Here is a 121,896-nt window from a genome sequence, read left to right on the forward strand (position 1 = left end):
CTAGAATGTAACTCAGCAACATGAATCCATTCCTCCATCCGCAAAATCAGCTCACCAGGTCCGCCGCCCCCCCCCCCCACCGCCAGGCAGGTAGCCAGCTATCCTCCATCATCTCTAAATTGCCAAAGGCACTGCTGCTTCTCTTTTCACAGTTTCCATTCTCTTCTATGGTGCTGCGGTTGGAAGTGTCAGAGTGAAACTTGGCTTGCACTGGTAGCTGATATACCTGCATGAAAAGGGTACATAGAGTGGAACCTCCAAGCATCCTAGACTGCACTCTTTGTGCTGACCTATTGATCTACCTTCAGTGTCAGACTGGTACTTTTAGGGTTGATAACTTGACCTCACTTCTTCTCCATGCCGCTCTCATGCTAAGATGAAAGAGCTAGTAGGACTCTTGTTGGTGTAAAGCAAAATATAGAAATGTAAAATTCCTGGATGCCAAGATCCAAGTTTGGGACAATTGCTCTTTGGTGAGAGAACCCCAGCAGATATTTAAAATCATAAAATGTGCAGCAAAGTAAAGCATGGAAATATAAGCTGTAAAACCTTTAAAACGTGCCCTTCTAAGTGAGTTCCAAAATGTGCCCTTAAAAGGTATCTTTCCAAAGTTTCCCTCTTCCCCCAGCATAGGAAAAAGACCATGTTTTGTAAGTTAAAAATGGGTTACTTACAAACTCTTCAACGGCCAGGTTCATGTGCTTCAGGAAAGTTGCACAGGCCGTAAAACTTAATTATGAAGTGGTTAAAGTTCCTAAAGTATTGGTAGAGGAACTCAAGAGATGCTTGTTAAAGCTATGTGGCTGGAATAAGCAGCTCAGAGCTCTTCACACAATGAAGGTCACATGTAAACTGGGGGAGAACAAACGCTTGCTAACTAGCTCCTCCCTAGGTGGGGGGAAGTGGACTTAGCTAAGCCTGGCAGGACAGCTTACTCTCTGGAATTAACCCCTTCATGCATTAATTAGACTTAAGTATGTTGGTTATAGGACTCGGGTAGCGCTGTGGTCTAAACCACTGAGCCTCTTGGGCTTGCCGATCAGAAGGTTGGCGGTTTGAATCCCCGCGACGGGGTGAGCTCCCATTGCTTGGTCCCTGCTCCTGCCAACCTAGCAGTTCGAAAGCATGTCAAAGTGCAAGTAGATAATAGGCACTGCTCCAGTGGGAAGGTAAACGGCGTTTCCGTGCGCTGCTCTGGTTCGCCAGAAGCGGCTTAGTCATGCTGGCCACATGACCCGGAAGCTGTATGCCGGCTCCCTCAGCCAGTAAAGCGAGATGAGCGCCACAACCCCAGAGTCGGCCACAACTGGACGTAACAGTCAGGGGTCCCTTTACGTTTACCTTTATGTTGGTTATATGAGACTGGCTATCTCACATCTTTACAGCTCCACCTCAGTCAGCTAGAATGAGGGATCTTCCCTAAACAACACTGATTTCCTGCAATAAACACAGCTTTCTTATTTTCCAAACTGTGTTGTTGGTGTTTAGTCGTGTCCGACTCTTCGTGACCCCATGGACCAGAGCACACCAGGCACTCCTATCTTCCACTGCCACCCGCAGTTTGGTCAAACTCATGCTGGTAGCTTCGAGAACACCGTCCAACCATCCCGTCCTCTGTCTCCCCTTCTCCTTGTGCCCTCAATCTTTCCCAACATCAGGGTCTTTTCCAGGGAGTCTTCTCTTCTCATGAGGTGGCCAAAGTAGTAGAGCCTCAGCTTCAGGATCTGTCCTTCCAGTGAGCACTCAGGACTGATTTCCTTCAGAATGGATAGGTTTGATCTTCCTGCAGTCCATGGGACTCTCCAGAGTCTCCGCCAGCACCATAATTCAAAAGCATCCATTCTTTGGTGATCAGCCAAGGTCAAGTGTGCTCCTCCAACAGGGATTCCGCTCGCACTGAAAATATACACCTCAGGTCTGGGGGCCAAATGCACCCCTCCGTGCCTCTGTATCCAGTTCTTGGGACTCTGCCCAGCCCACATCCCATCCACAGGCCTTACTCCTCTCTCGAGTGCTGGATAGCATGTTTGTACCCTGATTGTGCTTCTTGCTTGCTTGAACAGAGAGATCGGGGGTGGGGTGTTAGTTGAAACCTTTGATTTCTGTGTGGCTGAAATGTAGTCCACTGTACAAAGGTTGGAGTCACATCCATTGCTCTATCTATTTTTCCCTTGCCTACCACCAGTGATGGGACGCGGGTGGCACTGTGGGTTAAACCACAGAGCCTAGGGCTTGCCGATCAGAAGGTCAGTGGTTCGAATCCCCGCAATGGGGTGAGCTCCCGTTGCTCAGTCCCTGCTCCTGCCAACCTAGCAGTTCAAAAGCACGTCAAAGTGAAAGTAGATAAATAGGTACCGCTCCGGCAGGAAGGTAAATGACGTTTCCGTGCGCTGCTCTGGTTCGCCAGAAGCGAACCAGAAGCTGTGTTGTGTAGCTGCAATCAGACACTGAAAACACATGGTTTTGTTTTGTTTGGCTTAGTCATGCTGGCCACATGACCTGGACGCTGTACGCCGGCTCCCTCGGCCAATAAAGCGAGATGAGCACCACAACCCCAGAGTCGGTCACGACTGGACCAAATGGTCAGGGGCCCCTTTACCTTTACTTTACCACTAGTGACATGCTTGGGTTGATAAAAATTCCCCACGCCTGCCCTAGAGTGGGGATCCTACCTGGCCATGTATTGGGCAGCTGGCATAGCTGGGAGAGCCGGGCAGAGGGATGCCTCTGCCTAATGCAGTGCACCCATCCCAGTCCGGTAGACTGAGAAAGAGTGTCGGGTTGTTCTGTTCATCACTCCACTCTTGTGATTTACTCTTGCCTGTCAATGGTGCATTCTGAGCAGTGCTGTCATGGATCAAATGGAAGCAGCAAAGATAAAAGTGAAGAAATGGAATTTTTCATCAATTATTTGACACGATCATCTTAGTGTTTTGTTTCCTCTTGGCTGCGCACGTCAGATTTATGTGCCAAAATTATTCACTGCCGTTTCCCCCTAGAGCTTGCCTAGAAATGCGCCTGCTCTTCCGCTTTTGAGCCGTGTTGTGTAGCTGCAATCAGACACTGAAAACACATGGTTTTGTTTTGTTTTTCCCCCTTCCCTTGTTGTGGGCTCTGGGACAAATTCCCACGGAAAGCGAGTCGCAGCCGGCACCTGCTTTCAGGGAGCGTTTAATCACTGCCATGTAATCAGATGGCGATTCCTTGAGAAGGGCAGGAACGCCGCCAAAGCAATTTCATTTCCCAGTCCAAAAGAGATAGTTGGGGGTATTAGTTCCGCTGCGTGTGCCCAATTTCAATCATAAACCCAGAAGAGATAAGGAAGAACTCAGGTGTGCAGTGGGTTGCAAACAGACATTTTGAACAACTTCTCAACATTGCCAAGTTGTGCAGGAAGTGAACCTTGCCTTGTTCACAGGCAAGCTGCTAGATCATCTTGCTCAGGATCTACACTGGCTGGTAGGAGTTCTCCAGGGATTCCCCACCTGACCTGGAGATATAAGAGATTGACCCTGGGATCTTCTGCACGCAAAGCAGAAGCTCTGCCCTGGAGCTACAACCTTTCCTCTGTGACGTTAACATATGAGAGTGCTGGAGGTGAAATAGTTAAACAAGTTACCCAATCAGAACCCAGGGGGTGGAGTCAGAGGGACTATAAAACCAGCTCTGGGAGGGGCGAAAGGGGAGTTCGCTGGGAGTTGGGTGGTTGGTTGGAGTGGGAGTGAATTGGGATAGAGTCTGTGGGTAGGTTGAGTTCGTGTAGCGAAATAAGCTGAGTCAGGAACAGTTAGGAGCTAGGAAGACAAGTAAATATCTGAGAGGTGGTTTAGTGAGTGAGAGCAGGTAGCGGAAGTTATAGGTCTGGATAGGCACCCCATGATTGTAATTGACCGATACCGTTTATGAAACCACACGCTTGTTAAACTACAATAAATAAACAGAAGTTTATGTTCCAATTTAAACCTGACTGGACTCAGTATCGTACCAGGTAGGGCCTGGGTGGTGGCAGCGAGAAATCAAGAGGTGGCACAGGGATCAATAGATGGTGAAACGTCCGGGGACCCTGTGTGATCGCCGCATCAGCTACTCTGTGGCAGAACCTCTTCAGGGTCTCAGGCAGAAAAGGAGCCTTTCCTGTCACCTGCAACCTGCCATTGTTTTAACTGGAGATGCCGGGGATTGAATTTGTGACCTTTTGCAGCAAAACCAGGTGCTCTCGCTCAAGATCACTAAGGCTGCGGGATACACACTAGGGCAGGCAGCTAGGAGCCATGCTCCCTCCCCAAATAGGAATACAGTATAGGAAGTTAGTGGATCAGATCCATGGCTCATCCAGCTTCGTATTATCAACACACAGTAGCTACAGCTCTCCAGGGTTTGTATAAACTAGGAGGAATCAGGCCAAGTCTCACGAACTAAGGTGCTGATCTCCCCGCCTCAGACTCAGATTCTGGTTGCAATAGGTTACCAGAATGGGGAGACACACAGAGAGAAAGAGAGAGAGAGAGAGAATAAGAAGAGGTTATGCAACCCTCGTAGACTTTGAGAAGCTTCCTATTAAAACAAGAAGCTGAGCTGGAAAGCCTTAGAAATTTACACTGCTGCCAACCAAACTATACAAAATATTGATGAGAATGAAGACCTAGAGATGTTTCGGAGTTTGCTTTATCAAACAGAACATCAGTCTCGTTTGGATATTGTCCGTGCAAACTCAGAGTCTCCCCTCCAGAGGACTGCTTCATCCAAATCTTGTCCTGGAATAGTTCAGCAGATTTCCAGAAATCCTTTGAAAGAGGAGGAGGAAGATGAAGAGTATGACAATGAGGATGAATATGAAGATTACCATTAAAACCACCAAGGAAGAGAGCACCTGTGAGACTAGAAAGTGTTTTCCCTGCAAATTGTTATTTTTCATTGTGTTGATGCTCAATGATGGACACAATTAAGACTATTCATTTAAACTACAGTAAAGAAAGAACTGATCACTGGGGAATGAAAAGAAAACAAGAAGCTGAGCTAAAACACAATAATTACTCAGGAATGACGGAGGTTAAGGTTGGCTCTTTGGCAGTACAGTTCCTCGAGCCAGTCACAGAATATTAAATAAGAGCTTGGTAATAATGCATGACCATTTGTGTTTGAAGAATTAGAAGACAAAGTAAGCAACTATTTTCAAATAAGCAAAACTGACTTTTGGTGGGCGGGTGGTGTATCTATTTTAATAAAAATGTGTCACAGACATATGTGTTTGGGATAACATTCCTTTATTTAAAATGCAGTGCATAGTTAAACTGTGGAACTCCCTGCCACAAGAGGCAGTGATGGCCACCAATTTGGATGGCTTTGAAAGAGGAGTAGACAAATTAACAGAGCATGAGATGGATACTGTCCTGCTCACGAGTTTGCCACAGGTGTCTGGTTGGCCACTGTGAGAAAATGATGCTGGTATAGATGGACCATTTTCAGGAATTTTTCCAGAACTGCACACCTGTGTTCCAAATGCAGTTGCACCATAGATTTCTATAAGAGCATTACGATATTAGTAGTTTCGTTCTCAATTCCTTTCCTAATGATCCCTGGCACAGAATTTGCCATCTTCACGGGTGGCACACATGGGGTCAACATCTTCACTGAACTCTCCATTAAGACCCCAGGGTCTTGTACCTTGTCAGTCACTGCCAGTTTAGACCCCCATGAGCGCGTATGTGAAATTAAGTTTATTATATTTTTTTTTAAATGTAGTGGGGAAACCCTGAAAGAAGTCGAAGGGACCCTGTACGCATCTCTTAACCTTGGATTGATTAACTTAGCATGTAGATTTGGAGCGGAGGAGTAAGAAAGGATTTGCCTTCTACATATATAAAAAAGTGTTGCATCCTCGACGCTGCAGTTCATTCCCATGTTTGCCTTTAGAAGTTTGTCCCATACAGTTTCTGGTCTAAGGAGTTGGGCGGAAAAGGGAAGAGAAAAGCAAAGAGGACAAAGTGGACAGAGAAGGGCAAAGCTGATGATCATGATGATGATGATTTCTAGCTCAGTCAGTAGAGCATGAGACTTAATCATAGAATTGTAGAGTTGAAAGGGACCACAAGGGACATCTAGTCCAACCCCCTGCAATCTTCTGCCCAATGTGATGCTCAAACCTACGACCCGGAGATTAAGAGTCTCATGCTCTACCAACTGTGCTACCTCTTTGCTGGGTTGTGGGTTTGAGTCCCATGTTGGATTCCTACATTGCAGGGGGTTGGACTAGATGACCCTTGTGGTCCCTTCCAACTCTACAATTCTGTGAGTGTATTTCAGATTCCACCTATGGTGTCCTTTTTGCCAAGAACAAGGTGCAAAACCTGTGCAAGACATTAACTTAAGTTGTGGGTGGCTAAGGATTCATATATATATATATATATATATATATATATATATATATATATTATTTTTCATGTACTCATCCACTCGCCCACTACACAAATGGCATCAGAACAGAAGTTCCGCCTTGCTTGATCAGACCAAGAGTCCATCTAGTTCAACATTCTGTTTCCGCCAGCAGCCAGCTGGATCCTTCTGGAAATATCACAAATAGAGGCACTGGCGGGGGCGGAACAGTCTTCCCTTGTTGTTTATCCCAAACGGGTGGTATTCAGAGGTAACTAGCTTCTGTGCAAGGACTTTCCAGTGAACTATCCTGCCCCATAACTTATCACAAACTCTGCCCCAGGTGTACCTATAAAGGACCATTCTAGGTCTATTTTGTAACTGTGGCATGTTACACAGTACAGAGGAAATATCCACATATTAAATGTGGGTTGCCTACCGCCATTGTAAATTACTTTATTCCCATTTGGGTCTTCCTTCCTATGACTCTTAGTTAGATACACAGTGTGAGAAACGAGGCTGAGTTCCCTTCCACTGCCAATAAAAGTGTCTCTGGTTGCTGTTTACAACAGGGCTAATCGAGTGTTTATCCTCTCTTTCGCGATTTGAGAGAAGGGCTTGTTTAGCATTACGGTTCTAAGCCACGAAAGCCCATTAAAAGCACTAATTAAAGCATCAGAAGTCAGACGATGCACCAATGAACAGCACAAACAGCAGCGCAAGGTAGTTTTGGAAGCCTTTTAGCTCTCTCTCCCACAATGCATTGTGGAAATATGCAAAATAACATTCTGGTTTAGGCGGGTCTGATGCTGTAGTGGCTGTAAAATGACTGAGAATAAACCAAATGATTTGTACAAGCACACACACACACACACACACACACACACACACACATAACGTCCTTTGTTTTCGGCAACGGCTCTGTAATAAGAGATCTGGCAGCGGAAGCACAGCGACAACTTCACAGCACAGCCTTCCCTTGCTGGGAAAAAGACTCGGCACCTCCAGAGCCATCCCTGGGAGAAGAAAAGACTGACAGTATGGCAGGAAAATGAGAGAAGCAAAAGCAGGCCTTCACGCCAGAGACCTGTGATCAGTATGTGAGCACAAAGTGCGATGGAAAAGTCAACAAAGAAATCTGCTTGGCTTTCTTTTACCTCCCGACTTCCTCCTCCCTCATCACCAGTCCTCTGGAGGCACCTTGAGTCTCTTTATTCCCCGCGCCTGGTAGTGACAGCTACTCTGGGAAGAAGGCAGAGAGAAAGGAGCTCATTAAGCCATGGGCTTCCTCCTGCAGGCAGCTTATTTTGCCTGGGTGCATTTTCTCACCTCCTTTGGAGAGCAGAAGATGCATATACCCTTGTGCGGAGCAAGCAACTTGCTGACTCTGCGTAGGGGGAATTGAGGCAGCGCAGGGTAGCCACAAACCACAGTGGTCTCCTGGACAAAGGCTTTGCAATACAGTGGTACCTCTGGTTACATACTTAATTCGTTCCAGAGGTCCGTTCTTAACCTGAAACTGTTCTTAACCTGAAGCACCACTTTAGCTAATGGGGCCTCCTGCTGCCACTGCGCCGCCGGAGCACGATTTCTGTTCTCATCCTGAAGCAAAGTTCTTAACCTGAAGCACTATTTCTGGGTTAGCGGAGTCTGTAACCTGAGGCGTATGCAACCTGAAGCGTATGTAACCCGAGGTACCACTGTACCAAACTGGAAGCTCAAGCGCCGGGAGATCTGTAGGAAACAGATCCAGGGGGGATCTCCACAAGAAGGCACACATTTCCCATGTGAGGAGCTCATCCTACACTCAAGTAGGACCCTGGCAGAGACACATGTCCGACTGGCATGTTCCCTCCCTCCTGATCGATCGTTTGGGAGCTTCAAAAGCTTTCTTCAGCCCGAACATCACAGCGACCGATGCCAACAGACACCGGCACACTTAGGGATCCACAGAATCTTCGCAGCTTACATAACAGGCCTCAGCAACTCAGCATTTTGGCTAATCTACTTTATTTACATATAAACACACACAGAGCACTGCAACATGGCTCTCTCTCTCTCTCTAGCATCAGACAGCAAAGAGAAAGAACAAAGGACAATAGTCCCACTTCACGAAACACAGTAACACAAACATCCTGTCTCCGTCACTTCCCACTCTGTGGAGTCAAAACGTACACCATCATGTAATAGACAAAAATCCCATGACTGCAATCACGGAGCAGGAATTCTAACATCTTGGGACTTAGCCCCGCTTCCTTTTGTGCTGCATTTCTAGGCACAGGTCCAGGCTTTGCAGGTCTGTGTGTGAGCGGGATGTTACCTATACGCACACAATGAAATGGGAAGTTCATGTGCAAGGGCAGTGGGGAAATACATACCCATAACTGCAGGTACGGTAATTCTGTAAAATGCACTGTAGCCATTCCAGGGGCCAGAGAGAAGAGGGCAGGAATAACAACTCAATGCGCTGGCAAATGGGATCTCTTTTCTGCGATTATTTGATGGCTAGAAATAGGAACTGTGGCATGAAGCCTACACACCTGCTCATGCCACTGGTGGCTGTCATGTAGTGTAAGGAAATAAGGTAAACCCACAGATATTTTACTGCAATGTGGTATCAGTACAGGAGCAATACTTTCGGGACTGCTCATTCACTTTGCAGTGATGAGGGCCGACATAATGAGCTAAATACAGTGTCTGAAAATTTCCATTGCTGCACGTATGTTCTCCGCGATATTTACCCTGCTTGTCTTCCTTGCTTTTTGTGTTCTGTCTCCCTCTCTCTCGCTTTGTTTAGTTCTCCCCTGTGGCTCCAACATCACAAACAGATTTCAAAGTCCCCATTGCCCATTGATGTAACATCAATACGACCAAGATAAAAAGCCAAGATTCCCAGAACCAGCTGCTGATCAGACAGTGTTGGCTTTTCCATGGAATATTAATTGGCAAATTAGACACAAAGCTTCATTTACTGCAACCAACCAGAAAGGCCAAATCAGTGCCTCAGATGACACGACTGGATAGGGAGGACTTCCATCAGATCCAGTTTTCAGGATTTGCTGACTATTGTGTGGAAGGGCTCCAGCTCAGTGGTAGAGCATGTGCTTCACAGGCAAAAGGTTCGATCCCTGGTGTCTTCAGGTAAAACCAGGGAAGACTGCTACCGGAAACCCTGGAGAGCTGCTGCTGGTCAGTGTCAACAATAATGAGCTAGATGATGAATCAATGGAATGACTTGCATAATGACATTGCAGAAATAGAGAGGGTAGAATTCTCACCTGCGTCACTTCCGATTGTAGGTGGGGAAATGAGACGAACCGAAGAAAAACCCTGCTAAATCAGGTCAGTGACTCACGGCAAGGACAACGAAACAAAAAATCCCATTGAACAGTAATGGAGGCTGGATAGCTCAGTCGGTACAGCATGAGACTTTTAATCCCAAGGTTGTGGGTTCGAGCCCCACGTTGGGTGAAAGATTCCTGCATTGCAGGGGGTTGGACTAGATCTACTCCCACTATAAATAATCTGGCAATGATGCAATGATCTACCCATTGGATTGACCAGAGTTGCTGAGCTTTTTTTAGGGGGAGAGCTTTATTTTTTGTTTTCGGTCAATCGCAGGAGATTACGCGATCAACCAGGATCGACCAGGGACAGCCTGCGATCGGCTGGTAGATCGCAATTGACTGGTTGGACAGGCCTGGACTAGATGATCCTCTTGGCCCCTTCCAACTCTACAATTCTACGATTCTGTGTAAATAACCATTAAAAGGGCTGGCTCGTCTCACAAAATTTTAAACAATTGAATAGGCTTGTTGGCATAAAAAGGTCTTCAAGAGACCTGAAAATTAGCAGTGAAGAAGCTTGCCAAATGTCTGCTGGAAGAGTATTTGCACAGTCTGGGGCTGGCAACACCAAATGCCCAACTTCTGATTGAAACCAGTCAAGGCTCTGTAACAGCGCTCCTCTGGATGATCTCAGTGATCAAGCTGGGATATAATAGCTCAGATCCCAGACCAAAGTTGGTCAGGACTTTGCATGTTAAAATTAACACAGGAGCCTTGAACCTGCCCCAGATGCGTTATGGACAGCCAGTGCAGATGTTTTAGGAGGGGTGTGACATGGCGTCAGCTGGCTGCCTCCATCAGCAGCTGAGGTACTGCATACAGCACTGGCTGGAGCTTCTGCCCCAGGCCCAAGGTCCACCCCAGATCAGACCCAGTGCAGTGATTCTGCCTCAAGGTTAACAATGCATGGACCACAGTGGCCAGGGTATCCCAATCCAGATCCACAGCTGGTGTATCAGACAAAGCTGGTCAAAAGCATTCTTTGGAAGTGTTTCTCTCACATTTTAATTCTCCTCCTTTGCTCAGATACTGTTAATAGAATGTGGTTATTGGTGTTTTTCCGGGTGTTGAGCAAAAGCTTATCTTTGTTTTAAATGATATGTGTGGTTTTGTGGTCTTTTGGCTAGACAGTAATTCCCCAGTTCAAGTCACACTGACCAGAAAAAAAGAGAAAGAGAAAGAGGTGCAGCAGCCTGGCTTAAGTTGCTTGATATCTAGCCAGGGAATACTGGGGAGAAGACCAGGGGGGTGTCTAAAGGGCCAAGTGGGGAGGTTGGGATTCTAGGGCAACATAACCTTTACATATATATCCAGTGGCAGCAGCAGAAAAATGATGCAAGTTTGTGGAGGGAGGAAAGATGGGTTTGAGGAAGAAAAGGCTCATCGCTGAGGTCCAGGAACTTGAGCCCTCAATGTCCTGCAGGTAGCCTGACAGACAGAACTGGGAACATATTAGTCCCGCCTTAGGGCCATTTCACTTTGTGGAGACCTTGTGGGCTGCTCAACAGTGTTCTTGAACACCGGGGACAGTAAGGAATTAACTCAGATTGTGAGACCAACTCTGAAACCCAAGCCAAGCCCATGTCTCCACTGGTGGGTTGCCATAGCCATATGCCATGGAGGTGAGACTACAGAGAACCCACATCATTTGAAGAAATATTGTTATTTCTGGCTCTACAAATGGTCCACAAACAATAATACTTTGGAGGTCCTGGGTCTCAAGGAGGTTAGACTGGCCTCGACCAGGGCCAGAGCCTTTTCAGCCCTGGCCCCAGTCTGGTGGAACGCTCTGTCGCAAGAGACCAGGGCCCTGAGGGATTTCACATCTTTCTGCAGGGCCTGCAAGACGGAGCTGTTCTGCCAGGCCTTTCCTCTGGGCAAAGTCTGACCCCCTTCTTTCTTTCTATGGGACCCTGTATGTAAGTGGCCTCCTTGGCTCTTTCTATCAACCCATATGGGACCAGCACAGGCGGCGGGCCTGGTGAACATTTAATTCCTTACTCCTACGGTTATGATTTGTGGGTTCCCATTTAATTTTATTTTGATTTTAAATGTGATTTCAAATTGTATTTTAAATCTAATCGTTTGATTTTGTGTGTCTTTTAATGTATTTTTATTAAAGATTTTCTTGATTTACAAAGGTATATGCAATGTCGCTCTCTCGTATTCTTCCAACCATGGAACTTTTTTTTTTTTTTTACAAATCGGTTTCATTTGTTGAGACATTAGGAAGAAAAGAGGGAAAGAGGTGGAGGGGGGAAGATGAGTGGGGGTGGGGGTGGGTGGCGATGTTTCTATTTTACTTAATATATGTGGGGTTTTGTGTCAGCATTGCTTGTGCAGGTTCTCTGCTGTTCACTTGTGTTCCTTTGGTGGTGAGAGAGGTTGGGGTTGGCCTAGGGTGTGGTTGTTCATTTGTGCTTGGCTGTGGTGGTCTTTGTTTTCATGTGTGAGTGGGGTGGGTGGGTGTTTTGGATCGGGTCAGCCATATTGATTTGTATGCTGTTGGTGGATTTTTGTCATTGTCTTGTTGGGCTGTGTGTGTGATAAAGGGGAGCCATACTGGGGTAAAGGCGTCTGCTTCTATTTGATTGTGTTTTTAATGTATTATATATTTGGTGTTAGCTGCCCTGAGCCATGTCTCGGCCGGGGAGGGCGGGATATAAATAAATATTATTATTATTATATTATTAATCCCTGGTTTTGCTGTTGGGTTCTTAAATGATCCAAACTGGTCCCAACCTGGTCACTGAGCACTCAAACCATGGGTGGTTCAACCCTTTCGTTCCAGCTTTGAAACAGACAAAGGGTCCGTGAGGTAGAATTTGCCTTTTGGGCAGATATGCCAATGTCCCGCCGTTCCAGATGCCGGGGCTGTAGGACACGGCGGTGGTCACAGTTCTCAGGAGGAGGAACCAGAGAACACAATCAGCGAGCGAGTGAGTCACCGAGCGGAAACTTTTCACCTCGCTGCATCTTGTCATGTCCGTGCACTGAGGCTGTCAAAAAAACTTTAAATTAATTGTGCAGACAAGCAAGGGGTGGAAAACAACAGTTTCAGCAAATCAACGTAATTTGCAGGGAGATGGGCGAGTTGCTGGCAGGAAATGTAACGAGAACAGAAAGCGTGGGGGGGGGGTGTTAATGGCTTATAACTTTTTTAAGGATCTTGGGCTGTGGCTCTCTAGGGCCATCATCTCAGTCCAGGCCGCAAATCCAGGAGCCGGCAGGGAAGCATGACAGCAGGATGGTTTGACACCTCCTGGCTCACCACAAGGGATGAACCTGCTAGGATGCCAGCAGAGTCAGAAGCTGCCAAACGGAGCCCAGGGAATGCCCTTGCCTCTTACACAGCTCTCAACCAAGCAGCCCTCCCTCCAGGCAAGAGCAAGAGCTTCCTAATATTTTGGGCTATGCTGCTTGCACTGCTCTGCTGATGCACCCATGCTCACAGCGGTGTCCTAGACAATTCCAGCATCTCCAGCAAGCGCCCTTCGTCGCCTTGCTCCAGAGCAGGGCCCTGGGAGGGAACTCACGCTTCCTTTAGCACCAGGAATCCCTCTCCCTGACATCTCCCTCTGGGCTTCACCCGACAGCTTGACTTTGGAAGTGGCTGTGGACCTGGCTCCAAGGTTAACACACAGAGAGGCCTTTACCTCTCTGGTTGGAGGTGGAGAAAAACAATCAAGCATGTTATACAATTGAGCTAAGGCAAGGTGTTACATCCCCAGGGGCTGTAGCAGATTGCAGATTGATTCCTTTCTTTGCAAGGGCTTTGTAGATAGGCCACTCATTTCCTATGCTGGTTATTTTGTTTTTCCTCTGGGCTCTTCTTTCCTCTTTGCAGATTTCCTGCACACTTCCTTTAAAATAGAGGCTCTGCTCCTGTATGGGGTGTGCGGGTGTGTGTGTGTGTGTGTGTGTGTGTGTGTGTGAGAGAGAGAGAGAGAGAGAGAGAGAGAGAGAGAGAGACCTTGAAACAGTCTTCTGTCTTAACATACATTCCTTTCATTTCAAATCTGCAAACCAATTAAATTTTAAGTGGGAGCCTCTGCAGTGCAGTAGGGGCTGGTGGGGAGCAAACCAAGGAAGGATCAGGCCTGTGCCTCGGAGGTTTGCTCCACATTTCACCTCCTGGGACCAGAGGTGAGAACTTTCCCCATTTCTAACCTGCAGCTACAGACTTGGCACATTGCAAATCTCCCAAGGGATGTGGCAGAGACTTATGGCATGCCTGCAGTTTTAGGTGGGATGAACCAGCTTTCTGACCCAAATGCACCAATGTTCTGTCAGCTCCCACATCAGGGTCATTACGACATAACAATCAGAGCTTAGCATAGGTAACTGATTGTCACACACAGTTGTCCTAAGCAAAGTCCTCCTCCAGCTCTGTCATTCTACAGTGGAAGTATATTGGGTCAAGTGAACTCAGGTGTGTGGCTGGATAGCCCTGCGATAGCTGTCAGAGATGGGTTTTTTGCCAATATCTGGTAACTTCATTATGTACTTCTGTGCCCAAAGCATCCCTATGTGGTGCCTGGGGTTTTGGATAGGTCTGTTGTGGTGCGGCTGAGCTAACATTTCCTCAGGAAGATTGCTTTCAAGTTTCTGAGCTTTCAGATTTCCTTCCTATGGCTTCATATTGAGCTAGTTTAAGGGAGTTTTGGGATTCCTGTTCTCAAGCTGCTGTTTTGAAAGTCCAGAAAAGGAAAACATTCTGCCCTGAATGAAGGAATGCTGGCTAACAGTGGAACTTGTCCTGTATCCATTTGGAGGCTATGAAAAAGTGGATTTTAAATCTATTTACAGTAGAAAGTGTGATAAGAGAGTGTGAATGCCAATACAGGCAATCATTCCTTGTACCGGGTGATGAACCTATTTATTTTGTTTGTTTTCAGATTATGCTGAATCAATCATGTGAACTTCTCCAGAAGCACAAGCTGTAATTTTGCTCACCTTTAGTGTCTCCCTTAATTGTGGAAGTTGTGGGTTTTTGTGCTTATGACGAGGTGTTAATGCAACTGGTGTAAACATGTCTGTTTTCGAAGCTGCTCTGAAAGCGGGCAACCCAAGCATTAATGAATTAGATCACCCAGTAGCCTCAAGTTATTTAAGAAGGCCTGCTAATTTCACTTTGTGGCAGTTGTGCACTGTTGCAATCCTGGCTGTGGCACATTCTCTTCAAAAATAATGCCCTCAGCTAGTGGTGCTTCTGCCTGACAGCCAAAAACAAGAGCAAATGGGGTGTTGGAATCTACATCTTCCCTGGTTTCTAAACGTCCTGGGGCCATGTGGGAAGCCTCAGAAGTCAGGAACCCAGTAGCAGCTGCAAGGATGCTGGTCCCAGAACATGATGTTGAGATTTCTCAAATAGAGATAGTTTCTCCCAGCATGCTGAGCTGTTGGATTCTCTCCTTTCTGTGTCCTGTTGTACTCTGTGCCTTCTCTTCCATCCCCTGTAAACAAGCTGTCAGTTTTAATTGGACTGAGCTGCGGTGGGGAGGAAAAGAGAGACTTTGATAATGAAAGAAAGGGGTTGGTGGCACCTCACGTCCTCTTAAGACTCTGCTGCACACCTAATCCTCCCTGCTCATTCTCAGGACTTTGTAGGGCAGAAGGATTTTTCAGTCCATTTGCTCACGGAGGCCATACTCCTTTTTTATATACATTTTGTTCTCCCGTAGGAGTAAATCAATCCTGCCTTTAAAAGTCCCCTTGTCAACATACAAGAAACATTTTGTGTTTCCGAGTAAAAATTCAGAAGAAAGAGGCCTCAGTCTTCAGTCAGATATCATTTTAAACAATTATGTTCCATACAGTGGTGAACCAAACGTAGTCGATCCAAGCACTAATTTTTCGAAAAGATTTTTAGATCCATATCTGATTCATCTTAATAGGTCAATTGTGCACAAATTTTGTGGTTTGAAGTAAGCAAAAAGTGAGGGGGCGGAGATGAACCATGGTCCCCTTTTGTTTGGAATCTCAGGTGAGTTACCCGTGCAGTAGAAGTTGCTCCCAGGACCAGTCACCACAGCGAAGCAGAGAAAGGTGTTCCAGAAAGCACTGGAGGTTTCCTAGTGTTGTCACCTTGAACCTAAACCACTGTCATTTTGGTGCCCTCCGGCTAGCCTTCCTCAATGCCTCCTGCTAGCCACTGATTCCTCTCTATTATCTCCTGCTTACCATCCTTGCTGTCCTGCTCTGGTGCCAGAGCCTTGAGGATGAGGTGTATCAGGAGTTACAGGACCCTGGAGAGCTCAAAGCAAGCCACTTTCTTGACAAAGGCGGAAAGCAGACTGAGCCCTTTCAAGCCTCTGCTCCCAAACTACCTCTCCCAGGCTCTGCCCTCTTGTGAGGAACTTAGATTCTTAAAGGGCCAACCCTCTGTCAAGCTGTAGTTTGTTTTTGTCTCATATTTTGTTATGTTTCTGTGCTAGCCTTAATTGTGTGTGAGTTACCTGCTATTTTTTAACCCCTGTGGATTTTATTAATATTATTAAAGTAACAAATATGTCCAAAAACAAAAAATGATACCAACAAAACACGAAACCCCTTCTCTCATGAAGTGCCTTTTCATCATCCACCAAAGCCTTTATTTCAGTTTGGCTTCGCTGCTTTTGTCTGATGTCTAGCCAGTCGCAGCCACCCAGTTCAAACACCTGAGGTTTGAATGATAGAAATGGTTACCAAATACATTTTGGACATCCATCCCTTGAGGAGTAATAAAATATACATGATAAATAATAAGGTAGGATTCATAAGGCACTTTTTACATGTGTGGTTATCTCAACAACCATTTTAATAACCTTGCATGCTAGGCCAGTGCTAATATTATACCCATATTACAGATAGTGTAAGACGAGAGCAGGGCGGCTTGGCTAAAGGCTACCCAATGAATTTCTGCTTATCAACCAACCATATTTATATCTCACCCTATTTGGGCCCAACAGGCAGCTTATAATAAAATACATATAAAAACAACACCTTAAAAAACAGCCCTTCAACTGTTTGCTTTTAAGTCACAGCTGGTGAACTGAGTTCTAAAGGGGTTTCAGTTTCAGGGATCAGTGTCTGGCGGCACCTTCACAGGTCTTCGGTGTAAATGCAATTTGTTGTAATTAAATGGGTCTTTCACTTCGGCTATTGTCACACTTCCCCGATCTTCCCTTCAAGGATCTATAGTCTTGTCGCTAGGTACCTTTGCACTCTCTGGCGCACAAAGGGAGGCACTGGAGTCCGACTGAAGCAACCAAGTCTCACATGAAGCACTTCCTATGAGCACAAAAGAAAACTAACGAATCCAAGTGGGGAACGAGGCTGTCTGGCAACCAATAACCCCTTTCCCATTGACTGCTGCCGAAAGACAATTTTCAGAACCCGTCTGGCAATTTCCAGCACCTTACATTCAGCAAATTGTCGCTGAAGTTCAGCAGCATGGCCCCCAAAGAGGAAAGGTTTGGAAGGTGTGCTGGTATCGAAATTAAGGAGGACCAGTCCCCCACACAGCCCACACTTTCAGGCTGGATTCATAAAATACATATATTGGTCTCCCCACCCTCCCACCTCTCCTCCTCCTCTTTCTCCAGCAACCAAGAAAATATTCATAAAGATGAGGTGCAAAATTCCTCTCCAACTTCAAATACATTTCTCCTGGCTGCCTCTCCTTGATTCCTGGAATATCCCCTTGGAAAGCGGTGGATACAACCAGCTGGCAACACACATTACCAAATGCTCACTTCCCCCAGTTGAGGCAAACTTCCAGATTGCAGCAGCCACTCATTAAAGGGTGATGAGAGGGGGGTTGTGAAGGGAGGGGAGCATTTCAAGGCTCCTTCCAAAGCAGAGCTTGAGAACATTAGAGAGATACACCAAGGCATCTCAAGCCATAAACAGAAAATCTTGGAGCGGGTAAGGAAAAATATTTCCATTCTGCCGTACGTTTGCCCTGTCATTGGAGATGCTATTTCAACTTTTGCCCAGACAGAGAGGATGCCATGTGAAAGGAATCCACTTTCCTAATCTCCGTGTAGTAAAAATAACTTGCATGCCAGCACCAGAGATTTCCAACTCTCCTGCCGTTGCTCTTTTCATAGACTGTCCTGCTGGGAGGCATGATGACTTTGCTATGTAGTCTCATGATCCCAAGTTATGAGTCAGAACACTCTGCTGAAATCCTAAGATTGGTTTAGAACAGGCATAGGCACCCTTCGGCCCTCCAGATGTTTTGGACTACAGTTCCCATCATCCCTGACCACTGGTCCTGTTAGCTAGGGATCATGGGTGTTGTAGGCCAAAACATCTGGAGGGCTGAAGGTTGCTTATGCCTGGTTCAGAACATCACAAGCACTGGGGGACAGAAACGGAGGAACCTGGAAGTGTGGCTGCTTATATGTGGTATTTAAAGTCCAACACCTATTTTCCTTGGCTGTGGCTTCTTGTGATAGAGGGAAACATGATTGTCAGAGAACTACATGTCACCTCTTAGTTGCATTGACACATTATTGTTATGGGTCATGCCAGCCTGTTGTTAAAGAAAGGAGAACTGGCAAGATGTTCATCATACGCTGTTGTACATCACCTGAAAAATGACAGCACTTCAGAAATTATTGCATTACCCAAGCTATAATGTAAATAGCACCTGGGATTCTCAAGTACCATGACATTGTTGCATTATTCCCATTTTACTGCAACGTCTGGTCCATCTAAGCAATGGCATACAACCGCGTTATGTCAGCTATAGCTTTAAGAGGTGTGGTGCTTGCCATAGTGACCGACTTAAATGCATCTCAATTACACATCAAATAATATTAGCAAACACTAAGTTTAGCCAATATGTAACCATTAGCCAGGCATAAGAGAACCTGCAGCCATTACTGTACTCCAACTCCCATCACCCCCTGCCAGCATGGGCAATGGTCAGAGATGGTGGGAGTTGTAGTCCATCAACATCCGGCGAGCATGAGGTTTCCTAGTCATATCGCAGAGCAATTTCCTCCCTTCCTTTATAAGCAGGAGACACGCTGGACTGTCCTGGTAAAATGGCTGCGCTTAAACTGAAGAAGCACAAGTTATACACAGGGCTGTTTCATTTAGTAGTTTCCAATTACCTGTTTCCTTATAAAATATCCCCATTTCCTATCTGCTGTTCAGAAAGCATGCTCTTTCTTTATTAAAACGCACAGCATTGCAAAACAAACAAACAGAGCTTTGTGGTTTCCACTTCGGCACTGGTCACTGATGACCACTGAATAAAAGTGCCAAGGTAATGAAAAATGTTTATTATTGGGAAGAAAACGGAAGGAAACAGGACTCTTAAAATGAAGGGTTGGGACAAACCATGTTAATTGCTTTCATATAACTGGGCAGAACTTCTCAGGGAAAACAAGGCTATTTCTGGCCTAATGGCCCAGGCCAGCAACTGTCTTGTATGCATTTACTTGAAAGAGGCCTGTGGAGTTCTCAGGAGCAGAACCAGAAGGGCCGACCCGAAACTTCACAATTAATTTGAAGCAGAGAAGACCGAAATAGAGGACACCCATCGCGTTCTATGGAGGCTGTGAACTTTTAACAAGGAACATGCCCGACACTCTTTGTAGCTGGGATGGTTTGGAAGAAAGGAACAACCCACGGAAACAAGGACAAGGAATGTTCTGGCGCTTCCATGTGTTACCACAGTTTGTACTCGTAAGTAGTGTCAGGGGAACAGGCCAACCAACAGGCCAGCAATCAAAACCCTTCTAGACTGTCCTGTGTGTACACAGACACACACAGACACAGACAGTTCAGTGGCGGCTGGTGCCCACTAGGAATGGCAGGTCAGAAGGCAGAGAGCCCAGACACCAGGTGGAGCCACAGGCAATGAGAGACAAAACCAAATAATTCTAGTTTTGTCCCCTATGCCCTTGTCATAGCTTTGTTACTGAGCAACAACGGGAAGAACTCAGTGGAGTGAGAGGCCAGCCAACCAGAAGAGTCTCTGAAGTGTACTTGCCTGGAGGCCGGGTCAGCATCCGAAGTCAGGTCCAGTCCTAGGGGCAGGTGAACAGCAACCCACATGGTCAGGGAATCTGGTGATCATGGGGTCGGGGGTCAAGACGAGCAGGAAGCAGCAAAGTAGGGCCAGGAACTACAAGCATTGTTACCAGCTTCTAACTGCTGCTGGAAGCGCTGCTTAAGAAGGCTGAAGCCAGCTGGTTCTCATCAGCGCCTCCTCCTCCTTTGTGTCCTTGAAGGCTGATCAGTTGCAGGTGGAGTCACTCCTCCCCCTTCAGGCTGCTGTTCAGCAGGTGAAGCTGACTCCTGGCCCGTGATACACCTTCCAAGGTGATTTCTACAAGGGTCACGCTGACACTGAGGAGGAGGAAGCTGAGAGGTATTGCCACCCTATTCTGCGCACCGCAGCATGTGGCTGCTCAGAAATGTGGACTTGCAGCTGAAAATAAATTGCAGACATTCCTGCATTGCAGGGGGGGGGTTGGACTAGATGACCCTGGTGTCCCTTCCAACTCTGCAATTCTATGACTATTGGAGTCTGCTCTAAAAAGGCTGTGGGGGTAAAATAAACCCGTTAATGAGCTACCTACTTCCCTCTTGTTATCTCTGTGCTTGTGCATAAGCTCAGACACAGACACACACAGCTTGCATTCCCACTGCGAAGAATGCTGCTCCTCCAAGGGTGAGATAAAGCTTTCTTTATTCAAGTGCCATGGTCTGGTCCCACCATCAGCCCGGCTGACAGCGCAGCCTGTCCCCGCATCCCATCTTCATCGCAGGTATATACATTGACAAGAACAATCCCAGATCCTCTGGCTGGGGGTTGGGGGAGAGGCATCAATCCCCTTGTCACAAAGCAAAACTAATGAGGGAGCTAGTACAGCACAGGACGAAACTGTTTCTATCAGGTCTGGAAGTGCCATTATCTAATTTACTGCTAGGAACAGCAGCAGGGTCAGGAGACCCCATAACTAAACCCATCCATCACTGTCACAGCACAGCCAGCTCTTCTGCTCCACAGAATCCCACGTTCCTTGTTCCTGGGGACCTTTTCTGTCCCGTGCAAAAGCTTCCCTGGGTCCTGGCTGGCTGGCAGCCCGGTACCTGCCGATACTGGCAGAGTTCAAAATACCAGAGGCCTTACAGGACTGGCAGAGCTCCAGCTGGAGATCCACCAGATAGTGTTGCACCAGAAACAAATTGTGGTTGTAGATCTTGCCCCAAATTTGATGGATTTCAGGGGATAGGCCAGGTATTAATTAGCAGGCTGCTCAAGCTGGACTTAGAAAAGCCAGATTGTTCCCATGGGGTCTCCTGTGACACCAAACCGTTGTTTCTGCTACACTCCATAGCGCAAGGGTGGGCTTTATCTTGTGATACTTTTGTTGGGGGCTGCCAGCTGCTGCTGGTGGGTGGGACCAGGGCTTTTCCCCAGCACCTCTCAAGTGGGCGCCATTGCCATTATAAGAGAACAAGGGAGGTGTTCGTGGTGAGTTCCGGCACCCTTTTTTTCTAGAAAAATAGCACTTGGTGGGACCATACATTTTCTCTTCCTGCCACTCATAGCTCTTCCTACCACCCTTTTCCTGCTACTTCCCCCTCATTGCCACCTAAAGGTAAAGGTAAAGGTAACCCTGACCGTTAGGTCCAGTCACGGACAACTCTGGGGTTGCGCGCTCATCTTGCTCTATAGGCCAAGGGAGCCAGCATTTGTCCGCAGACAGCTTCTGGGTCATGTGGCCAGCATGACTAAGTGAACCAGAGCAGCGCACGGAAACACCGTTTACCTTCCCGCCGTAGCGATACCTATTTATCTACTTGTACTTGACATGCTTTCGAACTGCTAGGTTGGCAGGAGCTGGGAGCTCACCCCATTACGGGGATTCGAACCACTGACCTTCTGATCAGCAAGCCCTAGGCTCTGTGGTTTAGACGACAGCGCCACCCGCGTCCCTACATGAAATTAAATCAAGGGTTATGAGGAAGTATGACCTAGGGCTGCGAGTTGCACACCCCTGCTGTAGCTGCTGTCAACTATCTCTAAAACAAAGAATCCTGAATTAGGTGCTCAGTCCCAGAGGGGATTTAACCATTCTGCCCTTGCTTCAAGATTAATACTGTACTTGAGAGGACGTAACCACATAGAACTACCCAATTACACTAGGGCCACCAAGTCTGGACATTACTGGGATTTCAAAGGTGTAATTGTCTTGGGGAATTTCCAAAAGGTGGCACTTTGTCCTGGATCTTAGGCTCAACCATTTCAGGGGTTTCTTAAAAAAACTCAGCAATTAAAGAATGAAGTGGCAACATCAGGAAGCAGTTGGACATATGTTTGTAACAGGAGCAGGAAATCTATTTTAAAAAAAATAAATAAATTGTATTAAATTTAAATAATTTGGATTAATTTGTTAAAATTTGGAAAACTAATAAAAATTAATAATAATAAAAAAGCTCAACCATTTTCAAGGTGTCCTAGTTTTTACTTTTTGAAATATGGCAACCCTAAATTACACAAGGGGGAGGTAGAGCTGGGCCAAATATCATAATCAGATAGGGGTCCTTCCATATGGAAATTGGTCTAATTTAGCTAATGCTCTGCTGAATAGGGGGCTTATGTGTCTTGGAAAGTCCCTTCCCTCAAATGTGGGACGATGTGGAGGTAGCCCTACTACAGGGAAAAGCGAATCTTTGGCCCTTCAGATTTATTTTACTCCAACTCACATCAGCCCTAGCTAGCATCACAATGGCCGGGGATGATGGGAGCTGTATTCCAACAACATGTGGATGGCCACAAGGTCCCTACTCCTGCAAAACTGCTCTCTAACTGAGCAGCTATTGCACATTGAACAGAGACGAAAATGTTCAGACTGTCAGAAATCAACTCAGATGAACTCCACGTTTCCAACAAGGTCTTTAACATGGAGCAGTTCTGCACTGGGCTGAAAGCATCCCAAAATAGCCTGTTTCACTCCAGAAAGTGACGCTCAGTGCCCACCACCCATCACACACAGCACACCTCATTCATGTGGCACAGACAGACTGACTCCTGGTGACTCCTGCACACCCGATACAAGATTCAAGAGCGGGGAGAGCACTGTGGTTTGAAGGGCACATCCAGCCTCACAACAGAAGGAGAGCGTGTTGAATAATTCAGCCTGTGCTGCCCTGGTGCGGCCATAGGGAGCAGCCAGAGCAGAAGCAAATGCCAGTCTGCCCAAGAGCAGAGCTTCTTGGCTTCAGGTGTCAGTCTGTTCTGGCTCTATTTCTAGGATTTCTGGTTGAAATGTCTCCTCGTCACCAGTGGGGAGTTGGCAACTTGCAATGGCCTCTGCGTCACTTAAGAGAATTGCTCGTCCAAAGGCATAGCAATGCGGCTTTTCATTAGGAGTCAATTATCTTGTTACACTGAAAAACACCATCAGCAGCGCTCCCCACCTTCCCTGACAGCACAACTCGCTGGTGTTGAGAGGTGCCTTCTTGAATCATATAACGTGACCCCATGTTGAACCACTGGAGACCAGAAGCTTAAGCACAGGAAAGGAAGTGCAGAAAGCAGAAGGTTTAAGTTCCCAAAAGAAAGAGAGGCTTGTCAGCGATGCCATTTGCAGGCAGCCTCTTCCTTGCATGTCCCAATCACAGATGCCAATGCTCGCCAGCTCAGCGAAATGGTTCTCTTCCTGCTATACTCCACAGAGCACAGGGAGGCAAACCCACAAGTCTTTAATTTCAGAGTGTGCAAACGAAGAGAGAGGCATGGTTTATAAACTTAACAGCCCCCAATTCTGCAAAAAGCGGCAGTTAAGCTAACCAATATACATGTGTTTTCTCCCAACTGATTAGAGCTGTGAAGCGTATTTACAATGAATTTCGGAGATTTACTGGCAGCTCCTGCACTGGTGAAGTAAGTTTTGGCAAGCTGGGAAAGGAATGTCGTACATGCCAGTTCACGGGGAAGGGAGCAGCGCCCTTGTTGCCCAAGCAGTGCCCTTGTTTTCCCTTTCAAATATATGAGAGCTAGAAACTTGCTTTATTAAAAATGAAGGCCAAGCTCTGGAGTCTACCTTATGGGACTAAACCTGGGGCTATGCAGCCATGTAAAAGGCAAAGGTAAAGGGGCCCCTGACCATTGGTCCAGTCGTGGCCGACTCTGGGGTTGCAGCGCTCATCTCGCTTTACTGGCCGAGGGAGCCGGCGTACAGCTTCCGGGTTATGTGGCCAGCATGACTAAGCTGCTTCTGGAGAACCAGCGCAGTGCATGGAAACACCATTTACCTTCCCACCGGAGCGGTACCTATTTATCTACTTGCAGTTTGAGGTGCTTTCAAACTGCTAGGTTGGCAGGAGCAGGGACCGAGCAATGGGAGCTCACCCCATCGCGGGGATTCGAACTGCCAACCTTCTGATTGGCAAGTCCTAGGCTCTGTGGTTTAACCCACAGCGCCACCCGCATCCCTATGCAGCCATGTAGTCTCCTCTAATTGTACCATGTACACCATTTGGAATCTTGGACCATGTGCTTTACTTCACCCATCCACACTAGCATGTGCAAGGTCAGGCCTCCATCTTCAAAGTAGCTTAACAAAATATACAGTGAGTGTTGTTCCACAACAGTGCCTAAAACAGTCTCACTGGCAAGACGGCCCTTTGCCCATCATAACCTGAGCTGTGAGGAAAGTTAGGGCCTTGCTGAGCTTCCTCTGCAAGTCTAAAAATAACCCTGCAGGTGAGGAGAGGCTGTGGACCACTAGATGCTGCTGGATCCAGCTCCCATCATCCCTGACCCACTGGCTGGGGCTGATGGGAGTTGGAATCCAACAACCGCTGGGCGACCCACAAGGGTCCCCAGCTCTGCGAACTGGTTGCCCCTAATGGCAAACAAACTTGACCACTACTGAACATGGGAGGAAGCTGCTATTCAAATGGAAACAGGCGGGTTGAAGTGGGCCCAACCTGCCTTTATTCAACCTGGCTTTATTCAAAGGAGACTTTATTGCGAGGTCCAAGGGGGCTCTCTCTTCTCATGTCCATTGAAGCGCAAGGGCCACCAGGGGAAGCAGCTCAGGGCAGCAGCAGGCGGCGTAGCTCCTGGCTGGAGGTGACGGGCAAGGAGCAGGCAAAGTTCTCGCAAAGGTAAGCTGTGGCTTTTCCATCTTTCTTCTCCAGAGAGGAGAGGAAGCCAAGGTGACGGTACAGGAACCCCTTGGTGTCCCCATCAGCAAGAATCAGCACCTGAAATGGGAGAGACAACGAGGAAGACACACAGGCTAAAGTGAGTGTTAAAGACGATACAACCTGCTCCCTTTCCCAGGCACCGGGGCCTTGCTCAAATATCCAGCAATGTTTCAGAGACCCAGGGTTAAACTGGTGGCTCATTCCATCGGTCCTCCCATTCCTCCTGCCCCGCCTGCAGTTTTCTGACATGTGCAGCACATGTGGCTTCTGGGAGCCATCTGGGTCAACTAAGTTAAATATTACTGGATGTCTGGGTTTGTTTTCAACTTCGCAAATTTGTTTTATTCTAAGGTTTAGCAATATTGGGGGTTTTTTCATACTTGTAGTTTTTATTGCTTGTAAGTTGCTTTGCTTGGGCTTTGCCAAGAAAAGCACCATATAGATATTTTTAAAATATATGTTTAGAAATTAACTCTCCGGGGCGTTTTTCCTTTGCTCCATCGGTATCTCTGGAATGGCACACCTTGGCCTCTCCTGCTTGTGACACATTATAATCTTGATTATATGGATTTGTCTGGGTTGCTGGCAAACTAGGGCTCAAAATCAGCTGGAAGCACAATTAAGGTGGCCATTCCACAAGACCATGTAGTGCTATATTATCCAAAATGCCATCTCCATTGCTAAGCTCTGTCTATAACGTTTACTCAGAAGTTGTCCCCATTCAGCAAATGTCCCCTTCAACTTTAATTCCAAGCTCCCTGCTTGCAACATCACTGATTAACTGCCACTTGGTCAGTCTATTTTTGGGGGGACGGGGACTTAAATGACTGGTTTCCTTTCATTATTTTCCTTTCTTTTTCTGAATTGCAAAATTACGCCCTTTTACAGTTAAAAAAGTGACCGGAAAAATAAAAGCCAGTAATTAAAGCCTGCTTCCCCCCACCCCCCACCAAGGGAACAAGAAGTAATTATGGGGCGAAGGATGTGCTGAACAGAAAGCAATTGGAGGCAGAAGCCACTAGGAGGAAACTTCTACTTAAATACTGAGCAGCCCTAAAAGGTCTCAGTTGTGATTTGGCTGCAGACACCCAACAGGCTGGTGCTGCAAGTGAAAACAGTAGCCTAAAATCATATACGCAGAGAGCAGGAACACAGAAAACACTGGAATGCATATGGATTCTGCATAAAATCTAAGTGAACCAAGGATGGTAACTCCAGACTGAACAGCTTGTGTGTAAGCAACTCCGATAAGAATACAGTGGTACCTCGGGTTAAGTACTTAATTCGTTCCAGAGGTCTGTTCTTAACCTGAAACTGTTCTTAACCTGAAGCACCACTTTAGCTAATGGGGCCTCCTGCTGCCGCTGCGCCGCCGGAGCACGATTTCTGTTCTCATCCTGAAGCAAAGTTCTTAACCCGAGATACTATTTCTGGGTTAGCGGGGTCTGTAACCTGAAGCGTATACAACCTGAAGCGTATGTAACCCAACGTACCACTGTATTTGGGATGGTGGGTCCTGCCTCTCTGTGCAGGCGTTTTGATCAGATTCCTTCTAGATCCTTTCCAGTCATTCTGGAAAAATTCTGACATTGCATGAAAAGAAAACATGGAAGAATCAGCAGCTTCTCCCTCTGTCCTGTTGACAACTCAGGGGAATACGCAGCGTAAGCAATACTACAGTCTCTCTACCAAGCCTGCTGCGAAGAAATGTGGAGGAGCAGAATATCCTATTTGTAATACAGACTATCCAAGGTGTGTTACACCTGTCTCTTGCCTAAGGTACCGAGGACAGGAGCCCACCCTGAGTTTGTCACACCCAGATCCGTGGTGACAAACCGAGATTCGTGAAATGAAGCCCGGGGAGAAACTGTTACCCTGAATAGCAAACCAGAAATGACACCTTCCGTTAACAACCCAGCAGCCTGGCTGCGTAAACAAGCCCACAGCATCCCGACTGGCTCGTGTGTGTCCTGGACATGAGGAGCTGTGCAGGTGCGACTTATTTAAGCAAGTCTCTCCTTGTCCAACTCCTTGTCACTGGGGACTTGGGGCTGCGCAGTGCGCTGTGAGGCCGTTTGCGGGGAAGAGAGCCTGTGTTTTCCCCTCCCCTCCTCCTGCCACCCTCTCCCCGTTCAGCCCCATCTGTGCCACAACTAAGCTGTGATCAACAGAATCATGCTGCTGCCACCCCCGCTTGCCCAGCAGGCTTCAAACACGCCGCTCTAATTGAACTCAAACTGCATTAATCACTTTTACAGCATGCCAGCTTCCTGCACGTAGGATCTGGAGCTTGAGCCCAGGCCTAGCCCAAATTCTAGCCAGCACTGCTCCCTTGGTGCCAGATTGCAGCAAGATCATGCGAGGAGCTGAATGTCAGGCTGGCACAAGTGGCTAAATAGCAGGCCCTTCTCTCTCTCTCTCTCTCTCTCTCTCTCCACCCAAAGAATGAGTCTGACACAAATTAGTTGCATGGGGAAATGTCCAGATGAACCCTGCCGTGCATTCAATGGCATGTGACGAGGTACAAGTGTGGCCGGTGGGTCCTTCCCACACCAATGCAAGCCTGGGTCATGCTCCCCGCACAGCTGCACATTTAGCATTAGTGAAAGGGGCTGTGCGCACCAAGTAGGGTTCCCAATTGGGTAGAGGAGCTGAGCATATGTGGAGGGGGCCTTTCCTGACGCATCCTGAATGTGTAGCTCCCAGAGGGTCAGAACTCACTGATCACATAAATGGAGAACAGGGAGATCCCACGATGAAATGGAGGCTGGCACCAGCCACACGAGAGCCAAACTGAAATAGAAAGCTCCTAAGAACTTGGTCCACCTGAAGCATCCTCCGGGGGAACAGGGAGGGGATGATGAGGCCTTGAATCGGCTTTTTCTCACCCATGCTTTGAATGTTTCAGTGTATCTGAAGAAGTGTGCATGCACACGGAAGCTCATACCAATAACAAACTTAGTTGGTCTCTAAGGTGCTACTGGAAGGATTTCCCCCCCCCCAACTATGGCAGACCAACATGGCTACCTACCTGTAACTATGCCTTGAATGTGTCGGCTTTGTATCACTAGGTTTTTTCTCATTCACTCAAAATGCCTGTGTCACCTCTCATGCTGCCTTCAGCACAGAAGCCCATCACAGCAGCTCTCGCTGAGGCATTATGACTGTTGAACACTGGAAGTGATTGACAGGGACTTTTGAGCAACTCTGGGCCTGCCTCCCCCCACCCCCCACCCCCACCACTTAAAAGCACCCAGAACAGATTGAGGAGAAACGGCTGACACTTTAGAAGAGGGGACATCAACCCTTTTGGGCCAGTGGGCACACATGTCAATTTGAGGAATGTCTGCCATGGGGGTGTGGCATAACACGACATCACTGTTACAGTGGTACTTCGGGTTAAGAACTTAATTTGTTCCAGAGGTCCGTTCTTAACCTGAAACTGTTCTTAACCTGAGGTACCACTTTAGCTAATGGGGCCTCCTGCTGCCGCCGCGCGATTTCTGTTCTCATCCTGAAGCAAAATTCTTAACCCGAGGTACTATTTCTGGGTTAGTGGAGTCTGTAACCTGAAGAATCTGTAACCTGATGCATCTGTAACCCGAGGTACCACTGTATAGGGGAATGGCATAACACACAACGTCTGCCACATCAAAAAGAGCCCAAAAAATGACCACAAAATAGCTCAGGCATCCCCTCCTCAACATCAGCCGGGGGTGGGAGGGGAGGCACCAGTCAATGCCATGCTCACTCACAGAGAGAATAGAGGTTCAGAATGGAAGGAAGCACGGGTCCCCCATTCCTGGCATCCAATGAAATGTGGGCATGTTTAAGGTGTTGCCTTGCATGTAAATATAAAAAATGGATATATATATATATATGAAAAGCCGAACCTGTCCAAACAGAAACTGAGCAGGAACAGTGAACAGGGGATTGCAGGATTTTTTTTCAAGGGGTGTTTATGCAGACCTTTCATGGGTGGCACAGAAAGTACTAGTGGGCCCACTGGTGCTTGTGAGCATCACACAGGTGGCTCCAGAATAGGAAGAACCTTGCTGGAACAGACTGAGGATGCAGCAAGTGCATCCGGCCAGAAGCCTCCAGGAAACCCACAAGCAAGAATCACCTCTTCCCATCTGTATATCCCTGGCAACTTTCTCTGAACATGGAGGTTCCATTAAACTATTATAGCTGATAGATTAGGTTTTCCTTGGAATGTGTTCAAAATGGACTGCCTTGCTTCTCCCAACCTCTTAAAAATTGCTCTTGGTATTCTATTGTACAGAGATGCTCAGGATGACCAGGAGCAGAACCTTTCCTTTTGATACCCAGGGCCTTATTGCCCATAGTCAGGTGGGGAGACAGGAGAAGTGCTAGTTGCCTCCTAGTTGGGCCTGTTGTAATATAAGCCCATAGTGGTCCAAAGGGAAGATGCACCTTCTCAGTCTGCATCAGTAGCTGATTGGCCAGAGGGTGTCAAGCATGCCAGTGCAGAGTGGGAAGTGGGCAGACAAGCTGCCCCACCAGGTGTGGTAGCCCCTTCCCTCTTTTTCTTCACACAAAGAGGTCCCCCCCCCCCACGAAACAGGCACCCGGACATCTTCATTCTCTCTTCTACAGTCTCCTGTTCCCAGCATTTCAAGAAATAGTTGGGCTATTGCTAAGACTTAAAGCGCTTTGATGTGCATGAAACCTGGAGGCTCCACACTGTGTCATTCACCCAAACCACATCCTCCCCACTACTAGCCTTTGAGACATGCATGGTAGCATGGAAGGACTGGCATTATTGTGATATTATGCCACTGTACTGCTCTGTCTGTGACAGCAGCCAGGGTTGTGGCCTCAGTGTCCATTCTCAGCCTTGCCTTTAGAACTGATATTGTCACCTTCTTTGCTAAGGTTGGACTCCACCCCTTTGCTATCTGTGTGTGTGTCTCTTAAGGCCCTTTCTTAAGCATCCAATCCCTATGCACATTCCTGTCGGAATCTGCGTTCCGTCGAGCTGATAAAGCTCATCTTCCTCTGGTCGAGTCCTTCGGAATCGCCTCCGACGATAATTTGATGAAGCCTCAGGCACATTCCCATTCAGCAGAGTTTCCAGCACAGGGAAGTGATGAGATTTATGGCTACATGGCTAAAGAGTTTTATTTCTCACTACGCAGACAGAAAAGAAACATCCTTTCTCTATGAAAGCAGAGAGCAACTGAAACAAACAAAAGAACATTAACCAGTAATGTCACATCCGTCTCCCGTCTTCCGTGAGACTTCCAACAGCCTGGAATGTCTCTGGAATGTAAACAGAGCCTTGTGACTCCAAAACACTGCTCAGTGGCAAACAGAAACTAACAATTGCTAGCCTGTTCACCTCTTGCATTTTTCTCCCTTACCTTTTAAATGCCTAGTTGTTTTCCTCCCCCATCTTTTCCCTTGTCATTATATGTGCACTGTAACTTGGCTACACCTGACTGCCTATCTAAACGCCCTTTCCTTAGCGCAAGGCTCTCCTCTGCTTGCCAGTCCTCATTCTGTTTAGGGCCTCCTTTTCATTATATTCGTTTCGCTCCTGGAAAATGCCCCAGCGTCCTTCTTCCTGTTCTGATTTTTCTCTCCACAAACATTTCAAAGTGGGCTCTTGGGGTGTTTTCTAGGCCAGATCAAAGCTGCAGCAGCTCCTGTCGCATTGGGTCACCCCTGTTAGGAACGCTCTAATCATGCCTGAGAAATGAATGGCTGCAGCACTAATTAATTTTTACAATACAGAAATTATTATTAGCTCCCCTGGGTCCTGGGCGTTAATGGAAAGTGCATTGGGGATGAAGCTTGTCAAGAGCAAGGATCGTCTACCTTTGTTCAAGGTGTAAAACAGGGCAGGGTGTGCTGTAATGAAACAGGGTTGAAGATACACTAAATACTTCTGTCATTACAGGACAATCGACCCTTCTCTCTCTCTCTCTCTCTCTCTCTCTCTCTCTCTCACACACACACACACACACACACACACAGAGTGATTGATTTATAAGGGAAGAAGGAAATGAACAGGAAAGGGTGAAATCATCAGTGTGGTGAAATTATCACATTATCAGTCACATAGAAAGAGAAAAAAGGTTTCTCTGGACTGTGTGAAAGCGAGACCATGTGCACACACTCTCATACACATGGAGGGTATTAAACAGAGGGTACCCAAACCTCCTATAAACAGTATTCCCCACATCAGCACCCTGGGGGAAAGGCAAATATGTCATATCTGTGATGCACTGCTGAGCTCAAACTGGGATCTTATGGAAGAGACACCAACTTCCTGAGCCACTGGGAATGCTAGTCAGAGGTGATTATGGACTGTTTCAGCTGGAACATCCACACCAGAGCCCATAATCTTCCTAGCCTGGGAAGTTAGTTGCCATCAGAGGGGCCAATCCAGTGCACCCAGTGTCTGACATGGAGCTGTTAACTTTCCCCTGTCTGGGAAAGCCATTCAGGGAAGCCACCAAACAGGTCTCGTCCAAACATCGCCACGCTTGCATGTGCCAAGGCACCCTTAATACTAATTCATTTCCCACTTGGTTGCAGCAAGTGCCTTGAAACGTGCAACATTTGTTTACAGGTAAGACTGCAACCCTTCGCTTCCCAAGTCGGCAATTGCATATGTCGCCTCAACCCATATCTATTATCTATGTCAAAATGCCTTTCAATTTCAGCCAGCATCTAGCATGCATAAAACCTGATGCAGCTTCTGAATAAGGCAGCATTCCTGACCATAAGTGCCTGGTCAACTGCACGCCAGAAAATGTTACTTCGTACAAATAAACATTCCCCAGCATCCCAAAGATGCCCTAGATGAGCTCCAATGCCTTCAGTGGCTCCCCCTGCCACTCACCCTTTGCTTTCCCACTATCCCCCCTCCATATGTTGGCAAATTCCTGGCTCATGATGGCTGTCAGTTACATCTACTCCTTGGGAAGTGGCAGAGTCCCCTTCATCACTCCCCCAAAGGATTCTCCTACTTACAACACAGACTATCTATTTTATTGTACTTGGATCCACCTAAACCAGGAAGAGGAAACTTCATAAAGATTCCACCTGTTTCGCCCACATGACCTCCCTGGTGCATTCAGAGCATCTTCAAGAGTGATAACAGGCACACACATCCCCACCCTGCACAAACTGGCCGTGTTTGTCTTTCTTTTCTTTTTTTTATAAACTGTCACTCTCTCTCATTGGCTTTATCTTGAATTCCAGGGGTGATTAATTACCAATTCATGTCCAATCAGAAATTCATTAATTCATTTTTTTTGCAGCCTCCCTGAGGTCCTCTTGCTCAGGCAGGATAAAGGAAAGCCAGAGCATTAGCACTTGGTGGACAAAGGAGATAATGAAATCCTTCATAATTACCCATAGGCCATTAGCAGGGCAGGGAATAATAAACCAGAAAGCAAACTCCAGCCTGAAGCTGCCCACCGCCTGCCTTTTTCATTTTTGTGTCAGAATGGGATGTGGCACTGCCTTCCCTTTCCAACAGTGGGACCCCCTCAAATCCTGTCATTCGGAAGGACACATCACATCTGGAATAGAGAGGCACTGAACTCCCCCTAGTTTCAATATGCACTTTTGAAGTAGCAAAGCCACGCAGCAAAGCAAATTATTGTGTGCAGAGAGGAAAGAAATCCTCTGACAGATTATTCACGTTGTTTCAATGTTGTTCAGCACATTTTTATTCCCTTGGCGGCGGCTTCTCCTCAGCGCCATTTTCATTCTTCTTTGCCCTCACAGACCTCAGCTTCGTTTGCTGTCACGCCGACCTTTAATCTGATTGGTTGTGGTGTCGGGTGACCCGAGTGGTTTTGTTCACCAGTGTCCATGAGATCATCATGGGCTTGGGTCACCGTGACCATTAGGATGGTGGCAAGCGAGGTCATGGGGCTGTGAGGGAAAAGGAGAGGGAAGAATGGCAGCGAGGAGAGCAGCACAGCCAAGCAAGACGCATCTGTCTTACAAATGATGTCAAAAATCACCCCAAACATGAGGCACTTTTCAAGGAAAACAAAACATGCCGTTTTCTGCCAAGGCTCAGGAGTAGGCAGCTATCGGAGATGAGCCAGGCATCAAGGGCTGAGCCCAGAAATCAGAGCAGAGGGGCCCAAGCTAGGAGAAAGAGATAGGAATGGAACTGCCTAAAAATCTCGGTTAAGCTTATCTGCATGGATTTTTTTTTCCTAATTCCCATCTAACTCCTGAATCTAAATGGGAAGCAAGCACACACCACCACCAGTTCCACTAAAAATACAAACCATTCTCACATGCAATATGCATTGCGTGGCAAGTTCCTGCCCGCCCCTGGTAGAATAATGACACATGACACAATTATTAAGGTTAATGGGCTAAAAAAGGCCACACCTTTATTAGTTACAGGTGATGAGCAGTATTGGTTTAGACATTGGACCTAACTGACTATATCTGACTCCAGCCCTTCCGATTGAAGTCTGGGAAGGGTTAACCACCAGTAGGGGGAGTCCTGCTGATGAACATCAACTAGGAGCTCCCCTGGGGTCACCGATAGGGGGCGTGCCTTAGGCCCTAACCTCCCTAGGCTTCGGACAGGGCTACGCCCCCCAGAATTCTTTAACAGACTACCCTTCAATAAGTGGGGCAGGTGATGGCGCTACCTCCCCTCTTCCATCTACAGAACAATACCAATGCCTAACTGCCAATACCCAGGAAGTTGTGACGATTTGCTACGAGGTAGGCAAAAACCAAGTGGCTGGTGCCAATTTGCCAAGTGGAAAAATTCCTACCAGGCCCCTCAACGGCGACCAACCAAGGTCCATAGCAAGGTCAAGGAAAGAAAACCTTGAAGGGTGGGAGGGTGGGGAAAACCGGAGCAGCTGGAAGCAGACAAAGACGGAGATCCCCGGCTGCGTCCTGCCTTTAAGGGGCAGGCCACACCCCCAGAGCAACCCGATTGGCTGGCCAGGGGGTGACGCAGCCGGGAATCCCCCAATCATGCAGGGGCTGGCCTCCCACCCCTTGGTCATGTGGAGGGGCCGTGAAGCCCGCAACCCCACCTCCTCCTTAAGGCGGAAGTGGCTTTATTATTCAGATAATATACACGTGTACGCTACAGGTTTCCTAAAGTAACCTGCCGCATAAACAAATACATACAACAGTGCATATGACTGTGTAAAAATATGTGGATCTTAAATATGTTTAAAAATCCATACTGCAAAAATATAGTACAGCATGGGGCTTGACTCTTCTATATGTATAATACATGTTTCTTTTGACGTGTCAGGCTTCTTTTGTTTTGTCAGCAACCGGGCTACTGAGTTCTGCACCAGCTGAGGTTTCAGCCCCGTGTACTGCAGTAATCCAACCTACAGACTACCAAGGAACAGACAACAGAAATTAGGCTATCTCAGGCCAGATAGGGACATAGCTGGGCCACCAGCTCAAGCCAATGGAAGGCACTTCATGCTGCTGAGGCCACTTGAGCCTCCATTTTAATTGTTTTCATTGATTTTGCATTTTTCTCAAGCTGGAGAAGTCGTGAAGTCCCCGACACCAACATTTCTGTCCCAAATATTTTTTTGCATGACATCTAGAAACCCTGGGCTTAGACCATCCGCACCCAGCACGTCAAAAGGATAGAGAGCTGCACCCCTGGTCAGGAAGACCTCTGGCAGTCCCAAGGGAGTGGAATAACAAATTGTATTTCACTTCAAAGCCTGGGCATGCCTCCCCATCTGCCAATTGGGGGCCCGATGAGTGCAATTTTAATGAAGTATGCAGGTAGGGGCAGAAAACCACCATCTCAGGTGACAAAAAGGCTCAGTGCTCACTTTGCACCTGCCACTTCACTGGCGGACGTCATCCCTTCCTGCTCCCAATCTGCAGAGGAGATGCAACAGCTGGGCTTTGAGGACACAAGGCTGAGGTGTGCCATGCAGTTCCACCTCCCATGCTGTCCCAGCGTAGGAAAAAAAGCCCAGTCATCTTTCCAACACAGATGTCTGAAGCAAAGTTGACTTCTCCTTTCCACCTTAGAATTGACTGTTTTCTTTCCACTCCAAGCAGGATGCTGCTACATTGTTTGGTGAGGCATTAATTACTATAATGACCAAATCAATTACATTCACCCGGGCAGGCTTAGCCACCAGCACCTTGCTCCTACGGTGCAAGTAAGGATGTCAAGTAACATGCTGATATATATCTGTTAGACTTGCCTACACAAGCAAGCCCATCTCCGGGGGGAAGTGAGTCAGGGCTGCCTCATCACATGCAAGAAAAGGAAAATAAAAAGATCAATGGAGCTGCAAAAAGAAAATGAAGACATCTTCCTAAATTTGCACCGCAGCCTGTGCACAAAAGGAGGATCAGTTCTTCCTAGACTGGGCAACAACAGCTGTTGCTGTGCAACCTCTCTTTTTATGCCGTTCCCTTGCCTCAGGTTACACTTTCACCCACTTTCGTTCACAGGCTTTGCTAGAAAGTGCTCAGTCACCTATCCCAGAGAGGGTAGTGCCTAATGACACTGGAATAGCGGGACAGCTCAGCTCGTTTATTTATATATTTAAAGGCATTTCTCAACCGCTTAACCTTTAAAATCTCTAAGTTAGTGCAACCATAAATGCAGTCGTAAAAAAACAGTATTATAAGAACAGAGATTTTAAAAACACCAGAGATCTAGAAATAAGAGCATCCAATTCTATGGGTCAGGGAAAGCCCGGGCAATAACATAAGACTTTACAAGATGTCTGAAGCAACTTCTGGGGGGTGTTTCGCATAAGGCAGAGTGTCAGATAGTGGTGTGATTGCTCGAGAGCAAACAGGCAAGACTCCGACCTGTCTTTTCCAGGCTTTATTATTAGTGCAAACTATTTACAGTGAAGAGTGCCGCAAGTTCATGTCTGGCTCAGTCGCTAGCAGAATGTGGGAGTGGTCGGTCCTTGTACCTCCCCCAGCATAACAGTCGTGTGACCCCCAACCTTCTCCTCCCCTCCCTGCGCTGAAACCTACTGCGCAGAGTGGGTGCTGGCAAAGGGGTACTTCCCTCCTCTCTGACTTGCTCAGGGTCAGTGTTGAGGCTCTGGTCCCACCACCTCCTCCCCGCTAGAGATGGGGCTTTCCTCCTCGCCAGAGGAGGAACTGCTTCGCAAGACTTTCGGAGGTTCCCTGTAACACAACTGCCCTTCCACCTCTCGCCTCTCAGCTGATGGCAGTTCCCTGACACAGAGGGAAGGGCATTCCAGAGTGCAGGGGGCAATGGCAGAAAAAACCTGTTTTGGGGTCACCACCCTGTGATATTCTGTAATGCTAAGCCGGCCAAAGTTCTCAGCAGGCCTCAAATACTTTCAAACTGCCCCATTCTGTAGTTCCAGTTGCTCACTTTGATTGCTCGTGAGCCCGAGCATCACTCCCGAATGCCATCCCATTCCCAGTATTTTTGTTTACACTCTTCGTACTTGAACATTGAAATTCAGGCCAACGTGGCTACCTGGTGGCACGTGGGCAGTTAGCAACATCGTGACTTGGTACCCAACTGTTGTTGTGTCCTTTAGGCTGCTGAATTCCCACAAAATGAAATCCGCAGTGAAGAGGCCAGACACGGGGCTGAGTTTGTGATGTGCGTGAAAATCCTGGGGGATTCCATTCTGAGCCAAGCCTTTACCCAGATCAGTTAGAACTAGTTTCCTCTTCGCCTGAAGGAATCTGTGCCCTGGTTCTATCTTTTCTTGTGCTATTACTGAGGATGGTCCCAATGCTGGTATTCTTGGCCGCTACACCAAATTACTACAAAAACTGGGAAACGAAGAGTTCGTGGCATCTGTATTTTTCCCTCTGTTGGCAATGATTGAACTATGCACTTCTGAGGAATGTTGAGGGGGTTGTGGGAGGGGAGAGAAGAAGGTGGAGATGACTTGTCTACATTTTGCTCTGCTTGCAGGCTTCTTGGGCTCATCTGGTTGGCCACATCAGGAGACAGCATACTGGATTAGAGGGACCATTGGTCTGATCCAATTGTATTCTTATGATGATTCCTTTATGCTATGTTGATTGGACAATATGGTGAAAACGTTGACCATGCAAATGGAGAGCTAGATGATGCCCTCTGAGAAGTTCCCAGGTCTGAACTCAAATTCAGTAGCGGGGGTGGGTGGGAGCCTATAATGTGGAGGTACTCAAAAGGATGGAGAACACGTTATCAAGAAAAAAGCCAGGGATCGTCACAGACAAGATCCTTCCACCCATAGTCTCCCCCAAAAGTAGGACTATACCAGAGGGAATCTCAGAAACCCCACAGAGGAGGCAGATATGCCAAGAGAAGCTGTTGGAGAGAGGGTCTTATTTAAACCAGACAGTGGTGGAAGAAAGAGGGGTAACCTGCAGAGAGAAGAAGAAGAGTTTGGATTGGATATCCTGCTTTATCACTACCCGAAGGAGTCTCAAAGCGGCTAACATTCTCCTTTCCCTTCCTCCCCCACAACAAACACTCTGTGAGGTGTGTGGGGCTGAGAGACTTCAGAGAAGTATGACTAGCCCAAGGTCACCCAGCAGCTGCATGTGGAGGAGTGGAGACATGAACCCAGTTCACCAGATTACGAGTCTACCGCTCTTAACCACTACACCACACTGAGTGAGCCACTGGCTGATTCCAAGGTTAGACTTGCATGACAAAGGTAAGCCAGGTGGTGATCGCATGTAGCACCACTGGAGATCCCAAGTTGTCCATTTAGTGGCACAAAAACCTAGGAAGCGCTTCATCTCTGCACATGCAGTTGTTTAGAGTGACGTGCCTTGGCCCAAGTCTCACTGTGATCACACCCCTTGCTTAATCTTCTGATTCATTGCAGGCATGTTTCAATCCTGCACGCGATTCAGCCGCATGTTGTGGAGTCCGCTGCCAGTGCAACCCACCATCTGAAGCTTCCATGTTATGTTTCGTGGGTGGGTGGGCGGGCTGACTGCACCTTGTTTATGACTTTTGAGTAAGCAATTTGGGCTGATCTTTCTTTCACAGCAAAGTCACTGCTGCTCCTCTGGACAGCCAGCAGGTGGTGGAAGCATGTCACTGAAGCAGTCAGGGGAGGAAATGAGAGTCAATGACCACAGAGTGAAGTGGGGGTTAGTCCCCCCAAAGGTCCAGCCATCCAGGGAAAATACTCAAGGGAGGGGAGGGCAACATCCCCTTCCCTCACCCTATTCGTTATATGGAAGACAAATAGAGAAAGAGCTGCTGACAATCACAGCTTTCCCTTCCAAAGCTCTTTGCTGCAGTTAAGAGTAAATTGAATTAAACGGTGAGAATGGAATTTAATTTCCATGCTGTTTGATTTGATCATGCTCCCCTTCCGAGAGGCCTCCTCCGCTGGTTCATCATCTATCTTGGGGCCCCTCCCAGAACACGTACAGGTTGCAGGGAACAAAAAGCTGATACAGCTGTTGGGAAAGGGAGTAATTTATTAGCACTGGCAACGGCGGGCTCGGCTCCCCGCTGCCGACACGGCGCTTTCAAAGCTCCAAAGTGGGTCAGTGCTTTTAATCCTTCTCCGCCAAGGCAAAGGGAGAGGTGGAGCAGCAGCAGCAGAGGTGGGGACAGGGCAGCAGCAAACAGCTCCAGGTACAGGGCATGACAGGATTTGCTCCTCAGCCCCAGCGATGCCTGAGAGAGCCCAGCATTCAGCGCAAGAGCAGCTACTTCAGACCACATTTCCCAGTCACTTGTGCTGGACAGCTCCTGGAAGCCTATCTTAGAATAGCACTGTTCTTTCTCTTTATCTCCCTTGCGGAGGATAAGGTATTTTGATGGCTACTAGTCACAATGGCTACGTTCTCCCTCCAGTGCTGAAGACAGTATGCTTCTGGGCGCCAGTTGCAGGAATCACGAGCGGGGAGAACGCTCTTGTGTTCGAATCCCGCTCTCTCGGGCCTCCTATGGGCATCGGCTTGGCCGCTGTGAGAACAGGATGCCAGACGAGGTGGGCCTTGGGCCTGACTCAGCAGGCCTCTTCTTACGCCCTCACACACATTTGTATTGTATTCTTTTTGTATGGTACAGTGGTGCCTTGGTTCTCAAACGCCTTGGTACTCAAACAACTTGGAACCCAAACACTGCAAACCAGGAAGTAAGTGTTCCAGTTTGTGAACTTTTTTGGAAGCCAAACATGCTCTATTTTGAGTGCTACGCTTCCAATTTGAGGGCCACACTTCCATTTTGAGTGTTACACTGAGGTCTGTCTGTTTTTGCTATTTATTTTGCGTTTTTGTTTTTGCGGCTCTTTTTTTGTTGTTTTTGGAACCCAGTTCAGCTACTGATTGATTGTGTGACTGCAGAACATTGTTTATTGCTTTCTTTTATGGTATCGCTAGATAGTAAAATTCATGTTAAACTGCTATTTTAGGAGTTGTTTTTAAAAGTCTGGAACAGATTAATTCAGTTTGCATTACTTTCTATGGGAAAGTGCGCCTTGATTTTGGAACGCTTTGGTTTTGGAATGGACTTCCAGAACAGATTAAGGTTGAGAACCAAGGTACCACAGTACAGTCATACCTCGGATTACAGCCACTTCAGGTTGCGTTTTTCGGGTTGCGGACCACCGAAACCCGGAAGTACCGGAACGGGTTACTCCCGGGTTTTGGCGGTCGCGCATAGACAGAAGTGCTAAATCGCAACCCGCGCGTGCGCAGACGCGGGTTGAGAACGCTGTGGGTTGCGAACTTGCATCCCGCACAGATCACGTTCGCAACCCAAGCGTCCACCGTACTCAGAACAGCTTAGCTTACGCATGGCTTGTACCATTTTTATCCTCACACCAGCTTCATGAGGCAAATTAGGCTAAGGAAGGATGCGATTGGCTCAAGAAGCCATGATTGGTTCAAGTCCATCAGCAGGGATTGATTTGGTCTGTCTGTTTTGGAAAGGATTGGTATTGTGGCAGCGGGTGAAGCTGTGGCGTTAACTCCCGATTTTGTGGGAACTGTATTGTTATGATTGGTTCTGAGGCTTGAGTGGCAAAGGGAGAGCAACTGTGAAGGCAGATTGTAACGCAACTGCAGACACATCTCCAGATCTGTGGGCCTTAAGGCAATTTCAAATGTTTTGTTCTTCTCACACTTTGAACACCACTATAAGGAAGCACACAGAAAAGAGCCAAAAGGTCTCAGGTGTCTGTAAGGTTTTCAAAATTCTATATGTACTGCTCCATGTAGAGACTGGGGACGAAAGTTCCTGACACCAACACCTTGGTATATAGCTCCCTAGTACAATAAGCCAAATGCCCGTGAACATATAACTCAATAGAAGTAAACAGGTCTCAAGCAGGCAGGGTCACGGGTTTCTATGGCTTGCTTATGAATTTCTGGCCCTTTGACTGCTTATTGCCACTTGCGGAGGAGACCCAACATCAGGCAAACTCACACAACCACCAGCTTCCCCAATCTTTCTCCATCCCAGTTTCATTCAACGTGGCATGTTCTTCAGTAAGGAAGGTATCAGTCATAAGGAGGCGGGATGCAGCCTAGCAAACGTGACAACTGCTGGAAGAGCCAGCTGCCATCAAAACGTAAGAGTCCCGCTGGATCAGTCCAAAGGTCCATCTAATGTGATATCCTGTTCTCACGGTCGTCAACCTGATGCCTAAGGCAAGACCAAAGGCAGTACCTGAGCACAACAGCATCCTGGGAAGCCCATAAGCAGGGACCTGAGATGCCACCTTATAGGCCACACACTAAAATATAGGAGGAATCGAGATACTAAAGCTCTGCTGATACATCTCCCCACCGCCACCCTCATGGTTTACTCAGGCAAAAATAAATCAGCCTTGAAAATACAGGAAGTTGAGGGGACTTCTGGGGGTTTGTCACTCATGTTAAGGCTTCCTAGTGTTAAAAGCTGGCCAAGGAGTGTGCCTATGTGTTCACATGAAAATAATCCTTGGGCTGCATTCCTAAAAGCTCTGGGGAGGACCTCAAAGTAAGCAGCGCTGGAGGCTGCCTGTGGAGATCCTCAGAGCCACATTATAGATACAGGAAGCCCCGTCTCAGGCGCTCCCACGCTTTGAGGTCCTCCCAAGGGCTTTTGGGGAGTGTGGGCAGCCCAGGAGGCTATGGGATGGAATCAGCACAAGGGTTGTTTTTAGCAAAACACACAAACACCTCGGCACCCCATCGCGTCATGAAGCCTTAAGGCACAGGTGGGAAACTCCTGGCCCACGGGCCTAACGTAGTCCACCAGGCCTGGCCATTTGGCCTGTGCCAACTATCAGCTGGGCTTTCATAGCCTCCCCTTCCTGTCAAACATGGCCTGCAGGAAGTGGTGGAGATAAGGATCTATCCCATTGGTCGGATCCAGTTCCCAACTGTAGACTTAAATAAGTGACAAGCCTCTGCTGCGTGAAAGCTTCACTGAAGTTCCTCCCTGCAACCCCGAAAGAGGCAAAAAAATTGACTTTCTTTTTTTGGGTGCAGAGTAAAGCATTTGGCAAAAGGGGAGAGCTGGGTTGTGCCTACGAATCTGGCGCAAAGCATGGTTTTCTGAGATGTCCGGCTGCTCAGTCTGCTTGTCTCTTTTCAGGGATCCCAGTATCTCCCCTGCCCTCCATCTGTCCCCAGCAATTCCACTACCCCAAACAGCTGACACCTTTACCACCTCTTTTCCTCCCCCTGCTGCACATCACCGGCAGGCAAAATAAAATGGAATGGCGAGATGCTCCAAATAATGCAGCCAAAGCAACTGACAGCAACATGCAGGATTTATCCCAAGCTGCTGGAGCAGAGCTTTCTTCAAGCAGAATCTGGCCCACAGAAGAAACCAAGACACTGGCAAACTTGAAGCACAAAGAAACAGACTGACATATCCTGGGACACCCTAACTGGTATTAAATAAAAAAGCCTCTGCAATCAAAAGCCCAAGCCTAATGCATTTAACCACCGCTCTCGTGTATCCTCTCTCCACAGGAGGGAAATAAACTCTGCAGTCCACAGTCTGCCTGTTGTCATCCAACCCGTCCATTTTGCTAAGGAAAAGAGGACATTTTTCTGCATGGAATCTGTATCAGCTTTATGACTCCAGATGCGTGGGCAATCCAAGGATGACAGCTGGGCGAGACGCAGGCCACAGCAATGTGTGTTTAGCCCCCCAGAGAGGAAGTGCTGAGAACCCCATGCTAAAGCATATGTGGCAGCCGTCGGAACAACCTGCTTCCCAGGCAGGGGCCAAAAGACAAAGCTGCTGATGTTGCCACTGTTAGATGAAAGCAGCCCCTGCAGTATGAGACACCGCAGCCTTTACCTTGGAGAAAGAAGGGGAAGCGAGCTGGAAGGGAGTGTCTGGGAGGTAGAATTTATCCAACAAAGGCAAGAGGGCAAGGAGATCAAGGAGAAGAAGAACAGAGAGAAGCAAAGAGACATAAACAACCCAAGGCCTTCTTCATACTGCAAGGATTTCATCCCACGGTAGTCAAGGCAAGCAGCTTTGCTTGGAGCCTACAGATCAAGCAGAGTGCTACACCCCAATCCGAAGGCAGGCAAATTTTGACTTGTGTGTGTCTCTCCCTTGATTGCCTAGCAAATAGCTTCATGGAGTGCACAAATTCAGCTTCAGAAATGTTCGCTGCCTTTGCAGACCTTTCAGCGTTTGCCAGTTTTCACACAGTCCTTAAAGGATTCTGCCAAGAGGCACAGCTTGTAGAGCACAACAGGACGTGGCAAAACAGCTATGTGGTGGAGACAGACCTTCTGCAGTCCCCACTTCCAGGAGTCTCTGTGTTTTTCAGTGACCTCCAGAAACCCAATCCCGGAGGGAGAAACATCTAAAATACGTAACTAACAGTGCAACCCTTTGCCTTCATTTCTGCAACATCTACTGGTCACAGAATCTGACCCTCCTTATTAAGTTGATGGCAGCTTCAATGTTCGAAACTCCCATTGTTCTAGGCGCATTTTGCGACAGGGAATTTCATTAGCGCGAGCAGCTTCTGAGCTCTGGGTACAGTACTGCATCTAAGATTTCAGTATAAAACTGCAGAGTGTAAGGAAAGGAGGACCTTTTCCTGCCTCCCCACTTCCAGCTACTCTCTGAAGACTAGAGAAGAGAACCTCTTAAGAATATTAGTGGGGTGGGCAGGGGAAGGAGCAGACCATGTGAAAAACGAACGTAATATTTTAGCTGCAGTTCATTCATTTTCAGCTTTGTATTCTTGTTATTATAAAGCATGCCTAGACATTCGGTTGCTGTGCCCATAACCTAGGTTTAAGGTGCCATTGAGCTCCGAGCTTTCATTTCTCAGTTTCTAACACTGGGCAGTTTCACAAGGGTTCTCTGGGGGTGCAAGGAATTAAAGGCAGTTACTCTAAGCAGGCTGCTTGGGTAAGCAGACCAAATAGGTGCCTGGTTGATAGCTCTGAAGAGAGCCACTCTGGGGTGGGGCTTTACATCTCATACATGGGTCTGCAGGCTAGCACGTTGGCTAAGAAATAAATCACATTGTCTTGAGTGCTCATTCTTCTTATAGTCTTCAAACTAGGGGACTGGAGCTCTTGTGGGCAAGCCAGCGACAACATCCCCTGCCATTTCTGTCAACCAAACACAGCACTTCCTTGGGTTGTTGGCATCAGTCATACTCCCTGCCATCTTGATCCCTATGGTCAGCCAGGCTGTATCCAGCCTGCCCCCTCCCCCGATTCCCCCCCCCTTTTTACAAACATTAATTTTTTACTGGTAACAAAAGAATCCAACACAGACATACAAACACAGGTTGTAGGCTAGACAGCCATAATAGCTACGTTTGCCACACATTTGAAGAGATAATACTAGGGTACTGACTGATCTTGTACAAAGAAATGGACATCGCTGTACGGATTTCAAATATCACCCCTCAACATACTGTTCACCTTGAACAAATAACCTCTCCAAAAAGACATTTGAAAACCAGAAAGCCTGGGCCCCTCTGGGTTTGAACTGATGTATGAAATGAAAGCTCTACATCAAACGTGTCTTGTGTGACTTCCACCAAGGCTAAGTACGAGACCCTATCATGCCACCTACATACTGTACTTTTCTCGGTGCCCCTCCAATGATGTAAAATTTCCACGAGTGGCAATAAGTGGATGAGTTCTCTGCACCATAGTGTTATTCTGCCCCCCCCCCCAAATCCCGAATCTTCTAATACAGGGGTCAGCAATTTTTTTCAGCAGGGGGCTGGTCCACTGTCCCTCAGACCTTTTTTTGGGGGGGGGATGAATTCCTATGCCCCGCAAATAACCCAGAGATGCATTTTAAATAAAAGTGCACATTTTACTCATGTAAAAACACGCTGATTCCCGGACCGTCCATGGGCCGGATTTAGAAGGTGATTGGGCCAGATCCGGCCCCCGGGCCTTAGTTTGCCTACCCATCTTCTAATATATTTATTCAACTTCAGGTGCAGGAAACCTCAGGCCCTCCATAACAACAACTCCCATAATCCCTGGCCATTGGTCATGCTTGCTGGGGTTGATTGAGGCTGCGGTCCAGCAACATATGTACGGCTGCTGACCCTGCTTTGCCTCTCTCTAACCATCCATCAGTTTGCCCATTAGACCTGACCTAGTGAAGAATCTTGTGGCTCTTTGTTGCTCTAAGGACCTGCTCCTTCTGGGACCTCCCCTTAACTGGCCTTGACTTTGTGAAGGTCACTTTCATCCCGGTCACCGACATCCTGAAAGTGAAAACACCTGGGCCAGAAGACCCAGAAGAAGCACAAAAGAGGGAGGAGCCAGCTGTCCGCTGGTGGGTCTTACCCTGTTTGGAGTGTACGTGGAATAATAGCAGTGCAGCAGCTCTCTGGTGTCTTCTCCTGCTGGGTCACCACAGATAACAACCTGCCCAGAGAATAAAGCAGAATTAAGGATGTGCTCCAAATACTTATTTAAAGAGCAAAGAAAACAAAACAGGTGGGAAAACACCTCTGCAGAAAACGATGAACTATACTCTGCTCACAAACAGTGGTGAAACATGTTGCCATAGGTCTCCCAGGGCCCGTCGCAGGTGACTCTCTCAGTGTGCATGCGCTAGGGGCCTGTTCTATTTCTGGGCTGAATGCCTCGAACCTTTCAACCGGTAAGACTCAGGAGGGATCCAACCAACTCCCAGTAGGAGAAAAGCCAAAACAAAGGCCGAGGGACCCTCCCTCTCCACCCTTCTCCTCATACACGCTTTATTTTAAGGTTACGTTTATATTATTGGATCAGATTGTTCTAAGGTACGTGATCTTTGTTGTACATTTGGTAGTTTCTTCAGCTTGTAAACTGCCTTGTGTGCAGTGATATAGAAAGACGGTATACAAACTGGGCTGGCTGAATCCAGCCCAGAATATATATACAGTGGTACCTCTGGTTGCAAATGGGATCCGTTCCAGAGGCCCTTTTGCAACATGAAAAGAGTGCAACCCACAGCGGTGAATGTGCGCATGCGCGGGTTGCGATTCGCCGCTTCTGCGCATGTGCGTGATGTCATTTTTGTGCGCATGCGCGAGTGGCAAAACACAGAAGTAACCTTTTCTGGTACTTCCGGGTCGCCGCGGGACGTAACCTGAAAGAACGTAACATGAAGCAGACGTAACATGAGGTATGACTGTATTGAAGTTCTTCTCTTGAAGGGCAAAAGACTGGATAGCTCAGTTGGTTACGGCGTGGTGCTGATAATGCTAAGGTTGCAGGTTCAATCTCTGTATGAATAGCTGCATATTCCTGCATTGGACTAGTTGGGTCCAACTCTCTTGATCCTATGAACTAAAAAAATATGAGAACATCCCTGCTGGCTCAGGCCAAAGGAGGGAGAAATGGCGGGGGGTGTTAAATGGTGGGAACCGGGGGGGTAGGGAGAATGGTCTCCCCTTTCCACCCTGACTTTAGCCACTTTGGAAGGGGGAGCAAGGATGCTGGCAATCTCCTCTGGCTATCTTCCTGTGGAGTAGAGGCTGGGGAGTGCCAGAGGATCCCCCCACCCCTTAACATTAAGGAGGAGCCCAAAAAGTTACCTGCTTCAGGGTCCGGTGGAAGGCTGCAGCGGATCGGGCCATCTCCGGGAGGACCACAGGGATTTTCATCAGCCTCTCCGAGAAGGCAGCCAGGATCTGCCCCGCTTTCTTCACCCATTCCTTGTGGCCGGTGTAGCTGGCTGCCCGCAGAAGGTTAGTAACAGCAATAGAGTTGGGGCAGGGCTCTGCGCCGTCTTGATCTGAAAGTGTGGGGCAGGAGAAACAGTAGTCAAGTCACCCAGAGCGCATGAGCTTTCTGCTTGCAAATTCACAGGCCGTAAAGGAGCAGGGGTCACCAGCCTGTCCGTGGCCAAGGACATTTGAACTTGAGGCTCTCAAACCCCAGAGCTGATCTGCAACCCTGCTAAGTGGCATTTCAGAAGCCCTGGAACAATATGAAATCTGTGACCCTTTGTGCAGGTAAGGTAAAGGGACCCCTGACCATTAGGTCCAGTCATGACCGACTCTGGGGTTGCGGCGCTCATCTCGCTTTATTGGCCGAGGGAGCTAGCGTACAGCTTCCGGGTCCTGTGGCCAGCATGACTAAGCCGCTTCTGGCAAACCAGAGCAGCGCACGGAAATGCCGTTTACCTTCCCACCGGAGCGGTACCTATTTATCTACTTGCACTTTTACGTGCTTTTGAACTGCTAGGTTGGCAGGAGCAGGGACCGAGCAACGGAAGCTCACCCTGTGGCAGGGATTGGAACCGCCGATCTTCTGATCGGCAAGTCCTAGGCTCTGTGGTTTAACCCACAGCGCCACCCGCGTCCCATTTTGTGCAGGTACTTAGGAGTAAATACCTCTGAATTCTGTGCGACTTATTGCCAAGCAAACAGGCACAGGACAGGGCTATTACATCCTAGCCTAACTTTAAAGCAGTTGCTTTCTGACCTTAGTGGGCAAGTGGTCCTGTCTCCCATGTCCCTCTTAGCTGCTGGGCAATCGCCTTCCCAATCTGTGACATCAGAGAAGCTAAGCCAACAGCCAGCCTCTGAACCTCACCTACCGTGTACATATATGCTGCAAATCAGGTCGCCCCACTCAGCACTGAACACCGACAGCCTGTAGGTTGTGAGCATGCTAATGTAACATAGAGAAGCCGCAGTGTGATAAATGCACAAGGCAAGCGGGCTAAACCACCAGGCCTGTGGTGCCTTCTCAGAGTGTGTGTCTACAGCAGGCAGAGAGATGCTCGGCTGATGCACATCTCTGCAGCAACCCACGTACCAGGCTTGAAACTCCAGCGCTTGTATCTTTGAAGGCTGGAAAGTGGGGCAAGAGGTGGGGTTGTGGATTGAGGAGACATTTCCCTTAGGCAAGGCTTCACGTTAGCCTCAGGAGATGGATGTGGGCTTATACCAAGCACAGAAACTCGTTTTACGGTTTGTTTGTTTTTAAGCACAGGCACTGGAAACACCAGGAAAGGACCTGTCAGCATTTCCATATGACCCTACTCAATAGTTTTAAAGTTAGACCTAGCTGGATGGATTGGTCTTTTCCACTGTATACTGGTACCTCGGGTTAAGAACTTAATTCGTTCTGGAGGCCTGTTCTTAACCTGAAACTGTTCTTAACCTGAAGCACCACTTTAGCTAATGGGGCCTACCACTGCCGCCACGCCTCCGCCGCGCAATTTCTGTTCTCATCCTGAAGCACAGTTCTTAACCCGAGGTACTATTTTTGGGTTAGCGGTGTCTGTAACCTGAAGCGTATGTAACCCAAGGTACCACTGTATTGCTGTTGAACATATTTCCATAAGGGAGAGTGTCAGCTGTTTTATGGTATGTTTGTAAATTGTCAGAAAGCAATCCATAAATTAATAAAATATATTTTTAAAAGAAAAAAAACCGGATTTTTGATTAAGGCTCTCGCTCATCCACTCGGAGGGTTGCATGCCTGACGGTCTCGTCTCTAAGGGGAAACACGTACCATCCTTCATGCGCAGGAGCAAGGAAGGGTCGCCAGCCTCCGTGGAGAAGTAGGCAAAGCCCTCTGGATCCCAGAAGAGCTCGTCTTGCTTGTGCTGCAGCTGCACAGCCCACTCCAACCAGTTCGGGTCCAGCGAGGCCTCGTAAAGGTCAAAGAGCGCTTGGATGACGAAGACGTAGTCCTCCAGGAAGCCATGGATGGAGCTGCACAAGGCCACAAGAATGCAATGGAGCCGCATCATCTTAAAATGAGTTTGTTGTTTAACTAACATAATGAACACGGCAGGTGGAGGGCATCCACTCTCATGCTATCCCAATGTATTATCTTAGCTAAGAGCTGCCCCCAGCCAGCATGGCTAATAATACTTTAAAAATACATGGATGGTTGGTTTTTAATGCTCTTTCTTTTGTTTCGCCTGCAATGTTTGGGAAAGACAGCATAGCCAGTTAAAGAACACTGGAGGGGAATCTATTGGACTGCCCTGGCCAGTGGTGAGGGGTGACGGGAGTCGTAGTCCAACAACGTACAGAGGGTCACGAGTCCCCCATCCTTTGCGTAGAGGCTTCTGCCTTCCCAGTCATAAACAGTGGGATGGCAAAGCCCTTTCAGAGGTAGGCTCCCAGTATGTTTCAGAGCACAATTCAAAGTGTTGGTGCTGACCTTTAAAGCCCTAAACAGCCTCGGTCCAGTATACCTGAAGGAGCGTCTCCACCCCCATTGTTCTGCCCGGAGGGCCTTCTGGCGGTTCCCTCACTGCAAGAAGCCAAGTTACAGGGAACCAGGCAGAGGGCCTTCTCAGTAGTGGCACCCGCCCTGTGGAACGCCCTCCCACCAGATGTCAAAGAGAACAACAACTACCAGACTTTTAGAAGACATCTGAAGGCATCCCTGTTTAGGGAAGCTTTTAATGTTTAATAGGTTATTGTATTTTAATATTCTGTTGGAAGCCGCCCAGAGTGGCCGGGGAAACCCAGCCAGATGGGCGGGGTATAAATAAATTATTATTATTATTATTATTATTATTATTATTATTATTATTATTATTGAGTCCTCCATAAAGCTGGTGCTTCAGCTGAGATTCCTGCACTGCAGGGGGCTAGACTAGACGACCCCTGGGGTCCCTTCCAACTCTAAAGCTCTATGATTCTATGTTTCCTTTATTCAGGACATGTGAGCCCCCAATATGTTACACAGAAACCTAGGAAGGGAGCCTTCTACCAAGTTAGACCAAGTTGGGTCCACCGACGTCAGTATTGCCTGCACGGGCTGGCAGCACCTTTCTGGGCTCTCAGACTGGGAGTCTTTCCCAGCCTCTCCTGGGGGTACGAGGTATTGAACCTGGGAACCTTGCTGCTTTCAATGCAGCTGCTCTACCACTGTTCTTCTCAGCCTGACGGGCAAAGAGGAAGAACCGTATTTCAACCCCAACTGAAGAGGCTGTGCAGACAGGGGAAAGTAAATTACTCTGCTGCTGGAACGAGCCCGACACTCAAAAAGGTAGGTGCAAATGTAATTTCAGCACACAGGATCACCTTTATGCGGCCCTCCCCGTTGCCTTTCTCCCGCCACCTCAATTTGCCAACCAGTTAAGCAAAGATCAGCTTGACATGCAGCGGAAAGGCACTATTAGCATTAAGTAGCCAAGCAAATCACACACTCTCGCACATACTTTCCCCGACTGTCTTAATCTCTATTGACACGAGCTTCGTTTGTGTTTGCTCAAGAGGAGAGCAGGCTCCTGGAAAGAGTAAGTCAGGGATGAGGGTTTTGCTTGGAGGCGGGGGACCTTCCGCAGCTTCTGTTGCCAAAGGCTTGACATCCATTTGCCACCTGGCAGAAGGCGCCGGTGCCAGGAATGCCAAGGGGGGTTGCAGGAACTGCCCCCTCTAGGGATTGGCTTCGTTTCTCAGGGATGGCAGGGAAGGGGGTTCCCTTGGTGGAAGCTCAAGCTGTGACACATATGCCTGTGTTCTGGGCCGGCTAGCGTACATGCACCTGCCCAAATCTTTCCTTTTTTCCATAATTTTTAATTAGTTTTCAAACCATTTAACAAATTCAATTCAATTTAAACACGATATTCCCTTAAGACTGTCCAGCCTTACTTCCATGCTGTTTCCATTCAAATCTTTTATCTACTGCCATATACAGTGGTACCTCTGGTTGCAAACAGGATCCGTTCTGGAGGCCCGTTCACAACCTGAAAAGAACGCAACCCGCGTCTGCGCGTGCCGCAATTCGCCGCTTCTGCGCATGCACGTGACGTCATTTTGTGCTTCTGCGCATGCGCAAGCGGCGAACCCCGGAAGTAACCCTTTCTGGTACTTCCGGGTTGCCGCGGGACACAACCTGAAAACACGCAACCTGAAGCAAACGTAAAATGAGGTATGACTGTACTGTATGTATTATTTCTCTAAAGCACATATCTTGCATTACATTCCTTTGCACCTGTCCTTAATCTTCACATAAACGTGCTTCTCCTTGTGGAATTCATGTCTGTGCTTCTCCTATTGGATACAAGGGGTCTGGTGCCATGCGATGATCCAGAGCCTGGAAGTCCCCAGCTGAAACATGGGCTCAGCCGGCTGGCCTGGAGCATGCTTCCTTAGGCCTCTCTCTACCAATTTGCCAGGGAGCAACAGCAGGAGACAGCTTTTGCCCTTGCTTCGCAGAGGCCTCTGGTGGGCCACTGTGGGAAACAGGATGGTGGACTAGATCAAGGTTTCCCAAACTTTGGTTGCCAACTGTTCTCGGACTACAACTCCCATCATCCCTAGCTAGCAAAACCAGTGGCCAGGGATGATGGGAAATGTAGTCCAGAAAAACAGCTGGTGACCCAAGTTTGGGAAACACTGGACTAGATGGACCTTTGGTCTGAAGCAGCAGGGCTCCTTTTTAAGCCACTTTCAGCACCAGCCGACCGTCCGTAACATCAGGGTATTAATACTCAGCATGCTTTACAAAGTTTTTGCAAAGGGATATGGGATATGGGCTCTTTAAAGCAGAGTTTCTCAACCTTGGGTCCCCAGCTGTTCTTGGACTACAACTCCCAGTGTTCCCTGGCCACTAGGGATGATGGGAGTTGTAGTCCCAACAACAGCTGGGGACCCAAGGTTGAGAAACTCTGCTTTGAAGCACTTATGGCTCGGTTGGCACGTAACACCAAGCCAAACTATGGCTCAGAGAAATGTGGAGGCACCTTTAATCCTGTGCCTGCTGTGCTATGGTTTGGTTTAGCATATTGCCTAACCCCAGGCTCATGGTTTGCCTCTTCTAGACAAACTAGGAGCTGTAAAACAAAAGCAAACCTTGGATACAGATCATTGTTTGGGTGGAGCAAGGCAAACCACAAGCCCAGGTTCAGACGACAGCCCAAGGCCAAACCATGGCTTAGCTCATCCGCGATCCAGAAGCCCAAGCATTTGAATAAAGCCATGGATTGCCTTAGTGTTATGTGCAAACAAGGTCACTGCGTAAACACTGAGTTCTTATATTTAGCATTAGCACTAAATGCCTATTTGTTAGTAAACATATGTAGACACTTTTTAACAGGCCACCCAGTGACTCGGAAAGGAGCCAAAGCACAGGCGGCTGTGAAGACAGAAGCTCTGCTTATTGCTATGAAGATCACGTCCTCCCCTGCTCATTCCGGTTGCAATCCGGAGCCATTAATTAATAGCGGTGGGAATTTTGCCACTTTGCTCAATGGAACGAAGTGATTGCACCTGCAGCGTTAAGGTCAGAGCCAAAGGTCTGGATTCATGTGATAAAGGTCCTTCCAGAGTGAAAACTCCCAAATTCATGTTCAGCATTGCGAGAACTACGGTAACTAAATTTCTGCACCCAATACCTGCGTTGCCAACAGACTTGATTTTAAACATCGCTTATTTATTAATATGAGGAAGTAGCATAATTTTTGGGGGTAGTGAGGGAAATTATTGTTTATTTATTTTGCAGAAGCCTTCATTTATTTATTTTTTAAATTACAGTCTGCTTTTCACCAGGGAGGTCTCAAGCGGCTTACAACAACAAAATATACACAATTTAAAACATGAATGAAACCTCAAAAAAATTAAACTTCAAGAATTAAAAATCTAAAAAAGAGAGAGAGAGACCTGTAAAACATCTGAGAAGCCTTCTGGGTGCAAAGGCCTCCTGAAATTAAATGGTTTTGAGCAGGCGCCTGAAACTCAGTAGGGACAGTGACGGCCTAACTTCTTGTGGGAGGGAGTTCCACAGAACTGGGCCCATAACATGAAGGCACAACTCTGGCCCATAGGCAACCAGAAACAGTGCTCCCCCTGATTATCTTGGTGACTGACTTGGGCTGTACAGGGTATGGCAGTCCTTAAGTAATCCTGAGCCTACATTATTCAGTTTTCCCACACTAGTACAAGAACATTGAACCCACTACTTGGGCCAAGGTGGAGGAAGAAGTTGAGGAAAGAGGCAAGGGCAGCAGCGAAGGGCCAGGGGAAATAAAGCAATGAGCTGTAGGGAATGCTGAAGTCTCTCTCCATTCTGCCCTGGAAATTCTGCTGGTTGCAGAACCTGATCGCAGAATCTCACAGCTTTTCTCCCCTCAGAAGAAACAGAGGCTCAGCACTGGGGTTGAGGAGACACAGCGGTGGAACCAATCCCAGTGCCCTGCCTGTGGCGATGCTGGTTTCGGCATGGGGGCTGAGCTACGTGCCTTTGCCCCCATGCCGCCTACCCAAAGAGCCCTGGGCCCTTCCTGCCCCCTCTTTACAGGCTTGCCTGTCATCGCTTGATGCATACCTCTTCTCCACCACGCTTCCTTGGCCCCGGTAGCAGCTTCTGATCAGCTTCCCGGTGGCGGTGCTGAACATGTGGTGCCGCAGGAAGGAAGCCGCGCGTACGGCCCTGTCGGTGTATTCCCGCTTGCCTAAGATGGCCCCGCTCTGAGCAAAGCCGGAAATCATCAGCCCTGGGAGAAGAAGGGAGGCAGAGTCAGTGTGTCGCAGCAGCACCAACGTGGCCTCAGGCTCGACTGACACCCCTCAAATGTGTTTGACGAGGAGAATGTGTTTCACTGATATTCAGCAGATGCGGAAGGCTGGCGTGGTGTGACATGCTGCTAACAGGCCCAAGTCACTTTCTCACCAAAATGGCGGCTCCCAAGATTCACTGAAGGCAGGGTGGGTGAATGAAGGCAGGCAATCATTCTCCAGGGCCTGACTTACCACCGAGTGCACAGTCATGGTACCCCGTGGTGAAAAAATGCATCATCCTTCTACCCCATCCATAATAATAATAATGATGATGATGATGGATTTGGAAGGAGAGGCCAAACATTTCCCTCATATTGCCTCCGTGGAAGATGTCAGCTGGCAAAATATCTGCCCTGAGCCGCAGCTCTGAAAGCCATTTCTCCCTCCGTGTTTTATTTTGTTTTTTAAATAAATAAATAAGCACACTCTTCCGAGCGGAAAGCACAAGACAATTTCCGAAATGAGAATTCTGTGAATTCTGGAACCACTTTCTTGAGCACACACACACATTCTCTCCCAAGAGGCTGGCATGTTTCTCTACTTCTTTCCCCCCGCTGTATGTCTGTGTATCTTTTATTCCACAACAGACAGGGGCACCCCCTTTTATAGAATGTGAAAAGTCAAGGGTAATGCCGCAGCTGCACAGGTTAAAGGAAGATTATTTCAAAGCGCCTGTGAGGGGAAACAGGAGAAAGGTTCTGCTGCCCCCTGCTGGAAAATGGGGAGAAGAGTTTCAGGAAAAATAGTGGTCCTTTCCTCAGTCTAGAGTCTAGACTCTAGAGCTACCTTCTTGGGTGGAGAGTATACATCAAGGGCAGGAGAATAAGGAAGAAACAGTAGGCAGTTTTGCTCCTATCAGCAACCGTCCCTCCAGCATCAGGGCATATCTGCTCAGCAGCTTGCATCATGGAAGAACTTATTTCAGCTAATATACTGCCTGTGTGTTCCCACCCATTCACTCAACCTCTGTGCAGCCGATTGCATGTGGATGCATGGCAGTGAGCTCAGCGCAAGAGCAACCTCACCGTTCCAGGACGCCAGCATCTTGGTGTCCAGGTGGGGCCGTGGTCGCAGGCCACGAGCCTTGGAGAGCTTCTCCTTGCCTTTAGCAAGCAGCGTCTTCAGCTGCTCCAGCTGCAGTCCAAAGCGGGCCGCTGTGAGCTCCAGGGAATACTGCACAATCAGGACGTTTTTCCCTTTTAGCTCGTTATGAGGGTCCTGAAAAGAAAACCCAACAATGGAGAACAGGAAGGGACGGCATACTCTCCAAGTGAGACTTGGGTTAGCATCCCTAGCAGGCCCTGCCATTGGGATTACTGTAACTCACTGGTGAGTTGAGGCCAGTAACTGGGGCAACGTAGAATGAGTTGCGCCTCTAATGCCCATCCCATTGAATTGTTCCTTTTTCCTCCCTTGGTAACTTTGGTTTGGCAGGAGGAGCCAGAGGCAGGTAGGGGGGGAAAGGAGGAAACTAGACACAAAAGAAAGCCAAAAAGGAAGGGCATATACAGGGGAAATTAAAAGAGGATCCCATGTTGAAAGTTGGGGTTAAAAAGATGGATAAATTTAACGATATTTGGAATTCGTTTTTACAAATACCATAACAGATTAAGGTCTGGTTAACTACAATAACAATTTCCCCATTATTATTTTTTTGTAATGTACACAGTATCTTTTTTGTCATTTTACATGGGTACTATTTCTTGTTTCTTCTTCTTTTTTTGTGTCTTCTCTTTCTCGCTATAAATTAAAACAAAATAGTTGAAGAATATTGATCTAACTCAGTGACAAGGAGGCAAGATGTGTCCCACAGTGCCTTTGAATCAAGACCACCATGTCCCCTCCTCTTATGGCTTAGCAGGGAATGGGGAGCTTCCAATGGGGCCACTGGGACTTTTCCCCCTCTTCTAAGAATAATTGGGGTCTGGGGGGTGAGGATCAGGCAGAATTGCAAGGCAAAGAAGTCAAGCAAGCAAAAGACTGAAAACGCAGGTTGTAGACCTAGCCAAAGAGCCCCAACCAGGCCCTGTTGGCCAGGCTGCCAGCAGCCTCTTCCTACTTCCTTTTCTAAGGGGCAGCTGGGAGGCTGGAGCCAAAGGGAGCAGAGCAGTCCAAGTGACCTGGAGTGAGCTTGTGTTCCAGGGGGAGGAAAGTCAGGGGAGGATCGATTCCTGGCAGTCGTAAGTAGTTATTGATAACTGTAACTCACTTATCTGAAATGTAAGTAGTGTTTCGTATGCAATGCCAAGATGCATAATCAAATGTTACTAGACAGATTACCATCTTTAGGGGTTAGCATGCTAAGGGGAAGAAGGATGTGAACAGGACATGCAATATCAGATCTTCCAGGGAGTGAAATCCTCTGCCGTCCCATATCATTAATGAAGCCCCTGCTTCACACCAGCCCTTCGGGTTGGTGCCTGATGTAAGAAGAATTCGGGTCTAGAGACTGCTGGTAAGCATTTGTGAATTCCAAGATCTATAGGCTGCCTGAAGTTGGAAAGCCTCAATAGCTCCTCATCTATGAGTCAGGCAGAGTGCTCATCCTACCACCAGCAGAGGAAAAATTGGAGTTTCCCAAGCATCACAGGCACGTATTGGGCAGTGCCTGTGACATCGGGACTGATGGGAAGCACAACAATTCCCACCCAGGTTGTGCCTTCTCTCCCACTGCACCTTCATTGGATTCACATTGCCGTCCTCTTTAACTCCATAGTGATGCATGAAGACATCTGCCATGGTCTTTTCCTCTGGGATCCCTTCAATGGGGTCTGGCAGGTTCCACCGGATCTCCTCAGCTGTCCACACACAGAATGCACCCTCTTGCTTCTCTGTTGACTGGACTGTGGGGTAGGAATCTGCATCCTCTGCACTGTAGAACCCCCCAGACTGAAAAACAAAGCACCACTATTAGCAGACACACATGTGGAATACACCAGTGATGGCATCAACAACCTAGTGAAAGCCTATCTGGGAATGGTCCAATTAAGAAAGTCTAGTTACTTTCACTGTCATGATCCTGTCCCACAGCATGGAATTAAGGTGCTAGGGGACTCTGTGCTGCCTTTGCTACAGCAGATTAAAACAGCTGCTCTCCTGGAAATCCCCTTTGAGAATACTTTTTTAGCAACGAACTACACCTTATACACACGCCTGTATAGTAAAATTCCAGCAGCTGCTTTTTCTAGGCAAAGCAGCTTGGGGGAGGAGTAATTTGAACCAGAGAAGCAACAGAGGTGAGGAAGCTTAACCCTTCCCCTGTCCATCACACCCTCACTCAAAGCAGCTGTCAGAATTTGCACGTAACATGTGGTTTGGCCCTTGCAACAATTATTGTTTTAAGAGTATTTGAAGTCTTTTTGTTTGAAGTACTTTTATAACCCATCATGGACATTTTCAACATTGAAAGAAATTACCCTCTGTTTAAGCCTATCAGAGGGTACATCATTAAGCGTAGATCCCAAACAAGCCCAGCTTTGCCCCAGGAAGAATGAATGGGAACAATGAGGAAAGGCTCTGGATTGGCTTGGTGGGAGGATGTGCTAAAGCTACGATATCTACACTCAAGGACTGAACCTGCTGCTGTTGCAACAGTTCCACATGGATGTCGGTGACTCAAAGTCCAACCCACATTTAATAGCAGCAAGACAAGACCCTGGAGATGATAGCTTACCCCGTCACTCAGATCCCGGGAAACGTAGAGCAGAATGTCTGCAACTATGTCTGCAAAGAATTCATCCCCAGAGATCTGTTTTAAGACACAAGGAAGATTGCATTCCAAAGATAATGTAATTGGGGGGTGGGGAAAAGGGAAAGGGAGCTTATGATTTAAAGATCAAATGGGAGAGGAGGATGGCACAAGATGTTAACCCACAATGGGATTAGCTTGGGCCCCATCTCTGGACCACAATACACATACACACACCACTGCTAGAATCAATAGGTACAGTTTATGTTGGCATCTCAACGCTACTCAATGCAGTCTCAACAATCTTTGTGCAGCAGAAATGTTGAATACTGAGGAGGAATCACGCCCAGGTCATTCAGCCCCCAGTGCTTTGGGGCAGCTGTTGCCTAGTAAATAAATGAAAAACACTGGTTGTGAGGGACACATGCCCTCTTCTTGGCTCTGCTAAGATGTACGTTGCATGCAAACACATCCCTGCTATAAGCTCAGAAACAAACAACATCAAAATAGGTGCAGCTGATGGACCTGCAACTGATACCTGTCCGTATGGATTTTCAGTCCAATTTGTACACATCCTGGCCCCAAATGCCACACCGAACCCTTACCAAAAAAACCCAGCAACAACCCAATAATGATATGCAAGAACTTGAATTTCACAGCAGGACTAACCTGGGAACTTTACACCTGCCTGTTCCTATTTGTCTGATCTGTACGATTTATTCTTATGGGATTTCGGCTTTCCAGTTGCAGAATTTGGGACAGATGGACACAACTCCCACCTTTATGTAAATTTCTCTCAAAGCTGCTTTCTTTAAAAGGTGAATAAGTTGAAGGTTGCTATCCTGGTGCCAGAAGCGGATGATCGGATGTGAAATGGGGCTACCCAAGATTATTTCAGGATACAGGGAAGCCAATCATCAGAAAGGAGAGGCAGCAGATGGGTAGTTTTCTGGCTTCAAAGCCCTTGTGGATTCCACAGCTGCAAATCCTGTTCAAATCTGGGGAGCCCGGTAATGAGCAATTTAAATTAGTGTGGAGGGGAAAACTGGCTCAGCATGAAAGCTCTCACCTCCAGCCATGACCACATCAGTAGCAACTCTTACAGAGTGCCCAGCGTGCTCTCAGAGGTGTCTACATAGGAATTTACCCCCTGGAGGTGGCTCTGGCCAGTGTGCCTCAAGAGCCCTCCAAGTCTCTTGCAATTAAAATCAACAGTACACAGCACTGCATCTGTAGACTATAAATAGATTTAAATGACTTAGAAACTCACAAAACATGTTACGACACAGCTAAAATATATGCGCCAGAATCAATGAGACATTCCTCCTCCCTACAAAAGCCTGGAAGAATGAACAACATTGTTATAAGATGGGGGGCTGGCTTTGACTATGCCTTTGTGCCCAACCAAGCCTGTGGGAAATTGTAGAAGGGACTGACCAAACCAGTCTCTCCGTTAAAGTAACAGGCCTGGGCAAGTCTGTTAGGCATCTATTTACATGTCTAAAAAGTTGGTGGAAGTACGGATATGTTGCCATAGAGACAACTGACTGGTGATGCTCTTTCGGGAGAGGTTAATCTCTCCCACCAAAACCTGTCTGGGAGCCACAGCCTTTAGCAGGTAGGAAAACAATAGTCCAATAGTTTTTGTCTAGGCTGCTCTGGAACTGGGAGCTGAAAAGACACACAGGCTATCTGTGCTGAAAGCTAAGCTATGGCTTTGGAGTGGAGGGCAGAAATCTATTGAGGAAGCAATATCTGTTTGAAGAGTTAGTGCTGTGAGCCCTACCATCTTATGATCAGGTTGTATATGTGCATATAAAGCCATACATCCTAAAGGCACCAGTGTCTCTAGAGACCTTCATTCCAAGGCAAGCAAACTCCCTGGAGTCTCTCATTGCTCAGAGATTGGGGAGCACACAACAATATTTTTACAACTCTGTCGAGCTCCGACAGAACAAACCTGGCAAAACTCTCCCAGGAGGCTATTCTGCAGGGAAGGTGCCACCAGAGAGAAGACCCTGCCTTCAACATAAACAGAGAGGAATTAGCTGTAGGCATGATGCAGGAGGGAAAACAGGGGTGGGGAGTATCATATGCACCACAGGAGACAATGCAGGAATGAAATGGCATTGCTACTTCCACTTAAAGGAGGGATGGCCAGCCTTCAATACTGGAGTACTGTATCTTTAACAGCTATGCAGAAGAGAACATTTCAGTTGGCCCAGCTTGTAACATCACAGTCAACACTGTGTAACAACACTGCGCCTGCCAAAATTCAGCTTGGCTATTAAATGTCCAGAAACTCTAATGCTGCAAGACTAGACCTCCCCTTGAAATTGCCCCTTAAAATTTATTCACTACTATAAATCCAAAAAATGTTATAATGGAATTTTAAACCCCAAAACAGGCATAGTTGTTTATGCTTCTGCTTAAATTATAAACACAAAGAGACCAAGAGTATATAAAATGTGCCAAGTCAGACACAGTAAAACCAGAAGGCACATCATTAGGCTTATATGGTGAGACCCTTAACTTGTAATCCTCAGAAACCACACCAAGATTATTATTTTTTAAGGATCCAAGGAGTTCATTTCCTTACACACTCAGTATTCCCAAAACTAGTGGGGGAAATCCTCTGCCTCAACTAAGCCACATATTTACTGAGAGATATAAGTTTTTGTCTCAGCACAGTTTGAAACCTTAGTGACTCCCAACAGCTGACTCCCTCAGGACCATCCTAGGCAACGTATTACATGTATGGTCGTATTGATTCGTTTCTCCTCAGAAAGAAAGAAAAAAAGAAAGAAAGAAGCAGACATGGGCCCTCTCAGTCTGGATTAGGCCCAGAGAGCAAATTGATTTAATGCACCCCACTCCTGCAAACACATCATCACTCTGCTTTCCCGACAAATATCCTCCCTGCCCCCTTGCAAGGTGCTACTTGCTCCAGAAGATAAACTGCTATTTGGGCCCACAGGCATTCTGCAGCCTGAGGGGGAAGATGGCATCTCCCCACCATTTCAAGTACAGAAGCCGGCTGGACTGGCAGCTGCACCTTCTACACTGGCAACACGGCAAGGTGTTACACCCGAGGGCAGTAGGCTAGCTTAGGGTGCGCATGGCAAGTTGTGTGTGGCTTGCCCAGCTCCGTCCTCCTCCAGCACCAAGGCTCCCCTTGGATAAAACAAAATGGAACCTTCTTTCCATGGTCAGGTGCTCTCCGACCCAATTTCTTTTTTTCTTTTTTTAAAGGATATTTATTGGGGGGGGGAAGAATTTTTTTTTTAAAGTTACAAAAGAAAAACAAAGTAGAAAAAGAGAAAAACAAACCACTTCCAACCATACATATTCAAATTCAAAATAAGGAAGAAAAAAACAAAAATACACCACAAACATTTAAAAACATTTAAAAACAAATCCATTATTCTCAACTCCTCAACTGTCATTACCCTCTTTCCTTGACCTCCTCCTCCTCCCCTTCCTTGTATCCTGGTTGTTAATTGTCACAGCAAATCCTTTCCATATTTCATAATATTCTGTCGTTACATTACCTTAAACTATTTTAATCTTATCTTACTATAAAAAAAACCTTGAGACTTAAAACTTAATTCTTATTTTTACCAACTTCCCATAACCATAATATTCTTGCATAATTCTTTAAACATTTTTACTAAAGCCAAGTAATTTCATTCCAACATTTTTCTAACATTCATCAATTTTATAAAACAGTCCTAGTAGTGAAAAAAAGAAATAAAAACAAATCCAATCTTCATCCAGCGTCCCTTCCTCCTGGTCCCGGGTTTTGTCAGTCCTTATTATCCCATCAATCTGGCGCATTAACCTGGTAATCTTATATCCGAGGCCCTTAAGTCCCTTCCATGTCCCTTCCGCAGCTCTTCTTCATATTTATAGCTGTATTTTCCTTTGTCTCCTGCTCCTTTCACTCGTGGGAACTCCAACTTAGCAGTATTTTTGACCCTTCTCGACAGATCAGCCCCTTTTCCATAATCGACACTAAATTCCATGTGGTATTTAAAAACATGTTTCAGAATCCCTCCAAAATTAAGAGCCCCCACAATCCCAAACATTTCACGGCCCATTGCCAGACTTGAAAAGTCCAATTTCATAGGAGGGTCTATCCAACCCCCCATTTCCAAACCAAACCAAACTTTTTCTTTCCAAATCTGGCTTTTTCCAAGTTCATTTGTCAAATCCGAAAGTTCATATTCCTGTAGGGCCTGTTCTGTCAAGACACACTCCTGATTTAATTCCTGGGTGGGCTCCACATATTTTCCCACTGCTTGTTCAAAATTTCTAATCGAATCAGCCATCAAATTCGTCATCTCATATAACTGTTCCAGTAGGGCATTTGTTTTATAGAAAGCACACAACAGAGCTTCTGAATACATTGTCCTGAAGGTCAGATGTCTATTCCCACGATTGTAATCTGTAACAGCTGCCAGCTCCCAGGAGTTGGTTACAGTTTCACAGTCTCCCTCTAGGGGGAAAACTTCTGTTTAATCTTTCTTTTAAAGACAAGTCTAGCAACAGAGTTTCCTTTTTTCAGATATTTTGTCAATATTTGTTCCTTTAAGGTGCGAAAGGAAACAATGGAATCACTATGTTCCTCTTCTTTTAGCTATCTGTCAAAAGCGCTTATTTCTGGCCGATGAGCTTCAAACGTCAGTCCTGACACCCCGCTCCAGGATCAGGACGGTGGAAAGTTACTTTACTTTAAACTCACTTCTGCAGGTTTAAACAGTCCAGAAAAGATCCCCCTTCTTCTCCTGCTGCCGAAGGGGGGTTCAACAATTTTAAATGATGAAAGCCAATCCTTTAGAGGCGATTTTCTAAGCTCTAGTTTACGTTATCTTTGCTTTATTCTGTCTACAAAGAAACGGAAGGCTGACTTCCTGTTTAGACCTTCCCGTTTCAGTACCAAATTGAAGTAAAATTTTTAAATCCAATTCCTTTCTGCTCGCAAGTCCTTATTTAAAGTCCAATTGTTCAAAGTTTAAGTACTCATGGGTGCTTATTTTAGAAGCCAATTTGTCCCAGGAAAAAGGCAGCGCTCTCCGGCAACAGCTGTGTGGCTTCGCTCCACGGAAATAGCAGTTGACTCACAGCACCGCGCCACTTCCCCCTCTTCACTTCAGAGCCCGTTAATGGGTTCCTTTGCGGGTTGGGGGGGCGCTAAGGGTGCCCACTGAGTCCCATGGTCACAGGCTTCATCCGCCTGTGATTTTTAAAAGGGTCCCCGCTTCGCCGTAGCGGAGAAGACCCATTTCGCGCGGAGCTAGTCCGTCCAATTCAGAGGGAGTCCGCCATTGCCGGTGGCGCCACCCCAGAAGTCTCTCCGACCCAATTTCTAAGGAAGAGGAGCACAGCGGTGGCTGGACTTGCTTGTGGAACTGTTGTGTGGAAAGCAGCACTGAGAGAGGCAGGCACCCGAGATTCCCTGGGAGTGGCAGCAAATTATTTCCATCTCAGAGCACCCTTGCCACAGCACAAACATTAGCATCCTTTGCCCATGTGAACCATTTCTCGCTTCTCTCTTCCCCTTCCCCCCCCCCAACAACCCTCTGTAAAGCTCCGCCTGTTCCACAAAGCCCAAGTGCCGCTCTCAGTTTTCGTTAACACTCCTGAGGTGCCATGTAACTGCCAAGAACAGCTGCAGGAAGAAAGGAAGCGGTGAACCCTCACACACCCATACACACACACCCGCCTGCCCGCCACCCAAGTGTCATCCTCTCCCTCTGTTGCCATAGATGGCCTACAAAGGAAAACAACAAACGTCTCCTTTTTCTCTCCTCTGCATGAAGGCATGAGTCCCTGGATGCGGGAATCAGGCTCAAGAAGCCCAGTGTTTGTCCTCTTCCCACCTAACCTCCTGCTTTCCGGCGGCAAATCACATTTACCTCCATGTCATCTCAGCGATAGGCCGAAAATGTGAGGAGGTTAAGAAGCGAGGGCCGTATTCAACTACATCGCTGCGCTGGCAGAAGCGGCTTCTCCTCTGCCTTCTTGCTTCGGCCACTGCCTTCCACGCTCAGAGAGGGCAAGTGCAGAGGGCCAGCAGAGCCAGGAAACACTGGTGGTTGACTGTAAACCTCAGCAAATGCCCAACAATGCTGCCCCCTGGTGCTGGCACAGAAGTATCACGATCCCAGCATCATGCTCTGCTTCCTGCCTGCCTCTTTTGCCAAGATGAGAACCGTGTCCTCTGGCCTTAACTAATAAGGAGGGGACTGCAGGGTATTGTTGAGGCAAGAATCTGAGCTGGGGAAGTACCTGAAATGCCTTGGCGTAGGCTGCTGCCAGCTGCCCCTGATCGTACAGCATCTTTTCAAAGTGAGGCACGTGCCAGCGCTGGTCAGTGGAGTAGCGATGGAACCCCTGCGGCAGAGAGAGGGGAAGAAACGTCTCGTCACTTCTGCCCAGTTGTAACTGTGGTCAGGTATCCCATGCCTGGGAGAGGGGCAGAGAACTCTCAGTTCAACAGACTAGGGCAGCCTTTCTCAACCTGTGGGTCCCCAGATGTTGTTGAACTACAACTCCCATCACCCCTAGCTAGCAAGGCTAGAGCTCAGGGATGATGGGAGTTGTAGTCCAACAACATCTGGGGACCCACAGGTTGAGAACCGCTGGACTAGGGCATCCAGCAAAGGGGTCAATGGACACCTGGTGGTGATTTGAAACCACTGAGACCAACCAAGCCAGCAGTGGTGTGATGCTCATCCACGGGAGAACTGCCACAATGTCCATAATCCACAAAGGAGGAGGGTATCATGTGGAACCTTATGCACCACTAACTGCTAGATACAAGTGAAAGCTGGAGCAAGGCCATGCACAACAGGCCCTGCTGCAGATACACCTCTGTCCCTTGGAAAGATTTCCAGAAGATTATCCTTTCTATATCTTTCTAGAATCTGACCCATCAGGATTTAGTTTGGGTGTGTCTGTGGAATTCAGCTTTAAAATAAACTACACACACACACTGGGATCTAAAAATTGTTAGATAATGGTGTTTATAACCAAGTTGACCCTACACACATGAATGGGGTGGAATAGATAAAATGACTTTGAATTGGACTAGTTTCTTCAGTAAAATACTGCCTGCTGTTAAACCCAAGAATCTCTTGGGTACATCTCTGTAATTCAGAAAGATGCAACACTTTACATCTATTTCCAGCAGCACTTTACAGCCATTTCCGGGCATTTTTTAGTTTTACACGGCAACACTGCATCTATTATTACCTTTTCTCAGATCTTCCTTCTTCTGAAAGTGGGTATTTGAAAAAGAATATGGAGTGATGAGCAAAATCAGGCAGGTGGATGGACACAGAACTTCTATGTCAAGGAATGGAGAATGGCACACGGATGAAAGTTCCCTTGTGAAAACCACGAAACCACTCAACTCACACTGCCCCCACCCCTTCATACCTGGGCAATGTGATCATGAACCCCGCCATAGGCCATCATCTTGAGGGTGTGCAGGGCCATCTGCAGTGCCCGAGCCCCTTCAGTAGTTGACCGATGAAGAGCCCAGTAAGAGAAGAGGAAATTCAAGTTGACTAGAAAACAAATAAGCAGGAAAGTAATGACCCATGGTTGGTTGTTTATGCAGCGCTGCCTCCTCTTATGGCTACGATGGGGAATCGCTTTGCAGGTGTTCCTGGACTCCCATCATTCCTGTGACCACAGGCAATTGCTGGCTTGGGACTGATGGGAGTTGGAGTCCAACAACATCAGGAGAGCCACACATCCCTGAGCTACTCAGATAGCTTGACAGGAAGATCTTAGACTAACCTGGAGTAGGGAATTTGGGAGACTCCGAGAATCCACCATATTCTTCATCGTAAGACTCTGACAGCTGCTGGAAGCACCTGCTCATCACCTCCTTTGAAGATGGGGGTGCTTCCTCCCCGCGAGCACCAACATCAGTCCTGGCTAACAGAGCAGACAGGATTTTCTGGCTGTTTTCCATAAGGCTAGTTTTATTCCGCTTCCACTGGGAAGGAGACGGGGGCGGGGAGGTAGGCAAAAGGAAGAAGTCATCATTTTGCTAGTATTCACTCACACCTTTTGCCTCACACAACGACCTATCTCGTCCCCCCCAAAAAAGTGCCAATCATTTCCCACCCGCCATTTTAAAGGAGTTTTCAAATATCAAAAGCAGTGTGGCTTGGTATAACTCAGTACAGCGGCAGAAGGGCCGTTTCTCTTCTCTAGGAGTCCACATTTTCCCACTCGCGTGAACAAGGCCCCTGAACGGTTCTCAGGTATTACAGTTGCCACTGCCACACGACGGAAGCATCACAGAACAGGCCCCAAAATGTCTGCTTATACACTTTTAGCCGCAAAAACGTTTGCCAACGTATTGTTCATTAAAACTAGGTTCCCAGATGCTTCCATCAGGCACACACTAGACTGTAAAGGAGAAAAACATTGTTAATGCCCAATTGTAATTACCCCATAGCAAATTCTATCCATGTTGGTCAAATGTGACATTAACCAATTCCTATTAACCAAGTTCTCTCTCCCTAATACATCTTGCCCTGAATACCCGCCCCCAAGTGACAAAATCAGTTCACATCCCCTGCTCTAAAAAGCCTTTAGACGAAAAGTTCAGTCCCAGCCAGAAGTGGTGGTATGAAGAGAAGAAGAGGAGGAGTTTGGATTTGATATCCCGCTTTATCAATACCCGAAGGAGTCTCAAAGCGGCTAACATTCTTCTTTCCCTTCCTCCCCCACAACAAACACTCTGTGAGGTAAGTGAGGCTGAGAGACTTCAGAGAAGTGTGGCTTGCCCAAGGTCACCCAGCAGCTGCATGTGGAGGAGCGGGGAAGCGAACCCGGTTCACCAGATTACGAGTCTACCGCTCTTAACCACTACACTACACTAGCTCTCATGTTTGGGGCACTGCCGCTCTCCTGACACCACTGCAGCTTACCTGAGTGGGACTGGGGCAAGGCAGAGGCAAGGACGGGGTTGCACAGATGCACAGGGGGAGGGGTGTCTGATTGGGCTCTGCTGGTGTCACCCTGCACAGATGAAGCACAGCGGTGCCAGCATCAGGAGGACAGCTCTGGGGCTTTGCCCCAGCACAAAAGCCACTATGTGTTAGGGACTGGACAGAGGAGGACTGGCAGAGACCGCCTCCCCAGCCTGAACCTTCCAGAGAAGTGGAAGACAGTATAGATTTACAACAGTGGTTTTCCGGAGGTCATAGCTCAGGGGGAGATGAAGGGCAAAGTGGGAAATAATGGGAGAGGAGGAGGCAGAGCTGAAGCAGCTGGCTGATACGTTATCACTAGAAAGCATTCCAGACCCCCCCTCCAAGAACCCGGCGGGCATTGAAAGTAGGAGAGCAAATTAGCCCAGAAATAGAAGCAAGAAGAAATTCCGACGAAAGAAGAATGGCAGACAAAATTAATGGACTACACAGAATTAGACAAAATAACAGGAAAGATTCGAAACCTGCAGGACCAGAGATTTACAGAAGATTGGAAGAAATATACGAACTATTTGAAAAGCAACTGTAAGCAATAAATTACACTAGTAGGACTACAAGAAGTTTTGTAAGGAGAAATATATGAAATATTGCAAAGTAGAGAAAGAACAGAGATATTAGTTGTAAGATTTAAAGGTAATAGTGAATGTGAGAAATGTATATTAAGTGAATAGATTGGGAAATTTTCAGACATGATTGATGGAAGTCAAAAAAATATTGTATAAGATGTAAAAGGATGTTTAATTACTGTTGAAAATGATATGTTAAAAAAAACTAATAGAAATTTATATTTTAAAAAAAGAAAAAAAGTAGGAGAGCAAAGGGCTTGGAGACAAATGACCCTAAGCGGCCACCGTAAGGTGGGTTGTGCTGTTGACGATTGAGGAAGTGGAGAGAAGGGGGGTGTAGAGATTTACTCGGAGCAACACCCATTACTCCAAAAGGCAGCATTTCTAAGCCTCTCTCTGTGAATATTGAATAAAAAAACATTGGTAAGAACTTTCCCTGTCTTATCTATTCCCAGCAGCCTACCGTGGGGGGATCGGATTCCCTGACGCCTGACACTATGGGAATGAGTACAGTGTGGTCCCCGCTGTACCGCTCCAGTGAGGACCTCAACCAATCCCATGACCCTGGATGCCGGACTCCATACCTGCTCTAGGATGCGAAGCAGAACTGTCCGAAAGCCAACCTGGTAAATTCCATCCTCAGGAGGGAAATAGGTCCCGCCTACAAATGGTTTGAGATCAGGTGTTAGCCACACACTCATGGGCCAACCTCCACCACTGCTGGTTGCCTGCAGGAGAAATAAAAAGATATGGCTCTCTTCAACATCTGCCTCTAGGAGCAACAGTCATCTTCCGTTTGCTATGCTCATTCCTGCTCCCCACCTGCACAAAGGCCATGTAGACTTTATCGACATCCGGCCGCTCCTCCCGATCCACCTTGATGCACACAAAGTTGTCGTTCAGGATCTGGCCAATTTCTTCATTCTGGAAGGATTCCTGCTCCATCACGTGGCACCAATGGCAGGTCGAGTAGCCAACTGAAAACAAACGCCGGCGGTTAAAGAAAGGCTCACCGAAGGAGAAGGCCCTGCTGTACCCAGGGAGGAGTGGGTGGCAAGAAAAGTCAAAACAGAAAAGTATATAATTCAAGCAACTCAGCAGGCTAGGACAAGAAGTTGGCTTTAAGAAAGGGCTAGCCAACCTTGGTGTACTACAACTCCCATCATCCCCATGGCTGGGGCAGAAGAGAGTTGTAGTATGACCTCATCTGAAGGGCACCACACTGGTCGTGCCTGCTTTAGCAGAAAGCACACAGGTTTTGCTATCCAAACACAATGCATTCTCAATAAATTGATTGTTAGGCGAGCATCTGTCTAACGAATGGACGATTTCCATTTATTCCTAAGGGGAAATTTCTAATGCATTGTGAGCCACAGAATTTTGACCCCAAAATGAGGAGAAAACCCTCTGAGAGCTTGCAAAAGGCAATTATGGAAGGGGAAAATGCTCCCTTATTTTGTCTGATCTCTCCCCCTTCCTTCCCAACCATAGTTTCTGGCAAAACAGCTGCCATGCACCAGCAAAACCCAAAAGGTAATGCTTATTTAAGGCTGCTTAATTGCACACACCGCACGTACTACACGCACTTCCAGCTGTTTGGATATCTGAATCTGCAGTGTGTGTAGCAAAGTTTGAGCACTAATTCCTCATGTTTGGATAAGTGAATTTTCCTATAACAAGCATTTTGCTAGTGGGACCTGCATGTACAAACATGAGAACAAACGGAGAGCTGCCCTTTCATGGCTCAATGTTGGCTATAAACGATGCAAGGCTTCTAAACCCCAGCAAAGTGACCTTTTGGAAGAACGTAACTAGAACACTTCTAGCCTGGGAAATAGAAGAACAAGCAACTGAGAATGTCTAAACAGATGTTTCTATAGGAGACGTAGCCAATGTGGTGACCTCCAGATGTCGTTGGGCTATAATTCCCATTATTCCCAGCCAGCAGTGCCAGTGGCAAGGGATTATGGGAGTTATAGTCATAATACTCCATTTGAGGATCTCTCTGACTCCATTTGAGGATCTCTCCCTCGTTACAGTCGATCAGGTATATGAAGACGAGCAGCAAAGTCAGTCCTCAGGGAATGTGCAGGCGACCTTGGAACGGACAGCTCACAGAAGAACCCCGACCAAACCTAAGAGGAGGCGTGTAGTGGTGATAGGGGATTCCCTACTAAGGGGAACAGAAGCAGTGATCTGTGAGCCTGACAAGATGTCTTGGGAAGTGTGCTGTCTCCCCGGGGCTAAGATCCAAGATGTAACTGAACGACTGCAAGGAATCATAAAACCCACTGACAATACCCCCTCCTCTTGGTTCATGTGGGAACCAATGACACTGCAAGCAATAGCCTCCAGAAGATCAAAAGAGACTACGAGGCTCTGGGCAGGAAATTGAAGCAATTAAATGCACAAATTGTCATCTCATCTGTCCTCCCAGTTGAACGATGTGGCCCAGGGAGAGAGGGAAAAATAGTGGAAGTGAACAGCTGGCTTCGCAAATGGTGTAAACAGGAACGGTTTGGATTCTTAGATCACGGACTGCAGCTTCTTGAAGATGGACTTCTGGCAAGCAATGGGCTGCACCTCACAACGGTTGGGAGAAATGTTTTTGTCAAAAATCTCAGAAACCTCATCAGGAGGGCTTTAAACTGACTAATGTGGGGGAGGGAGACAGTGCTCCTGAAGGTAGGAGTCTATCAATTGATGAAGATGATCATCCAAATGTCATAGACCAAATGGAGCAAACAGCACACAGACCTAGTGGTGGGAGGAAAAAATCCTTAAATAAGAGACACGGGGGAATGATTAATGGACTTCAATGTCTGTACACAAATGCGCAAAGCATGGGAAATAAACAAGATGAGCTTGAACTCTTGGTACAGCAAACTAAATATGACATAATAGGCATCACTGAAACCTGGTGGGATAAGTCCCACGATTGGAATGTAATAATGGAGGGATACAATCTATTTCAGAGAAACAGACCAGACAAGAAAGGAGGAGGAGTGGCGTTATATGTCAGGGATGTGTATACCTGTGAAGAGATCCAAGATTTAGAACCTCAAAGCCAAAGTGAGAGCATTTGGGTCAAAATTAAGGGAGAGAAGAATAACAGTGACCTCATTGTGGGAGTTTACTATAGATCCCCAAGCCAAACGGAGGACATAGATGATGCCTTCCTGGAACAGATGGCCAAGCATGCAAAAGGAAGGGAGATAGTAGTAATGGGGGACTTCAATTACCCGGATATTTGTTGGATGTCAAACTCAGCCAAGAGCATAAGGTCAAACAGATTCCTCACTGGCCTTGCAGACAACTTCATTGTCCAGAAAGTGGGAGAAGCAACAAGAGGAACAGCCATTTTAGATCTGGTCCTAACCAATGTTGATGACCTGGTTAGTGGGGTAGAAGTGGAAGGATCATTAGGCGTGAGTGATCATGCTCTTCTGAAGTTTACTATACAGCGGAAAGGAGCAGCCAAGCATACTAGGACTCAATTTCTTGACTTTAAGAAAGCCGACTTCATAAAACTTAGGGAAGTGCTGGGTGAGATCCCATGGACCTTAATACTAAAAGGAAAGGGAGTTCATGATGGCTGGGAGTTTGTTAAGAGGGCGATAGTAAAAGCACAACGTCAGGCAATACCAATGAGACGGAAACATGGAAGGTGCCTAAAGAAGCCAGGGTGGCTATCTAAAGAACTTTTAACTGAGTTAAGATTAAAAAAGGATGTGTACAAAAAATGGAAAAGGGGGGAAACCACCAAAGAGGAATTCAAACAAATAGCCAGCACGTGTAGACACAAAGTCAGAAAAGCTAAAGCACAGAATGAACTCAGGCTTGCTAGAGAGGTTAAAAGCAACAAAAAAGGCTTCTATGGGTATGTTCGTAGCAAAAGGAAGAACAAAGAAACAGTGGGGTCACTCAGAAGAGAAGATGGTGAAATGCAAACAGGGGACACAGAAAGGGCTGAACTCCTCAATGCCTTCTTTGCCTCAGTCTTCTCCGATAAAGAAAACAATGTGCGACCTGAAGAATTTGGAGCAAATGATTCAGCAGAGGAAACACAGCCCAGAATAACTAAGGAGATAGTACAAGAATACTTGGCTAGTTTAGATGTATTCAAGTCTCCAGGGCCAGATGAACTGCATCCAAGAGTATTAAAAGAACTGGCAGATGTGATCTCAGAACCACTGGCAGTCATCTTTGAGAATTCCTGGAGAACAGGCGAAGTCCCGGCAGACTGGAGGAGGGCAAATGTTGTCCCTATTTTCAAAAAGGGGAAAAGAGAGGACCCAAATTATTACCGCCCAGTCAGTCTGACATCAATACCAGGGAAGATTCTGGAGCAGATCATTAAGCAAACAGTCCGTGAGCACCTGGAAAGGAATGCTGTAATCACCAATAGTCAGCATGGATTTCTGAAAAATAAGTCATGTCAGACTAACCTGATCTCGTTTTTTGACAGAATTACAAGCCTAGTAGATGAAGGGAACACAGTGGATGTAGCCTACCTTGATTTCAGCAAGGCATTTGACAAGGTGCCCCATGATATTCTCGTAAAGAAGCTGGTAAAATGCGGTCTTGACTATGCTACCACTCAGTGGATTTGTAACTGGCTGACTGACCGAACCCAAAGGGTGCTCATCAATGGTTCCTCTTCATCCTGGAGAAGAGTGACTAGTGGGGTGCCACAGGGTTCTGTCTTGGGCCCGGTCTTATTCAACATCTTTATCAACGACTTGGATGATGGACTCAAGGGCATCCTGATCAAATTTGCAGATGACACCAAACTGAGAGGGGTGGCTAACACCCCAGAGGACAGGATCACACTTCAAAACGACCTTGACAGATTAGAGAACTGGGCCAAAACAAACAAGATGAATTTTAACAGGGAGAAATGTAAAGTATTGCACTTGGGCAAAAAAAATGAGAGGCACAAATACAAGATGGGGGACACCTGGCTTGAGAGCAGTACATGTGAAAAGGATCTAGGAGTCTTGGTTGACCACAAACTTGACATGAGCCAACAGTGTGACGCGGCAGCTAAAAAAGCCAATGCAATTCTGGGCCTCATCAATAGGAGTATAGCATCTAGATCAAGGGAAGTAATAGTGCCACTGTATTCTGCTCTGGTCAGACCTCACCTGGAGTACTGTGTCCAGTTCTGGGCACCACAGTTCAAGAAGGACACTGACAAACTGGAACGTGTCCAGAGGAGGGCAACCAAAATGGTCAAAGGCCTGGAAACGATGCCTTATGAGGAACGGCTAAGGGAGCTGGGCATGTTTAGCCTGGAGAAGAGGTGGTTAAGGGGTGATATGATAGCCATGTTCAAATATATAAAAGGATGTCACATAGAGGAGGGAGAAAGGTTGTTTTCTGCTGCTCCAGAGAAGCGGACACGGAGCAATGGATCCAAACTACAAGCAAGAAGATTCCACCTAAACATTAGGAAGAACTTCCTGACAGTAAGAGCTGTTCAACAGTGGAATTTGCTGCCAGGGAGTGTGGTGGAGTCTCCTTCTTTGGAGGTCTTTAAGCAGAAGCTTGACAACCATATGTCAGGAGTGCTCTCATGGTGTTTCCTGCTTGGCAGGGGGTTGGACTCGATGGCCCTTGTAGTCTCTTCCAACTCTATGATTCTATGATTCTACTTGGAAGGTTATCCCCATACTATAGTAAACTTCTATAAGTTAAGTTGCTTATAATGTAAATTCAAAAAGCAGGAGGAGGTCAGGGGAGGGGAAGAAATATTTTTAGATTCCACTCCTCTGCACACTTATTTTTGAGTAAACATGCATACCCCTGTGCTGTTAGAATTGCTTAAATGAAGAAATCCAAGACTCCCAGTATTACTCTAACGTGTACCCAAGCTCCAAATCCCCATCTGCTTGAAACTCAAATTGGAGCAATTCCCAGATACCGGATCTGCTCCTCCACTAGTAAATTTATGAGCTTCACAAGGTAGGTAGGCTGAGTAGCTTATCCTCACAAGTATTTCCTGTGCTCTTCTTTTGCAGATGCAAACTACAAGGCCAGGAAAAATACTGCCCCGCCTTCTCCCAGAAAGCAGCTCATTGAAAGCAAGGGAGCGCCCAGCAGATGAGCACCCAATTTGGACGATATTTATTCTTCCAAGCACAAACATTTGTTTCATATTTCAAGCAGTTTTCAAGTAAGTAAGCATTGTCACTGCGCAGCAGCCGTCCTGTCAGGCTGCAGCAGATGGAGAGGAGGGAAGCAAGGCTATTTCATGGGCCCTGCTGAGAGACCAGCTGCCTTTGACTGTTCCTCAGCTGAAACCTAGCCATAGCCATTCTGCCAGGCTACCTGGGCAGCCTCCATGCCAGCTGGTTGCTACAAGAACTGTAACTATCAGAGCTGGTGCCAGAGTCTGCTTGTTTTCCCCTTCTCCCTCCCCATCCCTTTTTCTTTTCATGTCGTGTCTTTTAAGCTTGAAAGCAGGGGTTGTTTCCTCACTGTTGCTTTTTCATTTGTATGTAAGTCACTCGGGAGCGTTTTCAGCTGAAGAATGGAATAAAATTAAAATGAGGAGGAGAAGGAGAAGGAGACATTCTTCTCTATGCTTTTAAGAACTCACAGATATGTGCATGTGCTTTTTAAAGTCGTAAATGTGCATGTAGGGGTAGCATAAAACGAAGAAGTTCATTTGTTACCAGATAGAAATATCAGCTTATCTTCTCTCTTTGCTTTATCAAAGGCTTCCTGACCCCAAGGATACCTGAGGGGAAGAGAAAGAGGAGAAATATGCCAGGATTTATGTTTATAATCACTCAAATCAATATGCCTATATTTCATGCAAGCAGTTGATATTAAGCAGTTCATTGATTAAACCCTGATCCTTCCCATTACACACAAGGTCTTTTCAGTTGCCACTATGTCTGTAGATGATGTGTTTGCTACACTGCTATTACCACACCCCAGAAGGGACGCAGGTGGCGCTGTGGTCTAAACCACTGAGCCTCTTGGGCTTGCTGATTGGAAGGTTAGCGGTTCAAATCCCTGTGACAGGGTGAGCTCCTGTTGCTCTGTCCTAGCTTCTGCCAACCTAGCAGTTTGAAAGCACACCAGTACAAGTAGATAAATAGGTACTGCTGCGGCGAAAAAGTAAACAGTGTTTCCATGCGCTCTGGTTTCCATCACGGTGCTCCGTTGCACCAGAAGCAATTTAGTCATGCTGGCCACATGACCTGGAAAACTTTCTGCGGACCAACACTGGCTCACTCGGCCTGAAAAGCGAGATGAGCGCCGCAACCCCACAGTCACCTTTGACTGGACTTAACTGTCCGGGGGTCTTTTACCTTTACCTTTTACCTATAGACACACCCAGCTGTGGAGGCCGAAACACCTGGCTGATCTCCTAGCATGTTAGGGGGGGCTGTTACTGCTGAGGATCATTTGGCAGAAGACTAGCTATACTTACTTAGGATTGTTGGTTTTAAATCCCCATGGACCGCTAGAAATTAGATGTAGCTCTCTGGGTGTTGAACAACTATAGGAAGCATCTCACTTCTATTCTGCAGGCACTTTGGGGGGAATCATGTTGTACAACAGCAGATTTAGAGGCTCTAGTTCCATAGTCAAAACTGCAGAAGTATTGCAGAACATGGGGCAGGTGTGGATGCTCACATCTCAACCAAGTTGGAACAAGCCTTCTGCCCACAAATCCCTTCTCACAAGGGCAGGAGCCATGAGGTTTCGTGAGCGGGCAAAAAGGCTTACTAAGCCATGATATAACAGTTTCAGTGCAGTCAGAGAGGGAGCTTAAGCCTTGAAACATAAAGCACAAACATGTTTCTGATCTTCAGTAGCATTGTAAGTTTGTGTACTCAGCTCAGGGTAGGAAGTCAGTGCCCAAAGCCAAACAAACGTCACATAATTCACTTATTAGTTGTGTATCCATTCGTTTCAGTTATGCCCTATAAGAAGATGTACTCAGCGTAGTGTACAGTAAGAGAGATCATCATATACAATTTTTTTTTAAGGACAATGGTAACCGGAACTCAAAATAGCAGCAGCAAGGACTGAGTCGCATAAAAGATCATTCAAACAATGGAAAAATCACACCAAGAAGAAGAAGAAGAAGAATTAAGTTTTCAAAAATCTGTTTAGGGGGTAGTTATGCAAACAAATATAGCTCTACATTCCTAAGTTTTGTTTCAGTAGAGGATGAGACTACAGAAAGTGTTAAGGAAGAAGCTTCCTGGAAACAGTATGTTTAGGGGGAGACTGAAAGAGGTCAGAGAGAACCATGTAGAAGCAAAGGTGAAATGAGGTGGAGAATAGGAGGCTTGGGAGCAGTTGAGAGTGGGAGAGGGAGGCTCTATTTCCTGCAGAAAAGCATCCATGAAATTCCGAGTTTGTTTTCCCTAAAGCCCACCCAACATGCCTCCCTCCTCTCAGCCCATGAAAAGAAAGCATCTCTTACCAGTCAACAGGGTTATGGGCATGCTGAAGGAGGTAAGGAGACTTCTCGTAGATCAGACGGTTCGTGGGACGAGCAGTGCTAGACTGGCTGCCCTTCCCTCCCGTGGCCATGGCCAAGGCTGCTCTCAGTTGTATAGATCTGCAACACCAAACACAGACAGAAGGCTATTAGCTAGGCTAATCCCCATAGCCCTAAGATCTGGATTAGCTCCAGTGCCAGGCCTGTCTGTGAGGCCGACACACCTCTCAATGAGATCAGCATCTGCACAGACTCGGTCTGCATTATATTAGTAAACAATGTAGGCTTGTCTGTCTGAAGAAGCAAGCCTAGGACTGCGAGCAATGAAACTGAAGCCTGGGGCTATCCTCAGGGGCCTGCTGCCAACCCCAAGGTATACCATGCCTGTTGACTTCAGGCACAGAACCTCTCTTGGGGTGGAGCTCCCTCCTGGAGGAGGCCTATGGCAGCAAGTGTTGTTGTGGTTGTGAGGGAGCTGCGCCACAGCTGAAAGAAAAGCATCTCTCCTTCTCCAGTGATTCAGCTGCTGCATGACAGGGATTTTCTCATGTTAGGTTCACAATACCAGCTTTGGTAAAAGGGACGCGGGTGGTGCTGTGGTCTAAATCACTGAGCCTCTTGGGCTTGCCGATCGGAAGGTCGGCGGTTCAAATCCCTGTGATGGAGTGAGCTCTCGTTGCTCTGTCCTAGCCTCTGCCAACCTAGCAGTTCGGAAGCACACCAGTGCAAGTAGATGAATAGGTACCACTGTGGCAGGAAGGTAAACGGAGTTTCCATGCACTCTGGTTTCCATCACAGTGTTCCATTGCACCAGAAGTGGTTTAGTCATGCTGGCCACATGACCTGGAAAGCTGTCTGTGGACAAACGCCGGCTCCCTCAGCCTGAAAGTGAGATGAGAGCCACAACCTCATAGTCATCTTTGACTGGACTTAACCATCCAGGGGTCCTTTACCTTTCTTTTTTTTTACCAGCTTTGGTTGATTGGAGCAAACTTTGGCTATAGCCCAAGACATGCAGAAGTCCTGGCACCTGTAGGTAGAGCTGAGAGTATCTCTTCCCTGAAGCCCTACTGAGCCACTGCCATGTGCCATGCGCAGCCTTCAGTTATACCTCACCCACCCTCCCTCCCATGCCTCAATTTACAAGACCAACCACAAACACATCTCCTCTTTATCGCTCCCAAGCTTTCCGCCAATGTATACATTTTCCCCAAATCGTTATCTCTGTCGAATGTTACTATAATGCACTCGCAATAGGCCATGCTCATAATTCCTTGGCCCAGGAATGTCTTGATTCTAAAGTATTCATTATCAATTACACTGTGTTTAAAAGCGTTGTGCAGAGATTAAAAGGTAAGCCCGTTCCTTTCCACAGTCTCACAGTCTAATAGGCACAGTACGAAAGGAAAAGGGAATGAAGAGGGATGAAGAAAGCAAAGCAAATTCAGGTACCAGTTCCTGAAGTTACAGTTGAGATCTAAAGGAGAGTTCTAAGAGCAAACAGCCCCACAGGAAATTGAAGATACACAACCAAACTGGACTACGACATCAAGCTGTCTCCTCTTTAAAGCTGCCACACATCCCTTATATTCAGATATCCGTTATTTCTAAAGCAGCACAGCTTCACTTAATGTAAATAGATCTCACATTTCAGAACAATCATAGTTCTGTTAAACACGGCTAAGTAGAAAACGCCTTGCAGACTCCCTGCTCTTGCTTCTATTTAAAATTTGACAGGGAAGCCTCTCTCGTCTCTTCCTTAAAGTCACTTGGTTACCCTTGCCATCACAAGGAAACCACACCAGAGATGCGGATTTTCAAAATAGTGTTGACTCCACCCACATTCCGGAAACGTGATTTGTGTCTAACCAATCAGAATTCACTTTTCCTGCAGAGGGTGGAGCAAGCGCAGTCTTGGAAAAGCTTCAGGTCAGCTCCTTTGAAAGGAATGAAGCAAATACGGAGACCGTTTAAAAGTATTTCGGGAGACTCAACACTACATTATATATCTCATAGGATGCATCTTAAGGCTATATGTGTCATGTTTTAGGTCTAAACTTCAGGTGTTTTACACGTATGCACCTTTTTAAAAAGGACCTTGTGCACTTAACAAACAGGTGTCTTCATCTGAATGTATGTTTAGGGATACACCTGCATCATGGACTATACTGTATTAAGTTACATATTACTTTGCAAAATGGGTCTGGAATATATTCATGCATACTGTTCATTCTTTATAGTATTACTGTATTTAATGTAATCAATAAAATTTGTGCGAATGAGAGAAGAAAGGATGAATCTTGGGAAAGGTAGCTCTGCAAGGTTGCCAAAGTCAGGAAAAGCAAGTTCCAGTGACTGATGGCTATAAACAGGACTTGCATCAGATTAAAATTGGGAGATGAAATTGCATGTTACTGCACAGCTGTGTCCATTTGCCTAGATCCTAAAGGCCCCATGGAGGGCTGAGACCATGACCTTTGAGTTACATAACCAAAAAAGGCCTTGCAATTCCGAGGTCAAGACGCTTCAAGAGGGAGGGGTGTGTGAAAGATGATACAAAGATCTTGGAATCCTGAAAAATTTCCAAGTCAGCTTTGCAGTCCCAAAAATATGTCCAATCAAAACTGTGCAACATAATGAAGAGATTGAGCTGAAGGTATTAAAAATGGTGGAAACTAGCCATCTTAGGGTGAAACCTCTGCAGTACTCCACTCTCTCTCCAAGTGATTAAGCTGGCCACTTAGGGAGAGCAACAGTCTCTAGTAACTATATTCCTTCAGAGCATCTGTAAATGTGCAATATGATGGAGTGCAGTGGGTGTATAGCACAAGATCCAAGTGTCATATTACAGGTACTCTGAGCAAGCGATAGGTAGGTGTGGCTAGAGATCTGGGAGCAGCAGGAACTGTAAACACAACACCAACAATGCAATGAAGCGCGACGGCGGAAAGAGAAACTGAAATATTCTCTGCGCTCTGTTAGACCGGCGGATAAATCTGCAGTAGAGCACGGCAGAGCAAAAGAAAACTGCAACAAGAAGCAGAACCAGACAGGAAACCAGCCATGGAGCCCCTCAGGAAAAATACTGAAGGGTCGAGTAGAAATTCAAAAGCGCCGTTTAGCTCAAACCTCCTCTATTTGCAGGACTGGCGAACCTGGTGCCTTTCGGACGCTGCCTAACTTCAACTCCCATCAGCCCCATGGCAATGGTGTGAGGAGGGGATGATGGGAGCTGTAGTCCAAACAACACATATAGAGGGCCACTGGCTTCCGCCCCTGTCCTACTTACAAGGGGGCAAAGGGGGTCTGAGTGTGAGTGAGCGAAGCTCGCCGTCTATGTCGGCTGGGGGGCGGGACGAGGGGGGCGGAGAAGAGGGCACATGCCATGCTCTTCTATAGGGGTGGCGCCCCAAAGCGAAACCACATCGCCACCGCTTCCCCCGTAGAGCTAAATGCATTGGGCCAAGCAACGCCAACGTGCGGTGCAATCCGCAGCAGCCAAGCCTGTTCAGTTCCACCCCCCGCCCCCATGCAAAGGCTATTTGGAAGGCCGAAGCTCCCCTGCGGAGTCACCCAGGGACTGACAAGGCAGGGAGGGAGCCAAAACAGACCCGGAGACGCCAGCCAGCCAGCTGGGCTGCTGCTATCTGCATGTAAACAAACACCAGCACGTCGCCAATCCGGATCTAGAAGTCTCCCGGGGCCGGGAGGGTGGTAAAGCGGCGTCGCTCGCCTGCACGGCCCGGTACCTGCGAGCCCAGGAGGTTCGGCTGAGCCCAGCCCGGCGGAGCAGCAGGCGGCCCCCAGCGCGGCGCAAGAGCGCGACCGGGGCGGAGATCATGGCCCCGCTGCTGGGCAACGAAGGGCGGCCCTGAAAGGGATCCCCCGGAGCGGGTTTGGCGGGCAGAGACAGGCAATGCCGCTCGCCTAGGGAGGAGGAGCCTGGCTCTCTCTATAGCCGGGCTTGGGAGGTGGGAGTTATTCCGGATCCTCGGGTAGCGGTGCAAGAAGCGCCAGCCAGAGCAAGGGTCAGGGAACGGGTGTGAATCTGGTTTGAACCGGGAGAGGAAGGAAGTTCATCCAAGGCCCGGGAAACGTATTCAGCATATTAACCTCCTCGGGTGCCTAGCTGACTTTTGATCATTGACTTACTATTTGTGCATACTGAGGGGGAGGGGTGAAGCTGGCAGAGGTGCCCATGAGAATAAAAAGTTGTGTTTTTTTTCTAGAACTTTTAAATAAGATGGTAGGAGACAAAGTACTTTGTTGCAGAGGCAGCTGGTGGAGGAGGGTTGCCCGGGGACGATAGAGAGACGGGCTTGTTTTCCTTATATATAGATTTTTGGGGTTGGGAGGAGTAGTCTGTGACATGAGGCTAGACTTAATTATGGCTCTGTGTCGTCTATAGAAGAGCAGCAACAAAAACCTGATTTCTACCCTGCAAAAAGAATAAAATGCAAATTTAAGTCAGCATATTTCAAGGAGAGGCAAAAACCGGATTGCTGAGGCAACAGCTGGCCCAGATAGGAAATCGAAGTGACTGGAAGAATTTTAAAAACGGCAACAAACGGAAATAATGCCTGTCTGAGCAAAACTAAGAACAATATGAAAGCCACAACCAATATAATACCACACAAATTAACTGCAATCTCATACGTGTCTATTCATAAGTAAGCATTGAATTCAGTGGGACTTCGGTTGTGTACACACTCTGGTTAATTCTGCATCCAGTGCACTCTCACTACTAGTTTGGGAAGTGGTTTACACATGATTTTAGCTACAATCCATATCTATCCTGCTGTTTCTTACGCAATTCTGCATTTTGAGGCATTTCCCCCCAAAACCAGTTTCAGCTTGAATTGAGCTGTTCAAATCTGTGATAAACCTCTACAGTGGTACCTCGGGTTAAGTACTTAATTCGTTCCAGAGGTCCGTACTTAACCTGAAACTGTTCTTAACCTGAAGCACCACTTTAGCTAATGGGGCCTCCTGCTGCCACCGTGACGCCGGAGTCCGATTTATGTTCTCATCCTGAAGCAAAGTTCTTAATCTGAAGCACTATTTCTTGCTTAGTGGAGTGTGTAACCTGAAGCATATGTAACCTGAAGCGTATGTAACCCGAGGTACCACTGTACTACAAATTCAGATTTCAGGAGCTTAGGTAAGCCATGGCTTTCACTGCTTAGGGTGAGGATATTCTACTGACCTACCATACGAGGCTGTTTTAAAGATTATTGAGATGATGAACATGAAACACATTGAAAACCTGAAGTTAGGCACGCAATTCCCACCTATCCATGTCTACTTAGAAGTAAATCCTACTGCATTTCATGTAGCTTATTTTGCAATTGGTAAAGAGTGCACAGAACTGCAGTCTTTTTTCAAGCTTCTGTCTGCTTCACTGTCCACGTTACCATGGATTGAGACAATTGGCTTCTATATATGCTATTTTTATTTAGGTAAACCTTTGGTGGTTTTTTCACACTGTTTTCTTCTTGTTTTTTTCCTCCTTACAAGTGTATTTTTGAATTCATTTGGGGGTGTATTGTTTCCCTTTGTAAGACACTTAGAATTTTTACAAATAGAACAGTTATACTGTAGCATGTTTAAATAAATACTTTTTTATAATGTGATGTGTGGGAGAGGAAAGCAGATGGCTCTTAACACTTCCAGTAGGCAAAATTGCACTTGACAAACTTCCTTTGCCACCAAACTCTTAGCAGAACAAACGCCCCCTGCTGGTTATATGGTAGCAACTTTATTATTATTGCCTTCACAGAGGTCACCCAACTTTTATTCGGCCCGGTGGCATATTTGGAATGTTGAGAGAATGTCATGCGCACTGGTCACAAAATGGCTGCCACAAGGCGGGTGGCTTGACTCAAAATGGCTGCCATGAGGGTGTGGCTCAAAACAAAATTGGGAGTACTGTACAGTACGTACTGGTTTTCCTATAGAACAAAGCAATTTATTGGTTGGATAGGGTCGATTTTGGGCCACTCGCTGTCTTTCAGCCTAACCTGGTTCAAAGGATTGTTGCCAGGATAATATACTCGAGAGGGGAAGAACCATGTAGGCCACTTTGAGCTGCCTGGAGGCTATTATTATTATTATTACTATCAACCCTTTAGGACAAGAAGGCAAGGCAACCTACAAGGCAAGTGTTGCAGGCATCCCTTTTGCTGTACCCTATCCACTATTACCGTATTGGCCTGCATATAAGCCACACTTTTTTTCCAAATTCCTGCCATGAAAAGTTAAAAGTGCGGCTTAAATTCACAACCTTACAAAAATTGGCTTTTACGGGACTTCTGGTGAGGCAAGATGGCAGGCGCCACAGCAGCGCGTAGCTCCTAGGACCACCAACACCAGCATAAGACACAATTTTAACCGGGTGGCTTATATTTGGGTGTTGTCTTTTTTCTTCTTCTTGAGTTTTAAAGGTGCGGCTTATTTGCAGGTATGGCTTATATTCGGGCCAATACAGTATAAATAAAAATGCGAAAAACAGCCTATGAAGCAAGTAGGGACCACATCCACATCACTGCTTCTAACCCCTTGCCTTAAAATGCCCTTGGGGGCCAGAAAAGGGAGAAAGACAGCACCCTCACGACTTCTACCCGTCCAAATAAAAACGGTGCTTGGTGCTAGAAAAACCAGGGAGGCAAGCCACTTCAGAAAAAGGCTGCTGAATCAGACCATCTAGCTGAGCTTCTTGTTTCTCTCAGTGGCCAACCAGGACGATGCACCTGGAAAGCCCAAAAAGATAATATGGGGGGCTTGTGCCACAACGGTTCCCCAGGGACTGATATTCAGAGGCATGTTGACTCTGGTCCTGACTGGAGGTAGCATGTACCTATCTACATCATGGCTAGTGGCCATTAATAGCCTAAATGTTCATTACATTGTCTATTTCCCTTCTAAATTGGTGGCCGTCGCTACTTCTTGGGGCAGCAAATTCCTTAACGCCCTATGCATTTTTCAGTTAGATACATTAATGAAAACAGCAGCTCTGATGGAGCCAATCTCTGCAGCATTTTCTGAAGTTTCAGAGTGGTGGCACAGAATATGAGCTTTATATACTGTCAGCATATAAAAGACATGGAGCATATTGGCTGGGGAACTGCCAAGTCAGTGAGTATACGTACCCACAAACTTGTGTGTCATCATCTTAATGATCAGATTTAAATCCCACCCATGCCCATTTGAAACTGGGAATCTAGTCTGTTTTTTCCCATGCCTGGGCAGAAACAGATCTAACTGAAATAGTCTAATCTCATCCACCTAAAGGTTTGTTTGCTTGTTTTAATTTTAAATGACACTTTCCAAGCTACTATATTGATTCAAATTGTGGAGGGCCACAGTGCTGGTCAGATATCATTTATGATAAAAGCTTTCACAAAATCAGAATAGCAACCAGTCACAAAACCCCGTTATTAATTGGGTTATAATTCATTAACTTCTCAAGAGACAGCCTAAAACAGATCCTCCTCCGTACCCCACCACTATTGTTGCTTTATATCAGGGTGGGCCATCTATGGCCCTCCAAATGTTGTTAAACTGCAACCCCCGTCATCCCTGACAACTGAGCATGCCGGCTGGAGATTAATGGAGCTAGAGTCAAGAAGATATGGGGAAACAAATATTCCCCATTCCTTTCTCAACCTTCATTTCTAAGCCTCTCACAGCAGTGATTTGTGATATCCTTATGAACCTTCCGGGATGCGGGTGGCGCTGTAGTCTAAACCACAGAGCCTAGGACTTGCCGAACAGAAGGTTGGCGGTTCAAATCCCCGCAACAGGGTGAGCTCCCGTTGCTCGGTCCCTGCTCCTGCCCACCTAGCAGTTCGAAAGCACCTCAAAGTGCAAGTAGATAAATAGGTACCGCTCCGGCGGGAAGGTAAATGGCGTTTCCGTGCGCTGCTCTGGTTCACCAGAAGCGGCTTAGTCATGCTGGACACATGACCCGGAAGCTGTACTCCGGCTCCCTCGGCCAATAAAGCGAGATGAGCGCCGCAACCTCAGAGTCGGCCACAACTGGACCTAATGGTCAGGGGTCCCTTTACCTTTACGAACCTTCCAACAACTCTGCATTTTGACTACGTTTCTCTTGCCCTAAGAGCAAGGGGTGGGGGGAACCCGTGGCCCACGAAATGATGTTGGACTACAATGTCTATTGTCCCTGACCATTGGCCATGCTGGCTGGTGTTGATGGGAGCGTAGTCCAACATTTGAAGTGCCACAGGCTCCCCATCCCTGCTTTGTCCCTGGTTATCACTCAGCTTACTTTACAGCAACCATTTCCAAAGCAAATCTATTTCTATAATAATGCCCTTAGAAAAGATGAGATACCTTTCTACTAGCATAGTATACATACCTCATGGTATACAGTGACACATGTAGACGTTTCAATGCTGAGTAATGGGTTCATCAAAACCTATTATTTAAATCTTGCGAATGAATGGTTTTAAAAAACCAAGTTCCTTTGGAAACATTACAAAGTTCTATAGCTGGAGTCAAACAGAAAGGACTTCTCTTGTGACTGAGCTAAGAGATTATTTTAATCGCTATATTTGGGCCCTTCCAAAATAGGTTAAGAGAAAGATCAGAGCAGCACTCTTCACACTTGTGAGTCCCAGCAACTGGTATTATGGGTGGTTGGGGTGAGGGGCATTTTGCATCAAAATGCCATTGTAGTGCAAACCTGTCCAGTGTGGACAGCCAAAGTTATAGTGAGACTTTTTTGGGCTCCTGTGCTTGTAATTAACAGCTTGCTTGAAACTTCTGCCTGTGTTATTGCATCTTGTTAAGCACAGCAGCAGGATTACTGATACCCTTCATTACCATTAATAGAATCTCTGTTTTATTTTGTTTTGCGTTTCATCACCGATATTCTCCTACAGCAACCTGAACAAACAATAAAATGACCAGAAGCTACAAGTAGGTAACTTTTAATTAACATTGCAGAGTTCTTTTCCTAACCAGGACTTCCTAATGAAGCATTATAGAAGGCCACGCTAATGGGCCCTGGCATAGAAGCAACCTGTGTCTTCCTGACCCAATGTAAATGAAATAACTGTAGCAGGCATTAAAGAGAATCCTGTTTTTGAGATTGCTTTTAAACCAAAGAGTGTCAGAGCATGTTAATTGTTGCCCAGGGGAAGATCTAGGTGATGCCCTCTCATTACCTGTGCTGGCAAGCAATAAACAAATGCCCAGGGAATGCAGCCATGCAAGACTGTAAATGGTTTTAATTTGCCAGCAAGAACATCAGTGAATTTTCCATTACATTCATCTCAAGGGGAACTATAGACCAGTGCTGAATATTCTTCTTTTTAGCATGGACTGCAGAAACCCAGGCCGCTCAAATGCAGTTCAAAACAAATCAGCACATGTCTAGCTTGTTACCTTAACATGGCAAACAAGAGGTATGCTGATTTGTTTTGAACTTGAGTTAGCAGCTTTCATTCATTTCAGCTCGGAAAGGACTCAACTTCCTGCAGTTAGCAAATAACAAAGGCTCCACTAGACTACAATCTTGTTTGTCAACACAGGTTGCTAAAGAAGACTGCTCAAGGAGCTCAAAAATCTACCTGTTTTTGATCACATGGTGCACCATGGATTCTAGTTATTAATTAGCATAAGGACATTTGCACCGTCAAGGCATTTCAAAACAGCCTGGAGGTCCAGCTACTGCATTATCATGCTCTCTCCAACAGTGAATAGTCAGCAAAGCTCACAAGGAGTTGCATGCAGGTGGGAAAATGTTTGCCTGTTGAGAGTGAGGGCAAGGGACATTGCTGACACTCTGAATTGTCTTTGTACTGTTGTCACATAACCATATTTGAATGGTGCTGTCATGTCATGGCAATTGTCCATTTATACTGAGACCAAAGAGCTTTGGCCTGGCTCTGAATTGAGTGGGCTGTATAGCTGGAAAGAAGAAACCCTAGTTTTAAAACAAAGATGTAACTGAAGCAGCTGCCAATAGAGGCAGTGTGCAGGCATAAAAGAAGTAAATAGTCAGGCTATTAAAAGACAGCAGGACACCTCCTCCCCACAAGCCACTCTTTTCCTTCGAAAAGTGTGCAACCTTAGTTGAGACCCCCTTGATCAAACCCAAAGAGAAGGAAGGTGATTTAACACAGAAAAGAAATCCATTATGAAATGTGAAACCTCAAGCATATTTGAACTTTTTATTGACTTCTTATTTCCCTCCCCCCTCTTTATGTTCCATTATAGCCAGAAAAGTTGTATTGGTATGGTGATTGCTTAAGCATAGGCAACAAAACTTCAATGATTGTACCACAATGCTCTCCATGCCTGGCCCCCTATTCACATCCCACCTCAAGCTTATTCTAGCTGGATCAGTGCTCCACAAACATCTTGTCCTGCAGATGAATCTTGTATTGGCATGCTGAAATCCTAGATTAAGACACAGTTGGTAACTGGGATTTAACTTCATGCTGTACATACACTCTGTCTCTGCCATTCCAGCTTGGAAGGAGAGGTTGGCTGAATTGAAGATAACGCACCTATTGATACATTTATCTCTCTCTCTCTCTCTCGAGTTTTTAAAGCAAGTTTAAGCCCCAAAATGAAATGCTCCAAGGCCATCAAGCACAATAATAAAGTTTTATCATCACGGAGTCAGGATTCCCGACATCATATTCAAACAATGACCTCCATCATTTGCCTCCATTAAAGCAGTCCAGAACTTCCTCGTGAGTTTCGCAAAGTTCATTCAAACACCCTTTTCCACTATGGAATCTGCACTTTCTGGAGTGCCCCTCAGTCGCAGGTATCCCATGTTTTTGAGTTTGGGGCTTGAGAGGTAGGCGCTGGGGACAGCAACAAAAGTCTGTGATCAGGCATATAACTAAGAGGTTGTCCATGATGATAACAAAGGAGAAACTGGATTCCTCAAATGATTACTGAGGGGTCAAAGGAAAACGTCGTTCGGACTGAAGGAGGCAGAAACGCAATTGGCAGAGACATCGGATTTGGAATGAAGGAACATCTGGGCAGAAACGAGTGAAACTGAGAATTGTGCTCTCCTAGTGCAAAGTGTAATGCTTCTTCAGAATCCTGAGCATCCGAGTTCAGGGCCTTTTTTTTTTTGCAAGGCAAGTTTCTAGCCTGGTTAGTAATTTGGGCAAATTTGCTGCTCAAGAATTAGAAGCCAGAAAAGGTTGGCCAGACTTCCAGTGGTCAGGTTGTTCTTGATGCGGTTACACCTCCTTCCCATAACCAGTCTCAAAACTTATCAACTTTGCTCCAAAAATTGTAAGCAGAATGAAGGGTGCACAAAGAAGAATGTATATGCAGTTGGTCTTGCTGCTGCTGCTGTTTATTTTTACAGTCAGGAAGGTTTTCTAGTTGCAGACTTCTGAATATATCTATTCCCCCCCCCCCATAGTGTAACTGGAGGACAAGAGCAACTGAGGAAGAGACTGCCCTTCATTAAGGGACCCAGTGAAAGTGACTGTGGAAAAAGAAATTGGATTTCCTCCTCTAATGTATAACAGTGCTATACTTGCTGACCTATCCTGATTTCCAGAAGTGAGACTGTCATGCACGCAGTGCCACTGCAAGCCTTGGCAAAATGTTTTTGTGTTTTCCATGCAGGTTACGAAATAATTTGATTCCCTTCCCTCTGAAGGGACAATCTTCCATGAGTTAATTTTTATTTTATCCTAGCCTCTGTGTGTACCAACATAAAAGCACTGGAGAATGAAGACCCTTGAAAACTCAAGCCCTTCTTAAAAGATCTCCTATCTCCTGGGTACCCATCAAAACAAGGCCAGCTAGTGGCAGGGATGTCCCAGTTCTCCATCAGAGGCAGCAGACTCCAGGCAATGTTCAACATGATGGAGCGATTGGTTCTTCTGTAGGCCACCAAACAAGGAGATTCTTGCTTATGAATCTCTTTGGCTTAGGCAGAAACTAGAGAAGAGTTTCCAGGGAGACGTTTCCCCCCACCCCCATCAAAACTAATGTGCCCACAAAGCCATTTTGCATGGGAGGTTTTCCATAGCAGCTGGGGAAGGAGCAAGAGAACAGTTTGCATGACACCAACAAGAGTCTTCTCAGAGGAAAGGGTTCATACCGCCTTGAGAAGGTAGTGGCGGGGGACCTGAGCCAGACAGTGGTAGGAGAGGTTGAGGCAAGTTGCCAGGTAGCTCAGGGAAAGGCCCTGCTCCAGTCTGAGGGAAGGCACTCATGGAGGCCGGGAGGGCCATTGCTGGTGGGATGCTGCTGAGTGGGAGAGGGAGTGATGCACTGTAGGTCATGGAGTTCATGGTCATCCCCATAGCTATGGTGGGCACTGGGGAGCTGGTCCGCATCTGGTTGAGAGTTGGTTTGGGCTGGTCCATGACGTTGAATGGGTTGGTGGGAGAAGGTGTGCTGAGACCTGGAAGAAGGAGAGGGAGGGAGAGAAGCCATCAGCACAACATTCCAAAGGTCAGAGGCCAAGGAAGTGAAGCTCCCCTCCCCCTGTTTTTTAAAAAATGCACACAAATATGGCAGTATCTACAACCATGTGACCCAAACACTCTAATGTTAAATAAGGAAAGTGTGGAAACGTGTTCCTGAGGGTTCCCATTTTGCCACATATTTTGAGTTCCAAGTTTTGGAGTCAAAAGCAGAGAAGGCCTGAGCACCAATCACGGCAACTGGCAAATATCAACATGCCTAGTATGGAAGAAGTCTGAAATTTCTGACAAGGACTGGTTTCAGTGAAGAAAGGGGCCCAGTAAAAAGAGGAGGGGAGGAAGAATAGCAGCTCTGTGTGGCAGGCGTTAGGGAGCGGACTGTACAATGGGGAACTAATGTGCTAGGCTGAGTGCAATCAAATGTGGGCACCAAACAAGATTGAGACAAGGCATGTTGCTGCCCGAAGCAAATGGTAAATGGACCCCCCCCCCATTCCACATATAAACACTGACCAAACTGATTAGACTGGCAATAAGAAAGCATCTTCCACTGCACCTGAGGTCAGTAGGCTAGCTCCAGGAGTGTAGGGCAGCCATGTGACACACACGGTTCTGTCCATCACATGAACACTACCTCCCATCTGCTGCCTGGGGCAGCTGCCACCCCAGTTGGCCTAATGGTAGGGCCAGCCACGTTACAAAACTCTGGGCAAAACTGTGGGACAAAATTGCTAATGGATCTATTCTGCCTATAAGGCCTACCTGCCAGAAATGGATTACGAGACATCAGGTTCTGAGGGGCTGTGACCAAGGAGTCCAGATTAACCAAAGAAGAGGCATTTGGGCCAAGAAAGGCCTCTGGCGTTTTGCTGTCTTTCTTCTCCTTCTTTGAATCAGGAAGAGAGTCTCCTAAACCTGCAATATCAAAAACGTCCTTATTCTTGACTCCATTCTCTTTCGTGCTTGGAATAAGGTCACCAAACAGGTCCACATCTACCAACAATAAGAGAGAGAGAGGGAGGATGTGTTATTTCTGTTCCTTTTCACTGAGATACTCCATGGTTTGCCCCACATTTCCTGCTGGGTTCTCATTTAATCAATTAATTATTCAGTCCTTTCTTAGATGTACTGTATTGGCTCATCTTCAGATGAAGTTCTCAGAGTAGCTAATGATAAAAAAATGAAATGAATGAAAACAATAGCTTGATAGATATAATAAAAAAAATCACTACAGTGGAAACACAAAAACAGAAAGCAAATGGAATAACTCAGTTGTGTGCGTCTGATCATTCTGTCAGTGCAAGCATTTCTGTTTCCCAAACAGAATGATCCCTCTCCTCCCCCTGCACAGGTTCTCCTTAACCTCCTGAATGGATTTGGGGGAGTTGTGAGGAGAGGAGATGGGGAAGCCTTATTGCCCTAGTGGGAAACCTTGCATTAGCTTCCACTAGCATGCCTGCTTAGTTGGGCCAGAGCAACAATAAAACTCCATCTCAAAGATTCTTATGCATTCTAATAGAACTACAAGGACTGGGCAAATACAAAGGTGTTAAGTTGACATCAGAAAGAGAAAGAGAATGGCACCAAGCAAATATCTCTTGAGAAGGTATCCCAAAGGTGAGGCACCAGTTGATGATCATAACATTTGGAGAAGGGCCTAAGAAGGGCCAATCAGGCTCCTGCAGGAGGAGGAATCCTCTAGGTCAGCCTTCCACAAGTCGGTGGTCTTGAGATCTTTTGGACTACTACTCTCATCAGCTCCAGCCAACCAGCATAGCCAGTGGTCAGGGATAGTAGGAGTTGTAGTCCAACAACATCTGGGGGAGGCACCAGATTGATGAAACCATTTAGGGCTTGAAAAAGGCTAAAACAAGCACATTGGACATGGAATCTATTTCACACTGCATTCTGCCACAATCCTTTATACTTAAGATTCCACCATTTCCAAAGATGCACTTCCGTACATCTTTAGGAGAGGGGTGTGTGTGGCTTACATCAGCAGGAGTACAACCTACCAGTTCAATCTCCAGTTAAAAGGAACTTAATTTCCAGAATAGGGAAAGATGTGTACCTAAATGCCCCTGGAGAGCTGCTGCCCATAACAACAAGCATTGCTGCTGTGGATGTGTCATTGCTCAAAGTATAAAGCATTGCTTACATAATTGTCCTAATGCTCAGCGCTGCCTTCCTTTAACACACATTTGTTGCTGTCTCATCGTTCAAGTCCCACTTTAAAGCTTCTTCTCTAAGGCATTTCCCCCCCTCCCAAACTCTATTGCAAATTGGGATTGCTGCTAGAAACCTTTTGTGGGTAATGCATTCTAATATAACCTTTGCACATGGACATTTTTTAAAAAAATCCATCTTAGGAGCTCCCAATGTTACATTGGCATCAGCCCCCATCAAAAGCATAGAGCTGGAAGGCACCACCTGAAAGGCCATCTCTAGTCCTACTCACTGCCAATGTGGGAAATCAGACCAGAATGGAAACTCTAGAGCAGCTTTCCCCAACCTTGTGCCATCCAGATTTTTTGGACTACAATTCCAATCAACCTCAGGTCCTGTGGCCAGGGATTATGAGAATGGTAGCCCAACACATCTGGAGGGCACCAGGTTGGGGAAAGCTGCTCTGGAGCTTTAAGGCTAGAACTAATCATCAAAACACGATAGGTGTAAGCAAGGGCAAAGCCATGGACTTATTTTCCAGCAGGATGCATACTATGAAACAAAAGCAGTGGGAGAAGAAGAGTAGTATGTGTGAAATTTACCTCCATGGCAGCCATCAAAATTATAGGATCAAAATGATGCCTGAAAGTGCATATGGAGGACCCGTCCCTTTCACTTACCTACTGGGCTGTTTGATTTCCCAGAACTGTCATGTTCTGGCTGATCCATGTGTTCAGGTAGTTTTGCAAACAAGTCAAAAGCAGCACTGCCTATGGAGGAGTTGAAGACAGAAAGAAAGCTTAGGGGAGGGGGTGCTAAATGATTTGGGCCCACCCCCTTTTGAGTGAGTAGGACTGGCTCTGTCCACCCCATCTCAACACCACTGCTGATTTAGGAGTTCGGAGAAAGCAGGGGTAACAATAAATCCCCAACGTTGTCCTTCCCAATCAAAACCAAACACAGGGGAAAGAATGCCACAGGCATTCCCTTTGGGAGCTCTCGAAAAGTGGTGGCCGGGAATGTGCTTATCCTCTCCCTCCATCACCAGTTTGTTGCTTGAAACTGGGAGCCAATCAGCAGCAGCGGGGAAGAGGTGGTCCTGCTGCTGACGCTACGTGAAGCTGCACATGGAACTCTCTCGTGTCAATAGATGAAAGAGATACACATGCACAACCTGGCACGATAGCTGCTGGTCCCATCTCTATTACATGTGCTTCTAGGCTCTCTCCTATGGTTTACCACTTGGGTACTCACCTGGAGAGATCTGCTTCTCACCCTAGGTAAAGGTAAAGGGACCCCTGACTGTTAGGTGCAGTCGTGGCCAACCCTGGGGTTGCGGCGCTCATCTCGCTTTATTGGCAAAGGGAGCCGGCATACAGCTTCCAGGTCATGTGGCCAGCATGACTAAGCCGCTTCTGGCGAACCAGAGCAGCGCACGGAAACGCCATTTACCTTCCCGCCGGAGCGGTACCTATTTATCTACTTGCACTTAGATGTGCTTTCGAACTGCTAGGTTGGCGGGAGTAGGGACCGAACAACGGGAGCTCACACCATCACGGGGATTCGAACCGCTAACCTTCTGATCGGCAAGTCCTAGGCTCTGTGGTTTAACCCACAGCGCCACCCGCGTCCCGCTTCTCACCCTAGCTGAGTAGATAAACAGCACATGACATGGCTCACATAAAGCAAAAGAGTTGGGGAAATTGCAGCTGGCAGTTTTGAAGGAAGGAATGGGAAACCGGACAATTCTACAGCATTGAGGACTACAAGTGAAAAGGAGCTTCTCTTACCAGACGTGGAAGACTTCTCCACAGTGCCTCCCCAAGGGTCAGCAGCAGAAGCAGTGCCTGCAGGAACTAGTGCAGGGGGTGAGGACTTTCCCCAGGGGTCTGAAGAAGAGACACTCGAAGGCAGGGATTTGACCCCCCATGGATCGGAAGAGGAAGCAGAGGAGGAAGAGGCATGAGGAAGGTTCCAGGGAGAGGCTTGATTGGTAGAACATGCTGCCTTACTTAGAGGATCCCCTGAAGATACGGGCACCCAAGGGTCTGCCGTGGGGCCCCAGGATGTTCCTGTCGATTCCACGGTGGACTTGGTATCTGGAGGGGGAGAAAGGAGTGTCAAGGGAAACAAAATGTAGACAGGATGTGGACAGGGGAAATGAAAAAGGAATAAATAAAGAACTAGTATTGATGAAGCTAGAAGCAGATGAATGGGAACCGCATTAGAGATGTTACCTGATTTAAGAAATCTTAGTTGATCAATTGCATGAGAATTAATTGATTAAATTTGCACAAGTTTGCACATCAACGTGTTTTGAGGAACATGTTTAGATGATGCACATATATGACCCAAAAGGAACTATTGTAGAAGGAACATCTCGAGCATGAGACACAAGGTGGGGGCAGGAGAGAAAGTCCCTTCTTCCAAGATGGCACCTGCTTGTAGTAATAATAAACATGTTTAAAGAGAAAAATCTGCCTCCCCCTCCAGTAACCTGGGCACCTTCTTCATCCATAATAATAATAATAACAAACTTAAGCCAAGGCTGGGGAATCTGTTGCCCACCGAATGATGGACTCCAGCTCCCATTCGCCATGCTGGCTGGGGCTGATGGGAGTTAAGAGTCCAACAGCATCATTTGGGAGGCAACAGGTTCCCTATCCCTGATCTAAGCAAATGGATTAGTCAACGCTGCAGCCCAAAGCAGAACCATAGCAAACAATGGGTTAACATTTGCCCAAGCTGGTTGAAAGCATGGATGGAATGAGAGAGGTGTATGGGTGGAATGGAGAAAGAAGAAAGAGGCTGCAAAGATCCTTACTGTTATGCTCCCAAGAAGTAGACAAGGACAGAGCTGGAGGTGAGAAGGCTGCATCATGATTCCAAACCTCAACAGATCGATTGTTGCCCCCACCTGGAATATCCCATGGGTCAGCTGAAGTGTGGGTAGAAGAGATCGGTGCCGGTCCAAAAATGTCTGCCAGCTCCAGCACAGAAGACTGGAAAGATACAAAGGGATAAAATGTATTAGGACCTAGAGATCCCAAGAACGTGTACACTTCGAACTGCACCAAGACTGTACAGGTTTGGAAGCTATCAAAAAAGCAGAGGGCTTCCCTCCACTCTCCCGAAGCATGGTGTTGCAATTTCTCCCTTCCTAAAGAGCTTCAGAAAGTAAAATTATACACAAGATCCCAAGCTATGAGTGTGTGAATGGTCTCTTAATTGCTTGATGCTGTTGGATTGTTAGAGCTAACACCAATGCATGGAAGAAGCATTGGTACCTCATTGTAAGCTCTTCTGAGTGTAGCAGGATCTATGTGCAATAAATAGATGAATAAAACCACCCAGTGGACTTGGCTCCAGATTACAGTGGTACCTTAGGTTAAGAACTTAATTCATTCCGGAGGTCCGTTCTTAACCTGAAACTGTTCTTAACCTGAGGTACCACTTTAGCTAATGGGGCCTCCTACTGCTGCCGCGATATTTCTGTTCTCATCCTGAGGTAAAGTTCTTAACTCGAGGTACTATTTCTGGGTTAGCGGAGTCTGTAACCTGAAGCATCTGTAACCTGAAGTACCACTGTTAATGGAGTATGAGCAACTGACCAGTTTTCTTCAGTTTCGCTGTTAATTGTAGGGGAAACTCTCAGGATAAATTCTCACTCTGTAACCAGCAGTGAGTGGGAAGGACTTCAGCCCCAGAATTACCAATCTGCAATTTCCATCTGAAGCAGAAGCCACCATAGATACTTCAGAGAGATCAGTGGGGCTAGCACAGGTGGAATACAAATTGGCACACACCAAAGCAAGTATTTATGTATGTCCACCACAATATAACCAAGCAGCTGGTGCCTCCTACCTGACTTTTCTTGGTCTTTTCTTCTTCTTCTTCTTCCACACCCTGGTGACTTTCTTCCAATGCCCTCTGTAGTAGTGAGTTTTCTCCTTGCCATGCCCTCACTTCCTGTAATCAAAATGAACAGCCAACGGGGTATGAGCTGAATACAAGAAAAATGAAAGATTATTTCATACTGGTCATGGCCATCATTTAGGTAAGCGTGGCAACTGCCCTTTCCCTTTCCATTTCCATACTTCTATACCCCATGTTAAACTGTTCTCTGTTAGGAACAGTTAGTTTTTAGAACTAAGTAAGTTATATTAAAAAAAATACCAGCCAGAAAAGACCCAGAAGGCAGAAAGAAGCGGACATAGCTGGGGGTGAGGTAGGAATTGGGGGAGGGTGGGTCTAGAATTCTTTCATCTTAAAAAGAAAAGTGAGAAGGTTTTGAGTCCAAGGGCCAGTTGCAATTTTACATATACTTACTTGGAAATAAGCCCCATTGAGCCCCATGGGGCTTATTTTCAAGTAGATATACTTTGGATTATGTTTGGTGTTTCATTATCAATGTGAAAAGAGGCAATTTCACCATCCTTGGACTGATTTTCAAATGTTGGGTTTCGACAAAATTCCACAACTGATCAGAGTTATCCAGAGATACCCAGATTGAGTTCCCAAGTCTCTGAAATGATCTCCTATGCGAGTCAAGATTTCTTTCAGAACCGTGAGGACCTGAAACCTCATTGTTTTACACATGGATATTTTCTGGAAAGACCAACTCTGAGGCCTGTGGCAAATGGAACAAGATGTACAGAATTTCTAGACTCTGGAGATAGCAGCATTGTCTCAGGAAGGAGCCACCAAGCTTAGGCCAAAAGCTTTCCCACTTAAAGAGGCATGAATTCAAGAAGAGGAAAGTTAAAAGTGCCCTTTCACCACCTGGGTTTGGGATACCTTCTCATGCTCCTGTTTGCTCAGGGTAAGCGCTATCTGTAATTGCAAGTCTTCATCTGTGCTGGAGACTGGAGGAAGTGGCTGCTGACAATGAAGGAGAATTGGGTAAAGGTTTGTTCCTGCTCCAGGACTTTGTGGTCAGTCATTCATTTCTGGGTCACAACCTTCCAAACCCAATCCCTTACCCTTTATAATCAAAGAGCAAGATGGATTTGAATCCAGCCATGCAACTGTTCAACTAGTTTTGCCCATTTAGATACTCATCCCACAAATCTTTAATGCCTCTTCTTTCACGAAGTTTGCAGTCCCTCCCCTCCAACCCTTGCTTCTATTTCTTTCCACCCACACCCATAAGCACACACATGGTTTGCTTACAATAATGCTAAATCACCTCTCAGCAAAATAATAATAATAATAAAAAGCAGCTGCTGCCCAAACATTAAAAATGCAAGCATCCTAATAAATCCATAAAACAGTAACTAAATAAAAGCAACCATCACCAGGACATGAATGATGGTAGCTAGGTTTCTATATTTCAGTCATAGGAGGTGCAGATGGTGAACTAACTAGAGCTGGCACTCTGATTCATGGCCACCACCTGAGAATCTAAGCGCATCCTCAAACTATGAACCTTATGGATGTGTGTGATCCTAATCAAGGACTGGTATTTCCTCAGCCAACAAGCATTTCAACCAAGTTCTCCAGATACTAGTCTCTCAAATCCTTGCCCAGAAATGGCAGGAGTTGCTTTCATTTAATTTGTAAAAGATTTCTACACTACCCTTTAATTAAAATTGTCCAGAGTGCTTTACAATAGGTAAAGGTTAAAGACTGGCCTACAGTTACCCAAGGTCAGCCAGGTCTATTGGGGCTCCCCTCCCCCCCCCCCCGCTTCCCAGCAGGAAATGGATCATTTCCTCATTTGAGGCAGCAACCCTAAAAGCAATATTCACTCTTCTGCCATTCAGACTAGCCAGCCTTCCATAGCTGGTCACCTTCTGCCAGGAAGGTCAATAACTGAAGAGACATAGGGTTGTATTCAGTGCTGAGCCTGCTGTGCCCTGCTCATGAAACAGAACTTCTTCCTCTCCTCCTCCTCCTCTTGTTCTGTATGCCCCAGAATTCTGCTCCAGAGGGTCCCCTAACTCTCTGGAGCACATCTTGACTGTGCCTGGGTCAGGGATGCAGGGGGAAGAAAAGGAAGGGGAAATCCTGTTGTATGAGCAGAACAGCAGTGTTGGCTACAACCCATCTTCTGCTTCTGTCCCAGAAATGTCTCAGTACCTCATCTGCCTCTTCCTGTGAAATCAACGGAAGCTCATCCAAGCAACCTTGAGTAGCAGTGGCAGAGCTGGCAACCAATACGGACACTGAGCTCAATGTGACATCCAAGTCATGGCAGATGTGACTCAGTTTATCTGCAAAATGTTTTACAAAGAAGTCGCAGTGGGCTACTGATGGTTCTGTGGCTGGGATGTGGAACAAGTGGTCCTCTAGAGATGTTGTTAGGCTACAACTCCCATCATCCCTGACCATAGGCAGTGCTGGCTGAGGTTGATGGAAGCTGGAGTCCAACAGCAACATCTCTTAAGTCCACAGGTTCACCATTCCCATTACATGTGTTCATCAGTGGATGGTTGTTTCTGAAGGAGCACTGCCATGGCAGCAGGGAGGTTTTTGTGCATTTCCCACAAAGCCAGAAAGCTCTCCTTTGCCCTACTAGACCACTCAAATGCAAACACCTACATATAAGAAAACCATCCCAGTAACCTTGCACAGACCTAGAACACCAAGATCTCAATCTACAATTAACAATAATGCACCAACAGCTTGTCATGTTGCACCCAATGACTTTCTACAGCTTTCTTCTTTTTTTAACCCTGGTGCCTGCCTACAGCTTTGGTTTTTGTTTGGACTTTTAGCAAGCTGGCTGGCTTCCCAAGGTAATGTAACCTGAGAGCTTGCCTTGCTGGCTGCTATGACCCTTCTGTCCTTTCTTCGGGCTGGAGCTTATCAAGTGTTGGTCCAAAACCCAGTTCCCTACAAGGAGGCTGATCAGCAAGCAAACAGACGGTGGCACCAGCAGGGACGGCTGCTTTGTTACCCTAATAATGGGGGAAAGCACAATCACACTTTTGTGGCAATACAAACAACAGTCATCACCATTCCTTGCAGAGACATAGCCCTTTCAGGCACCATCATTAACACTGCCTCGAGAAAGACTGTTACAAGCAGCAATCATTGATCTCACGCTTTTAATTTGCCAAATGCTTCACAGAACTTATTGCCTTTGGCCCCACTCTGGTTCTAGCTGAGTGTGGGAAAAGGTGGTTCCAGGTAAGGAACCATCCATTAGAAAGGCACATCCCGCCAATTCAGCCAACCAGCATTATGGTGCAAGCAAGGATGTCCATTGAGCCGCCTATGTCAGCCATTGTGTTCCAAATCTCGCCCAAGAAACTGTCTGATCTCTGCCCCTGGCAACTCTACACAGACACAAATAGTAGTTAAAAGGGGGGGAAAAACAAGATCCCAGCGCTAGCTGACCTAGATGTTCCTCCACCGAACAAAACCATCAGTCATCTCTTTTCTTTTGACTTGGGCTGTGACCATACCAGAATCACTGCCATTGGGGAAAAGACTGTCCTTGGTCATGTGTTCCTTAATGTATTGTTTCATTGTTGGCCCAGCACAGAATGTTTCAAGGAACTCGGTGAGATTTTCATGTTGCAACCCTGCATACTGTTCATAACTGGGGTTCCTCGTTCCTGATGAATGTTGCTCTTTTCCCTATTTAGCAAGGTGTTGCAGGGGAAGATTTAGTGACTTTTTAAAATGACTCCAGAGTTGCGCACAGATTTAAACAGGCCTTCTTTAAACATTGCTAAATACAATGTGGATATTTCTGCATTCCAAAATTACTACATTTGCATATGTAATTGCTTCCCATTCTGATTTAAATAATAATAATTGTGATGGACAAAGCAGGAATAAGGGACCCAGGAAAAACTGAGGCACTGCATAATATGTCCCTTGCTATATTCAAGTGATGTACTGCTAAGCCTGCTATTTATTTTGAGATACAAATTCCCGTATTAAAAAAAAAAACCAGAAGTAGAATACACAAATCAAGATGGGACATGAATACACGGTGATATTGGATGCAAGTTTTGAATGGGAAGCAGAATTTTCCTGCCACTCTCCGAAACCTGAGCATTTGAGAGAGAGCAAGAGAGCGCGTTGAAAGGCACATCAAGTATGGGTTGGGTCTTGTTGACCCTAGTAAAGCTGTTTAACCCACAGCGCCACCCGCGTCCCTTAAGGGGATGCTTATGTTGCAATAAAGAAACATGAGCACAAAGCTAATAATACAGTAAACTACAGGAACTAGACAATGCAGGAGGTGAATGTGCTATCCCACCTTGCGGTTTTTCTTTACTGTCTAGAATCCTGCACTCCCAACCACCCCACCCTATTTTGTTTTCATGAAAACTCCTTCATCACACACAGCTGAGCTGTTTCAGCCTTTAACTACTGAGAAATGCCTACCCAATACAGGTGATACAAAGGCAACAAGTCCAAACGAGTTACTTGTGGAGAAGCACAATGCAGTCATGTGCTAACTTTAAGCTCTCTGAATGCCCGTGCCTAACATGATCGCCCCTAGGCAGTCATTCTAGCATACCGCCAACTGGTAGACAGCTCGTAGCTAACTTGCCAGCTGGCAGATAATTTGGGCTCATTATTGACTGGTAAGCACAGGTAGTGAAGGCAGTGATACTAAAAATGATGTGTTTGCTTGTCTGTTTTGTTACACTGGGGGGCGGGGTGGGGTGTGGAACCCTTCAAATCCTTCACCAACTAGGAAACAGTCTAGCTTTGTAGTAGGGACATTTGCTGGCAGGAACAGACCCTTGGCTTAGCTCCAGGTGAAGCACACAGTAATAATACAATTTAGTACAGGACTTCTCAAGGGTGTTCGCACACTGCGTTCAACAAGTGTACCATCTGTGTACACAAGCAGTTGAGCCTTGCACTCGTGCAATAACCTGCATGTAATATTCAACCTATGTGCGCAATAGGTGAGCTGTACAGATCAACAAGCATACACACTTTCACACAAACACATGTGCATGTGTAGAGGCACCTTGTAGCTGTGTTCAGTGGGATGCGTGAACAAGCCTTCAGTCCACTCTTTATCAGTCCAGTGATCCAACCCACAATGCTATAGAGCCCTGACACCAAGGTGAACACCATCGCAGGGCCCCTGGTGAGTTGTGGTGGGAACAGGTGATATGAAAACTATGAGATCAGTATGAGGATTGCCTGAGCCCTAGCGCTCACCCCATGGAATCTCCACTGGCACAGGGGCTGCAGAATGCTGGGGAGCCACAATAGAGTCAGCACCTATTCAGAATGGAGCTCTGCCAGTATAATGTACAAAACAGGGAGTGAACCAATCCCTAGATACAAGGCATAAGAGGTTAGCTGAGCTTTTACGTAAAGAAAAAACCTTACAGCGAACAGAATTCATCAGTATGTGTGTCGGCACAATTGTGTTTCCCAACAAATATAAATCAGCCCCCAAACTAAGTATCGGGGAAACGAAAGGAGGGTTTCTGGGGGAAAGAAAAGAGCAAAAGCGAGTCTACTCTAAGGAGGAAAAGGGGAAGATGAGTTACTTTGGAGGGGGCGGGATAATAATAGAACACATCGTGCTAAATGTACATGTGTGAGTTTCATTTGTCATCCCCAGTATGAAAACAGAAATTGCTGTGTAGGAGAGAACAAAGGGTTATAGCTGCCATTAGGTATCACTGGCCTGTTTTCCAACTCTGCACCTAACAATTAAAACAATTAGAAGGATATGACTGCATCCTCATGATTATACTGTGGGGCAGCCTAGTCATTTTGCTGCATCACTGAATGGAAGGGTTAGCCATCCTTTTCCAGGTTAAAGGCATTAAGCCCTGATAGTTACTGCAGCTCTTCCGATACTTTAGCCACACCCTCACACTGACCCACTGACCCACCATCCATTCTGTTTTTCCCTCCTTCTGGATCCCTACTGGGGCAGGGACTGACTGACTGACTGGCCTGGAAGAAGGACAGCACTGTTACCCCAAAGGTGGACTCTTGTTTTAGAGGAATTAATCTTTGAGATATTATTTGCATTTGTGTTGTTGGTGTTGGTGCTGTTGGTGTTGTTTGGGAATGGACTGGGTATGTGGCCTATCAATTAAGCCCCCTTTTAGTAAGTTTAGAGTTGTTATCACAAAGACCAACACAAGTGTCTCCCCCACTGGAGGTTAATAAGAAGGGGAAGGGGGATAAAGTAAGAAAAGGACCCACATGCTGAAACCAACTATTGGCCTGAGAATATCCATGAGGTCCTCAGCATAGCACTCGTGGGCCCCATGGTGCCTTTTGACACCTCCCCTGGGTCATTAATTTTGGGGAGGTGTTCTTGCTTTTTTGCCAGTTCCCCCACCTTGAGCACTGCCAGCTGTGAAACTGATACTTTGTAGCACCCCCAGCATGTTCAATTACTCAAAATTTGGGGACCTGGTAGAACTTCTCCCTCTTCTTCCCACAATCCCACCTGCATTGCACAGACTGAAGGTGGTGGTGCTCAGGGAAGTTAACATGAGAGTGAGACATGAGTCCGTTCGGTGTAGCAATCAGCCCTTACATGACTAAGGAGACTCTGCTGTTAAACTAGTGTCTGAACTAGCTGTCTCTGTCACCATCTTTTAGCCTGACCCACCCTGTGGGGTTGTTGTGAGGGTGAAAAGAGGAACGAGCCCCCATTTACACACCCTTGAACCTCTTGGAGGAATTGCAAAAGACAATACATTGCCGTCTTTGAATTTCATCTTCATTACTCATCAAGGAACACACAGTAGCAAGCCCCAAGGTCTCCTTAGTTAGAAAGGTAGGAGACTGTTTAGTTGGCACTTCTGTGAAGTGCGCAAATGGAGTCTGGTGTATCCAAGCATAAAAGGGCACACTGCAGGCATGATTCAGTGAGACTTGAAGATCCTTACTTTCAGGAGCAGAGGAAGAACATTACTCTGCATGACAGAGGATGGCCCAGGTAGGTGGGAATGCTGTCACTTCCACTTGGCTGTTCAAGCTTGTTAAGGACACAAGTAGCCTTCCCTTCCTCCCCTGCCTGGCTTCATCGCAGTGGTGGAAATTCTGAGAGCTGAGATTCCGAGAGTTCTCTTGCTCCAGGCCAGACACCCTTCGCCCTCGGAAATCTCACACCTTTAAGGACTGCTTCCCATTTTGCATTTCTAATCTCACATAATAGTTGGAAGCAGCTCTGCACAGGTCCAGAATATGTGAAACCGGACAAAACATTGTAGGTATTAAATTTACAGCACTTGCAGTCTCCATACTTTATTATAGTCATGTGTGGTGCAGGGTGACCACCAGTAAAAATATATATATCGACAAACACCACCAAAACAAAAGAGGACATGGAATTATATAAACTTGGATGCAGTGAGTTATATGCATTGATAGAAATTTGGAAACAATTACTGTAAGAGTTCAATAGACATACAATGAGAGGAATTCATCTTAGAGCTAAGGAGACTGCTCTGTCAGTGCAAGCATTTTCTGCTTGCCTGATGGAACAATCTGCCCTCTCCTCCCCACATGTGGGGTTCTCCTGATTCCCCTGCCAAACCAATTTTTTGTGGGGGGGGGGGGGAGCCACATTGCACTAGCAGAAATCAATGTGTGGCCTTGCACTGGCAAGACTTGCCAGCTGAATCCAGCTCCACGCATCTCACCATATCAGGGAAGACTATGACCAGGTGACCTGGGTACCTATTGAGTTTACTGCCCAGGTGTTCACAGTTGATGGACAGTGCCTAACCCCCTGGTCTCCCGTTTTGTTGTTCCTTGTCTTTAAACATTCTTGGACCAGACCTCAAACAGAGGGATCCTTCAAGTAAAGGACTATCCTCTAACAGCCTTTCAAATAGAGGGTGCAAAGTAGGACTCATGACCATCCTAGAGTGGTGGTTCTCAAGAGTAAATATTTTCTGACTGTTCCTAAATGCCATAGGAAACAAAGGGGTTCAATGGGGCTAATCCATTGGGGCAAATGGGACATTGTACCAACAAACTCAGTCTGCCCACAACCAGCCACCATCTGCCTGCCTTCTTAAAACCAGTTCAGCGGGTTGGCGCTGGCTACCAGCTTCCTCTCAATGTTGCCCTTGTAGAACTTAGCAGGGAGAAGGATGGAGACAGAACTAGAATCACTTTGCTGCTGTGGCAAAAAGAAATATATTGGGCAGAAGTGGAGAAAGCAGCTGTTCAGAGCTCATGTTCAGGAACAAATTATAATTTGCACCACGCACTTTGAGGGTCTCTTGGTCAATCTTCTCTTCAGTCCAGTGAATTTGGCTGATCCACAGCGATGGGCAGTGAGCACTCCTTTCATTCAGTGAACTTTGTAGGGGGTCTTTACCCCCAAACACAAATTCACCCTTTAGGACACTTCATTTAATTGTGCTAACCCTAAACCTAACCCTCCAATTTAATTTCCGAATCTCATCTCTGAGATGGTGCTCCTGCTCAGCAAATGCCTTGATAAGCTGTCTCTTAAGGCTTGGGTTCCATTTTCCTCAATGAAGCTCATGGATCATTGGGCAAATCATTCACCAAATTAGAGTAGATCCAAAAGACCTCTGGAACTCTTCTATGGGAACAGAAGGACTATATTGGGGTGGGGGGGTTGCCTTTGAAAGTTATCTCTCAGAAATTCTAGGAATCTTGTTTCCAGAATGCCATGCTGACACAGGAGCTGTTCCCCAGCCTTTCAGCTAGCTATGCTGACAGAGAGAAGTGATGTTGACGTTGACCGATTTCTCCTAGAGCTTCTCTTAGCTATCAAGCCATTCCTCTAAGTAAGCAAACAATGGCCATATATCCATCAAGCCCAGGGAGCAATATATTATTATTAAAATGAAATGCAGTAGATGGTGGTCTGTTCTCAATTACTCTGTGAGATGGCTTCATTTAAAATAATATAGGCTCAGATTAAAGGCTTGTGCCAAGTTTCCCATGAAGATTCTTCTCAGGGCCAACATCCAAAATCCATGATGAGTTATTGTTACATCTTAGCATGGCTAAGATGAAGATTATTGTTACAAGAAGAATATCCATGGACATTTTTGCTCATGAAGCAAAATATTCAAAGTGTGCCCAATCGGAGAAGTGATAATTAGGCTCCCTAAGAGACTAGGATGTCAGCTGGCTTTAGCAACGTGTGTGGTAAAGACAGGAGTGCTACTGTGTATAGCTTATGTGTTTTTTCAAGGAAACAGGTCTTCACAAGAATATGCTGGTGAGATACTTTCAGTCAAAGCCTGAGAGAAGCATGTAAGCTGTTAAGTGTGGGATCCCAGCCCCTCCAGCCAACATTTCAAGACTAAGGCAGTCTTTCCCTTGCCACCTTCATGCTTCTCCAGTGTCACTACTCGTGTCACTTGACATAAGAAAGGCCCTCAGAGCTAATCTTGTGTTTGGTGCATGTAAACAAATGCTTGGGCCACCTCGAAAGGGAGAAGCAGATCAGCTGATAGGAAGGCTGCTCGTGGAAAGCACACAAAGGGACTAGGTCGCTGGACTGCAACGGTGAAAGTCATTTTAAATTAAGCAAAACTAAAAGAGCTTAAGAAGCGCCACCAGTCAAAATGGCAGATCGCTTCTCTATCAGTGCTTCTTTCTAACGTCCAAAGGAGAACTTGCACAGATGAACTGCAGAGGCAAGAGGAGTGGGCATTAGGAGAAGCTCTGGAAACCGAATGTGAAAATGCAACATTTGATTTAGCTGCATTGTGGTGAGTGTAGTCCTTCGCTGAACCTCCATATTGCAGAGCGCAAAACACAATGAAAAGGAAGTGTGCATTCCCTTTCCCTGTGAAGTATCCAGAAGTGCTATGTAGGAGGCACTCCTGCAGCAGCTAAATGCTACATTGAGCCTCAACCAGCATCCAAAAGACCTACATAGTTCATACTGGGCTATGTTCTGTCCCTGCCACTTACAATGCCTAAGAGAAATAGCTGGCTGTTGATAGCTGCCATGAAAAAAACAGCAGGCACAGTTAAAAACATTGAAAGCCTAAGTGAGAGATTCCTACATATAAGATCACTGCTGCAATCCATGAAGCACTGACCCATTGTAATAGCCATTCCTTTCCGTGTCAGGTGCATTGCTCCCAGACCACACAAGCAAAGCTCCAGAATGCAGTACAAGCTACACAAAATTACTCAAAAGGAAGTCCAACTGAGATCAACGGGACAACTCTCAAAACAAGTGCACATAGGATTGGAATCCTAGTCCTTTTATTTTCATTAAATATGAGCCTTAAAGGACCTTCATCATGAAGAAGGGAAGATGGAAGGTACAGGCTGCCGCTTCGTCTATAATAGCTTTATCTTCCTGATTTAAAGCACACTCGAGTCTACCGTCACAAGGTGAATATGTGCCCGCAGTATAAGAATGCTAAATCAACAAAGCAATAAATCCCCATCATGATGTCCTGAGCTGATGAGGCTTACGTGGAGCAGCCAATAAGAGATGAGAGCCGCACTTACAGCAGTGGGAAGCATCCACAAATCTCTAACATGCCTTTCTCACTGATAGTTTTTCACTGATTTAGAGGACGGGGACATGTGGCCCTGGAGATGTTGTTGAGCTCTAACCACCATCAGCCCAGCCAACTGGTCAGTGATGATGCACGTTGGGAGTCCAGACCCAGCTACTTCACCCCTTATTTAAACCACTGGTTTACAACAACACCTAGAAGGAAGCTGAAACATTACCTTCTCTGCTTCTTCTCGACTCATGGCCAGGGCAAGCTGGAGCTGGAGCTCCTCCTCTCCAGTCGTCTGTGGCCTTGCCTGCTCCAGGTCAGAATTGAACCGAGGGGATGAGGAAGAGGCTGAGGGACAAGAAAGAGATGAATTAATGCTGCAAATGGGATGGAGCCCAGCTGGAGGCTGCTGAACATGGTCCATAGCCACTCCAGAATCTGACATTTGCCTGGGTTTTGCAACAAATGGCCTTTCCCATTCTACCCCCTCCCCCCCTTTTGCAGATTAAGTTCATGATTTTAGACTGCAAGTCCAAGTTATTAGACTGCTGGTCCAGGGGAAAGGTTATACCTCATTAATGGAGCATCTGTAATGCACACAGAAGGGTCCAGGTTCAGTCCCTGGCATCTCCAGGTAGGGCTGGAAGAGACACCCTGTCTGAAACCCTGGTGACTGGATAGCTCAGTGGGTTAGAGCATGGTGCCAATAACGCCAAGGTTGCAGGTTCGATCCCTGTATGGGATGGCTGCATATTCCTGCACTACAAGGGGTTGGACTAGATGTTCCCGAGGGTCCCTTCCAACTCTTCACTTCTACGATTCTATGAGTCGGTGCCAGTCATTGTGGACCAATGGATTGACTCAGCACAAGGAAGCTTTTCATACTCCTGTGTTCATATGAGGGGCAACGGGAAGAGCCCGAGGAAGAGAAGCCCTTTTGTGCGCAACTGCATTCTGCTTTAGGAACTTGAAGGTTCCTGTTGTGTTTCCACAGCATCATCCTTCTTGAGGATGACAAGAAGAGCAAAAGTATGTTGCTGGCTGCCCATGCTAAGGGTTCCTGATGTACCAGGACGGCGACCAAGGGACTATATGATCCAGCTATTCTAGGCAGGTTCCAATGGGAGGAATTCAACATTGCAACTAAGGAGATACAAGCATTTCTGCTTGTCTGGTGGAACAATCTCCCCTCTTCTCCCTCTGTGCACTTCCTGCACGTTCTCTTGACCTCCCCCACCCCCGCAGCTAATTTGTGGGGGAGAAGAAGAGAGGGGGCTTGTGGAAGTCCTTGTGCAGGCTCCACTAGTGGGAATCTGAACACTACGTCCCTAAGTCAGGCTACACTGCCAAGCAGCAGCTCTCCAGAGTTTCAGGCAGGTGTCTCTACCAGTGGTGTGTGTGTGTGTGTGTGTCATTTTGTCTCATGCACAGTGAAGTCAAAGGATTTATCTATATCAGGGCTGTCCAACTCCCAAGAGACTGCAATCTACTCACAGTATAAAAAAACTGACAGTGATCTACCCATTGTCTTTGGAGCCAAAGCTGTTGAGCTTTTTTAATTATTATTATTATCTAAATTATCTATATAGATAATAATATTATAGACTTAAAGCAGAATCCTACCTTGTAAATCCCACTATGCTGAATGGGGCTTATTCTCAGATAAGCAGGAATAAAATCACACCCTCAGATGGCAATTCAATTGAACTGACAGGAGGCTCCATTGAACGAGGGGTACTTGCTTTGCATCATAAGACATATCCTTTGAAAACTAAAGTTTTGACTCTAAAGTTGAAGTTGTAACAGCAACTAGCTAGCAAAAATTCCAAGAATTGGAATCCTCCAAGATAAACATATCCTTCTGTATTTATTTTTTTAAATCACATCGCCACCTGCTCTAATTCCAATTCACCTGTCAGAATAGCTTGTTTGCATATCAGTTAACTGTGCTGGGCTGAAAAATAATGTGGGCAGAAATGTGGAGGCCAAAAGGTTGGTGGTCTCCAAGAATTGGGTAGCTGTTCCCCTTCAGATGTGTTTGGACTCCAGTTCCCATCAGCCTCAACCAGCACGGCCAATGGTTGGGAGTGATGGGACTTGTAGTCCAGCAACATCCGGAGAGCTTCAGGTTCTACATACAGAACAGAGGACCCTAGAAACAGCTTCATATAGCTGGTTCTTCATGCCCAGGTCTTAATACACAGAGGCAACAATCACCCAAATCTCATCCTTATACTTGCCCTACCTGCATCAAGAGACTGGTCACCCCTGTTGCTGCAGTGATATGAATTTCAATCTCAAACCACTGAGGCATAGATAATGCCAAGGTGGAAATCTATTGTGTAGATTGGCCCCCAAAGACCCCTTTACAAAATTCTTAAATCAAAGGCACCTCTTTGTAGGAGTTAACACGAAACCCATTTGTAGATTGTAATGTGTAGTGATAGCATACGTGTAATGTGCATGCTTTTAAAAGCTGAGGCCAATTACCATTTAGCACTGTCATGCGACTTGATTATCTCCCTGTGCATTGCATGTCATTTCCATAGGAGAATCTCCTTTTTAAGAACTGCATAACACATGGGTGGGGAATCTGCCCTTTGGATGTTGTTGGGCTCCAACTCCCATCAGCCCCAGACAACACGGCCAATAGTCAGGGATGAAGGGAGCTGTAATACAACTAAAGCCACAGGTTCCCAACACCCGTTGTAATGTAAATGCCCCTGTACTACCTACAGCAGGCATTGTAACACAGGACTTACAATCTTCCACCTAATTCTATTTCTCCCTACAACTTCTCCCAAGTTCTATCTTCACAGTTAGAGGGGGAGAATCTGAAAAATATGCATGAAGGTTCTGCTTAGAACTTGGAAAGCAGGGGGGAAATTGGTTGGAGCTTCCAGAGATTCTGAAGGCAGAAATGTTAAGAAGAATTTCTGCACTCTGCACAGCTCATAGTTTCTCTCCATGGGCCCTTCATGAGAGCCAGTGTGGTGCAGTGGTTAAGAGCGGCAGCCTTGTAATCTGGTGAACCGGGTTCGCTTCCCCGCTCCTCCACATGCAGCTGCTGGGTGACCTTGGGCTAGTCACACTTCTCTGAAGTCTCTCAGCCCCACTCACCTCACAGAGTGTTTGTTGTCGGGGAGGAAGGGAAAGGAGAATGCTAGCCGCTTTGAGACTCCTTCGGGTAGTGATAAAGCGGGATATCAAATCCAAATTCTTTCTTATCCATTCCACCCAGCTGCCCTTTACTTCCCCACCGCAATGCTAAGTAATGGCAGGAATGGTCCTGCCAACTTTCCTTATTTGATCATAGGGGAAACATAGAATACGTTCCCCAGAATGTGTCTCTTGAAAACTGCACACATACTTATTCTGCTCCACCCACACGACCAGGTGCCCCAACAACTCCCCACCTGGGAAACCAAGACCATTCACAAATGATACGAGGCATTCATCCAGACCGCTCCACTGGCAAAGGTGGTGGTCAGAAATGCAGCCACAAATCTTGATCCACCAGAGACAAGGCAGCTCACCCATGACACACTGCACTACTCACAATTAAAGGAGGATGGAGACTCTCTTGACCTGCCGTAGTCTTCTCCGTACTGTGACGCCCGCCGCCCATAGGCAAGCTGCTGGCTGTTGCTGCTGCTAATCCCCATGCCTTCAAGGGACATCCGCTCTTTGGTTTTCAGGGCATAGGCTCTCTCCTGCTTCAGTCTCTCCTCATCCTTCAGCAAGCCCATCACTTGCTTTACCTTTTCCCGGACATTGATGCCCTGGTCCTTGCCATCGCGGTCTATGTACTGGAACTCCTTTAAGGTCTGGATGGTGTACAGGTTCTCCCGGCACTGGTGAGCCACCTTCTCTGAGCCAGTTTTGATGAGGTAGTCCAGAAGAGTCAGCGCCTTGTAGACATGGCGCCAGTTCTTGCCACTGTCGTTCAGCCGCCTCCAGATCATGCCCATGACCTCAGCAAATGCCACGGTGTTGAAGGTCAAGTCTGCAATCTCGGACATCAAGGAGCTCGGGGGGCCCCAGGGGTCATTGGAGGTGGCCTCGCGCACCTTGATCTCTGCCTCAGAGTAATTGTGCACAATGTTTTTCACCTGCCGGCGCAAGGCAGAAGTAGTCATGGTTGAGCCCTGGAGGAAGATCTCGGCTTGCAGAAAGGAATGGCTGGATTGGAACCCAGAAAGAGAATCAAAACCAATTCTTCAGGTTGATCTGGAAAAAAGGCAATGAGATATGCATTAGGGCTGTTGACCAGTTCATTTTAGCCAATAGGTTTGTTGGCATCCATCTGTCTCGGGAGACTATGGAAGAGTGCACCTTCAGGGGTAAAGTCAATCCTGCAAATGGGACAGACATGTTTTATTGCAGGTGGGGCAGATAAGGCTTTGACCAGTAAATCAATACATGTAAATCAGAATATTCATTTACCTACAGAAACAGATTTTCTTCCCCTCATATAGAGCCAATGTATTGGGGGGGGGGGAGCATGAGAAGTGTGGCCTAGGGGAGTTTTGAGAGGCAGAGAGAAAAGTCTGGGGGCCAAATTTGGCCCCTGGGTCTGATGCCCTGCAAGGAACAACTCCCAGCCAGTAATAAATTATAGCGGCTGAGCAACCAGAACAGCTGGTTGCATCTCTTAAAGCTGCAGAATTAGATAGCTGCAAACTAAGTGACTGCCCCAATCTCTCCGAGTTGCAAACTACAACCAGGTTCAGTACAGTGGTACCTCGCAAGACGAATGCCTCGCCAGATGAAAAACTTGCAAGACGAAATAGTTTTTCGTTTTTTGAGTTGCTTCGCAAGACGAATTTCCCTATGGGCTTGCTTCGCAAGACGAAAAACGAAAAAACGAAAACGTCTTGCAAGTTTGTTTCCTTTTTCTTAAAACCGTTAATACCCAGGGTGACTTCGAGGAGCAACTCATAGCACGCGGTGTGGTAGCCTTTTTTGAGGTTTTTGAAGACTTTGGTGATTTTGAAGACTTTGGGAAACCGTGCTTCGCAAGACGAAAAAACTCGCAGAACGAATTAATTTCGTCTTGCGAGGCACCACTGTAAAATGAAGAACTAAATGGGCAGCCCCACCTTATCCTGCCATTCTGTAACAACTGACACATCTGTTGGCTTGGTGGGCCATTTGCAACAGAAGTTTTGTGTTGCAATTAAAGCAATCTCTTTGGAAAAAGAGATGGGGAGAGTGAGACCCATTTGCAATCATGAACTATTCCAGAATTTGAAGGTTCGGGGTTGTTTGTGGTTCACAGTAAAAACAAATACAGCGACAGGGAAATAATCCCCCTGACCAAGCAAAATGTATCCATCTGTGTGTAAAATACAAAATACAAATGATGCATGTGTGGGTGAACAAAACCATTTGCATTGCAATGTCCATCCAGGTCCCACAGAATTGACTGGATTCTACCTTTTGATACAAATAGGGCTGCTAATTCACACGCGAAGCATCTTGCTGCAACCCCAGAGCTGGATCAGAACCAATATGATTTTCAGAAAGAATTGGGTTGGGGTAGGCATCCAAAATATCCAATACCCAAGCTGGACTCCATCCACTGCAACCAACTGTTCAGCATCTAATACGCCACTGAGCATAGAAGTGTGCATTATGTAGCATGCATCACATGACTTTTTCTTTCCAAATCTATCTCGGATCATTCAGAGCAAAACACCTTGTGGCTGAATTTCCCTAAGGAAATTCAGCTTCAAAATTAAATATCAAATCTGATTTTAAAAAAGGGCTAAAGAACTAGTATCTAGAGTGAGTTAATTACCAAGGTTTCTCTCTCACGGGGGCTCATGATGGGTTACAAAATATCTTTAAAAACTACCACAAAAAATGCAAGAATGTTATGTAAAATCTTAAGATAAAGCCCTGCAAAACACAGAACTGCGATGAAAAAAATCCATGTCATCACATTTTATTTATAAAGAGGCTAAAACGACTAGGTGCTGTACAATATTTTAAAAAGAGAAGGAGAAAATTCCTTGCCAGTAGGCTAATAATCTATCACACAATAAGAAGAGTGAGGGAAGAAGGGAGTAAGAGATGCACAAAACCCTTCATTTGCTTGGGATGCTCTCATCTGGGACTTGTCCTACTTGAGTCCATGAGAGATTCATTCAAATTTCACAAACAAATCTCCCCCTTTACCTCTAACTTCACTTGCCCTGCTTTTTCCTCTTTTTCCTTCTTTCTCTGTGTTGCTGACTTATCAACAGGCCACAAAGAAGGCAGGGATGAATGGGGAAAATGCTTAGTTGCCTTTTCCACACACACACACCCCAATGCCAACAAATACACCCACACCTATTTTCGCATACTTCACACTTGAATTCCCATTGAAACCAGCAAGGGTGAACATGGTCAGGAGTCAACACTCTTGTAAGCACCTGGCTGACCATAGCTCCCTGGTCATCCTCCATTTCGCCATTGCAACCTGCTTACTCACCTGCCTCTCACTCTGCCCCTCCACCCCTTAGGAGATACCACTGCCTGCATGCTCGTTTGGCTCTCAACCTGTTCAGTAAGCAGGTGGTGGTAGCAATGATGAGGACCAAATGGAGACCCAGGAGCATCTTATGGGAACCTTGGGGAGGAGGGAGTGTGTCCTACACAAGTGCCCTTCAAAACCTGGAAATCAGTACTGGGCTTCTAACGAAATCAATAGGAAATTCATGCCGTCGTTACTGTCGACCAAGTGACAAGGAACTGCTGTCTGTGACTCAGCATCACCAAGCAGCCGTAGGCTGCTTCCAGACGGGTGGCTCCTAGTGCTATCCAATCATTCCTTTCCATTTTAAGCTATGAGTGGGATTACACATGATGCACCAAACTACCAGGAGCATTGTGCTCGTGTTCCGACTCCACCAGCAGGTGTGATGTAGCTGTTGTAGGTGGGACCATGTGTCGCTCAACACACGTTTGTGATAACTATTGTGGTGGGTTCCATTTTAAGACTCTGCCTTCATTTTATTTTTAATCAGTGTTTTAATCGTTGCTAAAACGCTTCACCCGCTCTTTGTTATGATAGAGTGGTGTGGTGGGGGACAGTCACAGAGGCGGCGAGGACAGTTGCTGGTGGTTTTAAATGGCTAGGAGTGGACGGAGCGAAGACTACTACTATGCTGCAGTCCGCTCCCAGGCCCCGCTACCCAAGGCCTGGCCAGATTGGCTAGAATTCAAATTGCTGGCCAGCGGGAACTCCCAATGTGCCATGTGGTTGGCCCGGGGATTACCCAAATGCCGGCCACTTGGATGAACTTTGCTCCCAGGGGTCTTGGAGCCTGATGCAATGGGCCACAACTGCCAACTGGGTAAGTGGCCATTATGTTGCATCAAGTATTTTCCCCAGTGCATTTTCCCATCACTTACTCTCATCCTTATTGCACCAAGTCCAATATTTTGGGGGAGTGGGTTTGTTTCCCCAATCAGCTTTTTTTGCCTGAAAATATTGACAGTCTGGAACCGCAAGCACTTGTCATGGAGCCCAACAGGGCAAGCCAGAGGTTTTGTGTGAATGTGATTGAGCACCCTAGAACGTGTCCCACACTCTTCTACAAAATGCAAGGATTCCTCAGCCAACACATGGATGTAGGACATGGTCCCTTGAAAAATCTGGGAAAAAATGCTAGAGTAGTTCATTGAGCCACAGGGCAAAAGACAATCTATTTAAAACACACAACTCTCCCCCAAGAATACTGGGAACTGTAGGGTTTTTTTATGGGTGGTGGGAATTGTAGCTCCCAGTTCCCAGGATTATTTGAGGGGAGCAATGACTGTTAAGAGTGGTCATGAGAGTGTTTTAAATGGATGGTGTGGATGTAGCCCTGATTTGGATGGCTCAGACATGCCACGCATGTGACATGCCACACCGATGGAAGGCAGAATCTTCAATATGGCATCAGGAAACTTTCCTCCCTGTTTATAGCTTGTCAATCAATCAGAGTCTCAGTAACGAAGCAAAACCCATCGACTGATTCATGGCTCCATCATCTCTCCCATGAACACACTTCAGGGTGAATCATTTGCACAACGGAAATCACGACGTTTAAGAAATGCTGCAGCAGTTTTGCAAAACCCAAAACTCTAGCCACCAGAAACAGGGTGACATCATCGGCCCTTCAGTTTCAAATCTACCCTTTGCCACATATTTTAAATTCCTGCCATCATCCTAAAATGAAATGCTGCGGAACACTCAAAAGAGATTTAAGAAAACTGGATTTCTTTCTTTCTTTCTTTCTTTCTTTCTTTCTTTCTTTCTTTCTTTCTTTCTTTCTTCATTTCTTTCTTTCTTTTTTGTCCCCAAATGTAGGAAACTGACCAGCCTAGCAACGTTTTTCTTCAGGGTTCCTGTAAATAGATCCAAAGCAAGCCACCAAGGACTGGACTGGCTGGGGACAGATCATCCCACCCCTGTTTACTTCCTAAATTGAAGCCCCCTGGAGAGAAGTCTCTCTGAAATGCAGTTGCTTCATCATCACCTTGATTTCATCTTTTGCCTTCTCCAATGAGTCTAAATTCAACCTTCCCTTACAAACACTGTTTCCCCCGCTGACTGGAAATGCATACCCATAAAGCACACGCCCGGGAAGTTTGTGCATGGCTCCTCAAACCAACAGAATGAGTCATATGTCCTACTCCTCTCTAGGGGAACAGCTCCACCCTTTGCAGTAAGCATGACCTGACTGTGTCCACTTTTCTAGGTGAGGAACAAGCCATCATCCTTCTCCACCCTGATGACGGTAAGCATCCCTGACAAGTGAGTCAGGAAGAGAGAATCTAGAGACTGCTTGCGTACGGCTTGCAGGGTTTCTTTCAAGACATTTCCCTGTATTGATTGCTCTGCACAATCCAACCCACTTACTGTTTTTAGATTTTGAGTGGAGCTTGCGCGCCAGGAAAATGACTGCAGCCAAGCACAGCAACTCACAGAGGGGGTGGAAGGAACGCGCCATTCCATTATAACTTAAAAAGGAAGCTATGGGAAAGGACACTGCAGCCACCTGGACCAAGCTGACCTGCACTGAAGCCAAATAGGTGGACCACTGCCTGGACTGGCATACCAGTGGCCATGACCAGATAGCACAACAGCACACAGCAGATGATGGCTAATCGAGCTAATCGAGCAGTCAGCATGTTAGGTTGTAAAGTCTGGGTTTCTGAGGTGCTTTGTGACTATAGTGTGTGTGTGAGAGAGAGAGAGCGCTATGTCTTTAGACATCCATCGTTCAGCCCAGACACTGAGGTCCAGTTCCTTTTTTTAAAAAAAAATAATATTTATTTTCAACCATTTAAACACAACAAAACAGAAAGACAAAAAAAGAAAGAAAAAAAGAAAAACATGAAACTAACAAAGCAAGACACAAACCATTTCAAACACAGAACAATTTCAATGTCTTATCTTTCATTCCCTTATTTCCACGACCTCCTCACACCTCCCTTTTTGTTTTCCACTTCTATTAATTATTTCAGCAATTCCTTTCCATCTTCCTCTGTTTTCTATCCCATAATTATCTTAACATATTCTAACCTTATTTTCTCTTTAATACACTATTAATCCATTTATACTTGATTCCTTATAGCATTTCTACTAAAGCCATATAACTTCATTCCAACATTTTTCTAACATTCATTGTTTTTACAATATTTCTATAAATAGTCTTAAAATTTTCCAGTCTTCTTCCACCAGCTCTTCTCCCTGGTCTCGGATTTCTGCCAGTCGTTTCCGCCAATTCCATATAGTCCATCAACTTCATCTGCCATTCTTCCCGAATGGATAAATCTTGTGTCTTCCAGTACTTCACAATGAGTATTCTTGCTGCTATTGTTGCATACATGAAACAAATTCTATCCTTCTTTAACACCAATTGGCCGACCATGCCCAGGAGAAAGGCCTCTGGTTTCTTCAAAAGGGTATATTTAAATACCTTTTTCATTTCATTATGAATCATCTCCCAGAGTGTCTTAATCCTTGGGCATGTCCACCAAAGGTGAACTCTAATCCTCAAATTCGTCTGTTTTTCTTTAAGTTCAGTCATAGCGAGCGTCAACTTATGTTCCTCAAGTTGCCTCTGTAGGGCTGGGGCTCTCTTTCTCTTTCTCTCCAGTTGTGTTACTCCACATTCAGTGACAACGGCTTTTTCCCTGGCTTCCTCCACAGTTTGCCATATCAAAGTATGTTCCTGTATCGATTTCTGGGTGGTTTCTGTATTGGTATTGTTTATACTTTCTGTATTTAAGTTAATTTTAGTAATTGAAACATCCACTTTCGCATTTATCGTGTCCATTTTCCTGTGAAGCTGATCCAATGAGTCATTTATCTTATATAATGCAGCCACTAAAGCCTCTTCTGTCGACATTCCTCTTTGTTTTAAATATACTAGCACAAAGACAGCAACAGAAAGAACAGGAGGGCCTAATGATAGACCTCTCCTGGATTGTTACCAAGTCCTCCCAGACCTTAATGTTTTGTCAGCAGTTGACTGGTCTGTTTTTCCTCTTCCATTTACCATAACATTTAAAAGATTCAAGGTCAGTCCCAGAGTCTCACGGTTTTTAACTTGCAGCTGGAAATTCCCCTAGTCCAACTCTTGTAAAGCAACCGGTTTCAAAGGCTTCCACTAGGGGGAAACAGTTTCTATTTGTAATAGTCGATAGTATCCTCTTTTAAACAATCCAAAATTAGTTTCAAATTAGTTTCAATTTTCAGTTACTTTTACTCCTTTTTAAAGCAGCCGGAGACAGTAGAAACAATGTATTTCTCTTATTTAACTAGCTGTCAATGAACGTTCTAAGTGCTGTCAATGAACATTCCAAAAGACGTCAGTCCTACTAGCAGCCCGTTTCCAGGGTCAGAGTGGCGGTGTTTTAAGTCTCTTCGCTCTCTCCCGCAGGCATACTCAATCCGCAACTTCCCCCTCTCTTCTCCTGCCTCCAATGTTCTTTACCGTTGGAACTTTGATCTTTTACAAAAGACCTTCCAGGACTCCAGCTTACAACTTCATTGCCTCAGTCTATTTACAAAAGGGGGAGGCGGACTTCCTGTTTTGAACCTCCCCGTTACGGTACCAAATTAAACATTTAGAAATCCAATTCTTCCGCTCTACTCACGGGTAATTACTTTAAAGTCAAATTGTCCACAGGAAAAGGTCAGCGCTCTCCGGCAACAGCTATGCGGCTTCGCTCCGTGGAAGAAGCAGATGATTCGATGCACCGCGCCGCTCACCCCACGTCGCTCTGGAGCCCCAAAAACCGGGGTTCCCCGCAAGTGGTGGAGGCGCAAAAGGTGCCCGCCGAATCCCACGTTCACAGGCTTCTCCCGCCTGTGATTTTAACGGGTCTCCACCTTTGCCGTGGCGGCCAGACCCAGATTCCCACGGAGCAGATTCCTCCCAGTCAGAGGAATTCAGCCATTACCAGAGGCGCCTCCCCAGAAGTCCGACACTGAGGTCCAGTTCCAACGGCCTTCTGGCAGTTCCTTCACAGCTAGAAGCAAAGTTACAGGGAATGAGGCAGAGGGCCTTCTTGGTAGCGGCACCCTCCCTGTGGACTGTCCTCCCTTCAGATGTCAAGGAGATAAAGAACTACACAACCTTTAGAAGACACCCGAAGGCAGCCCTGTATAGGGAAGCTTTCTTAATATTTAATGTTTTATTGTATTTTTGTATATGCAGGAAGCCACCCAGAGTGGCTGGGGCAACCCAGTCAGATGGGCGAGGTTACAAATTAAATAATAAGAATTAGTAGTGTTAGTAGTACCCTGCGGACTGTAATACCACTCTTCTGTGTCTGGACTGAGAAACATAGAGCAACCTGATTTTAAAGCTGAGGTGGTGTGGCAGTTGGTCATGTCGGTGGCGGCGTGTGGTGGCCGACCCAAAACAAATCAGGGAAAGGGGAATCCAGGGGCCCCATTGGTTGTGGTGGGGCATAGGTATGTGACTGGAGAAGGGAATTGGAGAAGGAGGTGTTGTAGACAACAATATCATGAGGCCTCACAGCAGGTCAAACGATGTGTCCGTCTGGCCAAGCATTGTCTATGCTGACTGGCCTAGCAGGGTCCCTTTCAGGGCAGATAAGGGTCTTGCACATCATCTGCTACCAAGGGGTGGGGACCCTTATTCAGCCTGAGGGCCGCACTCCATTCTGACAGCCAGCAGGGACACAGGGCCAGAGGCAGGGTAGAGCAACAACAGTTAAGTTTTACCTTTGTACAGTAGGCTGGTTTCTACACCCCCATACCCTAGCTCCTATTCAGACAAGGAAGAGATGTTTTCAGAGTTCAAGGATATACACAAGCCAGGCAAAAAAACAACAACATCCCAAGCAAAATGTGGCTTGGGAGAGTCTGGAGGGCCACATAGAGGGGCATGGAGGGCCGCCTTCCCTCCTCTGCCATTGGATCCTTTTAATAAAAACAAACCAGTGCTTCAACTTGGGACCATTCGTACAGAAAGCGTGTGCTCTACCCATGAGCTCCCTTCCCCATCTGCAGAGCAGCAAGGGCAAGGAGATGTTGCTGACATGGGGCAGAAGAACGAGCGACACTGAGAACTGGAGGCAGGGTGAGGTCTTCAACAGAATTCAGAAGGCTGGGGTGGCCAGCAGTGTGTGTGTGTGTGTGTGAGAGAGAGAGAGAGAGAGAGAGAGAGAGAGAGAGAGAGAGAGACTGGAGCACAGGGAGTCTCATAGAGGGATAAGGCTATTATGCCTTGAAAGCTCAGTTGGTTAGAGAGCAGTGCTCATAACGCCACGGTTGCATGTTCGATCCCCATATTGGGGCAGCTGCTTATTCATTCCTGCATTGCAGGGGGTTAGACTAGATCAACCTTTCTCAACCTGTGGGTCCCCAGATGTTGTTGAACTACAACTCCCATCACCCCTAGCTAGCAAGGCCAGAGCTCAGGGATGATGGGAGTTGTAGTCCAACAACATCTGGGGACCCACAGGTTGAGAACCGCTGAGCTAGATGATCCTCAGGGTCGCTTCCAAGTCTGCAATTCTATGAGTCTATGATGAGCGGCTACAAGCCAAAATGGTCATGCTCCACCTCCACTGTCAAGGGACCTCTGAATACCTGTTGCTGGGAATCCCAAGTGGGGAGAGCAACTGAAATCCCACTTATGGCCTTCTTGGAGGCCACTGCATGAAGAAAGTGTTGGACCAGATGTGCCTTTGGTCTGACTCAGTGGGGATTTCTTATGTTCTTATGATATGGTGATGCCTGAGCCATAGTGGGCAGCCACAAGGGGAAAGCAAATGAGCTGGAGAGGCCCTTGAATGCCATAGGAGCCAACTTGGCTGTAAGTTGATTGCAGTTCAGGGATGTTTGTGGCCTACAAAGGCGGCACAGATGGAAGGGAACACGGTGGCATGTGGGGGCAGTGGCCTTGGGTGGGCCAATGCAGCAGATTATGTGCGGACTCCAGATACCAACATTCTCCTTCTGGCTTTGACAAGGTTACAGATAAGGTTCCGCCTTATGAAAACTCCTCCTGCTGCTGCTGCTCCTTCTCTTCCTCCTCCTCCTCTAGCAAACACTAAGTTCGTGCTGATGAAAGCGTCCCTCGAACATAAGTCTTGGGTCAGGAGGACATTCCTTTCTAGCAAACACCTGGCTCCAACCTCCAGAGGAGCTCCAGGGTCAGACTCAGGCAACTGCTTTAATTAAGGCTGTGAAAGACACCCATTAAAGAAACGTCCCGGGCATTTTTCAATCACAACGTGTAGAAAGAAAAATCTCTTGGGAGCTCGGAGGCAGGGCCTAATACGGCCCTGCTCACCTGGCCTAGTTGCACAGCCTGCTTTTCATTGCATAGGTCAGGGCATGGCCCCAGAACACGGGCAATCGTCCTCTCTTCCTGTGTCCTTGAGCATGTACAGAGTGCCTCATCCTCACCACATCTGAGGTTGTGGAGGGAGAAGGGTGGGTGGGTGGGAAGTGGTTTTGTGAGAAAGCCCATGACCCTCAGGGTTCAGACGTCTCCGTTTCAGCCCCGGTGGGAGGAGAGGTAAAAGAGAGCAGAGAGTGTTTGTGTTTGAAGAGCTGCCAAGAGTGTTAAGAGAAGTAAGTTTTATCGAACACAATATCCCCAGGAACACAAAGAGAGGGAAACAGAAACCGTGCGATAGATAAGACAGCAGCACCAGGCAGCTACATATGAAATTACTGCAGTGACCTTGACTGAAAGAAATGGTCAGGTGGGGAGGGCATGCGAAGGAGGGCTGGCACTCACTGCCCAGGGAATGCCCAAAGTCCTAAACTTAGGTTAAGCGACACATTCCAGAAGAAGAACCACCTGAGCCTACACTGCAGCAAGACAACCCCGGCTGTATAGTGAGCCAAGGTTTCCCAGGTTGCTGCTGCTTGCAACAAACCAGACACGGCACAGCTCTTGCACAGCTCCCAGGCAACAGGGCTTGGTCAGGAGAACTTCCTGCTAGACTGGGCCCATCATCATCCCTGCTGGGTTTCCACAACACCCTCTAAACTGCATATAAGTACTGTATTATTACTAGTAACAGGATGCATTCTGTGTTTCATTTCCAGGGACAATAAGAAATACTCCAACTCCAGAGATAGCAAGGGGGAAAATCTGAATGGAGGAAAGATGATAAGATTGGGGGGGGGGTAACATTTGCACAGGTCCACCCCTTGTTACATTTGCCTCTCCCTTTCCTACCTCCCCCTTAGTTGTCCTTCCCAACAAGCTGGAAAAGTATAAAAGTGTAAACTCATCAGGGCAGAAACCAGCCCTCTCGTTCTGTTTTTGTTTTTCCTTTTGTTTGCGCCACTCTGTAAAGCGAGGCAAGCACTGATTCAACTATGCAATTACAAGAGAGGGAGGAAAGAAGCAAAACTCTGTTGGGGAAGGAAAGAGATGGGGCAGCAAATGGCTATGCGAGGGGGTGGAGGAAGCAAGTTCTCCAAAATCAAGACCCTGAAGGATGGACTGCACTGTAGGGACTGCTGCAGGGAAAGAGGGTCACAGGTCGTCCATTTCAAACATCCTGCTCTACAGCTGACCCTCCTTTTCTCTCTGATGCAATTTATTTCATTTATTTATTTCGTAAGATTTATATGCCGCTTGATTGCAAAAACAAAACGACAACAATAACAACACCACACCCCTCTTAATTTTTTTAATATTTGGGAACATAAGAAGCTGCCATCTAGCTTAGTGTTCCCTGCACTGACTGGCAAAGGCTCTCCAGGATTTCCGGGGTCTGAATTTGAGGGGTTCTGCATACAAAGCAGCACACGGCTCTGCCACTGAGCTCTGGCCTAATAACTGTGCCCAGGAAGTGAGTCTCCGTCTGGTGCAGAGTTGCCAGAGATGCTCCCACAGAAAAGTAACAGGGAGCCTTCTTAGTAGTCCACCCTTCACTGGCCTGGTGCCCTCTGGGTAGTTTGGACCACAACTATGGAGCTGGAAAAAGTTGTACTGTATTCAAAATCATCTGGAGGATACCTGGTTGGTGAAGAGTGAAGAAGGCAAGTAGCCAGTGAAACAGTCCCACTCCCCTCTTTAATACAACAAAAGCATAATCTGAACCTTAACCTGACCTGGGAAAGAAAAGGACCAATCTGAGTGGGATAGAAGGGACTTGAGCTTTAATAAAGTGGGGTGGGCAAAAGATTGAAATGGGGCGCCGGGTTGGCGACAGGACCTGAGAGGAAACTTTCAGAGCCTGATTTGATTCATCAAAGCGCGGGCGAATCTCCCCAGTAGAAGACTCTTTGGTGCTGCGTCTGTCTGTCTGTCTGTCTGTCTGTCTGTCTCTGTGTGTGTCCTGCCTTCCACCCAAGTGCTTCGGGACCCCCAAGCCTGACACTGACTTACCCCCTTTCTTGCTCGCGCGACCAGGCGGCAGGCAGCCCTTTCCAGCGCAGCTAGCTAGCCAAAGCAGCCGGCATTACATAATCCCGCTGAATCTTCCTACGATCCCTAGTCCCTGTGCGAGCGAGCGCCAGAGAGGGGGAAGGGAGGAAGAGAGAGAGAAGGAAAGGTGTGCGCGGGGGTGTCCGTGTGCGCGAACACGCGCGCGCGCCTACACACACCTTGAAGAAATCCTGGGGAGTTGGGAGGCGGCAGCTGCTCTCTGGCAGAGGCCCGATCCAACCCATCCAAAGGCGCGCGACCAGCATGGCTTTGGCAGGGCGCTGGAGCGTGCAGGTGGCGAGAGAGGGGAGGTGGAGGGGGGAGAGACAGGGGGGTTCAGAGCACACACTGCCTACTTCGCTGGGTAACCTCCTCCTCCTGCATCTGGGTAAGGAAAAGGGGATCTCTCCCTCGCGCGCACAAAAACCAAAGGCACCCCCCCCCCTTTTTAAGCCAGGTCTCCCTGCTCGCCACCCCACCCCTCTGCGGACCAGGAAACTTCAGCAGGCGGCGGCGGCGGCGCAGTGCGAGGAGCAGGCAGCAGCTCGGCTTTGCCAAACTCGCGATGACAATCAAAGCGGGCTTCACTGCAGTCAGGAAAGCGCGCTCGGCGTCCAGAACTTTCCTCCCCCCCCCCCCACTTCCTCCTCCTCCTCCGGGCTACCTTTTCGAGGCTGAGCCTCCTCTCTCTGCCGCCCCCCACCCAGCGCCATCCTCCTCACTCCAGAGGGGTCTGCACTGCCGCCCGTCGAGGAAAAGCGCAGGGCGACCGTTCACCCGGGTCGTCCTTTCCCGCTGGGCAGTCCTGAGGCGAGCGTCCTTACCTCAGGCGCCGCTGCTGCAGCTGCTGCTGTGCGCGTGTCCTTCTCTTCCTCCTCCTGCCGCCGCCAAGCTTTCCCTCAGCAGCGGTGTCCGCAGTCGGCTGGTGCTGCTGCGGCGGCTGCCATCCTCAACCCCCTTCAGGTGCCTTTCCCCTCAGACGACCGGATCAGGCAGGCGCACTGCTCGGTGGTGGCTTCCAGCCTCCTCTCCCCGCCACCCTGTCCCTAAATCCATCCAGCGGGAAAGCGAAGCCGTCCCTCCATCCTGCTGCTGCTGCTCCTCCTCTTCTCCTCCTCCTCCTCCTCTCACCTTTGCGAGTCCACCCAGGAGAGGAACAGGAGCTTTGCCTCGCAGGGGCGCACGACGCGGCGACGACGGCGCGCAATTAGCCTCGGCGTTTGTGTGTGTTTGCGCCTAGTCTTCCCTCAGCTGCAGAGGGAGTCTCTCGTCCTCCTCGCCAGCCCGGCGTTTAAAAGAGAGCAAGGCGGGGAGCCGGGATGGGGGGGGGGGCAAAAAGTTGCTCGGCTTGCTGGGCAGGTCTGCTTCAGTTTCCACAGGACACCAGGCGCGCGCGGCGCGCAAAGCAGGAGGGACTGAGCCAGGGAGCGAGGAGGCAGGCTCGCTGCTGCTGCTGCTGCCACCCCGGCTCTGGTTAACCGCTTCAGGCCCGCGACGTCGACCACAGGGACTCTCCGAAGTCTTCTCGGCGACCCCGCTCCGAGGGAGACGCAGGAGAGAGACAGAGAGAGAGAGGCAGGGATTATGAAAGCAGAGAGGCAGTGACTCACTGGCTTAACCCCTTCGGGCGGCGGGCACCGCCAGGCAGGCGTGCCAAGGCGGCGACGGGCGATGTGGGAGAGAAGGGCCGAGGGAGGCAGAAGCGTTAACAAGCCCCGGACGAGGCTCGGTCCCTGCCGTGCCAGAGCTGGAGCGCTGCCACCGCCGGGGCCCCCGGGGCTTTGTTTGGTTTGCCTAGACAGCAAAACGGCGGCGTGACCTAAGGGCTGCCACCGCCAGGCCTGTCCTTTCGCCCGCTCCCACCTCTCCCCACCTCCCTTCAAAAAGATTTTGACAGCACCGACGACGTGTTGGTTCGCGGGGGGGGGGGGGACGGGACGACGACGACCCCCACCTTCACCCCCTCCCCAAAGAGCCGCTGACAAGTAGCGAGCAGGAGGCGGGGATGACGGCTGTCATCCTCTTCCTAGTCATGGAGCTGCCGCCTCCACTCCACTCTTTGTACTGTATGTTTGAATCAGCAACAGATTTGTTCGCCTCTTTTCTATCTGACGGTTCTGGTGTTCTCCGGGATGATAATAATAAAAAACTGAGAATCCTGCATTGCAGGGGGTTGGACTAGATGATCCTTGGGACCCCCTACCAACTCTACCATTCAAATGATTCTATGATTCTCCTTCTGGGATTGAGGGGGAGCTGAGAACAAGCCATCCATCTACCTGCTGTGGAGAACAGGGAGGGAGGAGGGTTCTGGGTGTGCTGTGGGGGGTGGGGGTTCATGTTGACCTTTTTATTAAAGAAAATAGGATCGATAATGATAATGATCA

General features: G+C 47.0%; 2 protein-coding genes and 3 long non-coding RNA genes across 17 annotated transcripts in view; 3 read left to right on the top strand and 2 right to left on the bottom strand.

The window, feature by feature from the left end:
* The window catches only part of LOC308470689, a 25,926-nt gene extending 16,218 nt beyond the window's left edge, over positions 1 to 9,708 (top strand). The window contains exon 3 of the long non-coding RNA XR_013982558.1: positions 9,170 to 9,708. This is a non-coding gene — a long non-coding RNA (uncharacterized lncRNA). The remainder of the gene's footprint in view (positions 1 to 9,169) is intronic.
* LOC308470725 overlaps positions 1 to 18,245 on the top strand; it is a 37,220-nt gene extending 18,975 nt beyond the window's left edge. The window contains exons 1-2 of one of the 2 annotated variants that reach the window (XR_013982602.1): positions 13,879 to 14,151; positions 14,618 to 18,245. This is a non-coding gene — a long non-coding RNA (uncharacterized lncRNA). Of the gene's footprint in view, positions 1 to 13,878; positions 14,152 to 14,617 lie in introns of those variants that run through there. The other variant, XR_013982601.1, reaches the window with a different exon arrangement.
* Positions 18,246 to 24,629: 6,384 nt separating this feature from the next.
* Positions 24,630 to 78,512, bottom strand: SPATA20 (spermatogenesis associated 20). Of its 5 annotated transcripts, none has more exons than XM_080993733.1 (16): positions 78,325 to 78,512; positions 74,558 to 74,695; positions 72,786 to 72,850; positions 66,928 to 67,082; positions 66,690 to 66,833; positions 64,332 to 64,533; positions 63,966 to 64,096; positions 62,814 to 62,918; positions 56,508 to 56,582; positions 55,511 to 55,723; positions 53,860 to 54,052; positions 52,602 to 52,770; positions 47,826 to 48,028; positions 45,896 to 46,095; positions 44,658 to 44,738; positions 24,630 to 24,944 (listed from the first exon to the last, which is right to left on the bottom strand). In XM_080993733.1, exons 1-16 carry the CDS (start codon positions 78,414 to 78,416, stop codon positions 24,774 to 24,776), a joined length of 2,337 nt encoding a protein of 778 aa, XP_080849859.1. In that variant the 5' UTR covers positions 78,417 to 78,512; the 3' UTR covers positions 24,630 to 24,773. The 5 variants fall into 5 exon arrangements, with proteins under 5 accessions (XP_080849859.1, XP_080849863.1, XP_080849862.1 ...); XM_080993737.1 differs by having other exon boundaries at positions 78,309 to 78,408; XM_080993736.1 differs by lacking the exon at positions 78,325 to 78,512 and adding an exon at positions 78,187 to 78,310.
* A 106-nt stretch (positions 78,513 to 78,618) lies between these two features.
* Positions 78,619 to 85,296, top strand: LOC308470694. The gene is made up of 2 exons (XR_013982564.1): positions 78,619 to 79,245; positions 80,590 to 85,296. It is a non-coding gene; the product is annotated as an uncharacterized lncRNA (long non-coding RNA).
* EPN3 (epsin 3) lies at positions 84,758 to 121,298 on the bottom strand. 8 transcript variants are annotated; one of them, XM_080993771.1, is made up of 10 exons: positions 120,334 to 121,291; positions 107,155 to 107,825; positions 103,825 to 103,943; positions 93,976 to 94,059; positions 93,043 to 93,147; positions 92,003 to 92,180; positions 90,969 to 91,277; positions 89,859 to 89,948; positions 87,775 to 87,927; positions 84,758 to 86,990 (listed from the first exon to the last, which is right to left on the bottom strand). In XM_080993771.1, exons 2-10 carry the CDS (start codon positions 107,732 to 107,734, stop codon positions 86,665 to 86,667), a joined length of 1,944 nt encoding a protein of 647 aa, XP_080849897.1. In that variant the 5' UTR covers positions 107,735 to 107,825; positions 120,334 to 121,291; the 3' UTR covers positions 84,758 to 86,664. The 8 variants fall into 8 exon arrangements, with proteins under 8 accessions (XP_080849897.1, XP_080849894.1, XP_080849896.1 ...); XM_080993768.1 differs by having other exon boundaries at positions 87,775 to 88,005; positions 120,334 to 121,285; XM_080993770.1 differs by having other exon boundaries at positions 87,775 to 88,005; positions 93,976 to 94,056; positions 120,334 to 121,281.
* Positions 121,299 to 121,896: the final 598 nt, after the last annotated feature.

This window comes from Podarcis pityusensis, assembly GCF_964106645.2.
Source record: "Podarcis pityusensis genome assembly, chromosome: 2".
In the NCBI taxonomy this organism is placed as follows: Eukaryota; Metazoa; Chordata; class Lepidosauria; order Squamata; family Lacertidae; genus Podarcis; species Podarcis pityusensis.

What these genes read in the sequence shown, in the direction of transcription:
- EPN3 (XM_080993768.1), bottom strand. Translation starts at nt 107,734, where the DNA reads ATGACTACTTCTGCCTTGCGCCGGCAGGTGAAAAACATTGTGCACAAT. An exon ending in GTCGAGAAGAAGCAGAGAAG is followed by an intron (nt 94,060 to 103,824) that starts GTAATGTTTCAG and finishes CTTCATTGTCAG; the next exon opens with CAGCCACTTCCTCCAGTCTC. An exon ending in GAAATCAAACAGCCCAGTAG is followed by an intron (nt 88,006 to 89,858) that starts GTAAGTGAAAGG and finishes TATTGTTGGTAG; the next exon opens with ATGTGGACCTGTTTGGTGAC.
- SPATA20 (XM_080993733.1), bottom strand. Translation starts at nt 78,416, where the DNA reads ATGATCTCCGCCCCGGTCGCGCTCTTGCGCCGCGCTGGGGGCCGCCTG. An exon ending in TCCCAAATTCCCTACTCCAG is followed by an intron (nt 64,097 to 64,331) that starts GTTAGTCTAAGA and finishes TTTGTTTTCTAG; the next exon opens with TCAACTTGAATTTCCTCTTC. An exon ending in GCAATGTGAATCCAATGAAG is followed by an intron (nt 54,053 to 55,510) that starts GTGCAGTGGGAG and finishes TTTTCTTTTCAG; the next exon opens with GACCCTCATAACGAGCTAAA.